At 42.7% G+C, this 139,679-nt stretch overlaps 2 protein-coding genes across 8 annotated transcripts; one reads left to right on the forward strand and one right to left on the reverse strand.

The window, feature by feature from the left end:
* The first annotated feature begins 10,011 nt into the window (after window positions 1-10,011).
* On the forward strand, window positions 10,012-75,179 carry XDH (xanthine dehydrogenase). 4 transcript variants are annotated; one of them, XM_075204360.1, is made up of 36 exons: window positions 10,012-10,180; window positions 24,582-24,639; window positions 25,802-25,898; window positions 32,744-32,852; window positions 35,290-35,416; window positions 35,972-36,033; window positions 38,066-38,128; window positions 41,349-41,435; window positions 42,762-42,903; window positions 43,655-43,747; window positions 44,802-44,953; window positions 47,545-47,638; window positions 48,138-48,247; window positions 49,982-50,166; window positions 50,523-50,697; window positions 51,573-51,662; window positions 51,983-52,152; window positions 54,328-54,451; window positions 54,842-54,961; window positions 55,452-55,548; window positions 56,473-56,597; window positions 57,819-57,952; window positions 58,865-58,952; window positions 59,268-59,354; window positions 62,401-62,592; window positions 63,625-63,770; window positions 64,754-64,835; window positions 66,878-66,973; window positions 68,128-68,256; window positions 68,387-68,461; window positions 69,222-69,274; window positions 70,113-70,227; window positions 72,303-72,368; window positions 72,476-72,664; window positions 73,122-73,289; window positions 74,672-75,179. In XM_075204360.1, exons 1-36 carry the CDS (start codon window positions 10,103-10,105, stop codon window positions 74,720-74,722), a joined length of 4,029 nt encoding a protein of 1,342 aa, XP_075060461.1. In that variant the 5' UTR covers window positions 10,012-10,102; the 3' UTR covers window positions 74,723-75,179. The 4 variants fall into 4 exon arrangements, 3 of the variants coding, with proteins under 3 accessions (XP_075060461.1, XP_075060462.1, XP_075060464.1); XM_075204361.1 differs by lacking the exon at window positions 10,012-10,180 and adding an exon at window positions 17,462-17,503; XR_012689804.1 differs by lacking the exons at window positions 73,122-73,289; window positions 74,672-75,179 and adding an exon at window positions 70,959-71,008 and having other exon boundaries at window positions 72,476-72,497.
* Window positions 75,180-82,180: 7,001 nt separating this feature from the next.
* On the reverse strand, window positions 82,181-88,918 carry LOC142143050 (carbohydrate sulfotransferase 11-like). Of its 4 annotated transcripts, none has more exons than XM_075200766.1 (2): window positions 88,684-88,918; window positions 82,181-82,988 (listed from the first exon to the last, which is right to left on the reverse strand). In XM_075200766.1, exons 1-2 carry the CDS (start codon window positions 88,793-88,795, stop codon window positions 82,186-82,188), a joined length of 915 nt encoding a protein of 304 aa, XP_075056867.1. In that variant the 5' UTR covers window positions 88,796-88,918; the 3' UTR covers window positions 82,181-82,185. The 4 variants fall into 4 exon arrangements, with proteins under 4 accessions (XP_075056867.1, XP_075056866.1, XP_075056869.1 ...); XM_075200765.1 differs by having other exon boundaries at window positions 82,181-82,991; XM_075200768.1 differs by lacking the exon at window positions 88,684-88,918 and adding an exon at window positions 88,533-88,676.
* Between the last annotated feature and the right edge of the window lie 50,761 nt (window positions 88,919-139,679).

Here is a 139,679-nt window from a genome sequence, read left to right on the forward strand (position 1 = left end):
ATGTATTTTAGGCCGGTGACTCTCTCTGCTGTATGGGACCAGCCACCTTCTATATTGGCCGCGGATCCTTCTGATCCGTCCCCCCTCCCACTCAGTGATAGGCCAAACATTTGGCCTATCACTGAGAGCCCTGGTGTCACATGGGATATGCACCACATGACAGATGCCGTCCCATGTGTGAAGTGTTGCAGACAGAGCACGGCGCGATTGGAACAATGTAAGTGTTAATATTATGTGTGTGTGTTATGTTAATACAGAGTGTGTGTGTGCGTTATGTTAATATAGTAAGTGTGTGGACACAGTTTGTTAATGTAGAGTGTGTGTGTGGGGGGGGGGCACAGTATGTTATTGTAGAGTGTGTGTGTGTGTGTGTGGGCACAGTATGTTATTGTAGAGTGTGTGTTGGGGGGGGCACAGTATGTTATTGTAGAGTGTGTGTGTGTGGGCACAGTATGTTATTGTAGAGTGTGTGTTGGGGGGGGCACAGTATGTTATTGTAGAGTGTGTGTGTGTGGGCACAGTATGTTATTGTAGAGTGTGTGTGTGTGTGTGTGGGCACAATATGTTATTGTAGAGTGTGTGTTGGGGGGGGGCACAGTATGTTATTGTAGAGTGTGTGTGTGTGGGCACAGTATGTTATTGTAGACTGTGTGTGTGGGGGGGCACAGTATGTTATTGTAGAGTGTGTGTGTGTGGGCACAGTATGTTATTGTAGAGTGTGTGTGTGGGGGGGGGCACAGTATGTTATTGTAGAGTGTGTGTGTGTGGGGGGGCACAGTATGTTATTGTAGAGTGTGTGTGTGTGTGTGTGTGTGTGTGTATGGGCACAGTATGTTATTGTAGAGTGTGTGGGCACCGTCTGTTATTATAGAGTGTGTGTGGGGGCACAGTCTGTTATTGTAGAGTGTGTGGGGGGGCACAGTATGTTATTGTAGAGTGTGTGTGTGTGTGTGTGTGTGTGTATGGGCACAGTCTGATATTGTAGAGTGTGTGTGTGTGGGCACATATATATGTTATTGTAGAGTGTGTGTGTGTGGGCACAGTATGTTATTGTAGAGTGTGTGTGTGTGTGTGTGTGTGTGGGCACAGTATGTTATTGTAGAATGTGTGTGTGTGTGTGTGTATGGGCACATTATGTTATTGTAGAGTGTGTGTGTGTGTATGGGCACAGTATGTTATTGTATAGTGTGTGTGTGTGTGTGTGTATGGGCACAATCTGTTATTGTAGAGTGTGTGTGTGGGCACAGTATGTTATTGTAGAGTGTGTGTGGGCACAGTATGTTAATATGTGAGGGAAGGGGGATCTTAATATAATGTGGGAGATAGGCTATTTAATATTGAAGTGCAGGTGGGGGCTAATTATTAATGGGTGCTATTTTATTTGTGGGGTGATGGTGGGGCAATTTAATTTGATAGTGGGGCCTATTAGTTTAAGGTGTGGTGACGGGACCTTTAATTTATTGCTGAGGTGGTTTGGAACTCTTAATTGAATATGGAGCTGATTTTGTGGAGGAGGGCTATTTATTAAATGTGAATATGAATCATTTAATGTCATGAATGGTTTTGGGAAATGGTTATATTAAATGTAAATGCTATTTAATTTAATGCTGGGGCTGTTTGGAGGGAAGGAAATAGGTTTATATATTAAATGGTAATACTATTAATTTAATTCTGGGGCTGGTTGGGCGGAAATAAGTCTATTTATTAAATGTGTTTGCTGTTATTTTAATGTCAGGGCTGGTTGGGGGGAAATAGATCTATTTAGCAAATGTGAATATTATTTTAATATGGCGGATGGAGGGAGGCATAATTATAAAATGTGGGTGCTACTAATTTAACACCGGGGCTGGTTGGAGTTTTCTAAATCTCATGTACCCATTTTATTTCCAAATAGGGCCTCCAACATTCCAGGATCAAGGCAAGCAGCAACTGATCTAAAGACACCAGCAGCCACAAGTGGTGACAGTGACAAGAACAGGTAGGAGAGAGGTCTGCCAACTGTCCTGAATCTAGTGGGACAGTTTTGAATTTGAGTGAAAGTCTTGCTTAGTCAGGATTTGGTCCGACAGCAAGGACAGTTGGCAGGTATGTCCCGATTCACACTATACTATTCTTGAAGGCAGCGCTGCCTGCACCCAACAGTTGTGCACATGGTATTGCTTGTGTATTGTTTAAAATTTGTAAATTCTAAGACACTCCCCTCCATTGGAACAAGCTCCCCCGCTCCATCAGAACTTCCCCTAATCTGTCCTCTTTCAAACGAACATTAAAAACCCACCTTTTCCTTAAAGCCTTCCAGTCTCATGCCTAAACTCCCACCGGTCGGCTACCTCTCTTTCTCATCCCTTCTTCCCTTCTCCCCCTTCCTCGACTCCATCTCCGTTTCTCCCATCTCTCCGTCTCATCCATGTGTCTGTCTGTCTTCCCCTCCCTTTAGATTGTTCGCTCCTTTGAGCAGGGCTCTCCTACCTTCTGTTTCTATCACTTTTACTGCACTCTCCAGCTACTCAGCTCACCTCTTCTCAGTCCCTCTGCCCTCTGTCTCCTCTCGCTTCTCTCCACTCCCCTCAGTGACTCTCAACCTGTCATCTGTGCCCACCCTCTTGGGCCATAGTTACCTGCCTATACTCACTTTTCCCCTCCCTCCCTCTCTTTAATGCTGTGCCTGAACCCCCAGAGTTATAGTGCTTACTGTTACTTGTACTGTGCTGTTTCACCTTGTACTGTGCCATTGTTTGTCCCTGTACGGCGCTACGGATACTTTGTGGCGCCCTATAAATAAAAATTAATAATAATAATAAAATACACTGGTTTTGGAGTTTTTTGCTATAAGACCACTTAGAGCTTTTGCCACCCAGCACTTTGCATTGTCTATACCACATATCTATTACGGAACAGTAAGGATCATATGTTGCCTAACTTTAAGGATTGTCAGGTCCATTCGTTCTGAGAGACTCTAAGTGAAAATTATTTACCAGACTTTGTTGATTATCTCAAAATATCTTGGTTGGTTTACAGCTAGAGTGATTCGGAATCTACTGCTTATGTACTAGGTTTCCTTACTTGTTCACAGGACTGTTGAGTAAGGTTAATGTCCTACTGGTCTGGACCAAATTATTTGTTCAAAAGTGTTTAAGTGCAATTGCTCTTAATAAAGGAATAAATTACTGTTTAACATACCTATCCATACACTGATATGTCCATTACACTGTTTGCGCCAGGGAAATATTACCTTGTTGTTGTATTTACTGTCCTAGAGCGTTGGGACTAGGGATGTGCACCGGCGACTTTTGGTGTCTCGTGTTTTGTGTTTTGGATTCGGATTTTCGTGATGTTTTGGGTTCGGATTTGTTTCGCAAAACACCTGCCGAAAGGTTTTGGTTCGGATTTAAGGTTTTGGATTCGTATTTTTTTTGAAAAAAGCATACAAACTTCAAAAATCAAGTTTTTGGGCTTATTTTCACTCCTACGCTATTATTAACCTCAATAACATTCAATAACAAGCATTTCCACTAATTTACAGTGTATTCTGAACACCTCACAATATAGTTATTAGTCCAAAACGTTGCAACGAGGTATCTTTCTGGACTGCGTAGTGGAGTGGTCCCCACAATATAATAAGAAAACCATCAACTGGTCTGAATCGGACCGAATAATGTACCTGGACTGCGTAGAGGAGTGGTCACCACAATATAATTTAAAAACCCTGAACTTGTATGATTCGCACCAATAAATGTATCTGGACTGCGTAGAGGAGTGGTCACCACAATATATATAATAAGAAAACCATCAACTGGTCTGAATCGCACCAAAAAATGTACCTGGACTGCGTAGAGTAGTGGTCACCACAATATAATAAGAAAACCATCAACTGGTCTGATTCGCACCAATAAATGTATCTGGACTGCGTAGTGGGGTGGCCCCGGTACTAAATTTGATACCGGGGCCACAATATAATAAATAGTTACACCCTCAACTGGTCAGAATTCCACCAAACAAGTATCTGGACTGCGTAATGGGGTGGCCCCGGTACTAAATTTGATACCGGGGCCACAATACCTCCTCCAAGTTCCAAGTGTAGTGTTTATAACATATTAACACTACACTAATTCTAGCACGTCAAACCCTCTTGTTTTAAATTATGACAGGGCATTTTACTTTTGGTTTAATTTTTTGAATTTGTTGACATTTTCTTTTACTTTTTGAACATGGCAAACGACTGTTGAATGATCACATAATGCCCAAAAAATAGTTGCAAGATGGAATTGTCCTTGGGCCCTCCCACCCACCCTTATGTTGTTGAAATAGGACATGCACACTTTAACAAACCAATCATTTCAGTGACAGGGCCTACCAAACAACTGTGGCTGAAATGATTGGTTTGTTTGGGGCCCCACACCAAAAAAACAATTCATCTCTTCCTGTACAAACTTAACAGGCTCTACTGAGGAAAGATGTCGTCCTCATCCTCAACCTCTGATTCCTCTCCCCCTACAGTGTGTACTTCCTCCTCCTCACACATTATCAATTCGTCCCCGCTGGACTCCACAACCACAGGTCCCTCTGTACTATCTGGAGGGCAGTGCTGTACTTCATTGAGGAATTGATTATTCATTCTTATAAACATCATTTTTTCAACGTTGTGAGGAAGCAACCTCCTTCGCCGCTCACTGACCAGGTTCCCCGCTGCACTAAAAACTCTTTCCGAGTACACACTGGAGGGGGGACAACTCAGGTAAAATAGAGCCAGTTTGTACAGGGGCTTCCAAACTGCCTTTTGGAGTTCTAGCACGTCACTACCTCTAGTTAATTTAGATTGCAAGGCTTGTAAATACTTTGAAGATAAAAAAAGCAGGCTGCACAGACTGTGGAGCTAGAAAGTGAAATTAAATGGACCATGTTACTTTGGTGGCTATCCATTCCCCCCCCCCCTTTCTGCCCTACACTTGTAGTTGAATATGAAAAAAGCAGCCTGCATAGACTGTGGAACTAGAAATTCAAATATACAAAGAAATGGACAAAGGCAGTTTGGTATCTGTCTGCATCAGATCCCCTCTCCACTAGGACTAAAATAGAAAACTATTCAGCCGTTATATAATCTAGAATATAAATAGAAATTGAGAAAGGCAATTTGGTATCTGTCTGCATCATAATCATCAACATCCTCCTCAGCGCCAGCTACATCAATATCCTCCTCCCGGTGTTCACACCTTCATTAGCCAAATCTGTAACTGGACTGTGGGTGATCCTTCCAGCATATGCAGAGGGCGTGCTGCAAATGCTGGATGGAGTCACCTCTTCCCGTACAGTGATGGGAAGGTCAGGGTTCACAACCAACAACACCCTTGGACTCGCCTTGGGGATTTGTGATGTCATCTGTTTAGAAGGCAGAGTTCTTTGCTGTTTTGTTGTTGTTGCTGACAGCATAACTCTCTTAAATTTTTTGTAGGGGGGGAGGAGGAGGACTTAGATCCTTGGGTGAAGCTGGACCACTAGTCATGAACACGGGCCAGGGCCTAAGCCGTTCCTTGCCACTACGTGTCGTAAATGGCATATTGCCAACTTTACGTTTCTCCTCAGATGATTTTAAGTTTCTCTTTTTGCTATTTTTTGAGAACTTGGGCTTTTTGGATTTTACATGCCCTGTACTAGGAGATTGGGCATCGGGCTTGCCAGACGACGTTGATGGCATTTCATTGTCTATGTCATGACTAGTGGCAGCAGCTTCAGCATTAGGAGGAAGTGGGTCTTGATCTTTCCCTACTTTATACTCCAAATTTTGGTTTTCCATTATATGTAGCACAAGAGAGCGTACCCCTAAGCCACACACACTCGGCAAAGCCTTTAAAAATGATATGCGGCACAGGAGAGTACCACTGGACTTATACTGCTGAATCAGTGAACTTTGTAATAGCAGTACCACTGGACTTATACTGCTGAATCAGTGAACTTTGTAATAGCAGTACCACTGGACTTATACTGCTGAATCAGTGAACTTTGTAATAGCAGTACCACTGGACTTAAACTGCTGAATCAGTGAACTTTGTAATATATCAGTACCACTGGACTTATACTGCTGAATCATTGAACTTTGTAATAGCAGTACCACTGGACTTATACTGCTGAATCAGTGACTTTTGTAATAGCAGTACCACTGGACTTATACTGCTGAATCAGTGAACTTTGTAATATATCAGTACCACTGGACTTATACTGCTGAATCTGTGAACTTTGTAATAGCAGTACCACTGGACTTATACTGCTGAATCAGTGAACTTTTGTAATATATCAGTACCACTGGACTTATACTGCTGAATCAGTGAACTTTGTAATATTGCAGTACCAATGGGCTTATACTGCAGGATTGGTTTTGCAAATTTTGTTGTAATTAAAAAAAAATGTAATTAGTTTTTTGTATTTTTTTTTTATAACTTTTTTTTAATTTTTTAAACACTTGGGAATATTGGGGAAATAAGAACTATGCCCTTAGAAGCACAGAGCACAGGACACAGGACCACTGGACTGAACAGGACACAGCACAGGACCCAGCTGCACCACTGAACTCAAAATTGACAGAGCACAGCACACAGCACCACTGGACTGATACTGCAGAACACAGCACAGCACAGCACAGCACAGCACAGAACTAAACAGCACAGCACAGAACTAAACAGCACAGCACGAGATCTACCAGGACAGAGGACCACCTAACACACCCTCCCTCTACCCTGATCAATGCCCGAGTGAAGATGGCGGCGACTAGCGGGGAATTTATAGGTTCCGAGTATCGTGAGATCCGACAGCGGGATTATGACTCCGAGCCTCGGTTTCAAGTTTTCATTTGGCGTCAATACCCGGATCTGTCTCGGATCCGACTCGGATCGGCAACGTTCGGGTGGGCTCGGATTCAGGAAATCCGAGTGCGCTCATCTCTAGTTGGGACCCACCTCTAACAAAACCCCTTGGTTTCCCACTAAGGCAGCACCTTACCCATTTTTACAATACATAGGGAAGCTCGGATCCCTCACTTCCAGTTTGTCAGGTATTTGGTTAAAAAAAGTGCTGTAGGGATAAGGAACATATAAAATACAATGCAATATAAAGTTAGGTTTGTTTTTATGTTGCATTATTTATTTTTATTATTTAAGATTTACCATTTATAATAATAAAGTATCGCTGGATTAAGCAACACAAAATTGCCTCTTTTTATATTGATAAATATATATTGCACCGAAAACACCCTTTAAGGGTGGGCTACTACTTATGGGCCAGTGTCGTGTGCTTGCCCCCCCCGGGCTAAAATTAGCCAGCCAGTCCCTGGGCACTTCCCACGTTCTCAGCGTCCCATTGACAGAATAATTGGTTGACGTCAATTGCCTAAGGTAAGATATTTGGAATATGTGTTCATATGCATAGACTTGCTTTCTGGTAAAAGCATGAGCATGTGCCAAAGTCACAACTTATGTAACAGCAAAGACAACTACCGACTGAGTACAATATGTCCATGGGTTATAGCTTCAGGCAGACCTCGCTGGACAGGTAATGAATGTAATGTGTGAAGCACTGAGGATTAAACAGCAGTCAGACAGCTGAAAGATACATTGGGACAATAAAACAAAAGAAGAAACAACTACTTTGGCCCAGATGCCCCCAAGGGACCTGTCAAACTATCTCATAGGACGTTGTAGATTGGACATGACCTACTGATAAAGTTTGTGAAAAAACTGTACTATACAGCCGCCTACAGGTGCAGTCTGACCGCTGTTTGGGCCGGGGGGCAGGGGGGCACCGGCCCCCCGGGCCGCTCAGTCTGACCGCTGTTTGGGCCGGCCGCCCCCCCTCCGTGTATGCAATATTACCTCAATATTGCATCCACAGACATACGATGCATCGCGTGTCATGTGATGCGGCCGCCTGTGCGCCCCCCCGGTCTGAAATTTGCCAACCCGCGCCTGGCCGCCTATATTAAAAAAATACGTAACAATAAGTCTCCACAAACCTATTCTGACCATAACTCTTTCTACAATGTATTATCCATACTTGCTGACTCTCCCTGAATGTCAGGGAGACTCCCTGAAATAGGGGTGATCTCCCTCACTCCCTGAAGAGTCTGGCATTCTCCCTGATGCTGAGCCAGTACAAGACGTGGTTGGGTTCGCCATCTGTGGCATGATGACACAGTTCAGAAATTGTGTCCTATCATCATCATCATCATCATCATTTATTTATATAGCGCCAACATATTCCGTAGCGCTTTACAATTGGGGACAAACATAGTAAACTAATAAACAAACTGGGTAAAACAGACAAAGAGGTGAGGAGGCCTTGCTCACGAGCTTACAATCTATTGGAAAATGGGAGTTTGACACATGAGGTTAAGTCTACATTTGCAGTCGGCCCAGCCAGACTGCAAAGGTAAAAGTGACTCATAAGCTAAATGATCCTGTCACACAACAATGTTGATCAAGGGGTAGTTGTGTAATGGGTGGTAATAGGGTAATGTAGTGAGGTTAAGAGGGTGGTTGAGGAATATTATAAGCTTGTCTGAAGAGGTGGGTTTTCAGAGAACGCTTGAAAGCTTGTAGACCAGAGGAGAGTCTTATTGTGCGAGGGAGAGAATTCCATAGAGTGGGTGCAGCCCGAAAAAAAGTCCTGTAACCGGGAATGGGAGGATGTAATGAGGGTGGATGAGAGACGCAGATCTTGTGCAGAACGAAGTTACCGAGTTGGGAGATATTTTGAGACAAGAGAGGAGATGTATGTTGGTGCAGCTTTGTTGATGGCCTTGTAGGTTAGTAAAAGTATTTTATATTGGATTCGGTAGAAAACAGGCAACCAGTGTAGAGACATACAGAGTGATTCAACAGAGGAATAACGATTTGCAAGGAAAATCAATCTTGCCGCAGTGTGCAAAATATATTGTAGGGGTTTGAGTCTGTTTTAGGGAAGGCCAGTAAGGAGGGAATTGCAATAGTCAATGCGGGAGATGATAAGTGTATGAATTAAGGTTTTTGCAGTGTCTTGTGTGAGATATGTGCGAATTCTGGAAATATTTTTTAGATGTATGTAACATGATTTAGATATGTATTGATGCCTGTGGAGGTGGCCAGTTTCATGGAGACCAAGATTTAATCAAAGACTGACAGATAAGACAACATGACTTCAGTAATGGAGACAGAAATGTAAAAGACACTTCAGTCTCTAGAGATTCATTAGCTGCTTTTCATTAACGCATAGTTGCCTACTCTCCTGAAATGTCCGGGAGGACTCCCGCATTTCTGGGAGACCTCCCGGAGCAGGGCAATCTCACGATTCTTGCCCCCGCAATAGATAAGTGGCGGGGGGGCTTACTGACGCAAATACTGCCTCATCTTAGCCCCGCCCCCTGCTGTAATTGGCCAGAATTGTGCAACCGTTCAGGGGGCGGTGCCAAAAGATGCGATTTGTCACCCCCCACCCACCTCCCCCGGGATCTCCCTGAAGCCAACGAGGAAAAGTTGGCAAGTATGGTATTATGTATAGTGCAACCCCTGTCCGATTAAATCTGAATATCACAGCCAGGAGGGGAGGGCTGGCAAATGTTGGCCGGGGGGAAAGATTCAATTCAGCAGCCTATTTTAAAGGAAAAAAAAATGCAGGTGGCCCAGTGACCCAGCCCATGGTAGTCCATTATGGGACCTGATCACAGCTAACCATCTGATTGCTAGTTTTCCACGAAAAGGTCCCCCATCTGATCCAGAAAATCCCTGGAACAAATAAGTTTTCAGGGTAAGAGTGTGAGTCACCTTTGTTATAATGACACAAGGTTTTTGAGTGAAAGCGAAATTCAACCATGTTCTGTTAAAGAGCATCTCGAATTGTTTAAGCTGGATAACGGTGCTGAAGTTCCTGTGGAATGCAAGTACACTTTGTATTCTATTTCAGATCATTGGCTTTCAAAGTGGGCTGGCCTGTCCCTCCCTAGCTAAATTATCTAGGCGTAATACCAAGAGTACACCCTATTAGCACTGGCCCACTGAGGATTTGTAAATGACTCTCTAGGGATTGAAGACTGAATGTAAATCATAATTCTTGGACTTGAACAGGTCTGACATCTGCAGCAATGGTTAAACTTCAGCAGGAAACCACAGGCTTAGAAAACTTGACTGATGAACTGATTTTTTTTGTGAATGGAAAAAAGGTAAGGCTGTCATATATATATATCTATATATATATCTATATATATATCTATCTATCTATCTATCTATCTATCTATATATATATATATATATATATATATATATATATGTATGTATATATATATATATATATGTATGCACAGTTTGATATTTTTTATTTATTTTGATTGAGGATTTAATAATTTGTCAATGAGTTTGTGCAATAAATCTATTTAAGATACAATCAACCAGTTTTATTATCATAAATCTTTACTCCACAGAAGGGTTTTTATTTTTTACTGTTTTCTGTTGTAAATAATATATCAATATCATGAATGTGGTGAATATTTTGGATTACAGAATGTAAAATAAGTGATATTTATATTACAATTCTGTTTCTTAATGCAACTGATTTTTTTTTCACTTTTTGATTTGGGTCTATGCAGTTCTCCTTGGTTTATTATATTATATTATTATTACTTCTTAATAGTTTACACCAACTATTGCAAAATGATGAGTTTATGACTGTAAACATTGTGTGTACATCATAATGTATTGGCTTCTGTACACCTATGTGGAACCTATACTATTTGCTGGTATATGTGTCTGCTTTTCAGCCATGTCTTTATATGATCAGCCAGAGCTGTTTCCTGACACAACATGACACAGGGCTCCATGATGGATACAATTGTATCCAAAGCAGAGAGCACAGCAGAGCTATGTTGTATGCGTGGCCAAGGATAATAAACTACTTCCCTAATGATACAAATACATAGCTAAAAAGCACAGAAGAAAGCCAGAAAAATAAAGTAATTTGTTTAGTACAAGTTGCAGGAGTGCACTTTAAAACCAACAAAGTCAGGTCATCTTAAGGTGAAAATCTCCTTTAAAGGTCTCATTGTAATGATATTAATATTTTTTATTACGATTTATACAAATATGAGTTATTTAATATTAGTAAAAAAGATTTCAGTTTTTTTAAACAGTAAATTATGACACCCCTGGTATAGGGTTTGATGTTTTCTCAGAGTAACACATCCGACCTCCTGTTAAGCTTCCCAATTGTTATAAAACTTTATAAACGTTATAAAAATTTATGCATTGCAAAAAATTGCACTGAAAGTAACTGTCCTGGAGAGACACAAAAGCTCCAGTTATTAGACACAACAGAGTGATGCAAAATTATTATGGATAATGCTGACGTCAGTCAAATACTTATGGACATTAACCACGCTCAGTTTTCATCTCATGGAACTTTCACGGGACATAAATGTTAAAGTGGGAGAACCTAGTTTCTGTGTGTGTGTGTGTGTGTCTGTGTGTGTGTGTCTGTGTGTGTGTGTATGTCTGTCTTTCTGTCTGTGTGTGTGTGTCTGTCTGTCTTTCTGTCTGTGTGTGTGTGTGTGTGTGTGTGTGTGTGTCTGTGTGTGTGTGTGTGTGTGTGTGTGTCTGTTAGGGATGTGCACCGGCGACTTTTGAGGTCTCGTGTTTTGTGTTTTGGATCCGGATTTTCGTTATTTTTGAGGTTCGGATTTGTCTCGCAAAACACTTGACGAAAGGTCTCGGTTCGGATTTAAGGTATTGGATTCGGATTTTTTTTGAAAAAAACATAAAAAGTTTAAAAATCAAGTTTTTGGGCTTATTTTCACTCCTAGGCTATTATTAACCTCAATAACATTCAATAACAAGCATTTCCACTAATTTACAGTGTATTCTGAACACCTCACAATATAGTTATTAGTCCAAAACGTTGCAAAAAGGTATCTTTCTGGACTGCGTAGAGGAGTGGGTCACCACAATATCTTAAAAACCCTGAACTTTTATGATTCGCACCAATAATTGTACCTGGACTGCGTAGAGGAGTGGGTCACCACAATATATTAAAAACCCTGAACTTTTATGAATCGCACCAATAAATGTACCTGGACTGCGTAGAGGAGTGGGTCACCACAATATATTAAAAACCCAGAACTTTTATGAATCGCACCAATAAATGTACCTGGACTGCGTAGAGGAGTGGGTCACCACAATATATTAAAAACCCTGAACTTTTATGAATCGCACCAATAAATGTACCTGGACTGCGTAGAGGAGTGGGTCACCACAATATATTAAAAACCCTGAACTTTTATGAATCGCACCAATAATTGTACCTGGACTGCGTAGAGGAGTGGGTCACCACAATATCTTAAAAACCCTGAACTTTTATGAATCGCACCAATAAATGTACCTGGACTGCGTAGAGGAGTGGGTCACCACAATATATATAATAAGAAAACCATCAACTTGTTTGATTCGCACCAATAAATGTACCTGGACTGCGTAGAGGAGTGGGTCACCACAATATATTAAAAACCCTGAACTTTTATGAATCGCACCAATAAATGTACCTGGACTGCGTAGAGGAGTGGGTCACCACAATATATTAAAAACCCTGAACTTTTATGATTCGCACCAATAATTGTACCTGGACTGCGTAGAGGAGTGGGTCACCACAATATATTAAAAACCCTGAACTTTTATGAATCGCACCAATAAATGTACCTGGACTGCGTAGAGGAGTGGGTCACCACAATATATTAAAAACCCTGAACTTTTATGAATCGCACCAATAATTGTACCTGGACTGCGTAGAGGAGTGGGTCACCACAATATCTTAAAAACCCTGAACTTTTATGAATCGTACCAATAAATGTACCTGGACTGCGTAGAGGAGTGGGTCACCACAATATATATAATAAGAAAACCATCAACTTGTTTGATTCGCACCAATAAATGTACCTGGACTGCGTAGAGGAGTGGGTCACCACAATATATTAAAAACCCTGAACTTTTATGAATCGCACCAATAATTGTACCTGGACTGCGTAGAGGAGTGGGCACTGGGCACCACAATAAAATATATAAAAAACCTTCAACAGGTCTGCATTACACTACACATACGGCTGCTCCTCCATCCTCTCCATCATATACATGTTGGAGTTTTAGCGTGTGACAACCTCTTGTTTTTGATAATGTCAGTGCATTTAGAATATTTTTCAATTTGCCCCACACCACTGAATGTACTTTATCTATGATACGCATCTATCTATCTTGACTGCGTAGTGTGGTGGCCCCGGTACACAATTTGGTACCGAGGCCACAATATAATTAAAAAACCCTCCACGTGTCAGAATTCCACCAAACAAGTATCTGGACTGCGTAGTGGGGTGGCCCCGGTACCCAACTTGATACCGGGGCCACAATAAAATAAATACACCCTCCACGTGTCAGAATTCCACCAAACAAGTATCTGGACTGCGTAGTGGGGTGGCCCCGGTACCCAACTTGATACCGGGGCCACAATACCTCCTCCAAACATGCTACAGACAATTCGTCATTGAGATCCCATTAAGTATGTTAAAGACAGACAGGGTCCAAGTGTTATTAGTTGACTTTGTAAAGAAAAAAACTGTCCCTGTTGCACATAGTCGTGCAATGAAGACTTACTTTTTCATTTAAAGGCACGATCTTTCAAGTGTAGTGTTTGTAAGTCTAAGTCATATTATACTTTTGGTAAAATTGGTTTTTTTTGTTCCTCTTTATGTTAATTAATTAGTAATAGAATTAAAGTAGGAAATAGAATTAAATAGAATTAAAGTAGGAAATAGAGTGGTATAGAGTTGTAGTGTGGTATAGATAGAGTGGTCCACACAATATAATAATAAAACCCTCAACTGGTCTGAATTCCACCAAACAAGTATCTTGACTGCGTAGTGTGGTGGCCCCGGTACACAATTTGGTACCGAGGCCACAATATAATTTAAAAACCCTCCACGTGTCGGAATTCCACCAAACAAGTATCTGGACTGCATAGTGGGGTGGCCCCGGTACCCAATTTGATACCGGGGCCACATTACCTCCTCCAATTTCCAAGTGTAGTGTTTATAACATCTTAACACTACACTAATTCTAGCACGTCAAAACCTCTTGTTTTAAATAATGACAGGGCATTTAACTTTTGATTTAATTTATTGAATTTGTTGGCATTTTCTTTTACTTTTTGAACATGGCAAACGACTGTTGAATGGTCACATAATGCCAAAAAAAAAGTTGCAAGATGGAATTGTCCTTGGGCCCTCCCACCCACCCTTATGTTGTTGAAATAGGACATGCACACTTTAACAAACCAATCATTTCAGCGACAGGGCCTACCAAACAACTGTGGCTGAAATGATTGGTTTGTTTGGGCCCCCACACCAATAAAACAATTCATCTCTCCCTGTACAAACTAAACAGGCTCTACTGAGGAAAGATGTCGTCCTTATCCTCAACCTCTGATTCCTCTCCCCCTACAGTGTGTACTTCCTCCTCCTCACACATTATCAATTCGTCCCCGCTGGACTCCACAACCACAGTCCCTCTGTACTGTCTGGAGGGCAGTGCTGTACTTCATTGAGGAATTGATTATTCATTTTTATAAACATCATTTTTTCAACGTTGTGAGGAAGCAACCTCCTTCGCCGCTCACTGACCAGGTTCCCCGCTGCACTAAAAACTCTTTCCGAGTACACACTGGAGGGGGGACAACTCAGTTAAAAAATAGAGCCAGTTTGTACAGGGGCTTCCAAACTGCCTTTTGGAGTTCTACCACGTCACTACCTCTAGTTAATTTAGATTGCAAGGCTTGTAAATATAAATACTTTGAAGATAAAAAAAAGCAGGCTGCACAGACTGTGGAGCTAGAAAGTGAAATTAAATGGACCACGTTACTTTGGTGGCTATCTATGCCCCCCCCCCGCCCTACACTTGTAGTTGAATATAAATAAAGCAGCCTGCATAGACTGTAGAACTAGCAATTCAAATATACAAAGAAATGGACAAAGGCAGTTTGGTATCTGTCTGCATCAGATCCCCTCTCCACTAGGAGTAAAACAGAAAACTTTTCAGCCGTTATATAATCTAGAATATAAATAGAAATTGAGAAATGCAATTTGGTATCTGTCTGCATCATAATCATCAACATCCTCCTCAGCGCCAGCTACATCAATATCCTCCTCCCAGTGCACAACATTCACACCTTCATTAGCCAAATCTGTAACTGGACTGTGGGTGATCCTTCCAGCATATGCAGAGGGCGTGCTGCAAATGCTGGATGGAGTCACCTCTTCCCGTACAGTGATGGGAAGGTCAGGGTTCACAACCAACAACACCCTTGGACTCGCCTTGGGGATTTGTGATGTCATCTGTTTAGACGGCAGAGTTCTTTGCTGTTTTGTTGTTGTTGCTGACAGCATAACTCTCTTAAATTTTTTGTAGGGGGGGGGAGGAGGGCTTTGATCCTTGGGTGAAGTTGGACCACTAGTCATGAACACGGGACAGGGCCTAAGCCGTTCCTTGCCACTACTTGTCGTAATTGGCATATTGCCAACTTTACGTTTCTCCTCAGATGATTTTAAGTTTCTTTTTTTGCTGTTTTTTGAGAACTTGGGCTTTTTGGATTTTACATGCCCTGTACTAGGAGATTGGGCATCGTGCTTGCCAGACGACGTTGATGGCATTTCATCGTCTATGTCATGACTAGTGGCAGCAGCTTCAGCATTAGGAGGAAGTGGGTCTTGATCTTTCCCTACTTTATCCTCCAAATTTTTGCTCTCCATTATATGTAGCACAAGATACTGCAGAATGTGTGAACTTGGTAATATTGCAGTACCAATGGACTTATAATGCTGGATTGGTTTTGCAAATTTGGTTATAATTATTATATATTTTTTTTTTTTTAATTTTTTATTATTTTTTACTTTTTTTTTATTTTTTAAAAACTTGGGAATAATGGGGAAATAACTATGCCCTTAGAAGCACAGAGCACAGCACACAGCACCACTGGACTGAACAGGACACGGCACAGGACCCAGCAGCACTACGGAACTCAGCAGGACAGAGCACAGGACACAGCACCACTGGACTGATACTGCAGAATGTGTAAACTTTGTAATATTGCAGTACCACTGGACTTTTACTGCTGAATGTGTGAACTTGGTAATATTGCAGTACCAATGGGCTTATACTGCAGGATTGGTTGTGAAAATTTTGTGGTAATTAAAAAATATTAAAGTAGTTTTTGGTATTTTTTAAAAAAACTTTTTTTTATTTTTTTAAACACAGGGGAATATTGGGGAAATAACTATGCCCTTAGAAGCACAGAGCACAGGACACAGCACCACTGGACTGAACAGGACACAGCACAGGACCCAGCAGCACCACTGACCTCAGAAGGACAGAGCACAGCACACAGCACCACTGGACTGATACTGCAGAACACAGCACAGCACAGCACAGCACAGCACAGCACAGCACAGCACTAAACAGCACAGCACAGCACAGCACTAAACAGCACAGAACTAAACAGCACAGAACTAAACAGCACAGAGGACCACCTAACACACCCTCCCTCTACCCTGATCAATGCCCGAGTGAAGATGGCGGCGACTAGCGGGGAATTTATAGGATCCGAGTATCGCGAGATCCGACAACGGGATTATGAGTCAGAGCCTCAGTTTCACTTTTGAATTTGGCGCCAATACCCGGATCTGTCTCGGATCCGACTCGGATCCGCAACGTTCGGGTGGGCTCGGATTTCAGAAATCCGAGCGCGCTCATCCCTAGTGTCTGTGTGTGTGTCTGTGTGTGTGTGTGTGTATGTCTGTCTGTCTGTCTTTCTGTCTGTGTGTGTGTGTGTGTGTGTGTCTGTGTGTGTGTGTGTCTGTCTGTCTGTGTGTGTGTGTGTGTGTGTCTGTGTGTGTGTCTGTGTGTGTGTGTGTGTGTCTGTGTGTGTGTGTCTGTGTGTGTGTCTGTCTGTGTGTGTGTGTGTGTGTGTGTGTGTGTGTCTGTGTGTGTGTGTGTCTGTGTGTGTGTGTCTGTGTGTGTGTGTCTGTGTGTGTGTCTGTGTGTGTGTGTGTGTGTGTGTGTGTGTGTGTGTGATTGTTAGGGAATTTAGAGTGTAAGCTCCAATAGGGCAGGGACTAAGTGAAAGACAGATATTCTCTGTACAGTGCTGCGGAATTGATGGCGCTATATAAATGATGATACTTCATACTTACCTACTGTCCTGAAGCTCTTTCCGGGAGAGGGGCGTGACTGGAGGGCGGGAGGGGGCGGGGCGCGACCAAACGCGTCATTTTGGCCCCGCCCCGCAACGGAAATGCTGTTTTGTCGAGGGGGCGTGGCAAAATGACGCGGTTCGCCTCAAAACGCGTCATTTGGTGGTTTGCAGGAGCGGGATGCGGGAGATTTGCCAGCTCTCCCGGGAGTCCGTGAGACCAATCCGAATTTCAGGAGCCTCCCGGACATTCCGGTAGAGTTGGCAAGTATGTGATACTGATACATGCAGCCACCAATGTCACACATTTACAGAGTATGCAACTTGTGTGTAATTGCGCCCATTTTCGAATCAAAGCATTTCTTAAGATATGTTACAATTTAAATAGGAGTGGAAATCGGCTCTGGATAAACAATAATTTCCGTCCATGCAGCCGTGTTTCCTGGGGCTCCACTGGTTCTGTAATACTGAGCCAGTAAATTTATTTAATTCACTATAAAATAGCGATGGAGGGAGGGCTTGAGCAGGAGGACCAGTCAGACGCTGCAATCTTCTGGGGGTCCTGCTAGGGGAATCAACAAGTAATTGAAATGCTTATACAATGTGGTAATGAGAGACCTGGGAGGAGGTTGGACTTTTCCACCTTTCAACACACCTCACTGAGCTCCACATTACCACATTCAAAGAGTTAAATCTAGGTTTTTTTGTTACACTGCATTAGTACTTTTTGCCTTACTACTGCAATGTATTATATGCTATATTGTTTATGTTATTGTCAGTCTTATTCAATTATTACTCCATTTTGGTATTTACTTTGATATTGTGCTTTTCCATTTACAATCTACCTCAAGTGTTTGCATTTGTTACACTTAATGGGGAATTCAATTAGCCACAAAGTACCTCTGGAACGTCCGCGGGTCCTCGGTGAAGATTAGACAAAAATATCCACTCATTTTTCCTCGCCGGCCCGGAGATTTCTACCGTAAGTGCCGGCAATGAGCGCGGTGTGATGTCCGTGCATGACATGGCCGACAACTCTCCCCTTAGAGGTAGGTTTATTGAAGCTTCTAAACAGGAAAAGTGGAGGTTTTGTCCATAGCAACCAATCAGATTCTAGCTATCATTTATGTACTATATTCTAGAACAGGGGTGTCCAACCTTTTAGCTTCCCTGGACCACATTGGAAGACGACGAGTTGGTTTGGGCCGCACATAAGATGCACTAACAATAACGATAGCTGATCATCCAAAAAAACATAGAAAACAAAGTTAACATATATATACATATATATATATATATATATATATATATATATATCACTTTTTTTAAATCCCCCTATACTTACCTTTCAATCGACCCTGTTCAAAAATCCTCTCTAGTTATTATACTACAATAAATTTTTTGTATTGTTTCGATGCAATATCAATAAAGTGCATTTAAGCATTGTATATCAGGGTGCCCTGACCAGGCCTGCGGTACCTGACATATACATCACTGTGACCCCAAATTGTGACCTGTTTTGATAATTACACCACTATGTTAGTTAAGGGATAACAACTTATAATTGGCCAAAGAGAATAATATATAATGCCCCATTAGTAATACAAGTAGAAGTATGTAGCAGGGAGATAAGGTCCATGATGCTCCAGGACCAGGTGACTTTTATTCACTTGTCAGCGTCCCTTGAAATAATAAAAAAAATCCCCCTTAACTAACCTTTTAATCGGCTTGTTCTCCTGTCCTCTTCTTTTCTCCAATTCTGTGCTGCTGATTCTTCTTCTCGCGCAGGTGACTCCGCTGTGCTGTGCTCCGCAATGGATGTTGGGTGTGATGACATCACGCCCGACATTCACTGCGAGCACCGCACGGAGGAGGAGACAAGGGAGGGAGCCGGAGTACCAGCTGACGTGACCGCGTGACCGCAAGGTAAGTATTTTCTTTTCTTTTTTTTGCAGGATTTTCTTTTTCCATTAACAGCGCTGCCCCCTTGCCACAACCAAAACTACTTCTCGGCCACATCTACAGGCGTGCTGGGCCGCATGCAGCCCGCGGGCTGGACAACCCTGTTCTAGAACATGATAGCTAGAATCTGATTGGTTGCCATGAGCAACACCTCCACTTTTCCTTTTTAGAAATTTCAATAAATCTACCCCTTAACCATTAAAATCGTATGGTTATACTATTCAATACCCTTTTTTGTAAATGTTTTTGCAGGAATCATTTACAAACACCACTCGCTAGTCACCAGGTGTTAGGCCAGAGGTTACTGGGCCTTTATTCTAATAAACATGTTAATAGGCATATCCCCAAACACATGAGTGTGTTTCTGCCAGTGGATTTTTGGGAGTGAGGTAGAGGTTTCCCGAGTCAGCCCCTGGTGGATCCTGCAAGTGTGATACCCCTCTATGTGAGGTGGAATGGAGCAGAGTTGGCCATCTTGGGTTCTGGAACTTCCTGCAGGGAAGGTACATGTAGTTCCAGAGCCCAAGATGGCTGCCGGCACATCTTCTTCATTCAGAAGTTATTGCCTTCCCTAGCCTTCGGGTGGAAGTGCTGTCTTGAGAAGAAAATGGTGAGACTAGTCAAATTGTGATGTTTAACACCCCATCTAGGTGCAGTGTCGCACTTGGCGCAGGGGCTTCAATATTTTCATACATACACAAGGCACAGTAGTGGGTCGGTAATATATTTATGAATTTTACTTTATAATATTTAAACATCACATAAATGGTAAATGCAGTATAAACACATGTGAGACAGTATGAGTGCCAAATTGTACTTGTAACAAAGTAGGTGCACCTACACGATGTTCAAAAATATAGGTATATACCAGTCCAGCAACTGTACGCAACCTCTCCTCTTTCCTTAATGTGCGCTATGTAGTTGTAAAAAGCTCATTGAAAAAGCATTCCCAGATGTCATGGAACTGCAGTGTGGAGCTGTAAATCAGTATGTTGGGGGAGGATCAGCTCCGTGGGTAGTGACAGGACTCCGATTGATAGTATCAAAGGTATATCAAAGTCTCTTACCAAATTCTTGGCGATATATCACAAGACCAATACCTTGGTTTATATTCCGAATCCTGAAGTGGCAGTGATCCTCCTCTAGTTGGTAGATGTATGAAATATCTGGAGCTCCGTTTTCCGCTCCTATCTGCTCCACACTGACTGCAAACAGTAGCGCATGGACCCGCGCACAGCAGACGTCATAAAGGTGCGCTCCGGTCTTCTACGGAACTCTCCAGAGATAGTCAGAGAGAAGGTGGTCATTTGTAGAGAAGCACTGATAAATAAATGGCACTTGATGTTAGCCCACAAAAGTATTGCTGCTGAGTTGACGCGTTTCATCACCGTATAGGTGATTTCCTCAGAGATGAATTTCACAATAACTTTGGTCGCCTTTTAAGTACACAGCAGATTACAAACAATTAACACATGGTGAAAATTAACCCTTTGTTCTTCGTGCATGAGTGTTCTGCCCCTATTCCTGTAGAGGATATTGAATCCATTAGCAAAAACCTTTTTCCGGTGTTGCATTTCTAAACAGAAATATAATTTCTCCCAATACATATAACATCAGATGTTAAGTGAATACCATTCTAGTTATATTTCAACCAATCTCTCAGAATAATAGATTGACATTAGTAAATATCCTAAATATCAAATCCGCCAATTCAAAGGCCATTAAAATATTAAGATTAATATCTTCATCAGGCGGTAAAAATAATCTTAAAGAATAGCTCATGTGACTATTTTTAGATCAAACATAGGACAGCAGATGTAAGCAAATTAAACATATTTTTCTCCAACATCGTTTGTTTCATATAATATCATTGAGTTCAAGTGATTCATTCAGACCTACGGGATACAGTGTGTCTAAAAGATAAATCCAGTAAACCTCTTGTTTGCATAATCTCTTATATCGGTCTCCTCCTCTAGCTGTAGGTTTTACAAATTCTAACCCTCTATAAGAGAGGCTTTCTGGGTTACTTCAGGGCCATCTTTTCCATTGGGCACGATGGGCAGCTGCCTGGGGGCCCCAGGGGCAAGGGGGCCCCATAGGCACGGCTCTTAATGAGAATAGATAATCCTGCATAAGAAAAAAACCTGCAAAAAAACCTTCAAGGGTCACTGAGCAAGTACATCTATCTATCTCTATCTCTATATATCTATATCTGTATCTGTATCTGTATACATCTATATATCTATATCTAGGGGCCCCGGTGCACTGCTTTGCCCGGGGGCCCATAATGTTGTTAAGATGGCCCTGGGTTACTTTCATGCTTTTCAAAGAAATGTCTCGATACACTATGGGATCTTAATCCCTTCAGGATATTCCTCCTATGTTCATTAAAACGTAATTTGAGATTTCTTGTAGTGCGACCTACATCATATAGGTTGCACCTGCACCTCAATAGATAAATCACATAGGATGAATTACAGTTAATAAAACCACGTATGTTATACATTCTATTTGTCTCCAAATTTTTACACTGAGAATTCTTTGTTCCTGATATGGCTACAGGTTATACAGCGTGTTCCACCACACTTATATGAGCCATCTGGAACAGATGGAAACCATTCCAAATGTGTTCCTATCAAGGGACTATTGGTACTTAATCGGGAATTGTCGCCTATATTTGTAACTGGTGGTCGTGATTTCAGAAAACTTGGTGCTACCATGTTTTTAGATTATTAGCTTTCTTAGAAACCACTGGGGATTTTTCTGGTAAAATGGATTTCAAAATCGGATCTTGTTTTAAAATAGAATAGTTAGAATATAGTATCTTCCTTATTGCTGTGGAAGACCCATTATATTTGGAAATGAAAGCCCATTCTACGTTTTCATTATTTTTAACCTTTTTCATTTCCCTTTTCTTGTTGTTAATCTTTGAATTCCCTTTCATTTCCAGATCTAAATTCCTATCATTAGGGTTCAACTAAGTCCCCTTATTCATTATTACAATCTACCTTTTTAAAAAATGTGGAAGTAGAGATATTACCATCTTTAGCTGTTAGAGATAAGTCAAAAAACTCGATGTTTGTTTTGTGATACTTATAAGTAAATTTAAGGTAATAATCATCATCATCATCACCATTTATTTATATAGCACCACTGATTCCGCAGCGCTGTACAGAGAACTCATTCACATCAGTCCCTGCCCCATTGGAGCTTACAGTCTAAATTCCCTAACTTACTGACACAGACAGAGAGAGAGACTAGGGTCACTTTTGATAGCAGCCAATTAACCTACCAGTATGTTTTTGGAGTGTGGGAGGAAACCAGAGCACCCGGAGGAAACCCACGCAAACATGGGGACAACATACAAACTCCACACAGATAAGGCCATTGTCGGGAATTGAACTCATGACCCCAGTGCTGTGAGGCAGAAGTGCTAACCACTTAGACACCGTGTTGCCCCATAATCATTCTGATTCATATAATCAACAAAAGCCCGTGCTCGTGATTGGCCCCCTTTCCAAATAAAAAATAAATTGTCTATATAACGGCCATGGAGGACGAGGTCCGCCCTGAACTCGCCAGCCCACACACGTTTTTTTTAAGAGGTAGAACTGTAAAAAATGGCTTCTTTTCAGTGAGGGCAAGAAGCATTTCAATATGCAGCACACTTGCTCAGCTAATTTTTAATTTTTTTTAAAGGGATGTCAAATTACACTTTAATTTTAAACACATACATTTTGCTTTAATTTTAAGAGTTGTTCTATTGAAAGAATTGGGCGACTGGTACCTACCTCATGTAACCTGCTGGCTGTGCGCCATTTACATGGTACAGAACAGTGCAGCCCAGTGTCTGGGACATAAGATAATTCCTCTCTTTATACATCTGTACAGCTCTGTGCTCATGTCCCTCTCCTGCAGGAAACAACGCGGTGTGGCTCTAAGTGCAGCAAAGCTCTAAGTTAAACAGCAAGAACTAGGCGCACAAATGAAAATACTGTCGTTCTGTTCTGACCTCTGTAAGAAATGCTCCTTTTCCTGCGTCTCTAAGATATAAACCCTTTCTCCCCAGCATGTGTCTCTTATTGTCATGCAAATTAGAATCATACATTGTCTGCGAAGTTTGTATACAGATATGTATTTCGATGATGGTTCTGGATGAAAACCATTGCTTTGTATTTCAATCCGTAGTCTCATTCCAAAGCTATTGTTATTTTTTATAGCGACAATGCAGGTGTCCATAGATGCTGAAGTCCTTGCTGGTGCTCCTCTAGTCCAGATGAAAAGATTAGAGGTTGTCCAGAGTTCCAGCTCTGAGCTCTTTGCTTATCGCTATTGTTGTCCAAAGATGACTCCTAGATCCACTTACCCGGTGTCCCTGTGTGACTGGAAAAGTGGTGCAGTATGAAATGTTGAGTGAACAACGCGTTTCGCTGGTAAAACAGGAGGAAGCTGCATAGGTCATAATGAGGGCAGGTGTCTAATAGTAGACAATACCTTTAAAGAATGATTCCACCTTCAAATTATTTTAAATTTTTGGCTTGTACACCTGCCCCTGTAACTTGAGTTAAATATATTGCAGGTTTATTTACTGTGATTTTTAGCCATGTATATAAATCGCGTGTCATATCCTTATTCTGTGGCAGCAAAAATAATAACTGAAAATCGCAAATGGAATGATGTAGAAATATTATGTAGTGTATTTAGTAAACTTGTCAGGTTGGTGTGTGCACACCGGGAAATCAGTTGTCCAAATGCATGATCTTCACTTTATTCTCAGTGTCAGTAATACCGCTTTCATACTGCCACCCCGGCAATATCCCGGGTTTTTGAAGCCGGGTTTTTGCAGGGTCTCGGAGCGTCGCAGCTCAGAAACACCATTCATACTGCACCTCTGATCCGGGAATTTCCCGGGTTGACCCCATTCATACTGCACAAGTCTGTGCCCTGGCAATTTGTGGGAGTCATCACCAGAGCACTTTTCATTGGCTGCAATATGGAAAAAATCTCTCTCTCTCTCCCTCTCTCTCTCTCTCTCTCCCAAAACCCGGGTTGCACCATTCATAGTGCAGGCAACCCGGGTCCGACCCGGGAATTACCCCTCGATAAATCCCGGGTTGAAGACCCGGGTTTTTAGACCCGGGATTTTTCACTTGTACCATTCATACTGCACCAAGACCCGGGTCGTTTGAGCTCGCCCCGGGAAAAACCCGGGATTTTGGTGCAGTATGAATGGGTTATAAATGTACAAATGGATGTCAAACTTTCTGCAATTGTAAGAGGGCTGGGTGTTAACTCATAGGCATATATAGTGTGACCCCTATGTGTATTTAGTGTTCCTAATAAAAAGTCCTATTTATAATAAAAATGTTTCCCTTTGCTTGCAGGTTATTGAGAAAAATGCTGATCCTAAAATGACTTTATTGACCTATCTCCGAAGGAAACGTATCCTAAACCTCTGTATATTGAATCGCTAACGTTTACTTTAGAGACATAGTTTAAGTAAAGATCTTTGTCCTTTATGTGAGTTTTTATCTGTAAACGGGAGTACAGGTCGTCCAGAAAATGTGCTGAGCCAATAAGAACCAATCAGATTCTGGGAAAGTTTAAAACATCTGATTGGTCGATATGCGTTTCTGCAGTTTTCTTGTATAGTTTTATAGTAAGTAAATGACCTCCAATATGATTACATCACTCTATTTGTATGTAAATGACTTTCAAAAGAGTCTTTTTTAATTTGACTTACCAATCCAGGTTCAGTGGCCCCCAGACAGGGTTCAGCTTCCTTCTTCCAAACCTTGGTCCTAATATTCCTCTCCTGTCCCTCTAATACCCTGTAATGTGCTATGTTACATAACACAGTGCAAGGCTAAACTATACCGTAAGGAAATTCTAATCAGTTATACATATAACCAAATTCAAGAGTGTGATAATCTGCTTTTGTTTCACTTACTGTTTTTTTTCTAATGCCAGTAATTTGAGTGGAATTAGTTAATTTGTATTTTAAAAACAAAACAAAACGCAAAAACATTTAGCACCTTACAAAAGTGTCTATACAATCTTAATATGGCCATACAAAGACCGTTAATGCCCTTTAGTCCCAGTGACAAATGCCTATGTGATTGTCCACTTTGGATGAGATCTAGCAGCTTGGTGATTGCATCAAGAGTCCAGATGACTTCGGCATACCGTCAGCCCCGATTTTCGATGACTGAAAGAGGTGTGTCCTTTCAATAAAGGGTGTGGTCTTGTCAGAAATGGGTGTGACTTGTGTGAATATGGGTGGGGTTTGGTCTAATCTAAGCGTAGACTATTTTATCTCGAATTTCCAAGAAGAATGCAGAAGGTACGCTTCTAGACCGCACTCTTATTGTGGTCTGAAGATGACTATGCTCACAGGCCAACAGTGGACATCTCCCAACCGTACTTACAGGCATCCCCAATGAAGATTCCAAGAGGATATTGGCAACAAAGGTTCTTCAATAATGTTTTTTGATGTTTTATGGCAAGAAATAAGCCTATATAATCAACGATTAAGTGATGATTCAGGGATCAGAGGTTGGTTTGTTACAAAACATTTGTTGTTTCCTTAATGCTTTCTCTACAGTGGGTTTAACAGGAACTAAACTGGGCTGTGGAGAAGGAGGCTGTGGAGCTTGTACTGTGATGATCTCTAGATTCTGCTTATTCCAGAAAACAATTGTGTATCCTTTTATAACAGGATTCAGAAAATGTGGGAACAATTCACAAATTGACAATTCACCAAATGTAGTTGTACAGCAAAACAATTGTAACTTTCAGTGGAAACACTGAATCAATTTAGTTTTTAATCCCAATAGAGGGAAATTGTAAAAGCGTTGGGAATTACAGGAGATGCAAACTTGATATTTAGGCTGGTGTCAGACTAGCTCTCCTGAAGCTACCTCTCCATCGGTACAGCCTCATCTAGAATACCGTGTTCAGTTCTGGAGGCTGCATCTCCAGAAGGATATAAATACATTAGAGACTGTACAAAGAAGGACAACTAAATGGTGCATGGTCTACAGCACAAAACTTACCCGGAAAGACTAAAAGATCTTAATATGTATAGTTTGGAGCAGAGAAGGGAACGGGGGGCATGATAGAAACTTTCACATATATCAAGGGTTATAACAAGGTGCAGGAGGGAAACACTCTACAAAGGAAGAGAGGTATTAGAACACGAGGACATGTACTGACACTGGGGGAAGAGTAGTATTAGAACACAAGGACATGTACTGACACTGGGGGGAAGAGTAGTATTAGAACACGAGGACATGTACTGACACTGGGGGGAAGAGAAGTATTAGAACACGAGGACATGTACTGACACTGGAGGGAAGAGAAGTATTAGAACACGAGGACATGTACTGACACTGGGGGGGAAGAGAAGTACTAGAACACGAGGACATGCACTGACACTGGGGGGGAAGAGAAGTATTAGAACACGAGGACATGTACTGACACTGGGGGAAGAGTAGTATTAGAACACAAGGACATGTACTGACACTGGGGGGAAGAGTAGTATTAGAACACGAGGACATGTACTGACACTGGGGGGAAGAGAAGTATTAGAACACGAGGACATGTACTGACACTGGAGGGAAGAGAAGTATTAGAACACGAGGACATGTACTGACACTGGGGGGGAAGAGAAGTACTAGAACACGAGGACATGCACTGACACTGGGGGGGAAGAGAAGTATTAGAACACGAGGACATGCACTGACACTGGGGGGGAAGAGAAGTACTAGAACACGAGGACATGCACTGACACTGGGGGGAAGAGAAGTATTAGAACACGAGGACATGCACTGACACTGGGGGGAAGAGTAGTATTAGAACACGAGGACATGTACTGACACTGGAGGGAAGAGAAGTATTAGAACACGAGGACATGTACTGACACTGGGGGGGAAGAGAAGTACTAGAACACGAGGACATGCACTGACACTGGGGGGGAAGAGAAGTACTAGAACACGAGGACATGCACTGACACTGGGGGGAAGAGAAGTATTAGAACACGAGGACATGCACTGACACTGGGGGGAAGAGTAGTATTAGAACACGAGGACATGTACTGACACTGGGGGGAAGAGAAGTATTAGAACACGAGGACATGTACTGACACTGGAGGGAAGAGAAGTATTAGAACACGAGGACATGTACTGACACTGGGGGGAAAGAGAAGTATTAGAACACGAGGACATGCACTGACACTGGAGGGAAGAGAAGTATTAGAACACGAGGACATGTACTGACACTGGGGGGAAGAGAAGTATTAGAACACGAGGACATGCACTCACACTGGGGGAAGAGAAGTATTGGAACACGAGGACATGTACTGACACTGGGGGGAAGAGAAGTATTATAACACGAGGACATGTACTGACACTGGAGGGAAGAGAAGTATTAGAACATGAGGACATGCACTGACACTGGGGGGAAGAGAAGTATTAGAACACGAGGACATGTACTGACACTGGGGGGGAAGAGAAGTATTAGAACACGAGGACATGTACTGACACTGGGGGGAAGAGAAGTATTAGAACACGAGGACATGCACTGACACTGGGGGGAAGAGAAGTATTAGAACACGAGGACATGTACTGACACTGGGGGGAAGAGAAGTATTAGAACACGAGGACATGTACTGACACTGGGGGGAAAGAGAAGTATTAGAACACGAGGACATGCGCTGACACTGGGGGGAAGAGTAGTATTAGAACACAAGGACATGCACTGACACTGGAGGGAAGAGAAGTATTAGAACACGAGGACATGCACTCACACTGGGGGAAGAGAAGTATTGGAACACGAGGACATGTACTGACACTGGGGGGAAGAGAAGTATTAGAACACGAGGACATGTACTGACACTGGGGGGAAAGAGAAGTATTAGAACACGAGGACATGCACTGACACTGGGGGGGAAGAGAAGTATTAGAACACGAGGACATGTACTGACACTGGGGGGGAAGAGAAGTATTAGAACACGAGGGCATGTACTGACACTGGAGGGAAGAGAAGTATTAGAACACGAGGACATGTACTGACACTGGGGGGGAAGAGAAGTATTAGAACACGAGGACATGCACAGACACTGGGAGGGGGAAGAGAAGTATTAGAACACGAGGACATGCACTGACACTGGGGGGGAAGAGAAGTATTAGAACACGAGGACATGTACTGACACTGGGGGGGAAGAGAAGTATTAGAACACGAGGGCATGTACTGACACTGGAGGGAAGAGAAGTATTAGAACACGAGGACATGTACTGACACTGGGGGGAAGAGAAGTATTAGAACACAAGGACATGTACTGACACTGGGGGGAAGAGAAGTATTAGAACACAAGGACATGCACTGACACTGGAGGGAAGAGAAGTATTAGAACACGAGGACATGCACTAACACTGGGGGGAAGAGAAGTATTGGAACACGAGGACATGCACTGACACTGGGGGAAGAGAAGTATTGGAACACGAGGACATGTACTGACACTGGGGGGAAGAGAAGTATTAGAACACAAGGACATGCACTAACACTGGGGGGAAGAGAAGTATTAGAACACAAGGACATGCACTAACACTGGGGGGAAGAGAAGTATTAGAACATGAGGACATGTACTGACACTGGGGGGAAGAGAAGTATTAGAACATGAGGACATGTACTGACACTGGAGGGAAGAGAAGTATTAGAACACGAGGACATGCACTAACACTGGAGGGAAGAGAAGTATTAGAACACGAGGACTAGCACTGACACTGGGGGGACGAGAAGTATTAGAACACGAGGACATGTACTGACACTGGGGGGAAGAGAAGTATTAGAACACGAGGACATGTACTGACACTGGAGGGAAGAGAAGTATTGGAACACGAGGACATGCACTGACACTGGGGGAAGAGAAGTATTGGAACACGAGGACATGTACTGACACTGGGGGGAAGAGAAGTATTAGAACATGAGGACATGTACTGACACTGGGCGGAAGAGAAGTATTAGAACATGCGGACATGCACTGACACTGGGGGGAAGAGAAGTATTAGAACATGAGGACATGTACTGACACTGGAGGGAAGAGAAGTATTAGAACACGAGGACATGTGCTGACACTGGGGGGAAGAGAAGTATTAGAACACGAGGACATGTACTGACACTGGAGGGAAGAGAAGTATTAGAACACGAGGACATGTACTGACACTGGGGGGAAGAGAAGTATTAGAACACAAGGACATGTACTGACACTGGGGGGAAGAGAAGTATTAGAACACAAGGACATGCACTGACACTGGAGGGAAGAAAAGTATTAGAACACAAGGACATGTACTGACACTGGGGGGAAGAGAAGTATTAGAACACAAGGACATGTACTGACACTGGGGGGAAGAGAAGTATTAAAACACAAGGACATGCACTGACACTGGAGGGAAGAGAAGTATTAGAACACGAGGACATGTACTGACACTGGGGGGAAGAGAAGTATTAGAACACAAGGACATGTACTGACACTGGGGGGAAGAGAAGTATTAGAACACAAGGACATGTACTGACACTGGGGGGAAGAGAAGTATTAGAACACGAGGACATGCACTGACACTGGAGGGAAGAGAAGTATTAGAACACGAGGACATGTACTGACACTGGAGGGAAGAGAAGTATTAGAACACGAGGACATGTACTGACACTGGGGGGAAGAGAAGTATTAGAACACGAGGACATGTACTGACACTGGAGGGAAGAGAAGTATTAGAACACGAGGACATGTACTGACACTGGGGGGAAGAGAAGTATTAGAACACAAGGACATGTACTGACACTGGGGGGAAGAGAAGTATTAGAACACAAGGACATGCACTGACACTGGGGGGAAGAGAAGTATTAGAACACGAGGACATGCACGGACACTGGAGGGAAGAGAAGTATTAGAACACGAGGATATGTACTGACACTGGAGGGAAGAGAAGTATTAGAACACGAGGACATGCACTGATACTGGGGGGAAGAGAAGTATTCGAACACGAGGACATGTACTGACACTGGGGGGAAGAGAAGTATTAGAACACGAGGACATGTACTGACACTGGAGGGAAGAGAAGTATTAGAACACGAGCACATGTACTGACACTGGGGGGAAGAGAAGTATTAGAACGCAAGGACATGTACTGACACTGGGGGGAAGAGAAGTATTAGAACGCGAGGACATGTACTGACACTGGGGGGAAGAGAAGTATTAGAATACGAGGACATGTACTGACACTGGGGGGAAGAGAAGTATTTGAACACGAGGACATGCACTGACACTGGTGGGAAGAGAAGTATTAGAACACGAGGACATGCACTGACACTGGAGGGAAGAGAAGTATTAGAACACGAGGACATGTACTGACACTGGAGGGAAGAGAAGTATTAGAACACGAGGACATGTACTGACACTGGGGGGAAGAGAAGTATTAGAACACGAGGACATGTACTGACACTGGAGGGAAGAGAAGTATTAGAACACGAGGACATGTACTGACACTGGAGGGAAGAGAAGTATTAGAACACGAGGACATGTACTGACACTGGGGGGAAGTAGGTTCAGAGGACATGTGAGGAAAAACTACTTCACAGAAAGGGTAGTGGATAAGTGGAATAACCTCCGATCAGAGGTGGTAGAGGGTAATACAGTAGCGCAGTTTAAACATGCTTGGGATAGACATAAGGATATCCTTATAAAGAATAAAGGATCAAATAAGGTTTAAGGTTACCATAGTTTAATAAAACAATGGGCAGACTAGATGGGCCAAAGCGGTTCTTATCTGCCGTTAAATTCTATGTTTGTATGAATTTAGCCCCATATTTTAATAGATTACATCACAATAGTGCTAGTAGGTCAGGTTTGTACAAAACATCCACAGCTTGCAAATTGCAAAGTGGAACAGTCCTTTTCAATACAATAAATTAGTGCAACTGCAATAAATATAAAAATATTGCGAAAGTTAAATTCATAAATTTCATTCTTAGGGGGATTTCGATTACCTGCAAAATCCCATCTGTGCATCACATGATAAGACTCAGCGGAATGTTAGTGTGCTCCTAGAGGTGGACCAATAATCAGTCATACGCAGTACCTGGAGATCAAGTGATGCTCAGACTGGACATCGCATGTAATTGACCCCCTTCCCTCTTTAATACCTAATATTTTCAGCACTTCAGAGGTGATTTAGAGTTAGGAGAAACTCCAGCAAGTGGGTGCAAAATTTGTACCTGAAGAAAACATTTTGTGCTCCAAAGAAAGGAAAGCAGAATGTACAATAGGATTTAGAGTAAGGAAGGGACGAGATCTCGCCCATCTGTACAATGCAATATAAAAATAGAGCTGGCAAATATATATGCGTATGTAGCAGGCAAGAGCTCTGCTCTGCATGCAAGAAAAGATTTGCATTGTGTGCCCAGTACAGTGCAACAAGGTTCACTCAGCTGCAAAGTCTGCACTCAGGCGGAATTACCACCTAATAAATCAGCCCTTTTATGTTTTAGGGTTAGAAATGGAGGCGTTGCCCATAGTGTCCAATCAGATTATAGCTATCAATAATCTAGTGCAGTCTAGAAAAAGATAGCTAGAATCCGATTAGTTGCTACGGGCAACACCACCTAGATGGTTTGGTAAATCTACCACTTAGCGTCGTTGGAATAGCCAAAATTAGATACAGAGCCTAATTTAGAGTACAGTAATGCAGTGCACTCGTTTGCTGGAGATGCGTCATATTTTGAGTATGCCGCATCTCGAGTTACTTCAGTCATGCCTGATAACAGGCTGATAGTTTGCGGCTATGCAACTCCTGGTGCAAAGATCCACAGTGATGATGATGAGCATGGGCACAGATCTCTGCTGTATAAAAGCTCTGGCATGTTTTTTCTGTACCCCATATGTTGCAAAAATTTCAATAAAAATTATTGATGATAAAAAATAACTGTGGCGCGGACCTCCTCCAGCGCTCACCGCCTGGTCCGCTTTGCATGGGGAAGCATTGTTGGATGACATAGTCGGTGATAGCCTTCATTGGTCTTGGTCTTGGGGGCTTTGGTAAATAGGAAGAAGCCCTAAATCTGTCAAAAACGGGCCTTTCTCCCTATAAAATATTGACCCCTCTGCCTGACAATCTGGGACAGCTCTGTTTATAGTACATATATTTCAGGATGTCATTCCTGGATAATTAAGGGATTACAACAGCTAATTGGGTTAAGTGTCTCCAGGCTTGGGGACCGCTATGATTACACAAGTTGGGCAGCGGAGACTTCAGGGTAAATAAGTAAAGTTTTGCTAGAGTTCCCCTTTAAGTGAGCTTGATCCAAATAAATAATTCATTATGGGATTTTTGTTCTTTCTTTCTCGCACCAATGAGCTTGAAAGTCTTTCTTCATGCTTTAAGGGGACTTGCTAGTCAATACAGCATGATAGTGAAAGACCAAGAGGTATAGAGCTGCCTGTAGATGAAGGCTGCTCTTGCATAGTATTCATTCCTAAACCACAGGCTTGCAGACACTATGCAGTAAATGCCTGTCTATCCCCAGTCTGTGCTTTACACCTGGCATCTGTCACCACCATTGAAGGAATTGGGAGCACAAAGACAAGACTTCACCCCATCCAAGTAAGTCATACTCGGAATAAGCAAAGTGTGTGAGTTGTGCATTCTCCTAGTCTGTAAGAATATCCCTGTACTACTCCAATAATGATAATACATTTATAGATTACTGCGAGTGATATCTGTATAAACGGTGAGTTCTGATATCGTTCTTTATTGTTGGTGGGATCACGTGACCATCACACTTCTATCACGGCCTGTCCCTCTATCTTTCTCTATTTCCACCCACTCTGTGCCCCGCTAGTATGCCAGAGCGTTTATCTCAGACCAAAGTCTAGGTTGTTCTTGGCTCCCTTGTACCATCAGCTAAGGGTACAGTCATGGCCAAAAAGTTTTGAGAATGACACCAGTATTGGTTTTCACAAAGTTTGCTTCTTCAGTGTTTTTAGAACTTTTTGTCAGATGTTGCTATGGTATACTGAAGTAACATTACAAGCATTTCATAAGTGTCAAAGGCTTTTGTTGACAATTACATTAAATTTATGCAAAGAGTCAATATTTGCAATGTTGACCCTTCTTTTTGAAGACCTCTGCAATTCGCCCTGGCATGCTGTCAATCAACTTCTGGGCCACATACTGACTGATGGCCGCCCATTCTTTCCTAATCAATGCTTGGAGTTTGTCAGAATTTGTGGGTTTTTGTTTGTCCACCCGTCTCTTGAGGATTGACAATAAGTTCTTGATGGGATTAGGGTCTGTGGAGTTTCCTGGCCATGGACCCAAAATTTCAATGTTTTGATCCCCGAGCCACTTAGTTAACACTTTTGCCTTATGGTAAGGTGCTCCATCATGCTGGAAAATGCATTGTTTGTCACCAGACTGTTCTTGGATGGTTGGGAGAAGTTGCTCTTGGAGGATGTTTTGGTACCATTCTTTATTCATGGATGTGTTCTTATGCAAAATTGTGAGGGAGCCCACTCCCTTGGCTGAGAAGCAACCCCACACATGAATGTTCTCGGGATGCTTTACTGTTGGCATGACACAGGACTGATGGTAGCGTTCACCTTTCCTTCTCCGGACAAGCATTTTTCCAGATACCCCAAACAATTTGAAAGGGGATTCATAAGAGAAAATGACTTTACCCAAGTCCACAGCAGTCCAATCCTTGTACCTTTTGCAGAATATCAGTCTGTCCCTGATGTTTTTCCTGGAGAGAAGTGGCTTCTTTGCTGGCCTTCTTGACACCAGGCCATCCTCCAAAAGTCTTTGCCTCACTGAGCATGTAGATGCACTCACACCTGCCTGCTGCCATTCCTGAGCAAGCTCCACACTGGTGGTGCCCCGATTCTGCAGCTGAATCAACTTTAGGAGACGGTCCTCGCGCGTGCTGGATGTTCTTGGGCGCCATGAAGCCTTCTTCACAACTATTGAACATCTCTCCTTGAAGTTCTTGATGATCCAATAAATGGTTGATTTAGGGGCAATCTTACTAGCAGCAATATCCTTGCCTGTGAAGGTCTTTTTGTGCAAAGCAATGATGAATGCATGTGTTTCCTTCCAGATAACCATGGCTAACAGAGGAAGAACAATGATTTCAAGCACCACCCTCCTTTAAAAGCTTCCAGTCTGTTATTCTAACTCAATCAGCATGACAGAGTGATCTCCAGCCTTGTCCTCGTCAACACTCTCACCTGTGTTAACGAGAGAATTACTGACCTGATGTCAGCTGGTCCTTTTGTGGCAGTGCTAAACTGCAGTGGAAATGTTGTTTTCGGAATAAAGTTCATTGTCATGGCAAAGAGGGACTTTGAAATTAATAGCAATTCATCTGATCACTCTTCATGACATTCTGGAGTGTTTGCAAATTGCCATCATAAAAACTGAGGCAGCATTCTCAAAACTTTTGGCCATGACTGTATTTTGCTGGTATCCCTGGTATTCCATTTCCCTGGTGTTATCCCGGTGCAGTTCCTACATTGCTTGGTTCTGGTGCTGTTTCCTGCTAGCATAATCCTGGTGCTGTTCTCTGGGCACTGTATTCTACTGACTATTATTATAGCACCGTATTCTGCCGGTGTCTTCCCTGTATCTATATTTTAGTAGTTTTGGATCATATACTCCATGCTCTCTGATAGTTCTAGGGGTAAATGTATCAAGCTGAGAGTTTTCCGGTGGGTTTGAAAAGTGGAGATGTTTCCTATAGCAACCAATCAGATTCTAGCTATAATTTTGTAGAATGTACTAAATTAATGAGTTAGAATCTACTTGGTTTTTCAAACCCGCCGAAATACTCTCAGCTTGATACATTTACCCCCTGATGTCATCCCTTCTGTGTAGCATTGGGAAAACTTGTGGATTATATGAAATAATGCTCCCTCCACTGTATTATTATTATAGACATTAGATGTATCTATCAAAAGATAATAAGGTTGTTTCTTATCTAACATCGTCCTCAAGATCAGCTGGCAGAAATTCCCAATTTAATCTACATATCTAATTGCAGGAGAGAATCGCTAAGAGCCACGGATCTCAGTGTGGATTCTGTACACCTGGTATTGTGATGTCCCTGTATGCCCTGCTGCGCAGTACACCCCAACCCAGCATGGAGGAAATTGAAAATGCCTTCCAAGGTACAGTACTCACATAGATCAACCGTAGCCAATCAGATCATCGGAATGTCCACAGCAGCACATGGTTTTTATGGAGAAGCTTATTGGACAGAGCTGAAGCCTGTTGCTAGTTGGTTGGAGGGGGGTCAGCCAGGGTATGAGATTAAAACTGGTGCTTTAAAAACCAATAGCCTAAAATGTCATTACTAAGTCCAATAGCAAAATTTGGCGGGGGTGGGTGTGTTTGGTGTCCATACTCTCTTTAGTTCAATGCATGCATCTTCCAAAAGATTGGTTTTATGTAATCAGCTGGAGAAGGTCTTTCATAAATAATTCACACTTTACTGTGACATACAAGGATATTAGAAGTTAGCAAGATGTTCTATGACCATAGATTTGGACAAGGTTTAGCTTGGCTGCTTTTATAAAGTATCAATAAGCACCAGATATAAGAATATATTTAACAGCTGATTATATAAATGCTCACAGTATATTATAAACTTGTTGTGTAATAAATGTGATACAAATAACCAGCCACACTTCTATCTAATGTCTAAATGATTGTATCCAATCCAGGGAATCTATGTCGTTGTACAGGATATCGTCCTATTCTTCAGGGCTTCAGGTCGTTTGCCAAAGTGAGTACTCTACTTTACATCTTATCCACCCCACATCCATGTCAAGAGGGCACTGGTGGCGGAGATATAAATTGCTATGGTGGAGCAGGACAGTATATAGTGACAAAGGATCGTCATGATGTCTCAGTGCAGTATACGGTGGTATATAACGGCTAGAGCAGCACAACGTATGCAATGTATGGAAGCAATAGATGGATATCACAGTGATTGCCTGCAAATAGTTATTATTATTATTATTATTGTAGATTTGTAAGTCGCCACAGTGCTCCGCAGCGCAGTACAGTAGGGAAAACAGGACATAAATAAAACAGGGACACTCAAGGTAGACAAAAAAAAAGCAGACATGAAAACAAAGGGTATGAAGGACCCTGCTCATTAGAGAGCTTACATTCTAAGGGGAAGAGGGCACAGCTGAAACATGAGGAGCGAGTGTGGCTCAGAGTGGAGATTGGGACAGCTGTGATGGTGCATTAGTGTGAATAGTATTATCAGGGATAAGGTCACCACTAAAAAAAAGAGATGGGTTTCCAAAGAGCGTCTAAAGATTTGAAGGCTGTGGGAAAGTCTGATTGAGTGTGGTAAGGAATTCCATAAGTGGGGAGTGAGAGGTGGTTACCAGAGACAAGACAAGGCGCAGGTCAGAGGTAGATCTAAGAGGGCGGGAGGGAGAGTATTTTGATATGAGATTTGAGATGTATACGGGGGGGGGGGTTGTTGAGGGCTTTGTAGGTAGGGGTGAGTAATTTGAATTTGAATCTGGAGGACACAGGGAGCCAGTGTAGGGATTTGCAACTTTGTATTACTCTAAATAACACCACACGGGGTATTACATCAGTCACTTTTGTGAGAGCAGTTTCAGTGGAATGTTGGGGGCGGAATACTGATTGCAGAGTCGAGAATGGAATGAGAGGAGAGAAAGTGAGACAGGTGTTTGTACACTAATCGCTCAAGTAGTTTGGAGACAAAGAGGAGGAGAGAAATAGGTGGTAGTTGGAGAGAGAGGCTGGATCGAGAGATGGTTTCTTTAGAATAGGTGTGATGAGCGTATGTTTAAAGGAGGATGGAAATGTGGAGCCAAGCTGAAGAGGTGAGTTAGAGGTGGGCATGCAGCGTAGGAGAGGGAGCGGAGTAATTGGGAGGGAATAGGGTGGAGTGGAGAGGTTGTAGGGTGAGATGATAAGATGAGAGCTTAGACCTCGTCTTCAGTTACCAGAGAGAATGAATTAAGGGGGGATTGGGGAGTGTAGGTAACAGTGTGTGGAGTGAGTGGAGTGAGTGGAATTTGGCATGAGGAAATATCTTACATCTTATAAATATCTTATATCTTAAATATCTAAAATAGTTACACCTTTTCACGTAATGCGTGTATTATTTATCATTTACCCACCCAAACACAGACAGAACATATAAAGTTCACACCGTCAGATGTCCAGTCGAGAATCGATCTCATGACACCAGTGCTGTAAGGCAGAATCAGAGTAGGCAGAACGGATAACTACTTTCGGTGTACCAAGGCTTGACGGCACAGGGTAGGACTGCATACGCTCACACTATCAGATTATCCTGAATTGGGAAATGTTAAACACTCAGCAAACAAGTTTGGGATTACTCCTTGTCTATGTTTCAAAAAGTGGACCTTGGGTGCCAAAATAACTAGTCTAGGTACTGTGGCAAGAGGGTCGTCCCACTGTGCCACCAGTGTTACAATTAGTTTGAGGGTGAGATACATATCCTAGCCAAATTAATCTAGTACAGTGATAGGCAGCCCTGATACACTTTAGGGGCCACATGTTGCGGCCCTCTAACTTTGAAATGGGCCGCACATTACCCTTCATCTTAGTAGTAGGTCAAAATAATACATTTAATAAAAGAAAGAGACACCTATCTGTAATAACACATCAGCAGCATTTTAATTATGTTAGAAGCTATAGCTAACAGAACTTACAATAAAGCAGGAAGGAGCTGGGGGCCACAGGAAGGCTCGGAGGGCCACCTGTCGTGCCCACCACTGATCAGTTTCATGTCTTTATAGGACGGTTGCTGCGGCAGAAAGAAAACTAACGGCTGCTGTATGGACACAGAGGGGGAAAACCAGGTAAGAGGGATGGAATATAATTATATTTATTTGTTCTTATATGTTTTCATTAATTTTATACCGTGCAATACAAACGTTTCGTGAAATGATCTTGAAATGATTCTTGGAACAAACTTGCAACCTCAGAATGTGTCCAGCTGTACGTCGTTAGCATGTGCCCAGCTGTACGTCGTTAGCATGTGCCCAGCTGTACGTCGTTAGCATGTGCCCAGCTGTACGTCGTTAGCATGTGCCCAGCTGTACGTCGTTAGCATGTGCCCAGCTGTACGTCGTTAGCATGTGCCCAGCTGTACGTCGTTAGCATGTGCGCCAGGTGTATGTCCTGAGTAACCTGTGTCATACTGCTGCGGTACTGTCAGTAAAGGGGAGAGATGCGACTCTGCATTATTACTAGTGATGACGGCTGTGTATACAGCTAAAACATGTGTTTGTAATCAGGAGCAACTGTAAGAATGTATTTTATGTACAGTAGACATTAATAACATCCTCATAAATGTAAAAAAAAATGCACAACTAAAGACACCTGTTATTAACACTGGCATTAATGATAAAACAGTTAAAAAAAAAAGTATTTTTCAAGAAATACATTTATTAGAATGTTGTTAATGTCTGCTGGGCATAAAATCCATTTGTACAGTTGCTCATGATTGCAAACACATGTTATAGCATGTATACGAGACTGTCAACACTACTTATCAAGACTAGCCCTGTAGTTGCTGCAAGGAATAAGGCAGAAAAACAAGAAACTTTGAGATGGCCAGAGCTGGATTCGGACATGGCTGCGTGTGCTTGAGTTTAGCAAGCCCCTGTTGTAAATTAACTACTACAAAACGCCCCTTCCCCGCCATGTTTACTCCCAGAAATCGTAGGCTGTGGTAAGCATCCTTCGCATTTGAAGACGGAGCGGACAAGGCTGAGTATCTCCTAGTTGTCCGCATGCGCAGAGTGATTTTGCAGACAATACGATCAAAAACAGCAGATATGTGCCTTCATGACTGAGGCCCAAGATGTCAAAATCCTGGAGCATGCTCAGTGTGTTTTCTCCAGTTGTCAGTTGTTCTACGCTCGTGAGCATGCTCAGTCTGTGCTTATTGCTCTCCGGCTGCCTCTGATCTAATACTTGTATCAGTTCTCTGCAAAGTCATTGTAGTCTGCTCCTTGCTCTGCAAGTCCTGCGCCTCTTGCTGCTGCTATTCCTGACCTACTGTGTTTACTGCTAACCCCTTCCTTTGCCTTGATCCTGACCTTGTTGACGTCTGCAAACCTTGGTTTATTTCTGGACTTTGATCTTGGTGTGTAAGCCAGCTGCTTCTGCAATGCTATCTGCAGTTTATTTACCTGCATTACTAGTATATCCAGATATTCCTGCCCTGATTCCTGCACCAGCAATACCTGTGCTTCACCAGTCCAGCTTTCTGATGAGCCTGATTACTTGCGTTGTTACCTTGTCTAGTCCGGCTTCCAGCTATTGATGTCCAAGCTTAGAACTCATTTACCAAATACTTGCCAACATGGGCAAGAAGATTCCCGGGGGGTGCGGGGTGCAGGTGGATGTGTGGGGGCGGGGCTCAAAGAATCGCGTCATTAGCCCTGCCCCCAACACGGACATCACTACTCTGAACTAATAAAAACAGGGGGCGGGGCCACAATGCTGGGTCCATGACTTCACTAGGTCCCGTCCCCTCCGTATAGTTTACACAGCCGGCCAGGATCAGGGAGAATTGCCGGCTCTCCCGGGAGTCCTGGAGAACTCCCAGAAATTCGGGAGACAATTCGGGAGTCTCCCGGACATATCGGGAGAGTAGACAACTATGATTTACCATTACTCCTGCACCTGTATGCAGTGCTAACATGTTTCACGTATATATCCTGAAATATATAAACATGAATACAATATACATAAACAAATTAAATTAAATACAAACACCTGTTGATTTCCCCTCTAAGGATCAGCAGGGAATCTTTTTTTCCTACAGTAGTCCAAACGGAAACATCAGTACTGCGAATAGACGACCGTGACTTGATATAATATATCTGCGACGGTAGTCATTTAAGCACTGGAAGGGTCAATACGCGTTCAACCAATCTGAAGTGGATGGATAGCGTATTGTTGCACTAGCTCTCCCGCACCCGCAAGAGTTATGTTTGCGCTAAAGGCGTATCTGTGGGTGTGTTCAGGGCTACTTGAGTTGCAATTACATCCTTATTGTACTCGGCTTACACTCACCTGTCCGTGTTCCGCCTTTCTGTGTGTAAGTTGTCATAAATGTAAAATACAAAAAAATCTGCCAACTTATACTTTTTTTTTGTGTACGGAAATGCATATTTTACACAACAGAACTAGAGATTTGAGAAGCACATAAAGTATTCTCACCAATACTGCTTGTAAAGAAGCCTGGAATGGCAGACAATAGTATATGGACCACATTTATAATATGATGAAGGGCTACAGCTATGTTCTATGTATGATCTGCAGTAAGTTAAACGTGCTCCATAATCTGCGATAAGACTTGGCTCTATTTGGACGAGAAAAGGCAATTTGTTTAATTGCAAAATAAGCCTGTTTAGTTCACCCATTTGTTCTAGCTTTTAATACTTACTGTAGATTAATAATAAATATATGTAGCATTTTACACCAATGATCCTCTTCTTCATTATGTAACTGTGCGGTGGTGGTAATGGGAGAAGGAGGCCACGCAATTTGTGCCCGGAATTTTATTATTGAAAAGTACAAGATGACAGAACATCAATGTCGATGTTACTGATTATTTGTATAGCAAAATCATGTAAGTGTTACATAACAGAACTATGTGCATAGAGTCACAATCCTGGTTATTTAATCTGACCCTGAATAGAGAGTGAGATGTACATAGGGGATAAGGTGTACAGCGTTTGCTTAATTATTTACTAACAGAGAAACATTCATTCTCTTAACCCTATCCTATAATCAAGTTTTATTTATTTTTTACAATATATATATATATATATATATATATATATATATATATATATATATTATAGAACTCTAGAATTCAGATATCATATATTATTTATATACTACAGGCAGGACAGGCTTCGCTGTCTGTGTTCTGAAATCAGGGAGGATTCTGGGAGACTGGTTCAGGTGTTACAACATTGAATTAGAATTATTTCTTATAGAATGTCAGGTGGATGGATTATCTGCGATGCATAAGTCTTTTCTAAAACCCATTTCCTGTAGATAATGACATCTTCAGCTTTGTGTGACCCATCGGAGTTCAGACCCTTGGACCCAACACAAGAACCAATTTTTCCTCCAGAATTACTGGTAAGCTCAGTTTATTGTAGACGATGGGTTTGTGAGCAGGAGAAGACGCAGAGATGCAGCACATACTGCAACGTCCATGTATGTATTCCGCTTATTGAAGTGCGTCTGTGCAAGATTGCAAATGTGTTCAGCCAACGCCTGATCAACGGCACCGCAGAGGTTCTGCTGAAATCTTTTGCAGCATCCAATAAGGCTCTGTGGACCCTCCTAATCCGGGAACATCTCCCTTTAAGTGCAATTTCCTCACTTTGAGGTTCATTTGAATATCTTGTCCTCTTAATAATATCTTGTTTTGTATTTGTTTACTGACATATTTCTGGGCTAGTGCATATAATATAAAGAACGTCCCCAGGCTGTCGAACTCCTGCCATCAACCACAGTAAAATTACCATTCACATTCACCAATATTTATACCCATAAAAATAAATGCAAATAAGTAAAAATAGTCGCATGATGTCACAACAAAAAAACAAAACACCAATTACTCTGCTGCTCTGTTGCAATTTTAATTGTTCGTCAGTGACATATTATGTGTATTATAGTAGATTTGAGTGGTTCTCATTCAGGTAAATCCGACAAATTTGAGTTTCAAATATCATCATCATCATCATCATCACCATTTATTTATATAGCGCCACTAATTCCACAGCGCTGTACAGAGAACTCATTCACATCAGTCCCTGCCCCATTGGAGCTTACAGTCTAAAATCCCTAACACACACACACACACACACACACACACACACACACACGCAGAGACGCACACACAGACAGACACAGACTAGGGTCAATTTGTTAGCAGCCAATTAACCTACCAGTATATTTTTTGGAGTGTGGGAGGAAACCGGAGCACCCGGAGGAAACCCACGCAAACACGGGGAGAACATACAAACTCCTCACAGATAAGGCCATGGTCAAATATCTAAGTCGAGCCCCAAGACTCGGGCTTCTTACTTCCTGGGAGTTGTAGCCCTGCTCAACTATCTGTGCATCATTTTTGTATTCGACGCAAGACTACAATTCCCAGAAGCCCATGCACAGGTCACATGGTAAATGTATCTATTTTTTCACTATATTGCACTGGGTGACTACGTCCGTCAGCAGAGCAGAATGTAATGCAAGAAATTGTGTTGGCACAAAATGGAAATCACTTAAATAATATCAAAATATCTGTAAATTACTTTAAATGACTTTGTTTGTTTTGTATTTTTGCATTTGTCAACCAAAACCAACACCAAAAACACAGAGTGACACGGTCATCTCTATATTGTAGGTATATTTTATTTTCTGGCATTAATAGAGTTATCCTGATGTGTTTCCCCGCAGCTGCACAAAGACACCCCCCAGAAGCTGCTGTGTTTTAGAGGGGACGGTGTAACCTGGATTCAGCCGTCCAGTCTCAGTGAGCTGTTGGATCTGAAATGTCAGTATCCTGATGCTAAGCTTGTAGTGGGGAACACTGAAGTGGGTGAGTAATGAGTACACGGTCTAACCTGCAGCCTGAGCTTCTGTTACCTGTCCCTCGAGTTACTGTATGCTGTCCATGGTAGGGGGTCTACAGCGTGGCCTGGAGATGACCTGGAGAGATTCACTGTGAGGACCTCGAAGCCTCAAGGAAACTTTCTAATGGCGTTCGAGCTTTCTACATGCCTCCGTTCTGTTATACAGTACTGATTGTAATGAATATGATTGAGAAAGATTGCGATGACCCTTTTAAAAAGCCAAGTGGAGCTGAGGTTGGAAAATACAGAAAAATAAACATTGTTGGGGGAAGTGAAGGAAAGTGGATATTTAATTAAGGACAAGTTTTTACCTACCGGAGGATGCCGCCCATCAATTCACTGGTAACCAGTGACATCACTGAGAAATGACATCATTTTCTATTCTCCAGACAAAATGATCTATCTTGTGTTAAAACAGCCTCACCCGATCAGATATATAATGTATAGAAGAATTAAAGAAGGACCTTCATCATTAGAATGTACTAAGGGTGGGTTATGGCTAAACATTCACAGCCATTGGAGGTATTTGGTAAGAAATCTTAGTCATTATGGGGTATTTGACCAGGCCACAACATATCATTAATTTTACTAGTCGCAAATTTTTCCCTAGATTAGAAAAATGTGACATTTACTATATACAAACGAGTATTAGTAAAGGTGTAATAGCTGAATGGTGCTAGTTCATCTGATAGAATGTGATTCTTATCATTTTTTTAGGTATCGAAACCAAATTTAAGAACATGTCGTACCCTGTGATCATCGCCCCTGTATGGATTCCAGAATTAAATTTAGTTGAGCACACCCAGTATGGTAAGACATATAATGTATCACTCCTTAATGCTGTTGGGGACTGAGTAATGCAAAGTCTGTGTGCATCTAACTGTGTGAATCTAATTGTTGTAATTACAGATCCTTAACTGGGGCCTGATTTATTAAGCATCTTAACTTAAGAAACTTCTTATTTCAGTCTCCTGGACAAAACCAGGTTACAATGCAAGGGGTGCAAATTAGGATTTTGTTTTGCACATAAGTTAAATAATGACTGTTTTTTCATGTAGCACACAAATATCACCTTTAAATTTCAGTGTACAAATAAGCTATCAAGTATTTGTGTGCTACATGAAAAAACAGTCAGTATTTAACTTATGTTCAAAACAGAATACTGATTTGCACCCCTTGCATTGTAACATGGTTTTGTCCAGGAGACTGAAATAAGAAGTTTCTTAAGTTAAGATCCTTAATGAATCGGGCCCCTGGTTACTAAGTCTACACTGATAAGTCAATATATTCATTTCTCAACCCCTTCATTAATAATGGTGTAATGATTGTGTCTCTGGGCCTGATTCTTTAAGAAAAGTTAAGTAAAAAAATTGAGTAAGTAGTCTCCTGGACAAAACCATGTTACAATGCAAGGGGTGCATATTAGTTTGTTATTTTGCACATAAGTTAAATATTGTCTGTTTTTTCATGCAGCGCACAAATACTTGATAGCTTATTTGTACACTGAAATTTAAAGTTGATATTTGTGTGCTGCATGAAAAAACAGTCACTATTTAACTTATGTGCAAAATAAAAAACTAATTTGCACCCCTTTAATTGTAACATGGTTTTGTCCGGGAGATTTCTTAGTCATTTTTTTTACTTAACTTTCCTTAATGAATCAGGCCCTCTGTCATTATTTATTTTGTGCATAAATGAGGGGCTGCCAATTCCGTGCTTATCTGATTACACCCCGGTAATCAGATAAGCACAGAACACCCCAGTCTCTTGTCCTGCCTCCAATATGACTGAGCCCCCAACACTTTTGCCCCTGTGATTGTTTAGATGTCTGTGTCCATCTCTATATCAATGCTTTCTTCACTAGGCATCTGCTTCGGAGCAGCCTGCAGCTTGACCACATTGGGCGAGGTCCTCCAGAAAGCGGTGTCTGAACTTCCGTCATACAAAACAGAAGTGTTCCAGGCCGTCTTGGAGCAGTTGAGGTGGTTTGCCGGACAGCAGATCCGTAATGTCGCTGTAAGGAAAACAATATATAACGAAGAAGTAAATTAGATGGGGCTGACATCTGTTTCAGCTATAGAACTAGTCAGTTACCTTTCTCAGATTCTAGTTTCAGTTGTCACCATGCTCTTCACAAATAAGTGAAGGAGGAAGAGCACAGTGACATACCACAACAGTCACCATGCCATTCCTCCTGCAGCCTGTGAGGAGTGTGTCTGGTGACTGGCAGTGGTATGTAGAGAGGGATGGGAAGGCTGTTCACCTCTCCTCATAGCCCAAATGTTGGTGTTAGACAGTAGAGGCTGCTTAGATCTAACTCACACTTGCCAAATCTCCCTGAATGTCAGGGAGACTCCCTGAAATAGGGGTGATCTCCCTCACTCCCTGAAGAGTCTGGCATTCTCCCTGATGCTGAGCCAGTACAAGACACATCTGTGGCATGATGACACAGTTCAGAAATTGTATCCTATGTCCATGTATTGATGCCTATGGAGGTGGCCATTTTCATGGAGACCAAGATTTAATCAAAGACTGACAGGTAAGACAACGTGACTTCAGTAATGGAGACAGAAATGTAAAAGACACTTCAATCCCGCAACAGATAAGTGATGCAAATATTGTGTCATCTTAGCTCTGCCCCCTGCAGTAATTGGACAAAATAATGACAATCGTTTAGGGTGTGGGGCCATCATGATGCAATTAATCAAGCCCCGCCCCCACACTCCCACCTCCCCCGGAATCTCCCTGAAGCCAACAAAGAAAAGTTGGCAAGTATGATCTAACTGTACCTAGTTTATTTTTCAAATGAGTCATAGAATCATTGCAAACATCAAACGCTTACACGTTGTAGGTGCCTACGTAAATGTGCACGTCGGCACTCTAGTGCAAGAACGTGCACACTTATTTACATTCTCAATACAAAGTGCCTAAAGTTCATAAATTAACAAGTGCAGAGAAGAAAATCATGTAACGTAGGGGCACTCAATGATAATAGATTATTTAAAACTTACATTTTATTAATTTTATTAAAATAGTTTTGAGGACCTAAAAATTCCAACGGTCCTCCACATTTATAGATGTACAGACAGCTACCAAATATTTAGTCATTCATTATAGATCATATCGAAGATTTATTAGCTGTCTCATCACACTGCGAGGCTTGGCGGTGTTTTCTGCCATTTTAAATTTATATTTTTGTTTATCCCATATTTTTTTGTTTTTATTTCGCAACTGGTGTCACAGGCACTATATTGGGACTCAAAACTATTTTAATAAAATTAATAAAATGTAAGTTTTAGATAATCTATTATCATTGAGTGCCCCTACGTTACATGATTTTCTTCTCTGCACTTGTTAATTTATGAACTAATAATACATGTGTAGGGTGCACCAACTCAGTCCAAAAATAATCATATTATTTATATGTGTAAAGACAGACTGAGTGTTTGATCTCCTAGTGCGTTAGGAATTCAATTCTTTAAAGTGCCTAAAGTGTCACCTACCCGCAGCAAGGGCAACTTACAGACTAAATCAATATTTAGCCTATCAGTTCATACTTTTATTGCCTGTCATTATATTTTAATGAAATGATAGGATGCATTGTATGATTATTGGTTCACCCCACAGAATGGAAGACTTCACTGTGTGACGGTGTGGATGCACTTTTATTCTCTGATCTAAGTTTTATCTAATATTCTAAGCTGGGAATTTTGGACCGAAATGAAGCTGGCTAGATGGACTGGAGATTAGTCACAGAGAAGAGCGATGTCAAGTGCTTCTTCTCCGTGGCTAACCTTCTGTCAAGCTAGCTAGGTATCAGGGAATGGGATTTCAAAGTGATGCCAATCCTGGGACCCCCATGGTCACCCTCAAACCAGGTTTCCCTTGGAGCCAATCCCCTGGTAGAGGCAGCCGTGGCACTTACAGGAAGCTGGGAGGTCAGTGGTGAACTCTGGTGGTTGGAAGCTTAAGATGCAGGTTGTAGAGTTAGGGTCAGGAGATCAAAAAACGAAAATGGTATTGAGGCAAAACGAAGGGCTCAAAGTCTACGCTGAGCATGCTCGAGGTTTTAGATCAATTTCCACTTGGCAGTGGGCATGCCCATGGTCTAGCAGCAGAATCATGTGATATTATCGGTGAAGAGTTCTCAGTAGGTTCAGAATGATTAGATTGAGGGTATGGGCCGGTGACAACGAGCATCAGACCTTTCCAGACAATACGTAACTTATTTCCCCCTACCTGACAAGTTTAATATATGGTTGAACCCTCTGGGTAACGTTCTCAGCTATTATAATAATGTGATATACAGTTCTTAGGTATTGGAGGTTTGCAGAGACAGTCCTGCTACCCAGCTAAAATCTTCGCTTCAATGCCTGTCAGAAATGTACGAATTAACTAGTTGGTAAATTGTTTTATCTGGTAGAAGCGCAAGATTTTGGGTTGTAGTGAGGGGTATTCCAAATATGATTAAACAACGCATTGCTGATTTATGAATAATATAGACGTGATATGAACACAAGAATGGGCTACATGTAAAGATCATAGAATATTGCTTGACTTGGGGGTGGTTCCAGATCTTTACAGGTTTTTACGGTGGTTTCTTTCAGGCTGTTGGGGGAAATATCATGACCGCCAGTCCTATATCTGACTTAAACCCGGTCTTCATGGCTAGCGGCAGTAGACTGAATCTCGTCTCTCAAGGTAACGATACTTGCAAAGTTTCTACAATACTAACTGTGCATTTTAGCATCAACTATTCTTTGATTTAAAATGATTTGGGGGGTAGATTTTCAAGCCTTTTAAAAAGGAAAAGTGGAAGTGTTACCCATAGCACCTAATCAGATTCTAACTATCGTATTCTAAAATTCACTAGTTAAAAGATAGCTAGAACCTGGTTGTTATGGGCAACATTTCCACTTTTCCTATTAGAAGCTTTGATAAATCTGGCCCATGGTTTCTTCTCATACTGGAAGACTAATGTTAGTGTGGTAGAGAATATCGTCTGTTAGCTCCCCGGGACAAGGACCCATGTGAATCATATAACAACTACAATTAGATAAGTATCATTACTTAGGAAGAGATTGCAATAGTCAAGGTAGGAGATGTTAATGCAATAAAAATGATGGATCATTAGTATCATGTAATACAGTGTGTGTGTGTTGATTTTCCACGAATTAACGATCATAATATGAATTTGCAGAAAATACAAGGACTGTGCAAATGGATGAAAACTTCTTCACTGGATACAGAAAAACAGTCGTAAAACCCCATGAAATTCTCCTCTCTGTTGAAATTCCCTATTCACAAAAGGTGAGTTCTAAGAACATGGTAAACTTGTTACCTTATGTTTTTATATCATTGAACACAAAGCAGCCACAAAAGTATTTCGAAAGGAAGGCCCTCGCCTTTAAAAAGTAAAACATATCCCCAAATTGGTAATACTTTTTGGTGGAAAAATAAAAATATATTACATTTATATTTCTCCTATCTACTTATGAGATGTCAGGAATACTATTATTATGATTACATTGTTGCAACAATGTTGAAGTTCTCTGCAAAACAGTTAACCTTTTGGGTGTTGTAGCAAGGGTGCTTTTCACTTCATGTTTATTGCCCAGCGTCTAATATCTCCAGGCGCGGGCTGGGAGAGGGATGGCCGGGGGGCACACAGGCGGCCGCATCATTTGACAGGGGATGCGGCCGCGTCATTGATGACGCGGCCGCATCCCCTGTCATGTGATGCGGCCGCCTGTCCGCTGACACGGCCGCATCTGATGTCATCAGATGCGGCCGCGGGGGAAAAACTATGTTTTTTGCATCCGGTGGGCGGCCGGCCGGTCTACCCCCCCGGCCCTAATAGTCGTCTGACCCAGCGGGGCTGTTGCCCCCCTGCCCCCCGGGCCAGCCCACCCCTGAATATCTCGATATTGAAATAATTCATTTCTGTAAGTAAAACTGACAGGATGTCACACAGGCCCTTTAATCGTTTCAGAGGTTTTTAAAACGCTGACAGCAGCATTTTGCACCAAAAAGCTTAATAAAAAACACTCTCCGATATGAAGTGAGTGCTTCTAATGCTTGAAAGAGTTATAGGGCCTGATTCATTAAGGAAAGTAATGCAAAAAAATGAGTAACTTTGCACCTTGGCAAAACCAACTTACAATGCGAGGGGTGAAAATTAGTTTATTATTTTGTCCATGAGGAAAATACTGGCTGTTTTTTCATGTAGGACAAAAATATTTGATAGCTTTATTTTTACACTGAAATTCAAAGTTGATCTAGGACATGCCCTACCCCAACTATAAATCTGTCCCCACCTTTTAAATTTACCTCCCCCTCCAATGCAACATGGTTTTGCCAAGGTGTAAAGTTACTCATTTTATTTTTGCTTTACTCTCCTTAATGAATCAGGGCCAATGTATTTATTTAAATAGTGATTGATTTATTTTTTAATTCTTCATTTCTATAACATTTTTAGAAAATATTTACAAGTTGTACTAGCAAGTAGACAATAGAAAATAGATGAACCACATGTTTAGAAAAGGCCTCCCCTCTGCTCTTGAGAACTGCGAAGGGGGTCTCGTGGAGGAGCGGGGGCCTCGGAAAGTAAGAGGGCAACCTCTGGGCCCCATAGCAGCTGTACCCCCTATAGTTCCGTATTGACTCTCAACCTCTCTCATCGCAGCAACAATGTTGAGTGCCTTAAGTGTTCCAATGTTATATTGGTCCGAGTTACCATAATCAAGCCAGCAGGAATATTTCCAAATATTTGAAATATGATGTTTTACTGCATCTAAACCATAACTAGAAATTTGAGGGCCCCAGAGAAAACTGTTGTAAGGACCCCGATGTAGGTAATGCAGACAATTTCTCACCTCCACCAGCTTACTGAAGCTTCCTCTACTGATTACTAGAGGGAGCTTCAGTAAGCTGCAGGAGGGGGGAAATTGTCTGCAGCCCATTGCTGCTGCATGGGGCTCTGTTATGCATTGCTATGTCTATACTTTTTAGTGACAATTTACATTTTATTTGATGCTATGACAGTGGGAATATTTCTCAGCCTTCAAACAAGCCTCACGGCGGGAAGATGACATAGCCATCGTCACCAGCGGGATGAAGGTCTCTTTCAAACCAGACAGTCATCAGGTGGATCAGATCTTGCTCAGTTACGGAGGGATGTCTCCTGTCACTGTTCTGGCAACTGACACTTCCAAGGAGCTAGTTGGGAGGTAACATTCTCCAGCCGAAACACCCAATACACAAATAACTCCAATACTTATCCTGTGTTATTTGTCCAGTGCTGCAAGCAACAGGGTTAAAGTTCAAGGACCAAATATTTTTTAAAACAATTTGCACTTAACAGTGGAATTTTTAGGGGGCAACAAAAAGATTTGTAGGGCCATTTACTGTATATGGTTGGACATCTCTGTGTAATTAATTTCCTCTGTCTCCTCTCTACCTTTTAGTCACCTCTGATGACTTTAGCATTCCATGCAAAGGAAACATGGGATTTAGGTTCAATGCATATTCCAGAAATTAAAATAATGTTAGTGCCTACCCTGTAACCATCTCTCTCTCCAAAAAGGGAATGGAACGACAGCTTACTCCAGGATACCTGCAGTCTTCTGGCCAAAGAGATGACATTGTCTCCTGGTGTTCCCGGTGGGATGACTGAATTCCGGCAGACCCTGACTCTCAGCTTCTTCTTCAAATTTTATCTAACGGTTATTAAGAAGCTGGAACGGGATCTAGAAGGGAATGTAAGTGCTAGTATGTCTGTAGGGTGTGGGATCAATGGCCATCTTTCTCTATAGCATTTCCTTATCGTAGACATATATATGTATATAATGCACACACATGAATAAAACATTACAGCAAACCTCCAACAAATATATATATACAAATATAATGTTCAAAATGGTGAATGGCACAAAAGTTAAAATATTGGGAGTTCCTCAAAATAATGGAGCAATGCTCCCAGGTGAAATGCGTGTTCTACAGATATCAGATATAAAAGCATCTTTATTTGGCACTGGGCCATTACAGTTCATTCATTTCGTAACAGAGACAATTTGTCTCAGCTTTAACCTGGGTTCAGTTAATGGACGGACAGAAAAAGCTTGTTTATCCTCCAATACTTAACTGTGCCCTGGTTAATATAGTCAAACAGTTAGTGGGAAATGCTGAGACAGACAAACGTGTCCCTAGTGAAACGCGTCGTGTTATGTCAGCTTCAGGTGTTAATGTATTGTTATGTTTTGTCAAGCTCTGCTTTTTATTATCACTTTTATGGAAAGAAAGTTGGTGGGCTATAGAAAGCAAGTTGGGGTTAAAGAGATATAATTACAGTAAACATATGGGCATTGTGTGCCAAACAAGAAGGCACACATTGTAGTAAGGAGAGGAAAAGTGGAAAACTGACTATACAAATAAACATTCTGCATTGCTAGTATGTTTATCTAGCTATATATTTGTAGATCACTGCACATTATTATTGTACCTACTCCCCCCCCATTCACTTCCTTAGCCCCAAAAAGCTACTGCTTTTAATATACTTTGTATACCCCATTTACTCATTCATACTTGTTTCCATTGTCTGTATGTGTCATTTTTGGTTCTGATTTCCATGATCTAGCATCATTTTTCTGAGATTGTCCCTCCGAAATATGAGAGTGCCACAGAATTGTTCTGCAAGCCTGAGACGTCCAGTGTGCAGCTGTTTCAGGTAACACAGTCCTATATTTTTATTTAAACGCATTTCGCACATTCCTATTACACTTGATGGAGAAAAGCTTCTCTAGATGCACTCAGTCCCAATATCCACCGATTCTCATGATTAATAAATGAGGATAAACCAAGCAATATTTTGAAAAAAAATATTAAGTGCTATTTTCAATTATTATTTAATTAATGATGTTATTTAGGAAATTATTTAATAAATGGCCAACTTTGCTTGCTTCGTCAATGAGGTCCACTTGGAATACATAGATGTTACATTAGTCCACTTGAACTTTATATATTATATTATAACCGTTTATCTTTCAGGAAATTCCAGCAGGACAGGACCCAGACGACTTTGTGGGACGACCTGTGATGCACTTGGCAGCCATGAAACAAGCGACAGGAGAAGCTGTATACTGTGACGACATCCCTCATTATGAAAACGAGCTCTATTTAGCATTGATTACCAGCACCAAGGCTCATGCTAAGATAATGTAAGGGGTGAGGTGAGGTGGGGGCAGGGACTGACATGTGAATTTATTTGTCCTTTGTCCGTCTGTCACAAAATCTATCACAATGAAACTCCTCTGACATCTGTCATTGACTTTAACAATGTTTTAAATTAATACCATCACAGTACACTTCTTAAATCTGCACAGTATTTATATAATACAAACACAAACCTACAGACACCACAACACAGAGTAAGGTTACAGTCTATAAGCACTTGCTGTAAGATAGTTTACAATAATACCCCATTCACACTGTTTAAAAAAAAACCTGGGTTGTTGCCGGGGCGAGTTTCGAGGACCCGGGGCGAGGCTCAGTGTGAAAGGGGGTCATTGCAAAATCCCGGGTCGAATTTGACCCGTGACTTTTACAGGGTTATTTCTGATTTTTGGCCTGGGTCGCCTGCAGTGTGAACTGATTGGGGGGATTAGGGACGCCGGAGGATGACGTCATTTCAATGTTGCAGAGAAGAGATATAGGAGAAAGCATGGCACACTGGCTAGAGGAAGAAGTGCATGAGCTAATGGCCATTAGAGTAGAGGAGTAAATCAAAAACATACCACTGTCACTGTAAAAGATGCAACAGTACAATACTATAACATAGCAAGAACACTAACAGATAAAATAATAATAAAATAAAATAATAAAATAAAATAATACTAAACAGATCTGACCATGATTAAAGCAATGCTGTGAACAGCCACCACCCGCTTTGAGCTCATCTTTGTGTGCAAAAATAACAGTTTCCTTTAAATGACCTCACCATTGTTCAGCCAATCAAAGGTCCTCTTGTGATGACTCGCACTTGGTGCCAGGGCAGACCCGTGTTCAGTATGAACAGGGTCAACTCGGGAATTTCCCGGGTCCAAGGTGCAGTGTGAACGGGGTCTCTGAGCTGGGATGCTCTGTGACACGGCAAAAAGCCGGGATACTGCAGGGTCGGCAATCACTGATACTATGCTCTAATTCCTGGGTCTGATGCAGGGACCCCGTTCACACTGAGCCACGATCCGGGTTGTCGGGGCTTGCCCCAGCAATAGCCTGGGTTTTTAGGTCAGTGTGAATGTGGTATAAGTAGTGTCTAGGTCTAGGAACTAACTAACTAGGGTCTAAGAATGGTTCATCTGACTGCTGCCATCTGCTGGAGACACGTATTACTGCAGCAGTTGTCATCATCATCATCATCATCACAGATAATTGCACCCTGTCTATAGGACATGCACAAAAGATGTATCTTAAGGATACATGTAAGTGAAGATTGAATGCATCTCTAAGCAGGGCCGCCATCAGGGGGGTACGGCCAGTACTGCTGTGAGGGGCCCGGACAGCGCACAGTGTATCCGTGACCGGGAGCTGGAGGGGAAAGAGAGCCTGGGGGACTGTAACTGTGGAGGGAGGGAGGGGGGAAAAGGGGGACCTTAACTGTGAAGGGGGGGGACCTTAATTGTGGAGGGGGGGCGAGAAGGAGAGGGAGAAAGGGACCTTAACTGTGATTGGGAAGGAGAGGTGGACCTTAACTGTGGGGGGGGGGGGGAGGGGGACATTAACTGTGATTACAGGGAGGGGAGGGGGGATATTTACTGTGATTGCGGGGAGGGGAGAGGGGGACATTTACTTTGGGGGGAGGGGAACATTTACTGTGATGAGGGAGTGGGGGGGGATGTACTGTGATGAGGGATAGGGGGCGCATGTATGGCGAAGAGGAAGGGGGGCACATGTATGGGGAGGGGGGGGCCCCGCCAGATTAATTAGTACTGGGCCCCACAGTTTCTGATGGCAGCCCTGCCTCTAAGGGAGGTGGATGACTTGAGTTTTCACACCCACGCTGTATTCAATTTACACATGAGACGCTAAACTGTAAATGGATTTATGTTCAACTCTAACTCAGGATCCTAATATAGATGACTGGATGTAATATGGTGGCCATTTATATGTAGCTGTTTCATATATTTATGATGGGATATAATAATATAATGATATAATTTTCACATTATAATATGTCACCTCTGCGGTGGTTCACACCATGGGCTTTGCACACTACAGTAGCACAGAATTTGCTCTCTGCTTTTTCCAGATGAGATCTTTGTGGCATCAGGAGACAGATCGGGGAGACGGGATAATTAGCGCTAACATTCCATGTCCATCTCATTTCTCTACAGCTCTATCGATCATTCCATGGCTGAGCTCACACCAGGCTTTGTCTGTTTTATTTCTGCTAAAGACGTTCCGGGAAGTAACATCACAGGGATCAGACATGACGAGGAGATCTTTGCAGAACATGTGGTAAGTGTAATTAATGGGAAACAATGTAGCGTCAGTTTAATTCTTTCTGGGTAATGATGGAAGAGAGGAAGAGAGGCTCACATCCTCCCAGCATCACTGGAGCTCAGCTCAAGTGATACAATATATTCAGATTCATATATATATTAATGTCAAGTGGTGGCTTTACCTGCGGTTGAACTGTACTTGTATTAAAATTTACCATATTGGCGGCTCTGTAATTCTGCAGATGGTTTTATTGACAATAGTAGAGGGGGAGATAACCCGTAACATAACTGTCTGCAGAGACTTAGGGACCTGTCATCTATCTCATGCTACTTACTTCTATTGACGGTTTAATATTACGGTTCCCCACTGAGCACCAGCTGTGAGTCTTTATAATCCGCCACGCAGGTGACTTGCATCGGACATGTGATTGGTGCTGTGGTCGCTGACACTCAGGAAGACGCGCAGCGGGCAGCGAAAGCTGTGAAGGTTTATTACGAAGAACTGGAGCCCATTATTACTATCCAGGTACAAAGCGTTTGTCACGTGTAAAGATATCGATCTATTGTTTTACGGTCATGAACAGTGGTCGAAGTCTAGAAGTCTAGAAGTGGCCGTTTGGAGATTTAGAAGTGGTGGTATTCAAAATGATGGGGCCAGTTTATTGCGTTGTGATCATTTATTTTAGGCTCTCTTGAAGATAGCAGACCTTTTATTTCTACTTACTGTACCCTCCAATTTAATGGGACTTTTATACCTTCTATGGGTAAATCACATAGGCGTGAAAAGTCCTTTTTTTTTGTCCTGATGATGTGAGAAGGTGAAGATTTAAATGGCGTGCAGCTGATGATTGGGTTTTCATGCATGAGGCATTATCATGTGTGACGACTGTGAATTGAATAGGTCACATAAAGACTACAAGACAAAGGTCTTTTTGTACAGTCCCTGTACAGTAATATGTTTGGTCCGTGGCTCCGTATTGTCCGTACAATCTCACCTTTATGTAATAATCCCGCAGGAAGCCATTGACAAGCAGTCGTTTTATCAGCCCATAAAGAAGATTGAGAATGGAAATATAGAGCAAGGTTTTCAGGAGGCCGACCATATCCTGCAAGGTAATGTCAGCTACAAAGCTCTGTATCGTATATATAGTCTGTGTTTACTTAGGAATATGTATGTATTTAGCTATATAGTGCCTTATAATGACAATTAAACTACATACACAACATAGGAGAATGCAAGTACCTGGGATCAGACACCTGAAGAAGGAGAGCACTGCCCCAAGAGCTTACAATCTAGCTAGGCTACTGGGAGTCGTTACAATGCAGGTGGATTGGCTGCCAGAGACTGGTGTCGGTGTAATGCAATGTAATACTATCATGCTCAGCCTCTTTCCCTATTCAATGTTCCCACTGCTATTTCACTCGATGACAAATGTATACAGTGGTTTTAATTTTAGTGTGTACTAGATGGCCAGCTTGTCTTTGTACATGGCCCTGAACTTTTATTAAAAAGGGCAGATTAATTTAATTCTGCAATGGCTGTGACCAGCCTACATGTTACTCAGTGCTTTACAGAGAATATTTAATCTTTCACAATCAGCCCCAATGGAGCTTACAATCTATAGTCTCTAGCACACACCTGAGGGTTAATTTCGTCAGAAGTCAATTAACCAACTAGCATATCCTCGGGGTGTGGGAGGAGACGGGAGCACCTGGAGGAAACCCACGTAAACACGGGGAGAACATGCAAGCTCCACGCTGATAGGGCCTTGGTTGGAATTGAACCCATAACCCCAGAGCTGTGAGATGGCAATGCTAGCCACTGTGCCAGCATGCTGCCCAAGTATTTAGGCCCCAAGGATTGCCTATTAAGGAGACATTCGAGAGGCGATATAGAAGTGAGATGATGGACTTTCATTTAATTGCCATTATCATTGGATAAGTTTAAAATAAACCACTAATATATATTTGCTTGAGTCGCTTCCCCGTAGTTGTGATTTCTATTGACGTAAATCTGTGATTGCTCCTGTTTCCCAGGGGAGATTTATATCGGTGGACAAGAACACTTCTACCTGGAAACACACTGCTGTATTGCCGTTCCTAAGGGCGAGGACGGAGAGATGGAACTGTTCGCCTCCACACAGAACATGACAGAGACACAGGTAACAATTCCTTTATTACTCAATATATTCACAATGACAGGCAATGTGTTATGAATAGGGAAACAAGTAATGTTCAAAAGTCCATATCTCCCAACCCTGCTGTAATTCAGGACTAATCGTTAGTTTAATGCGAAGAAGAAGCCTAGAAAACCAGACAGTATAAACCAGCAAATAGGATGACATCTGTGGTTGGAATTATACAATCTAACTTAGAGAAAGAGTGTGAAAAGAGGTAAAGAACAGGCTCGAGTGACGCAATCTATTCCTGGAAACCTACAAGAGTAAAATTACAGATAAGTAGAACAAATTATCTCCCTGAAAAGCTACAAACTTTACCTGTCATTCAAAGCAGTTTAGCCACCTTTTCACATGAAGATAAAAGTAAAGTGTCAAGAAGGAGAGAAGAATGACCTACATTTAAATGTTATTGACGGTGTTATTAAGTGGAAGTGTGCTAATTATATGCTGGGAATACAAATTGCCTGTTACATAAGATATTTAACCATTAACTATAATTAAAATGAAACAAATAGGCCAATCAATCGTAAGCTCCTTTTATCAGGCGACAGTCATGTGACATTTGTTGAGTCCTGCTGATTGGCTTATTAACATTCCATGCACTGTGATTGGCCTGATTCCCCAGGGCATATAAATTATTGGTTGAACTGAAGATCGTTGTGTCTGTTCACCTTATTTTATTGAATACTGCCGTAGTTTAATATTTATTTTACTTTTATTTTATTGTCTACCTCTGTTAACTATATATTTATACCCCCCAACTTTAAGACTTCCCAAATCGGGATAGAAGAAACGTAGTGAGCACGATAAGAGTGTGTGGTCACATCTTTGGAAGTGCTCGGCTGCCCCCCTGCCATTTTTCCCCTCCACTAAAAGCCGGGAACATCTCCCAACTGTCCTTGAAACCGGGACAAAAGTCCTGATTTGAGAACAATTGGGGGTATGATTTATTGATATCATAGAAGATAGAGAGAAGCAAGATTAACCTTTTCTTATTTAATGAATTATTATAAGTATGATGTGCCATCATGGCTGCTGATTGGACACCCAGATATTCTATTGCACCTTTCCACCCTGTAAGTCTGACAGCTGTTACGCACAGGTAAAGTGCGCCCTCTAGTGGACAGTCTGTAGGAATGGACGCCGTTAGTGCTTAAATCATTCTGCTTGTCTGGTAATAGCTTTGTATCCTCGTTATCCCAGGCCTTTGCTGCAAGTGCCATCGGGGTACCATTGAACAGGATTGTGGTCCGTGTAAAGAGGATGGGAGGCGGGTTTGGAGGAAAGGAGTCAAGAAGTACAATTGTCTCTACAGCCGTGGCTGTTGCCGCCAACGTGTAAGTTGTAGAGTCCGGTCGATGAGTTCAAGCTGAAATGTCTGGAAACAAGTTTTTTTATAATACCGAATGCAATAAACACTTTTACATTAGTCTTATATTTACCATAACACAAATCATTTTCTCGAATACCATCCTCTACTACTTTGAAAGCAGCCTGGTTACACCACACTCTATAGTTCACCTGTGGCTCCCTATTGGCTCCACAGATCCAGAGCCTTCATCCTTATCAATAGACTTGTCTAAAAAGGGGACACCAAGTTCCAGAGGATTCTATATCAGGATGTCACAGCCAATGGCTCCCCTACCACTCTGCTGGTCTGAGAGGGAGGTAATATGTCTTCATAGGCAAACCGAGGGGGGTTTCCTAGTGCCTGAAAACCCCCCTCCAAGCCTGGGGCACTGTATAATTGAGGTGGCTGGACCCTGGTCCCGCTTCACACGGCTCTGCTTGAAAAGGGAGAGCTGTGTGCACCTAACAGTAGTGCACGCAGCATTGCCCACTGTCTAAAATTATAGCCATGCCCCCATGCATGCTGGTCACGCCCACTGGCGGCGTGGTGTGGAAACCCTCCCCCCTCTTCAAATCCTGCATTTGCCCCTGTCTTGAATATTATTCTCCTTTAAATTTTATACAGGTAGCCCTCGTACTTTACGCCCTTAATCCAATATATGAAGCGATTGTTGTCCCACCCACCTGTGTGATGTCAGCAAGGGGGAGGGGCCTTAATGTGAACTTTAAATCAATAAGTGAACCTGTACTGCCCACTAGGAGACTTACTATTCGCAAATAAAAATAATATATTTGAAAATATTGAATCTCATTTTCATATAACCAGTTTTATACATTATGTCCAGATATGTCTTGATTTATATGTTCCGAGCGTTGAAACATGTAACTGTTTTATACAGGACCGGTCGCCCAGTGCGGTGCATGCTGGATAGAGACGAGGACATGCTTATAACTGGGGGCAGACACCCATATTTTGGGCGTTATAAGGTATTTTTACAAGTTTCCTGTTTTATCCTTAATCACTTATAAAAGTCACTATGGAATAACATTAATCAAAGACAACTTACTTGAGGATAGCTAGAGACTAGAGACACAAAAGCCTATTTATCAATATTAAACTGCTGGGTGCTTTTAACCCACATTAGGAAAATAAAAATAAATTTTAACACTACCTACATAATATTTCAATTGTTGTTTCATAATAGGTCCCTTTATATAATTCCCCCAATCTTCCCTGTGACCTTTGAACCTGAAACCGTTATGTCGAAATGCTCGATACATTGTCTCATTGTATAATCACAGGTTGGATTCAGGAAAAGTGGGGAAGTGACTGCATTAGAGGTTTCCTATTATGCAAATGCTGGCAACTCTGTCGACCTATCACATGCGGTAAGCATCATCACATCATCATCATCATCATCATTTATTTATATAGTGCCAACATATTCCGTAGCGCTTTACAATCACATGACCTCTGTAAACTGAATTGGCTACAGCAGTAAATGTAACATGAACTTTAATAATTTGTCAACAAAAACATATATGGTGCAAAAAAATTATATTGTCCTGACACTATTATATAGGACTATAGCAGTGTCTATGGAACTAAGTAGGGGTGTGATCTTTATCCTTAGAGTCTCATAACCTCTTGATGCTACATTTGCGTTCACTTTTTGAGAAAAAATTGCTGAGCATCAGTAAATGTTTATAAAACATATTTGTCATGGCTAGACGTGAGGCAGGTGAAATTAAAAGTACATATCATCAATTTATATAGTGCCACTGATTCCGCAGCGCTGTACAGAGAACTCAATCACATCAGTCCCTGTCCCATTGGAGCTTACAGTCTAAATTCCCTAACACACACATACATACAGAGAGAGAGAGAGAGACTAGGGTCAATTTTGATAGCAGCCAATTAACCTACCAATATGTTTTTGGAGTGTGGGAGGAAACCAAAGCACCTGGAGGAAACCCATGCAAACACGGGGAGAACATACAAACTCCACACAGATAAGGCCATGGTCAGGAATTGAACTCATGACCCCAGTGCTGTGAGGCAGAAGTGCTAACCACTGAGCCACCGTGCTGCCCAATGCTATTAAATGTTGAATAACAGGTCACCCCTTAATTTGTATTAATTTTCAGATATGTATCTGTCGAAGGAATGCAATACTTTATTTTTTCCACTAGATGTAAGTACTGCACTTGATGTGTATTACTGAAGCATTTGGCCAATTAGGAAGCGCTCTCTGTATAGTAGAGAGATAGTAACTCTTGTATGATTTAAGAAAGAAAATATCATATTAAGCAAATTTTTCAATTTTTTTAAATAAAATAAATATTAACTAAAGTGTGTTCCTTATAAAATATGATATTTTTATAGTTTAAATGATATTAGTCATACACGACATAATTATCCTTTTCATTTTTAATGAAGCCTCTTCTAGCTGTGGTTTACATAGCCCTCAATTGATCATGATATGATTTAAAATCCTTGTTTATCTTTCTACGGCCTTATAGTTAAAATGCAGCACTTACAAATGCTGTTTTTGACAGATTTGTTTTGCTAAAACAGACATTAGCCAGGAACGTTTATTAATCTATGCTATTATTATTTCTCACAGAAACACATTGCAATTCCTTGCACAGCTGTGCCTATTTATTCAGAGTACATAACAAGGAACCTGTGCACTATTCATTTTGGAAAGTGCCCCAAAGCAAACAGTGACTATTATTGATAGATTAGCTGAGACGGAAATGGGCCCATTCACCTAAAAGTAAAAATACCATTTTAAAGTCCTGTTTTTTTGCATTTATCTCCTTGATATCAACTTTAATTTTTTGTTCTCCTAAAATACTGCTTGTTCGAGCCCCATTCATACATTAAATAAGTCACAATAGTAAGGTAGAATGGTCTTTATTACATGTCACATTTGTACATTGATATTTGTGTGCATAGAGTCTGCTTTCCCATATAAAGTGCAGATGGTTGGTGAAGAAAGCGTTCCTCTGAAAGTAGAGGACAGTGTCTACACTCGTCCTTCGCAGAGGATTTGTAGCAGAAGGACAAAGACCTTGCAGCCTCCTACTAGACCGCAGGGGTCAGGGAACTTTTTTACCTTTTACCCCAAAATATATTTAGATACACCAACGTTACCCCCTTGATTTGAAAGGAAGGAAATCATATATTATTAATTATTGGAATTCAAAATTTTATTGAATCTATTCTAAATTTCTTTGAAAGCTTCAACTTCAAAACTTCAGGTTTTGGAGAAATTATGTTGCTTCATTTTTGATACGAGAGCATCAATATTGGGGCATTTTGATGTCAGAGCAATTTGGATACAGTCTTCAGCGTCCAATCGATTTCTCTGCTTTGTTTTTATGGTCGTTAGAGTGGAAAATACTTGTTCGCAAAGGTAGGTTGTTGCAAAAGGCAGCAACTTTTTGACTGTCTCCTCATTTGCAATTTTGATGCCTTTGTAGCTGTTGACATCCAAAAATATGACAGATCTGCTTTGTTTTCAAATGTAATACGTGCTTCATTATTGCATCGAAGCTCAAGAAGTGCCTCTGCCAACCCTTGAGGCTCTTCTGGTACAACAGCAATTTCACATTTAAAGGGGTCTACAATCCAAATGACAGCATGTGAATCAGCAGCATTACCCCCAGGAATTTCATTTTTACCCCATTTGGGGTAATTTACCCCTGTTCCCTGACCACTGTGCTAAAGGGTTATCATACTGCAATAGCCGTGAGGCAGGTACCCACTTGTATTTGATTTAAATACCCCATTCTGCTACAGGAAACATTGTTTCTCTCATCACAAGGATTACGCCCTGCAGTCTTCATCGTGATGACTTGCTAACGCCACATGGGAAGTCAAACAAAACAAATCACACAGAATTAGGGCATGATGCCACAAAACGGCATTTGGCGCTGCGAGTCCACAAATTTCAGCTTTGGACGTAACCCTCTGATATAAGTAGTAATAGGTTTGTTAATGGGAGGAGGTAACTAATATTCTAAAAATCCACAGTGTAATCTGTAGACAGTGGTGGGGCAGGTTTCCAATAAACTGTATGCGCGTTTCGCATTTCTCTACATGACTGATATATATCAGAAAACTAATGCACGAAGATTTTGCGCCAGCAGCTGCATCTGCCTCATGAAATCCCTTTTTTGTTCCTCCTATATCATGTAAAATACTGACTCTGGAATCCCCTTTTTTTTTTTTAGAAATCCTTTACGAAACTGATAAACACAAATGCTCTATTTAAGCCATAAGGTAGCGATAAAATAAATAATACACAAATCATCTTGTGGAATCTGTATTTAAAGAGATAATTTGTGTGGATCCCATATAAAATCAGTCTACCAAATTGAAATCATTTTTCAGTACACTAACGGACAAAAATCCACTTTTCCACAGATTATTGACAGGACTTTGTTCAGTATGGATAATACTTACAAAATACCCAACGTTAAAGGCACTGGATATGTGTGTAAGACCAACTTACCTTCTAATACGGCTTTTCGAGGCTTTGGCGGTCCTCAAGGAATGATGGTGGCTGAGGCTTGGATGAATGACATCTCCCAAGTGTGCAGTCTGCAGCCAGAAGACGTACGTTCCATAGATATTATTTGGCTATGTACTTATACACATTTATATATTCACCTGTGGTGAACACAGTCTAAGGGCTATATCTACTAAACTGCGGGTTTGAAAAAGTGGAGATGTTGCCTATAGCAACCAATCAGATTCTAGCTGTCATTTTGTAGAATGTACTAAATAAATGACAGCTAGAATCTGATTGGTTGCTATAAGTTAATAAGTTAATTTAAATCTAATGTAGTCCCCTTAATCAATAAATAATTATTGTGCACATAATTTATAAGTCAATGATTCCTCCTCTTATGTTCTGAACAGCAAAACAACTGAAACAATCACCTCTTTTTTTCTTGTGTTTGTTATGTCAATTTTTCAAATTGTAGTTTAGCAAATCTGATGATTTGTATTCTTCTTATCAAGTCAGGACAGCGATTTTAAATTGGCACATTGTTAATCTGTGCTTTTATAAGTAGTTTTCTAGCAAATCGACGGTTTTGAGACTCAGAAAATTCGCCATTAGTAAATCTAGTACAAGGGTGGACCTAGAATATAATTTTATCGGGGGCGATTTAGGAGGGGTGATTTAGTCACTGCCCCCTTTTTGACAGCTAAGGCTGCCTGCGGCTGCACACTATGTGCAGCTCCGTTCGGCAGAGACAGGCAGGGACAGTGTGCTACCCGGCCACTCTATTTAAAAAACAATCGGAGCAGCCAGGCAGGACTCTCTGTCTGCCTGTCTCTGCCGAACGGACCTGTACATAGTGTGTAGCCGCAGACAGCAAGCCCCTACTGGGGTGGGGGGGGGGTGATTGCCCCGATCGTCCCCCCCTGGATCCGCCACGGATCTAGTATGTGAAACTGCATCACGTGTGTCAGAAAGTAAACTATTTCATCTTTCAGTTACTATGATATAATTTTTGTTTTCATTGAATATATTTGCTTTGATGTACGACAAGTTAACACTGGTGAAACCAGCTCAGATTGCATTCTCCGCTTTGATCTCAATATTCTCATGATCTCAGTGCGTCTAATTTCCATATATAGGTCAGGAAGCTGAACATGTATAAGGAGGGAGATCTGACTACTTTCAATCAGAAGCTGGAAAATTTCAATGTCCACAGATGCTGGGAGGAATGTCTGCAGAACTCCAACTACCGGGAGAGGAAAGCGGCCATTGAAAAGTTTAACAGGTGATGAATCGGGGGGAACATTTCCTCTGTGCCAGGGCGTAGTGGGCAAGATGCCAATCTGTGCTCTTCTCTTCTAACACATATACACTAAGCACCTCCTAGTGTCACATTTCTCCTCCACTGTTTCATTTAAAAGAAGCCTATTAAAATGATTGTCCCCCCCCCTAATTTGCAGTAAGATGACTTGCCAATATTTGTATCCATTTTTATTCTCTTCTGCCTTTTGGCTGATAAACAACCTTTAAACTTCTCTAAGATCTCATACATGCAAACACCAAGAAAGCCCTCTCTTGTGCACTGACAAATTGGGCTCTAGTGAATAAGAAGGGCGGAGGATGTGAAGAAAAGATTATATTGAAATAGTCATCTCACAAGTAGATGGGTTAGAAAAAACTTATATATATATATATATATATATATATATATATACTACAAGTTAACCCGTGCATGATACTCATGCATTCTAGTCAAATCAAGCTACTTAAGGTGTTAAATAGGTTCTTGTCATGCATTTGGGGCTAGCCCAGGCCTCCTCAGGGGAAAAGTGTTACTTCCCGACATAAGCGCCCTTTTTTAACATGTTTTTTTCCACATGTCACCACCTTATCATTTTTCTCCATCACCTCATCCTTCATCTTCATCGCCACATCCTTCATCAAGCTACTTAAGGTGTTAAAAACTCCCCACTGTCACCCCCGGCAACCACCAACCACTCCCAACTGTCACTTCTCCTTCAAGAAATATATAGGTCAGTGTATAACTCTGCCCAGCAGGTGGCACTGCAGCTTGTTTGTTTTTTTTCCCACACACGCCACTAGGCATTTATATAGTAGATGACTATTTCAAAATGTACATTAAGTTGTATATATTGGAATATTTAGATTAACCTGTGAGCTCAATTATATTTTTCAAAGACTCTTGTAAAAATTGGTCATTGTCATTATGTAGACCACAAACAATTTTGGTCTTGTTGTCTTACATAGGCAGCACCGCTGGAAGAAGAGGGGGATCGCCATCATCCCAACTAAGTTTGGAATCTCCTTTACCCTCTCCTTTCTCAATCAGGTTTATATTGCTTTATTTTTATGATAAACCCAGATATTGTATTACACTAGGAAAGCAACCCAGACTTTGGCTGCCAGGGATTTCTAATGGGAAATAAACCTGAGTATGTGGTATTAGGAGTGTTCTTAATGTAGGGCCCAGGGACGTACATTACGGTCATGTGGGGTGTAGTGTAGATAGTGAAGGACATAGTATAATGTGTGGGTTTTTTTGTTAGTGAGATATGGGGTAGATTTAGCAAACCTTCTAAAAAAGGAAAAGTAGAGGTGTTGCCCATAGCAACCATTCAGATTCTAGCTATTATTTATCTCGTACATTCTAGAAAATGATAGAATCTGATTGGTTGCTATGGGCAACATATCCACTTTTAATGTTTAGAAGGTTCGAGAAATCTACCCCGTAATGTGTTTTTGTGTAAGGACATTACTGTGGGTTGTGTGGGATGGTGTATTTTTAGTCATGCGTTTGCGTATGTTAGAGTTAAGCTGCCCATACATGGGCATGCGACCAAACAACCGGATCTTATTGGGCACAATAATTGCGTTCGGTTGATGACAGCAGACATTGGCAAATCCCGGTCTTTAGCCAACATGATTTTCTACCAATCCCAATCCAGATTGATACTGAACTGATTTTGATCAGGATAGGCAGTCATTTTTGTACCCGTTGGAGCTGTTATTATAACATCCTGCCACCAGCAGATCACCTGTCACGCTTCTGGTATCACAAACGGAACCCAATAGCCAGGTAGTTCTGAATTCAGAAGGATTTATTTTGGTATACAAATAAATCTCCAGTTTCCAACAAATAAAGTCCAAAGTCACAAGAGTATAAAGGTCTGGTGGAAGTACCAAGTACTTGTAGTCCAAATCACAAGGAGTAAGGTTCTGTGGAAGCATCTGGTTCAGATACAAACACAATACTCGTGCAAAGGCTTCATAACAGGAAGTGCCTTTTCCAGGCCCAAACAGGAAATGGGATCCAAGATGGAATCTTCATGAGACAGTCCCGGCCATCTTGGATAAGGGCTATTGTAAGGGCAAGTTCATAACAGAGATCCAAGATGGAAACTTCATGAGGCAATCACGGCCATCTTGAATGAGGGCAAAACTAAGGGCAAGTACATAACATCACCGTATAGAAACTGGAAGGTAGACGGACATTTTACAGTGTCGGCTGTATGAACCCTTGCTGGCATGAAGGACACCAGTAAAGATGATCCATTTCTATATTCAAGTCTGTCAGTCCTCCTAACTTCTTTGTCCTGGCTCTCTCCCCCAGTTATTACCACCCTATTTGTGTCTCCCCCTTCCCTTTAGGATGTTAGCTCTCATGAGCAGGGCCCTCTTTCCTTGTGTGCTCCTTCTACTATTCCATCACCCTCTGTACCTCTTGGCCTGCTTCCCTAGCCCTGTTTTCCCTGTCTTCTTAAGCTTCGGCCTTCTTCTCGCTGATTTCTACCATCCCTTCCACTATCTGTCCCAGAAATATTCTGATTTGCTTTACCCTGTCACCTGTGTTTGTATATATTTTTGTATCATGTTGTGTCTTGGTTCTGTTTTCGGTATATATGTAATGTACGGCGCTGCGGACCCTTTGTGGCGCCTTATAAGTCAAAGATAATAATAATAATAATAATAATGACCTCATTAAGGGGAAACTATGTTTACCCATCGGAGGAGAATCAGTGTTCTCAATAAAATGTTGTTTTTTTTCCTTTTGTATTTATTAGTTCTTTGTGGTGTTTTTGGTTATGTGTTTGTTTAGGGACATTAGCGTGAGGAGAGGGAGAACAAATGTAGTCAGTCCCAAATTGAAATGTGCACAGTTAGACTGACATATAGAGCAGATGTATAGGGTCTGACATATATACTCAGACGCTCACTCACTCAGGTGTGTGGTGTCAGGTTAGTTCTGGCTCAGATTTTGCACCGGGGCCCGGTGATCATTAGCTGTGACACTAACCCCGGTGTGTCTTGTAAATATTAGATGTACAGTATTTATTGACATTCCAGTAATCGGTTTATCTGTGATCGTTGCAGGCTGGAGCGCTGGTCCATGTGTATACAGACGGCTCTGTTCTGCTCACCCATGGAGGGACAGAAATGGGTCAGGGTCTTCACACCAAAATGATTCAGGTAATGGAACAAGGAAAACTAAAACTGCCAGACTTACAGGGCAATAAAATATCTGTTTATATTGCATTTACAATCAAAGAAGAACATACCCATAAATTAATCTAATAATATAAAAGAATGTGACTTAAAAAGAATGTCCACTATTTTGTAATTACTATCCCCCAAAAATAAGAGGACTTTGCAATTAAATATCAAATCTGATGGATTTCTGATGGCTGCTTGCCAAGGTCTGTTGTCAAAGGGGAGGAAGGGGTCAAAAACTTGTATCTTTCCAAAATGTTTAAATATTTGCCGATACAACATGGTACCTCTGGACTTTAGTTCACAGCACTGCCTGGGCTAAATGTAGATTATTCCTGTTTTTTGTGGTTGATCTGGGTAACAGACACTGCTGTGCAGTCTTGTCTTGCCTGGTTCCCTTTCAAACATTAATTCGGTGTTACCTTCTCTGCAACTGTTAGTTCTGTGCAGAAAGGATTCAAACACTATCTGGTCTGACCAGGCTATGGGCAGCTTGGTATTAACATTATAGGCGAGAGGCAGATACTGTTGAATACTTGCTGCGATGCATGATGGTAGATGTAGTTTGCAGACAGACCTGTGATGTCACTGAAGGCTATAATTGGAATTACAATTTAATTTTTCATCCTGTGAACCCATTTACTGCTAAAAATTCTTTATTTAATTTGTAGCGCTACACTGACTACATGTGATGGAATCCATTGTTTGGTCTCTAAGCGACAAGGGAGCCCAAGGCCAATTTAAATGCTGACATTGAGGGCCAAATTGGACAGATACAGTTATGAAAGTTGGGATAAACACCTGGATCGTGAAGTCTTCTTTCTGCGTCGTGGTTGACTGATGACACCAGATATTCACCAATTGGGTCACTAGACATTCTGACCAATGAAATCTGAATTTATTTTTATTCTTCATAGCTATTGTTTGGACAGACACACACTGTTGTTTCAATTTAATCGACCAACCAGCGTCTACATATGTAGCCAACACAGATGATCAAATGAACCGTGGTATATTAGCCAGGTCTAGAGCTTCAGAAGGAAGTTGAATAGTTTAGGCGTAATGTAGAGATTTCACCATGTAACAAGTGATGAAAGAACGGATTAATACCAGGAATTTCTTCCATTATGTAGGTCGCCAGTAGGAGTTTGGGAATAGCGTCTTCTAAAATACATATAAGTGAGACCAGCACCAATACTGTCCCCAACACTTCTCCAACGGCGGCGTCGGTCAGTTCTGACCTCAACGGCATGGCCATTTACGTAAGATTTACCTCTGAACGTTAGATACAAATTGTTGTATAGAAAAGAATTGAAAGCAACATTCTCAAATATATACGCAAAACTTACAGGAACCTTGGAAACTGGTATAACTATGTCCCTATCTTTATAGAACGCTTGTCAGACATTGCTGCAGAGGCTGGAGCCTTACAAAAAATCCAACCCGAGTGGGCCATGGGAGAGCTGGGTACGTATCTGTCTACGCTGCTGTCTTGTCACATTCATAAATACGGCACCTTGGTTATAGTGGTGAGCATATGTGGGAAATAATTCCACTTTATTAATCCTATAACCTCCCAATAGTCCTGATATTTGCAGGACAGACTAGATGTTGGGTGTCCACAAGGGTCACGATTTGCAGGTTTGGTAAAGTATGTTTTTGGAGTGTGGGAGGAAACCGGAGCACCTGGAGGAAATCTACGCAAACCCAGGGAGAACATACAAACTCCACACAGATAAGGCCATGATCGGGAATTGAACTCATGACCCCAGTGCTTTATTTCCTCTTAACACTTAATAAAAATGATATTCATATAAATAAGCTAAGAATGGAAGATCCTATACCCAAAAAGCTGCCAGTGTGCACAAAGTACTTAAAAATTATTTTCATTTTAATGTGAAATGTCTGGTCTGTCCCCTGGTTACCCAGACCTCTGGTAAATTAACCGGAAACAACTATCGCCCTCACTTACCTGTTCCAGAAAGCTTCGTAATGCTGTCTCTCTCTAGCGCTACACAAAGACACATGACCATGCTCTGATCGAACTTACCTATAGTAAAATAAACCGACTAGAAGCCAAATACATGATGAATAAATTAAATATTATTCTATTTTCATTACATTTCCATAAACAAGGTTGGCTGGTCCAACATATGAAATAGATAATACTATATGTTCCACGCACCCACCACAATGTTACTGACAACAATTCTCGTTTCCTTTCCAGATAAGATCTGCTTACGAGGATAGAGTGAGCCTCTCCGCCACAGGATTTTACAAGTATGTTGCTGAGCCTGGTCATCATGTAAAGGAGGGCAGGGATACCTGTTACGTATAGATGGCAAAACAATTTTCCAATATTATAGATCTGTCAGATTTTGACTTATTTGGCACAGTTGAAAGAGTTTGTAGATTTTTTGGGCAATACGCAATACGTTTACCTTAAATTATCAGTATGAGTTGGTATTTAAAGCCATACAGGTGACTGGAGGACATTACTGACAGTCAGATCACGTTCTTAGATACGTCTTACACACTGACACATTACGGTTTCTTATTCATCCCAACGCAAACACCAATGCAGCAAAGCTTTAACAGCCTCTGGCCTGTGGACAAGTTTACAGAGTTTCACACAATAACAATTTATTTCAAATAAAGACAACTGCATCATAAATACTGACCTGAAGAGCTTACAATCTATGCAAAAATATACGTCTGGAGCGAAATCTGTGTTTTCGAATAAAATTGTTGAAAGTGAATATTGTTTTATTTCCTTCCATCATTCGTTGCCCGAGACGCAAAAATAGGATTTATAAAACTTAAGGGACCCTGTAAAAATATTAAAAACAGACATAGTAAAGAGATGTGCTCCAAATGTAACTCCACCAATGCTGAATATTTTTCTGAATCCAGAAATAAATAACAGAAGTGCGGTATTGAAAAGCTGTCGATAGTTAAATGAAACCTAGGATTAGACTGGGCCTCTATGCACCAAGCAGCTGCCTCATTTGCTTATGTTACCTTATTCGTTCCATTCAGAAATGCAAACCACTACCGTTGTACTTATTATGTATCACTTGTACTGTATGCAATTAGTAAATATTTTTTTCCATCCAAGGATTGACGGGATTGGGTATAACCCTGAAACCAATACGGGAAATCCCAGCAACTACTTCAGCTATGGGGTGGCATCTTCTGAAGTGGAGATCGACTGTTTAACCGGTGACCATAAGGTATGAGCAGCGATAATCCCTGACCCAATATAATGTACATCTGTTACCAGGAAAATAAATGAATAAAATACAATAAATAAGGAGAGGAGGAGACAGGTTCTGCTAAAAGAAAGATGGCGGCTGACATTGTAACTTCTAATATCTGAGAAGATAACTGGTCATTACAAATGCTTTGGAAAAAAACATTTTTGTGTTGATGATTTAAACACACACAAGGGTTATTTACAAAACTAAAATCGCACCCTCATATTGCAAATGACAATAGGAGCCTATTGTTTCATAAACACCAATATTTATATATTTAAGAGCATGGACCACTATGTCAAGATCATGGTGGGGTGCAGGGGCAAACGTAGGATTTGTAGAGGGGGGTTTCCACACCACGCCACCAGTGGGCGTGACCAGCATGCATGGGGGCGTGGCTATAATTTTAGACAGTGCTTGGCTGCTCTCCAACTCTTCCTATCCCCATAATATACATGGATAATGCTGCGTGGACTACTGTTAGGTGCACACAGCTCTCCCTTTTTTTAAGCAGAGCTGTGTGAAGCGGGGCCAGGGTCCAGCCACCTCAATTATATAGTGCCCTTGGAGGGGGGTTTCCAGGCACTAGGAACCCCCCCCCCCCTCTGTTTGCATATGGGGTGTAAAACGATGCTACTTCTGATGAGAGGAGCATGAAACATGCAGCCAGAGGTGCTCATAGAATGTCTATTGATTCTGTGTTGCAGGACAAGAGTTTTAAATAAGCTTCAGGGGTTGGACATAGCTCATCTAGCAGGTGAGCCCTGATTTTTTTTTTTGTGTCCTGATTCTTACACATTACTGGTGGTTGCACATTTGGGCCTGCAAATAGCCACACAGAACACCAGCATGTAGTCTTATACCTATGTACGTGCTAAGCAGACAGACAGGTGCTTTTGCGTATATTCTGCGGTTACTCATAATGGGTCTGATTCATTAAGGAAAGGAAAGCAAAAAAAATGAGTAACTTTGCACCTGAGAAAAACCATGTTACATTGGAGGGGGAGGTAAATATAAAATGTGATGGCAGAGTTAAAGTTGAGGTAGGGCATGTCCTAGATTAACGTTACATTTCATTGTAAAAATAAAGCTATCAAGTATTTGTGTGATACATGAAAAACAGCCACTATTTATCTTATGTGCCAAATAATAAACTAAATGCACCCCTTGTATTGTAACATGGTTTTGTCCAGGGGAAAACTTACTTTTCTTAATGAATCAGCCCCGATGTGTTTATGTTGTGTTTTGTTTTTTTTTAGAACAGAACAAATTTCGGGTTTAAATTATTTAATTTAATTAATTTTCATCATGTTTGAAAGAAAAAAAAAGTGTTTTCTGAAAGTTTTGGGAAACAAACAGTTAAAGTATATAATATTATAATTATAATATGCCATGAACGATAATATGGTTATTTTTTTGTGGGCGTGACCAGCATGCATGGGGGCGTGGCTATAATATTAGACAGTGCTTGGCTGCTCTCCAACTCTCCCTATCCCCATAATATACAGAGCCTTGTGAAGCAGGGGCAGGGTCCAGCCACCTTAATTATACAGTGCCTCAGGCTTGGAGGGGGGCTTACAGGCACTAGGAAACCACCCCCTCTGTTTGCCTATGAGCACCATCAGAACATACACACAAAAAACCTCATCAACACTTCTTTTGTACTATAATCATTAATAAAAAGACATTGAATTTTTTTTTAACATGAAATACATACTTTACGTCAGGATGTTATTAATGCCCAGATCGTTGAATTGGACAGATGTGTGCGCTCCACCGTGGCCCGTCCTTACTGTATATTGCCTGCGTGTCATTTGCTTTCGGACTTAAATTGCATGCTCTTGCGTTCACTGGTGTAAAGTCAGTTTCTGAGCAAGCACTGAGCAATTTCATGCAAAATACGGCACGCAACGGGACTTTAAGCTGTGTTACATACAATGTTAGGTAACACAGCTTAAAAAGAAAACAACATTTTCTGTATAAATGTCCCAATTCTCACAGTTAGTAACGTCTGTGTTTAGTAATGTTTCTATGTCTTTTTCTCTTTATAGAACCTACGCACAGATATAGTAATGGATGTCGGCATCAGTCTTAACCCAGCCATAGATATAGGGCAGGTGAGTAATATGGAATTGTTTATTATGATCATTATAGTCCATGGAATCATGTTATATCCAGGAAACCCATCCACAGGATTCATGGGAATTAACTCTTCCTTGCTCAGGTGGAAGGTGCGTTTGTACAAGGACTCGGCCTTTTTACCTTGGAAGAGTTAAAATATTCGCCCGAGGGAAACCTGTACACAAGAGGTCCCGGAATGTACAAGATACCGGCCTTCGGCGACATTCCGGCAGAATTCAACGTATCGCTCCTACGTGACTGTCCAAACAGCAAAGCCATCTACTCGTCCAAGGTACAGGAGACATTTTTTAAAATCTGCAACGAGGATTCACTAAAAACGCAAACCCATTATTTTAGATATTTTGCTGTACATTTTCTTAACTACTCTCCCAGTAACTGAGCACAAGTTTGTAATATTGAGATGTTTTATAAGTTTCTGGAGCGTTAACAGCACATAGTTCTGTAGAAATCTAGAGCAATTGAAGACGGCGGTTATAGATGCAACTGGGCCAGTCGGCATTGATATCCTCCCTCTGTGCGCCCGTTACTGTTACGGCACCAAGCAGTCTTCTCTGGAGCACCATGTGAGTGCAGGAGCTGGTGGGTGCGAGGTTCTTCTAATCCGTGGCCCCTGGGCCACAGGTTGTCTGTGGTTCTGCTAGTTTTGGGGATGGGCTCTATAAATGATTGGCATCTTCTCGATGTTACTTGTTCGCATGTTGTACTAATCATCGCATTTTTCAATTCAGGCTGTTGGGGAGCCTCCGCTTTTCTTGTCGGCCTCCATTTTCTATGCCATTAAAGACGCCATCGCGTCGGCCAGGGCGGAGTCCGGCATTACTGGACTATTTAGACTGGACAGTCCGGCCACCCCAGAGAAGATACGCAACGCTTGTGTGGATCAGTTCACCAAACTGGTAGGAGCCTGTCATAGTCTCAGGGACACGGTGCTGTGATTTATCTGTTAGCCATTCAGCCATTCCAAGAACATATGTTATGTGAATATCCAATTTGAACAAAATCTCCATGTGACTTTCATTTATGGGGTGGGGTACGGAATAACGGTGCTGATTCCACCGACAAGACTTACCACGACATCTTGAGACCGAAGAAAGAAGACGCCGGCGGGACTGGATGACGTCACTGACATAGACGACGCTGTTAACGCTGCTCTTAAGGGGGTAATGTAACTATGGGGCCATGTACAATGTACTTTACAAAGGGTTCTACATTGTACATGGCCCCATAGTTACATTACCACTGTAAGAGCAGCGTTAACAGCGTCGCCTATGTCAGTGATGTCATCCAGTCCCGCCGGCGTCTTCTGTCTTCGGAATTGCCATAAGTCGCTTCACAGAAGAGTCGTGATGGATCGTCGTCTGGGAAGTTGCCGTCCGGACTGAAGATGTGGTGGTAAGTGTTGCCGGTGTAGTCAGCATCGATCTGATGATTACCACCGCATTTATGGACCTAATTACCAGGCATGTAGCAATTATAATGTAGGACCCTCACTTTGTCACCGAGACGTGTATCTGATTCTGAGTATTAGTACAGATGTTTTGTGGAAACCATCCATTCCTTTCACAAGGTACAGAGAAGGGTCATAGTCTGTGATTGGGGTGGGTTCTTGTATAAAAAGCTGTAAACGTTACCCTCATCCAGGGCTGGCATCTGGGAATAAGGCCTCCGGAGTGTTTAAACAAGACCCACTACTGAATCTCTATCTCATTCCTGATTGACTTCATCACATTTATCTCAGTCAGACATTATCCCTGGGCTGGACAGTTCTCCAGCCGCTCCCCCATTCAGCGCCCTGTCACATGACATGGCACAGCAGCGTGATAGGCTGACCGCTTTCCTTTCCATCACGAAAAAAAGACAATATATTATTAAACAAACATCTAAAGGAAAGATCCAATTGCCGGTGATACGGCGCGTGGACATCCCACTGCGCACACTGCCGGCAACTACGGCAGGAATCTCTGCTCATTATCTCCTCACACCTCTATGGGGTCCAAGGAAAAAGAAGCGGAGATTCCAGCCGTAACATCGGCGCAAAGTGTCTAGTTTAAAATATAATTTAAAACCTAATTATAACAATGATCATTAAAACACTGTTTTATTCATTTTTCGCAAAACTAGTAATCAATCATGCATTATGAAGAACAATATAGAGAACAAAGTACTCTACTGAAAAAAATCAGGATAACAGCAGTCTGTTCATGACCTATGTAATATAACATCATTATTTCCGTGAGCTGTGTGTAGTTCTGAACCGTTCTATCTTGTTCTCCTGCAGTGCCCAGTTACAGAACCAGGAACGTTTAAACCATGGACTATACGAGTTTAATGAGAGAACCTTCTGTGACCTGGAGCCTTTACCAAAGTATATCGTCCACACTCAGGGAAACAAATCTTTGGACACGGCTGGTTATATTGATGGCGTCAATGCTAAAGGTTTTGCAGAACATTGTCAATAACCGTTCTGTGATGTACTGGAGATCGTTTCCAGAATCACATCTTTCAACAGAGGAATCTGCAGCGTTAGGAGACTTAATTTATGCTTTCGGGGGATTTCAAGATATTTTATTCTATTCAGATGTGGCCGCAAGATTGTTCATTCTTGTATTAAATACATTTTATTAACAAAATACACTACTAGCGAACAAGATGTAATTAGGAATCAACATTTATTTTTATTAATTTATACACCAAATGGTTTCTATTTGCATAAAAAAAAATTGTACTCTTTAAAAATTGCTACAATCTATTTAGCCAAATGTATTTTTTAATCATGAACATCTGTTAAAATATAAATAAACAGATTGGAAAAAAAAAAAAAGAGTAACGACATCTCATCCATTCAATTAAACATTTTATTCTCCTAATATGCTGCTCCCTCATGGAGCCTCTGGTATGTCTTACCTCTTTGTGTGCTCGGCATTTGTATGACAATGGGATACACAGCACCATTAAGGTAAAGCGTTAGCACAGTATAAGTGATTTCTTATATGAAAGTGTAATAAAGGGAAATAGAGTTGACCGTGACCGAAAACATCCATCAAAGACTGCCAGATAATTAGACTTAGAGGGGTGAGAAGGGTGCGAGATGTGTATTTCGGCAATCAGTTTTTTCATGTTACGGCTTTAAAGCGGCAATGCCAGGACCCGCCGCCTCTATACTCTAATGTAAGGGTAAGGTTAGGGTAAAGGTTACGGTAAGGGTTACGGTAAGGGTTACGGTAAGGGTTACGGTAAGGGTTACGGTAAGGGTTATGGTAAGGGTTAGGGTAAGGATTAGGGTAAAGGTTACGGTAATGGTTAGAGTAAGGGTTAAGGTAAGGGTTAAGGTAAGGGTTAAGGTAAGGGTTAAGGTAAGGGTTAGGGTAAGGGTTATGGTAAGGGTTAGGGTAAGGGTTATGGTAAGGGTTACGGTAAGGGTTAAGGTAAGGGTTAAGGTAAGGGTTGGGGTAAGGATTAGGGTAAAGGTTACGGTAATGGTTAGAGTAAGGGTTACGGTAAGGGTTACGGTAAGGGTTAGGGTAAGGGTTAAGGTAAGGGTTACAATTAGAATTAGGATAAATAGAGGCGGCAGGTCCTGGCATTGCTGCTTTAAAACTAGAAATATCACTTTCGCCATTCTTTCATCACTAAACTGATTTTCGCAATTAGCACCATCACAAAAAACGTACCTCACCCATATGCAGTGTCCATAGGTCTCTATGCAGGGTGCAGAGTCACAATCTTTTCAGCCGATGGTTATGACAGATGAAGAGCACAGATCTGACGGTAAATCATGTGAAACGTGTTCAGTGTGTACACAGGAATCGGCTGCTGATCGGGACTTTCAGTCGTTGGTAAAATCGTTAATGATATCAAATCGGGAGAAATTTTCTGCAGTGTGTACCCAGCCCAACAAAATCTTCTGAATTAGATATGAAGTCTTTATTACATTCACATCAGAGAGATGTGCAGCCTTGTGCAGACAAGTACAAGGTTTTACACATTTTATCAACATCTGTTACACAGTGTAATGATCTTTACTCTCATTTACAGTTTCCTAATCTGGTAAACAAGTTTCTAATTCACATTGGCTGCCTTGAAAAAAACAACATACGTCAACATTGTTTAAAGCGTATGTGGTGGTATCATACATCTCACTTCATCTTGTTTAACCCTAAAGTAATATAAGTTTGTCTTTCTGTCACTGAGAACACATCTGTTGGGACCATGTCAATATTTGACCCCTTCCAGCTAAATTCTGAAGAGAACAGAATTGGACGCACTTATTTACCTTACTAAAATATAAGTGTATTGTATTGCTTAACACAGATCACATGTTCAAAATACAGTAACACATACAGGACCTGAGTCATTAAGGAAAGTAAAGCAAAACAAAATGAGTAACTTTGCACCTTGGCAAAACCATGTTGCATTGGAGGGGGAGGTAAATTTAAAATGTGGGGACAGATTTATAGTTGGGGTAGGGCATGTCCTAGATCAACTTTAAATTTCAGTGTACAAATAAAGTATTTGTGTGCTAGATGAAAAAGCAGCCAGTATTTAACTTATGTGCAAAATAATAAACTAATTTGCACCCCTGCACTGTAACATGGTTTTGTCCAGGAGAATTTTTTTTTGCCTTACTTTCCTTAATGAATCAGACCAGTAATGAGCTCGCTGAGATATAAGTCATGGCAGGATAAAGCCCTAATTAATGATGAAACATTGTGTAATGTAAGAATGGGGATTATCTATAATTAATATCTCAGTCACACCCCGACTGCACCCCGTGTGGCACAAATTGTACATTTAAAACCCAGAGTTCAATCAAGAGGAAACAGCCAGGGCCAGATTCCTTAAGGCACGCAGATCAAACGTAAAATGGGAATACACACATCTGTATTCAAGAAGAATCGGATATGAAGATATGTCTGCTGATGAATACGGGTCTATTCCAGCACCCTTTGTGCTGGTCACCTTCCAAAATCAACATCAGTCATTTGTTTATGTGGTACCCATACAAATTAGACCTTGTTTTTTTTCCGAAAACTTTGAATTTTCAGAAAATAGTAATAATTAGTTTGCTTGTAACCCCTGACGTGGCAAAGAAAATGTACCCAAAATGGCCAATGAAGTGTCTTTTTCATTTTTTATGAAATAGCAAGAAAAGGAATTAAAAGAAAATGTGTGTATTCTGCTTTGGCATCAATGCACCTTTCCAAAATAAACAAAAAGCATGATTCTACACATAAATTTTCAAAATAAATCTGCATTTGAAAATGATTGTGCAATTTTCTTTTGCTAGTTTACACCATCTTGAATGAGGTGCAGAAATGTGTAGGAGTAACATGGGTAGCCCAACAAGGCTACCATTTTGGTAACATTTGAAAATTAGACAACCTTCTGCATCAAATGAGGGTACGGCTGAGTTTAGTGAAGCCAGGATGGGGAAGATTTGGACATAACTGTGACAAAACAAGTGTGATAACACTGTAACCATCCTGTTTCTCGTCTCTCATATAATGTGGATTATAGAAAGTTCTTTTTATAGCCCTTGCTTTTGTTCCCCAACTCAACAGACTACAACTGCAGTGTCTAATTACATGTGGATAAGGGGATATTATAGCTCATTGTAAATATGTATATTGTGTATTGTATATTGATGATGTGGCAGTGAGGTTGTTATTCATTGTCCTTAAAGTGAAGCCAGGTGGGTTACGGTTAAGGATCAGGTTGCAAGATACTGGAGGGGGAAAACGAATTAGTGTCCATCTCTCCTCCTCCCCCAACCCCTTGATACAACACCCACCAATGGTTAAGAAGGATAGACCCAGAGGTATGCCGAGGAAGGGGAAAGAACTGTGTACATTTGTCACTAGATATAAGGAGCCAACCTAGGGGAGGAGGTGGTCATTCTATGATTTGATTGCTGGAAGGTGCAAGGTCTGGTTTTGAGTTGTCATTCTCTACCAGAGTCTACATATGCAGCTGACAGAGATCCATGTGCCTTAAGCTAGTGGGGTAAGGGACAGATGGTGTGGTAAACCGGCCTGGCATTTATTTACTGTGTGTACATAATAATATAGTGATTGTTTTTATTATAATAAATGTATTGCTTTACCTTCTAACAACATTTGCCTGAGTGACTGAGAACCCTAGAAGGTACTGGGCAGACTTCCCCGACATAGTAAGGCATCTGTGGGCCAGATGAACCTGGTATCTTCACAATAATTCCCCCCCTCTCATCACAGAACATCGTAAGGCTTCCTGTAGCATAGGGTGTTATTGTCTGGTGAATATTTTGTGCTGCGGTATTTCTTGAAGTTGAATGTTGTGTTTGGTTGTTGTGGTCAGTTCTCTATAATGGCAATGACACAAATTCAATGCTACAGTTTCCAAGAGGGAAAAATCTGGGAGGGACCCAACTCATTAACTTGCTTAGCAGAACTCCTCACAGTAACTTAGGGCTAGATTTACTAAGCTGCGGGTTTGAAAAAGTGGGGATGTTGCCTATAGCAACCAATCAGATTCTAGCTTTCATTTTGTATAAGGTACTAAATAAATGAAAGCTAGAATCTGATTGGTTGCTATAGGCAACATCCCCACTTTTTCAAACCCGCAGCTTAGTAAATCTAGCTCTTAGAGGCCATCCATGTCTGTGTGTATGACAAAATCACAGCAATGGAGCAATAAAATTTTCACTTTTTTCCTTTCCGTATCTCAGGACTTAATGGACTCGGGATAATATAGGGGTCCGTTTAACAGAGCTTTCTAGACAAGAGATATTCAATACCTGTACACATATACTCCATAGGTTTGTGTCCTGAGTCATTTACTGTCTGCATTCATGTTAAAGTTTGTATTTGTATTTACAATTTAAATAATATTTTTAAATTATAAAAATGTATTGTAACATTCTTTTTCATTCGAACAACGAGCATTTCGTTGTTAACATTTGTGGTTATTCGTTCACATTGGAAAACGGTTATTAGGTATCAATTTTAGCTGTCCTGTCTGCCTTTCCTGATTCTTTTATTCAATCTCATTCTCGAGAAATGACGTCAAATATTCTACGTTTTTGTTTAGATTCAACAAACCGGTTCAAGAAACAGTTTCCAGCCGGTTCAAACATGTCTGCTTCACATGAAGACTGCCCCTAGTGGCCAGACTATCATATCCTTGGTTGGATGGAAAGGTTGAATTCAGCTCTTGCAAAGTATAAATTTAAAAAAAATACTACAGTTACCGCCTTAAATTAAACTGAAATGTAATCACTAAATTACTTTAGTAACAGAATGCAATAACTTCTTTATACACTACATTACATGTCGAAATTTTAACACCGTAGTATAATGAATAAATAACTATATTATCAGTCACTATATTAGAGGAACTACAAAATTTCTTTATTCACTACAATATATGTATAAGTTCTTCCATCAAAGTTACATTGCTGGGCATGGTCCCCGCAAGACGCGCTGATATATGTGGCTGCAAATAACTGTCACAGTTTCCAGACCACCCAACAACTCACATGTTCCAGGTCACCCAGCAGGGCTGCAAATAACTATCACAGCTTCCAGACCACCCAGCAGGTCACATGTTCCAGGTCACCAAGCAGGTGCACAAGGAGAGTTCACTAACTGTCACAGTTTCCAGAGTAACCAGCAGGTGCACAGGTGTCTTGGCAATTATCACATTTTCCAGAGGACAATGGTGAGGCATTGTGGTAAATAGCAGGTGGACGTTTTGAAAACAAACTCCAAAACAATAAATAGGAATAAAACAATAAGGGCTGCGCTCTACTCTCCGAGTGCAAGAACTACTATAATTCAGGGTATCCCTCCCTGGACAACTATACATATATTGAATTAACTATGCGCTCAATTGCCTTCAATGGATCCTACATGGGAATGATATGGGAGATAGGTGTTAATGTAACCTATAATATAATTGTAATTATGATCTCTTAAAGATATTTATTCAATGGACAAGAATATAAATATAAACAATGGACAAGATTATAAACAATAGAACAATTGATAAATACAGTAGCATTAAAACAGGGATTAAAACGGGGAATAAGTTTGCATCAAAAGGCTGAATGTATGTAATAGAGTCCCTCGCACGTGTACAGATATACACAGGGCATCAGTCCAACTAGTAAAAATTGTCCAATGGAGGTCAATGGTAGATATAAATGAACTGATGGGTGTAATAAGTCAGGTTGCGGGTATTAAGTCCAGAGTGAACTCACTATTGCTTGGTATCTGAGTCCCGATGTGATAGGCAGTATGCAGCTGGAAGACATAAGGTGGAGATTCCGATAAGCTGGCAAAACGGATCATCAGAGAGACAGAGTCTGACGAGTGAGAGGATGGAGGCGGCAGAGTGCGGCGTGCGTTCCATAGTGGACCGCAGAATCTATTGTTTCCTGTATGTTGACAAAGGGGGTGACCCAACGCGTTTCACCTGCTAGCAGATTTCCTCAGGTGGTTGTGCTTTCCGTCATGGGGGGGTGGATATTTATGCATATTCGTCTATCTGAACACCCAATCAATGTTGTTTTCCATTGTGATTGAGATGTTGAATGAAAAATTGAAAGTGGATCACATCAGTCCAATAACGATGCACCATTACCTAGTAATAGACATTGCAATAAACATGATCATGACAGTATTATGTATCGATAAGAAATGTTAGGAACATACATACCATTAAATACTATGGATATAAATAGTATAGACATAAACTGATAATATCATTATTATGTGTATAGAGGTGCTGTATGATTACTGTATGAAACCATATTGATTCATGTGTATATGAACTGCATGGTTTACAAATGGCCGTGCTTAACTATGTAACCTTGCAGATTCCCATTATGTTGTATTAATATGCACTGACTCATAAATGGTATCAAATGTTAGAGAATCATATGTGGCCGGTCATTTATATATCAGAAGAAGGAGGGGGGAGGGGTAAGTCTAGTGATTAAACGATAATAGACGAAGATATATATACTGAAGGGGGTGAGTAATGTGCTTTAATATTGAGAGGACCTTAAGTTTCGAATGTGGAATTGGGAGAGTTAGGATCCTCCTCGACTTAGCTAATGGGACCTCTTATTCATAGAATGGTTAACAAGTGTTAGGATTGGTGGAGAACCAGTGCTATCTAATGGGAGCCACTTATCATTGTCCCTAAATGTTTCTCCAAAGCGGCACTACTTCCTACTGTACCAGATGTTCTCAGGTGGTCACCTGATCCTAGACTGGCTCCAACTTGCTTGGCTTCCAAGGTTGGTCATGTTTGGGCATTCCCAGGTTGGTATGTCCGTAGTTGATGCAATGGTGCCGCTCTTAAGGAGACCAGGGGGTATATTTACTAAACTGGGGGTTTGAAAAAGTGGAGATGTTGCCTTTAGCAACCAATCAGATTCTAGCTGTCATTTTGTAGAATGCACTAAATAAATGAAAGATAAAATCTGATTGGTTGCTATAGGCAACATCTCCACTTTTCCAAACCCGCAGTTTAGTAAATCTAGCCCCAGATCTGGATATGTAGAGTAGTGTCACCATTACACATCCACTATAAGGTGGACGTGTGCAGCCGATTAGAATGCCAATATTTTTATGCAATTCTACTGATCAGGACCTTTAATTATATAGTATATGATGTGTTCTGTACCGACAATGACATCATAGAAATAAGTCACTCATAATAGTCCTACTTATGCTGTTAACATATAGATTATTTAAGTGAATATAAAGAGAAATAAATAATCCTAATTATAATGATAACATCCTTTTATCGGATTGTCCCGAGTGTTTTATTCCAGAGTAAGCTGTTGCGTAATCGAAAAGCCGCAAAGTCCTGAGAGTAAATTTCAGCCAGTTGGTTTATCTGCTGCTTGCTAAGTCCACGGAAGAAGTTCTCAGCCAGCCACTCTGACGTCAATTTCGACTTGGTGTCCGTAGACCTGGGCAGCTGTATCCCATCCGGTGCGCCAATTCTTTTAAAAAGGTGATATAGTTCAATCTTCAAGAAATCGTACATCACTATATAGTCATATTGGATAAAACAAGGGTGGCACAAACTAATCACTGAACTGGACGAGACACCACTCTTTCCGGTCTCCATAATGAGAATGTCCTCAATGAACTCATCGAAAGTGATTTCTCCAGCATGGTCCTGCATGTACATCGATACAAGTCTTTGGAATGGATCCCTAACGAAGAGAACCTTGGTGTAAGTTCGAAGGACTTGTTCCAACATGGTCAGATTGTAGTCCCGGAGCTGGTGGGGAAACATATCAGGTCGGTGATAGTCAAGAAGAGGACTCGGTATTGTAACATCAGATCTTTTCTCCATCTCTTGTATCAGCTCTTCCCACTCATCGATGGCCACATCGGTCGACTTACAATAAACCATCTGCAGTTTTGGGCTTACGGTCATGCTGGAGAGAAGATGTTCTGCTCTGTCGGATACATTCAAGGTGTTGAGTTCTGGGAACTGGCGACAAAAATATCTCAGCTTCTTTTTCCGAAGTTGCTGGACGTGAAGGAACGTGTCATAGGTAACTGATGACCTCCTCAGTTTCTCCTTGGTACCTGCTGAAGGTAAAAGAGGCAAATAATAGCCAAAATCAAAATTGCTCAATCAATTTCTACGTAACAACGGACAATAGAGGTGTTATCTGCAATAGAAACACACAAAATTCCCCAGAACATTTGCAAAAATATAATGTGTCTTCCGCCAATTAACAGCACTTCAGCTAATAGGTTCGTCCTTATCACAAACCGTGAGATGACCCATGTTGGGTTATATATTCATGTGTTTACCCCAATGCCTACAAAAATAAGGACCAACAAGCCCTGTCACTCATATTATTGATCTCAAAAGAGATAAGAGGGGCTCAAAAGAGAGGGGTTATTACTTCTAAATTAATTGAGCGATGGTGCATAATGATTTACCTAGAGTCATTTTGTATAAGCTGAAATTCCATAGGTGTAAATTGAGACTTTGTATTTGAGGTCCTCTCCCATTGTGGATATCAGACCACTGTCATAGAAAGCAACGGGCACAATTAGCAATACAGACGGAACATGGCACAATCGTGCTCATACTCCATGGTTTAGGGGCTGCCCAATTGCGCCGTACGTCTCAAAGAAAAATTCTCCATTTGTAGCTTTTTTTGAATTGCTATTTTTCCACCTAAATAACGACGTCATATAAGTATGTAGGAAGAGTTCTCTATTGTGTGTTTTCCTTTGTAACATTAAGTCAAGTTTGAGTACAGTCGTTTTAACTTTTCAAAAAATTTTTGTTTTAAAGTTTTGTATGAAATTGCTCCATGTACAGTATAATCAACCAACGCACTGTAGGAAGCAGCAAGTTTATTTATATAATTTCATTATTGAGGTCAATATTCTGCTCTAGAATTCTCCATAGGTGACAGTGAAACCTGTAGGGCTGTTTTCCTAACCTGGATTCACGATCACACGTGCCAGATCCAGTAAGTCACATGACAGAAACAACATGTTCTGAGTCGCACATGAAGCGTGTTCTCATGTTATAATATCAGAACGTGAGTCATGTGCCGACTTCTTACTGTACACAGCACCAATGTACCTTATAACCTGTTCTACCGTCCCAGGGAGCGATTGTTCCACTTGCAGCAGTATCTGAACACTACATAGCTGTATATTTAGTCATGGTAGAAAAGACACAGATCCATCAAGTTCATCCAAGTTCAACCTTGTTTACACAAGATACTGATACAGTACAGAGTATTAATGATCTTGACACCGTTTGCTGTATGAGGCAGGGGCGAACGCAGGGTTTAGAAGGGGGGGTTTCCGCCCCCCCGGGAAAAAAAAAATAGAGCGAGAGAGAACTGCTGCGCATGCGCAGCAGCTTCATTTCAGCGAGGCTGAATCCTACAGCAGCCGCGGTGCTGTCAAGAAGCATCCGCGGCAGTGCTGTATTATACTACAATACAGCACTGCCGCGGGCGCTTCTTTGACAGCGCCACGGCTGCTGTACAGTATCGTTGGTTCCCGGAGGGGAGGGGTTTCTGGAGAACCAGAAACCCCCCCTGCGTGCGCCACTGTGAGGAGATTCATAGAAACGGCACAGACTTCATTTCTTCAGGTCCGGCGCCAGCATTAGCCAAACCTAAACAGTTGCCTTGGGCTCGGTGGTTTAGAGGCCCCTAAAACGTTGAATAAGCAACACAATGACACTAAACCGCTGACAAGGAGAGCCAGCAGCCGGCATCTTCTTACCTGTGCAGCCGGTTACTTGTCTGTGATGGGCCAGGGGTACGGTGCTAGACTATGATGTCGCAGCCTGGTACCACAATCCAGTCTGACAAGGGTACAGAATGCCCCCCCTCCCCCTCTCACTGGTAAGATGAGTGGGCTAGTAATGCATGGATGGGGTGGGACACGGATCTTCCACTGACCCTTACTAGCCCCCATCACTTCAGTGGCAAAGTGTTCACCAATCAATCTAATCGGTGAGCCCATTAGTGATCATGTGACAGTAACTGGGAACTTACACTGACGGAGATGTGCAGGTAAATAGAGGGTGTAAATCACCTATATCCCGTTCCTAGGATACGGAAAAATGCATTCACAATCTGCAGGATGTTTCCTAGTAAGATACAGGTTTAACTCTATCATTTCCAGATTGCTCAGTTTAGAGGGAACACTGCTTGTCACCTTCACATGTTTTAAAACATAAGTATTGGTTCTTATTTAATAATAAGGTGTACAAGATATTATGTGCTGTAACCCATATCAACCAATCAGATATCAGCTTTTATCAAATTAGTGTTGTCGGAGACATGAAAGCTGATACCTGATTGGTCGCTTTATCATTGCTCTTTGCCCACTATGTATCTTAGTCAGTTCATGATCTCTGCAAAGTGCAGTTTAGGGTCAACATAATTTCCAACTATCAAGATGTTGCCCACTATTGTTCTTGTAACAAGACGTCGCCCCCCCTTAGTGTTCGTGTAATAATATGCCCTCCCTAGTGTTCTTGTAACAAGACGTCGCCCCCTTAGTGTTCGTGTAATAATATGCCCCCCCTAGTGTTCTTGTAAGAAGAGGTCGCCCCCTAGTGTTTGTGTAACAAGACGTCGCCCCCTAGTGTTCGTGTAATAATATGCCCTCCCTAGTGGTCTTGTAACAGGATGTCGCCCCCTAGTGTTCGTGTAACACGACGTCGCCCCCTAGTGTTCTTGTAACAAGACGTCGCCCCCCTAGTGTTTGTATAATAATATGCCCTCCCTAGTGTTCTTGTAACAGGATGTCGCCCCCTAGTGTACGTGTTACAAGACGTTGTCCCCTAGTGTTTGTGTAACAAGACGTCGCCCCCTAGTGTTCGTGTAATAATATGCCCTCCCTAGTGGTCTTGTAACAGGATGTCGCCCCCTAGTGTTCGTGTAACACGACGTCGCCCCCAATTGTTCTTGTAACAAGACGTCGCCCCCCCTAGTGTTTGTATAATAATATGCCCTCCCTAGTGTTCTTGTAACAGGATGTCGCCCCCTAGTGTTCGTGTTACAAGACGTTGTCCCCTAGTGTTCGTGTAACAAGACATCGCCCCATAGTGTTCGTGTTACAAGACGTCGTCCCCTAGTGTTCGTGTAACAAGACGTCGCCCCCTAGTGTTCGTTTAACAAGACGTCGCCCCCTAGTGTTCATGTAACAGGACGTCACCCCCTAGTGTTCTTGTAACAAGACGTTGCCCCCTTAGTGTTCATGTAACAAGACGTCGCCCCCTAGTGTTCGTGTAAGAAGACGTCGTCCCCTAGTGTTCTTGTAACAAGACATTGCCCCCTAGTGTTCGTGTAACAAGACGTCGCCCCCTAGTGTTCGTGTAACAAGACGTCGCCCCCTAGTGTTCGTGTAACAAGACATTGCCCCCTAGTGTTCGTGTAACAAGACGTCGCCCCTAGCGTTCGTGTAACAAGACGTCGCCCCCTAGTGTTCGTGTAACAAAACGTCGCCCCCTAGTGTTCGTGTAACAAGACGTCGCCCCCTAGTGTTCGTGTAACAAGACATTGCCCCCTAGTGTTCGTGTAACAAGACGTCGCCCCTAGTGTTCGTGTAACAAGACGTCGCCCCCTAGTGTTCGTGTAAGAAGACATTGCACCCTAGTGTTCTTGTAACAAGATGTCGCCCCCTAGTGTTCTTGAAATTAAAACTGTCATAAAATTGGAAAACCTACATAAACATATTAGTTTTAAGTCAGTAAAATCAGAAATCTAAATCTGGGTGTTTATGATTTGGCTTTAATCACGCTAACCTTGGTTCCATTTATTTATTGCATTATAGTTCACCTTAAAGTGTAACATCTGTTACAGTAAATCTGCTGTTGTCAGGACAGAGGCCGCCCACGCGGTGACTGCGACAGACAAGTAATGATGTAATATAACGTCTGGATTCCTCACGTGCAGCTGTGATCCGGGTGCTCACAGACACAGAGCGTTATGTCACTTTCCTTTCAGCTGGTCTCCTGTCAGTCAGAGCTGCGCCAGCTCACAGCTACCTGGCACTGGAATGAGGCCACACGTCATTAGTAATACACAGGGAGAGGCTGCTCTAAGCAGCAGAAATAAAGGATTATTAGATAATTAATGCAAATCTAGTACAAGGAAGTCTGCACCTTGTTTTTGAAAGTGCTGAACCCCTGTGAGTCCTGACTGATAATGATGGAATGATGTTTGTTTGTTTTGCAGTTTATGCTTTGTAGACCTATTATAATAAAACCATTATGTGCAAATACTTTAACAATAGTTGCACTTAATTAGAAATGTATAAAAGGATGCGGGGGGGGGTCCTTATTTTTGGGGAATCCTACACCCTTTATTTGTGTCTAGCATGTCTGTGGGTCATATCGCTAACTACCCTTTACCATGTCTTCCTATGTAATTAATATGAAGGTGCTGATGCTGAGCTGGGTGTGTGCATTTGTTCAGCGTTATATATATGCAAATTTGTACTGCAATCCCCCCCCAAAAGAAAAATTGCATAGAAAAGGGGGAAGGAGGGGAGGTCAAACGCAGTCTGATTACAGCAAAGAAGAGTTTGCATGATTGGCAGTAATTGGCAGACACGCGGATATGTCTGTCAGTGGCTGTATCTCTGGCGAGTGCCAGAGCGCTGATGGTGATGACTGTTGCCTGTTTTTGATTGACTGCTTTTGTATTCATCTCTGATAATTAATAGTATAACAATTCTTTATTTATATTGCGCTTTTCTCCCAATAGGACTTAAAGCTCTGTACATTGTGTCAGAAGATGAGGCGGCCATTTTTTATTATTATTATTGTCTTTAATTTATAAGGCGCCACAAAGGGTCCGCAGCGCCGTACATGACATATACAGAAAACAGTGACCCATGACACAACACGATACAGAAAGATCAAAAAATAAACAAAAATATATACACAGACACAGGTAAATTAATGCAAATCAAATTATTACTGGACAATGAGTGAAAGTGATGGTTGACATCAGCAAGAAGTAGGCCAAAGCTTAAGATAGGGCTAGGGAAGCAGGCCAAGCTAAAATTTTGCTGAGGGAAGTGCGGGATGCTGGAGACTTGTCTGCTCTCCCAGGAGTCCAGGAGACCGACCCAAATTTCGGGAGTCTCCCGGACATTCCAGGAGAGTTGGCAAATATGGTCTAATCTCCCTATCACGCACTCACTAGGGTCCATTTTTGTCAGATGCCAACTGGACAGGATGGTTTTGGACTGAATGGGAGGAAATCGGAGCACCCAGAGAAAACCCATGCAAACCCGGGAATAAACCCTACACAGATAGGGCCCTGGTAGAAACCAACCCCATAACCTCAGCTATGTGAGGCAGCAATACTAACCACTGTGCAACTTATCTTGTATGTGCAAGAGATGGGTGTGGCAGCCCCCTCCTCCATCACATCTTCACCCTTAGTAGCGCTTATTCATGCCTCCATTCTGCTATACGGTTCTGATTTTTATTAGGATGAAATGAGTGGCAGAGATTGCTGTGACCCTTTTAAAAAGACAATGAGAGGCGGGTTTCAAAAACACAGGAACATAAACATTGGTGGGCGGGTGATAGAAGGCGGATTTTAAGTTAAGGTAATCTTTACCTACCGTGCATGAGCCTGGCGTGAAAGGCGTGGGGAGCCGCTATGAGTGTATTAGCCTAGGGGGACCTGAACCCTTAATCAGCTCCTGGTGACAGGAACACTGTAAAGGGGAACACATTTAACTACACAGTGCACAAGTTTCTTGAAATACTCACTTGTCTGTTTAATAACTGTCTCTTGGTCTGGGGTCGTCTTGATCATCATCATCCACAAATAAATGATTCCGAGCAATAACATCAGTATGGAGAATCTCAGCGTTAACTTCATGGTGTGGTTTGTGTATCAGTAAGTGGAGCATTGCTAGAGTGTCTGAGAGGACAGGACCTGCTCCGCTCCCCCCTTGTGTCAGCATTTGCCGTGAGGTTAAAGTACTGTTTACTCTTTGTTCTGTCTGAAGTCCTGCTCACCTCTGTATACACTACCTACGTTACAGTCCTGCTCACCTCTGTATACACTACCTACGTTACAGTCCTGCTCACCTCTGTATACACTACCTACGTTACAGTCCTGCTCACCTCTGTATACACTACCTTCATTACAGTCCGGCTCACCTCTGTATACACTACCTACGTTACAGTCCTGCTCACCTCTGTATACACTACATACGTTACAGTCCTGCTCACCTCTGTATACACTACCTTCATTACAGTCCGGCTCACCTCTGTATACACTACTTACGTTACAGTCCTGCTCATCTCTGTATACACTACCTACGTTATATTCCTGCTCACCTCTGTATACACTACCAACGTTACAGTCCTGCTCACCTCTGTATACACTACCTTCATTACAGTCCTGCTCACCTCTGTATACACTACCTTCATTACAGTCCTGCTCACCTCTGTATACACTACTTCGTTACAGTCCTGCTCACCTCTGTATACACTACCTACGTTACAGTCCTGCTCACCTCTGCATACACTACCTACGTTACAGTCCTGCTCACCTCTGTATACACTACCTACGTTACAGTCCTGCTCACCTCTGTATACACTACCTACGTTACAGTCCTGCTCACCTCTGTATACACTACCTACGTTACAGTCCTGCTCACCTCTGCATACACTACCTACGTTACAGTTCTGCTCACCTCTGCATACACTACCTATGTTACAGTCCTGCTCACCTCTGTATACACTACCTATGTTACAGTCCTGCACACCTCTGTATACACTACCTACGCTACAGTCCTGCTCACCTCTGTATACACTACTTACGTTACAGTCCCGCTCACCTCTGTATACACTATCTACGTTACAGTCCTGCTCATCTCTGTATACACTACCTACGTTACAGTCCTGCTCACCTCTGTATACACTACCTATGTTACAGTCCTGCTCACCTCTGTATACACTATCTACGTTACAGTCCTGCTCACCTCTGTATACACTACCTACGTTACAGTCCTGTTCACCTCTGTATACACTACGTTACAGTCCTGCTCACCTCTGTATACACTACCTTCATTACAGTCCTGCTCATCTCTGTATATACTACCTATGTTACAGTCCTGCTCACCTCTGTATACACTACCTACGTTACAGTCCTGCTCACCTCTGTATACACTATCTACGTTACAGTCCTGCTCACCTCTGTATACACTACCTACGTTACAGTCCCGCTCACCTCTGTATACACTATCTACATTACAGTCCTGCTCACCTCTGTATACACTACCTACATTACAGTCCTGCTCACCTCTGTATACACTACCTACATTACAGTCCCGCTCACCTCTGTATACACTATCTACATTACAGTCCTGCTCACCTCTGTATACACTACCTACATTACAGTCCTGCTCACCTCTGTATACACTACCTACGTTACAGTCCTGCTCACCTCTGTATACACTACCTACGTTACAGTCCTGCTCACCTCTGTATACACTACCTACGTTACAGTCCTGCTCACCTCTGTATACACTATCTAGGTTACAGTCCCGCTCACCTCTGTATACACTACCTACATTACAGTCCTGCTCACCTCTGTATACACTACCTTCATTACAGTCCGGCTCACCTCTGTATACACTACCTACGTTACAGTCCTGCTCACCTCTGTATACACTACATACGTTACAGTCCTGCTCACCTCTGTATACACTACCTTCATTACAGTCCGGCTCACCTCTGTATACACTACTTACGTTACAGTCCTGCTCATCTCTGTATACACTACCTACGTTATATTCCTGCTCACCTCTGTATACACTACCAACGTTACAGTCCTGCTCACCTCTGTATACACTACCTTCATTACAGTCCTGCTCACCTCTGTATACACTACCTTCATTACAGTCCTGCTCACCTCTGTATACACTACTTCGTTACAGTCCTGCTCACCTCTGTATACACTACCTACGTTACAGTCCTGCTCACCTCTGCATACACTACCTACGTTACAGTCCTGCTCACCTCTGTATACACTACCTACGTTACAGTCCTGCTCACCTCTGTATACACTACCTACGTTACAGTCCTGCTCACCTCTGTATACACTACCTACGTTACAGTCCCGCTCACCTCTGTGTACACTATCTACGTTACAGTCCTGCTCATCTCTGTATACACTACCTACGTTACAGTCCTGCTCACCTCTGTATACACTACCTATGTTACAGTCCTGCTCACCTCTGTATACACTATCTACGTTACAGTCCTGCTCACCTCTGTATACACTACCTACGTTACAGTCCTGTTCACCTCTGTATACACTACGTTACAGTCCTGCTCACCTCTGTATACACTACCTTCATTACAGTCCTGCTCATCTCTGTATATACTACCTATGTTACAGTCCTGCTCACCTCTGTATACACTACCTACGTTACAGTCCTGCTCACCTCTGTATACACTATCTACGTTACAGTCCTGCTCACCTCTGTATACACTACCTACGTTACAGTCCCGCTCACCTCTGTATACACTATCTACATTACAGTCCTGCTCACCTCTGTATACACTACCTACATTACAGTCCTGCTCACCTCTGTATACACTACCTACATTACAGTCCCGCTCACCTCTGTATACACTATCTACATTACAGTCCTGCTCACCTCTGTATACACTACCTACATTACAGTCCTGCTCACCTCTGTATACACTACCTACGTTACAGTCCTGCTCACCTCTGTATACACTACCTACGCTACAGTCCTGCTCACCTCTGTATACACTACCTACGTTACAGTCCTGCTCACCTCTGTATACACTATCTAGGTTACAGTCCCGCTCACCTCTGTATACACTACCTACATTACAGTCCTGCTCACCTCTGTATACACTACCTACATTACAGTCCTGCTAACCTTTGTATACACTACCTATGTTACAGTCCTGCTCACCTCTGTATACACTACCTACGTTACAGTCCTGCTCACCTCTGTATACACTACCTACGTCACAGTCCTGCTCACCTCTGTATACACTACCTACGTTACAGTCCTGCTCACCTCTGTATACACTACTTACGTTACAGTCCTGCTCACCTCTGTATACACTATCTACGTTACAGTCCTGCTCACCTCTGTATACACTACCTTCATTACAGTCCTGCTCACCTCTGTATACACTACCAACGTTACAGTCCTGCTCACCTCTGTATACACTATCTACGTTACAGTCCTGCTAACCTCTGTATACACTACCTACGTTACAGTCCTGCTCACCTCTGCATACACTACCTACGTTACAGTCCTGCTCACCTCTGTATACACTACCTACGTTACAGTCCTGCCCACCTCTGTATACACTACCTACGTTACAGTCCTGCTCACCTCTGTATACACTATCTACGTTACAGTCCTGCCCACCTCTGTATACACTACCTACGTTACACTCCTGCTCACCTCTGTATACACTACCTTCATTACAGTCCTGCTCAGCTCTACATACACTACCTACGTTACAGTCCTGCTCACCTCTGTATACACTACCTACGTTACAGTCCTGCTCAGCTCTACATACACTACCTACGTTACAGTCCTGCTCACCTCTGTATACACTACCTACGTTACAGTCCTGCTCAGCTCTACATACACTACCTACGTTACAGTCCTGATCACCTCTGTATACACTACCTACGTTACAGTCCTGCTCAGCTCTGTATACACTATCTACATTACAGTCCCGCTCACCTCTGTGTACACTATCTACGTTACAGTCCTGCTCAGCTCTACATACACTACCTACGTTACAGTCCTGCCCACCTCTGTATACACTACCTACGTTACACTCCTGCTCACCTCTGTATACACTACCTTCATTACAGTCCTGCTCAGCTCTACATACACTACCTACGTTACAGTCCTGCTCACCTCTGTATACACTACCTACGTTACAGTCCTGCTCAGCTCTACATACACTACCTACGTTACACTCCTGCTCACCTCTGTATACACTACCTACGTTACAGTCCCGCTCACCTCTGTGTACACTATCTACGTTACAGTCCTGCTCAGCTCTACATACACTACCTACGTTACACTCCTGCTCACCTCTGTGTACACTATCTACGTTACAGTCCTGATCACCTCTGTATACACTGCCTACGTTACAGTCCCGCTCACCTCTGTGTACACTATCTACGTTACAGTCCTGCTCAGCTCTACATACACTACCTACGTTACAGTCCTGCTCACCTCTGTATACACTACCTATGTTACAGTCCTGCCCACCTCTGTATACACTATCTACATTACAGTCCTGCTCACCTCTGTATACACTATCTACATTACAGTCCTGCCCACCTCTGTATACACTACCTACGTTACAGTCCTGCCCACCTCTGTATACACTACCTACGTTACAGTCCTGCTCACCTCTGTATACACTACCTACGTTACAGTCCTGCCCACCTCTGTATACACTACCTACGTTACAGTCCTGCTCACCTCTGTATACACTACCTACGTTACAGTCCTGCCCACCTCTGTATACACTACCTACGTTACAGTCCTGCTCACCTCTGTATACACTACCTACGCTACAGTCCTGCTCACCTCTGTATACACTATCTACATTACAGTCCTGCCCACCTCTGTATACACTACCAACGTTACAGTCCTGCCCACCTCTGTATACACTACCTACGTTACAGTCCTGCCCACCTCTGTATACACTACCTACAGGAACTTGCACGCTAGCATTGGGAGCAGAATGTGATCTCTTTCTCTGACCAGAGATGGTTATTGGTGTTTCAGCAACAAAATTGTTGTACTTCTTTTGGAATTGATGTTCCCTTAAAAGCGATACTAGTCTAAAAAAATTTACGTGCTTAATTATGCCCAGCACAGGGAACTATATAGCTACACATAGTTTTGTGTAATCATTATCATCATCAATTATTTATATAGCGCCAGCAAATTCCATACCGCTTCACAACCGCCACACTCATGCCTGCCTACTCCCCAATTAGTCCTTTCTCCAGGCTCTGCCCACTTCCTAGACGGCGGCCTCAAGGACTGGGAATTCAAACTGATAAGAACATTCCAGTCATTGACTCAAGGACTCAACCTAACACCTGGATTTATGACCCACTACATGGACAAACCTCACACCGCACAGCTGAGTGACTCCAGATCTCTGAACTCTTAGGACTTTCACTCTTCCATCCCTAACGAAAACCTCCATTTTATTAATTTAGCTTATCTTAATGATGTATCCCCCCCCCCTGTACAAATTGCTTGATGTAACAACTTTTAAATGTTGTGCCCTTTTTTTTCAGTCATTCATTTGTAAACTTGCCTGATGAAGGGGCCTCTGAAGGGGCTAGCAAATATTAACATTTCTTATGGTTAGCCAATAAAGATATCACTTCTATAAAATCCTCTTTTACAGGAAAGGCATTGCTGTGCTGAGTGCACTAAAACATCTGTCCAGTAGATGGCGCCAACTAACAAGGTTTATCCCAGGCAATCTCACAATAGGTGATGTAGCCCGTCCATCACAAACGTAATTAATTCCATCTAGAAACATTCCTCAAGATGACAAACGCATCACGTTCCGTTTATTTATAACACCAATAAACATTCCCTGAAGCAAAAGGCAATTTCAAAGTAACAATAAATAAACACATCATTTAAAGATTCCATTACTGTTGACTAAAACAGTGTAAAAATAATGATTTGGGATATTTTTCATTTATCACACCCTGGCCCACTCAGTATTCACTTAGGGCCTGATGATGTGAGATGATGTAATTCCTGTTACCCTCTCTCAGCTTCCTGAAAAATTCAGTGAAATGTGAACTTACGAATTCAATGCCGAAGGGCCCTCTGTGGAACTTGACGATGGCACCTGTAACGACCTGTTTTACTGCGCAAACTCAATTTGCACAAAAATTTTCTGCAACTCTGTTCATCTCTAGTTGTAATTAATTGAAGGGATAGTTAGTCCTAAAGTGATAGGAGGTAGTTGCGGGATGCACTATCCCCTGCAGTAGTATTGCGCTGTGCAATTGACAATATTGCGCACATAACCATAGCCGCCAGGTGACTGCAGAACTGTAAATGTATCAATCGATTTTTAATGATTTGTCGGCGCTATTAGAATGGAGATTTTATTAAAGGCAAAACCTGCCTGACTTAAAATTGCCATTTGAAGTATTGCCGGCAAATCGGCAAACATCAACAACTTCTCAAGAACACAGGTTGATACATTTACCTGTATTTAGTGTCTCTCTAGTTCCTGCGCTCTCTGGCTCCTTCTATTAATAAATGTTCAGGAACCCTGAGCAATCAGAAATCAGCTTTCATTGTCATGGTCTAACATGGACAGCACAGTGGCTCAGTGGCAGCACAGTGGCTTAGTGGTTAGCACTTCTGCCTCACAGCATTGGGGTCATGAGTTCAATTCCCAGCCATGACCTTATCTGTGTGGAGTTTGTATGTTCTCCCCGTGTTTGCGTGGGTTTCCTCCCACACTCCAAAAACATGCTAGTAGGTTAATTGGCTCTTATCAACATTGACCCTAGGTGTGTCTTTAGACTGTAAGCTCTATTGAGGCAGGGTCTGATGTGAGTGAGTTCTCTGTACAGCGCTGCGGAATTAGTGGTGCTATATAAATAGATGATGATATACTAGATCAATCAAATCTAATTCTTTACTGGCTTTACCGGCAAGTGACTCTCAATTGTTTTATAAATGTTTCACAGGGCGAGTTTTCACCAGTCCTTAACTTTACTTTATCATCATCATCATCGTCTATGTATTTAGATAGCGCCACTATATAGGTTAAGAATTATAGAAGGGGTATTTGAAATGCAATAAGTGTATATAACACAATGCAATAAGTATATTGAATCAGATATTGTAAACTTGGCCCGATGGGGATTGTAGTGATCCAAGGTCCTTTGAGACAGTGAAACGCGCAACGTGCTGCTGTGAACGCGCTCAGCAGCGATGTCTCCCTTGTAACTATTTTAAACTGTTGGCAGCTGTGTACAAATCTCACAGACCGCAGACTCCTCTCTCTGCAGCTTCCAGAGCTGGACTATTGTCTGACATAATGGTCTGCCTGGGGGAGGCTGGATGGTCATTGTGAATAGAAATACATTTAGAAATGCAGATTTCAGGCCGCCGTGTAGGAGTGAGGAAGGGTTCTCTAAGGAAAAGCTGGGAAATTGCTGTTGTTTACATGGAAATATCCTATAACTTGGCGAGTGTCATTTTGAAGTTGGTTTAATATGTCAGCAATGTAAAAACTGAATATCCAGATTTTAGTTTGTACAAACCCTACAAAATTTGTTTTCGAGGCCCAGTAATGCCCTACCTGGCATCCTCCTGGGTGTCAGGTCTTCTGATGCCCTCCTACGCTAGTGACTGGTTGGAAGATCTACCTCTTCCAGTAGCCTCAGACAGGAACAGGTGTATAGACAGTGCACAAGTCTCTGTAAAGTCGCTATGTCTTCCTCTCTGCCAGTCACGCACTGACGAGAGCCCATCTCTAGCCCCTGAGGCAGCAGAGTGTTGCCGAAGCTGGGAGCACCTCTGAATTGAGGACCCTGGGATGTCCTTGGGGTCCCAGCCTACCGGTAGGGGACATGAATTTCTGAGACACGCTGGTTTATCTCGATTACCTGATCTGGAAGAACACAACCAAAGGATGTTAAAGCTGCTTGGCTGCCCAGCACGGACTGAAGCTGCCATTTGACAAGTGTCAATTCTGTCTAAAGTTGGTGAAGTATGTGGGACACGTTGTCGGCAGACAGGGAATAGCCACTGACCCAGCCAACGTGGAAGAAGTAACCAACTGGCCCAGAACTGCAAATTTGGGGGAGTTTTGGTCCTTTGTGGGGTTCTGTGGATACAGCAGGAGATTCGTATCACAGTATTGAAAAGACCATCATGAATGTGACTGGGGATAATCTAGGGATGAGCGCACTCGGATTTCCTGAATCCGAGCCCACCCGAACGTTGCGGATCCGAGTCGGATCCGAGACAGATCCGGGTATTGGCGCCAAATTCAAAAGTGAAACTGAGGCTCTGACTCATAATCCCGTTGTCGGATCTCGCGATACTCGGATCCTATAAATTCCCCGCTAGTCGCCGCCATCTTCACTCGGGCATTGATCAGGGTAGAGGGAGGGTGTGTTAGGTGGTCCTCTGTGCTGTTTAGTTCTGTGCTGTTTAGTTCTGTGCTGTTTAGTTCTGTGCTGTTTAGTGCTGTGCTGTGCTGTGCTGTTTAGTGCTGTGCTGTGCTGTGCTGTGCTGTGCTGTTTAGTGCTGTGCTGTGCTGTGCTGTGCTGTGCTGTGTTCTGCAGTATCAGTCCAGTGGTGCTGTGTGCTGTGCTCTGTCCTTCTGAGGTCAGTGGTGCTGCTGGGTCCTGTGCTGTGTCCTGTTCAGTCCAGTGGTGCTGTGTCCTGTGCTCTGTGCTTCTAAGGGCATAGTTATTTCCCCAATATTCCCCTGTGTTTAAAAAAATAAAAAAAAGTTTTTTTAAAAAATACCAAAAACTACTTTAATATTTTTTAATTACCACCAAATTTGCAAAACCAATCCTGCAGTATAAGCCCATTGGTACTGCAACATTACCAAGTTCACACATTCAGCAGTAAAAGTCCAGTGGTACTGCAATATTACAAAGTTTACACATTCTGCAGTATCAGTCCAGTGGTGCTGTGTCCTGTGCTCTGTCCTGCTGAGTTCCGTAGTGCTGCTGGATCCTGTGCCGTGTCCTGTTCAGTCCAGTGGTGCTGTGTCCTGTGCTCTGTGCTTCTAAGGGCATAGTTATTTCCCCACTATTCCCAAGTTTTTTAAAAATAAGAAAAAAGTAAAAAAAAATAAAAAATTAAAAAAAAATAAAAAATATAATAATTATAACCAAATTTGTAAAACCAATCCAGCAGTATAAGTCCATTGGTACTGCAATTTTACCAAGTTCACACATTCTGCAGTATCTTGTGCTACATATAATGGAGACCAAAAATTTGGAGGATAAAGTAGGGAAAGATCAAGACCCACTTCCTCCTAATGCTGAAGCTGCTGCCACTAGTCATGACATAGACGATGAAATGCCATCAACGTCGTCTTCCAAGCCCGATGCCCAATCTCCTAGTACCGGGCATGTAAAATCCAAAAAGCCCAAGTTAAGAAAAAGTAGCAAAAAGAGAAACTTTAAATCATCTGAGGAGAAACGTAAAGTTGCCAATATGCCATTTACGACACGGAGTGGCAAGGAACGGCTTAGGCCCTGGCCCGTGTTCATGACTAGTGGTTCAGCTTCACCCACGGATCTTAGCCCTCCTCCTCCTCCCCCCCCCTACAAAAAATTGAAGAGAGTTATGCTGTCAGCAACAAAACAGCAAACAACTCTGCCTTCTAAAGAGAAATTATCACAAATCCCCAAGGCGAGTCCAAGCGTGTTGGTGGTTGTCAAGCCTGACCTTCCCATCACTGTACTTCCCATCACTGTACGGGAAGAGGTGGCTCGGGAGGAGGCTATTGATGATGTAGCTGGCGCTGTGGAGGAACTTGATGATGAGGATGGTGATGTGGTTATTGTAAATGAGGCACCAGGGGGGGAAACAGCTGATGTCCATGGGATGAAAAAGCCCATCGTCATGCCTGGTCAGAAGACCAAAAAATGCACCTCTTCGGTCTGGAGTTATTTTTATCCAAATCCAGACAACCAATGTATGGCAATATGTAGCTTATGTAAAGCTCAAATAAGCAGGGGTAAGGATCTTGCCCACCTAGGAACATCCTCCCTTATACGTCACCTGAATAACCTTCATAGTTCAGTGGTTAGTTCAGGAACTGGGGCTAGGACCCTCATCGGTACAGGGACACCTAAATCCCGTGGTCCAGTTGGATACACACCAGCAACACCCTCCTCGTCAACTTCCTCCACAATCTCCATCAGATTCAGTCCTGCAGCCCAAGTCAGCAGCCAGACTGAGTCCTCCTCAATACGGGATTCATCCGAGGAATCCTGCAGTGGTACGCCTACTACTGCCACTGCTGCTGTTGCTGCTGTTAGTCGGTCATCTTCCCAGAGGGGAAGTCGTAAGACCGCTAAGTCTTTCACCAAACAATTGACCGTCCAACAGTCGTTTGCCATGACCACCAAATACGATAGTAGTCACCCTATTGCAAAGCGTATAACTGCGGCTGTAACTGCAATGTTGGTGTTAGACGTGCGCCCGGTGTCCGCCATCAGTGGAGTGGGATTTAGAGGGTTGATGGAGGTATTGTGTCCCCGGTACCAAATCCCCTCGAGATTCCACTTCACTAGGCAGGCGATACCAAAAATGTACAGAGAAGTACGATCAAGTGTCCTCAGTGCTCTTAAAAATGCGGTTGTACCCACTGTCCACTTAACCACGGACATGTGGACAAGTGGTTCTGGGCAAACGAAGGACTATATGACTGTGACAGCCCACTGGGTTGATGCATCCCCTTCCGCAGCAACAGCAACAGCTGCATCAGTAGCAGCATCTACAAAATGGCTGCTCATGCAAAGGCAGGCAACATTGTGCATTACAGGCTTTAATAAGAGGCACAACGCTGACAACATATTAGAGAAAATGAGGGAAATTATCTCCCAGTGGCTTACCCCACTTAGACTCTCATGGGGATTTGTGGTGTCAGACAATGCCAGTAACATTGTGCGGGCATTAAATATGGGCAATTTCCAGCACGTCCCATGTTTTGCCCACACCATTAATTTGGTGGTGCAGCATTACCTCAAGAGTGACAGGGGTGTGCAGGAGATGCTTGCGGTGGCCCGCAAAATTGCTGGACACTTTCGGCATTCAGCCAGTGCCTACCGCAGACTAGAGGCACATCAAAAAAGCTTGAACCTGCCCTGCCATCACCTCAAACAAGAGGTTGTGACGCGCTGGAACTCCACCCTCTATATGCTGCAGAGGATGGAGGAGCAGCAAAAGGCCATTCAGGCCTACACAGCCACCTACGACATAGGCAAAGGAGTGGGGATGCGCCTGAGTCAAGCGCAGTGGAGACTGATTTCCGTGTTGTGCAAGGTTCTGCAGCCATTTGAACTTGCCACACGAGAAGTCAGTTCCGACACTGCCAGCTTGAGTCAGGTCATTCCCCTGATCAGGCTGTTGCAGAAGCAGCTGGAGAAAGTGAGGGAGGAGCTGGTAAGCCATTGCGATTACAGCAAGCATGTAGCTCTTGTGGATGTAGCCCTTCGTACGCTTTGCCAGGATCCGAGGGTGGTCACTCTTTTAAAGTCAGAGGAATACATTCTGGCCACCGTGCTCGATCCTCGGTTTAAAGCGTATGTTGTGTCTCTGTTTCCGGCGGACACAAGTCTACAGCGGTGCAAAGACCTGCTGGTCAGGAGATTGTCCTCTGAAGAGGACCGTGACATGCCAACAGCTCCACCCTCATTTTCTTCCACATCTATGGCTGCGAGGAAAAAGCTCAGTTTTCCCAAAAGAGGCACTGGCGGGGATGCTGATAACATCTGGTCCGGACTGAAGGACCTGCCAACCATTGCAGACATGTCTACTCTCGCTGCATTGGATGCTGTCACAATAGAAAAAATTGTGGATGATTACTTTGCTGACACCATCCAAGTAGACATGTCAGACAGTCCATATTGTTACTGGCAGGAAAAAAAGGCAGTTTGGAAGCCCCTGTACAAACTGGCTCTATTTTACCTGAGTTGTCCCCCCTCCAGTGTGTACTCGGAAAGAGTTTTTAGTGCAGCGGGGAACCTGGTCAGTGAGCGGCGAAGGAGGTTGCTTCCTCACAACGTTGAAAAAATGATGTTTATAAAAATGAATAATCAATTCCTCAATGAAGTACAGCACTGCCCTCCAGATACTACAGAGGGACCTGTGGTTGTGGAGTCCAGCGGGGACGAATTGATAATGTGTGATGAGGAGGAAGTATACACTGTAGGGGGAGAGGAATCAGAGGTTGAGGATGAGGACGACATCTTGCCTCAGTAGAGCCTGTTTAGTCTGTACAGGGAGAGATGAATAGCTTTTTTGGTGTGGGGGCCCAAACAAACCAATCATTTCAGTCAAAGTTGTTTGGTAGGCCCTGTCGCTGAAATGATTTGTGTGTTAAAGTGTGCATGTCCTATTTCAACAGCAGACCTCTCAACTGCAGCTCATCCCTCCTCTGCGGGGATAATGTCTCCTGTGCTCTGACACGTCACTCTGTGTACTCTCAGCCTCAGGATCTGACACTACAGCTACCATGCCTCTTGTAGCAGCCCTCACTCCAGGGCCTCTTCCATGTGCAGTGTCCCCCTCTCTCTTGGGTTCACTATAGTGGCATGGAGTTCTCCCCCTCATCCAGGGCACACATTCCTTGCCCTGGCTCAGTCACCACGCTCAGACTTCCAGGCAATGCTGGGGGAGCCTGGGAGCTTCCACCCCAGGTCCCCAGCTACAACTCTCCTCTCCTGTGTCTTCTCTCTCTTTCTGACACTTTAAAGATCGTGCCTTTAAATGAAAAAGTCAGTCTTCATTGCACGACTATGTGCAAGTGCAACAGGGACATTTTTTGGGGTTTACAAAGTCAAACAATAACACTACGACCCTGTCTGTCTGGGGTCTGTCAATGACGAATTGTCTGGAGCATGTTTGGAGGAGGTATTGTGGCCCCGGTATCAAATTGGGTACCGGGGCCACCCCACTATGCAGTCCAGATACTTGTTTGGTGGAATTCCGACACGTGGAGGGTTTTTAAATTATATTGTGGCCTCGGTACCAAATTGTGTACCGGGGCCACCCCACTACGCAGTCCAGATACTTGTTTGGTGGAATTCAGACCAGTTGAGGGTTTTATTATTATATTGTGTGGACCACTCTATCTATACCACACTACAACTCTATACCACTCTATTTCCTACTTTAATTCTATTTAATTCTATTTCCTACTTTAATTCTATTACTAATTAATTACCATAAAGAGGAACAAAAAAAACCAATTTTACCAAAAGTATAATATGACTTAGACTTACAAACACTACACTTGAAAGATCGTGCCTTTAAATGAAAAAGTCAGTCTTCATTGCACGACTATGTGCAAGTGCAACAGGGACATTTTTTGGGGTTTACAAAGTCAAACAATAACACTACGACCCTGTCTGTCTGGGGTCTGTCAATGACGAATTGTCTGGAGCATGTTTGGAGGAGGTATTGTGGCCCCGGTATCAAATTGGGTACCGGGGCCACCCCACTATGCAGTCCAGATACTTGTTTGGTGGAATTCCGACACGTGGAGGGTTTTTAAATTATATTGTGGCCTCGGTACCAAATTGTGTACCGGGGCCACCCCACTACGCAGTCCAGATACTTGTTTGGTGGAATTCAGACCAGTTGAGGGTTTTATTATTATATTGTGTGGACCACTCTATCTATACCACACTACAACTGTATACCACTCTATTTCCTACTTTAATTCTATTTAATTCTATTTCCTACTTTAATTCTATTACTAATTAATTACCATAAAGAGGAACAAAAAAAAACAATTTTACCAAAAGTATAATATGACTTAGACTTACAAACACTACACTTGAAAGATCGTGCCTTTAAATGAAAAAGTCAGTCTTCATTGCACGACTATGTGCAAGTGCAACAGGGACATTTTTTGGGGTTTACAAAGTCAAACAATAACACTACGACCCTGTCTGTCTGGGGTCTGTCAATGACGAATTGTCTGGAGCATGTTTGGAGGAGGTATTGTGGCCCCGGTATCAAATTGGGTACCGGGGCCACCCCACTATGCAGTCCAGATACTTGTTTGGTGGAATTCCGACACGTGGAGGGTTTTTAAATTATATTGTGTGGACCACTCTATCTATACCACACTACAACTCTATACCACTCTATTTCCTACTTTAATTCTATTTAATTCTATTTCCTACTTTAATTCTATTACTAATTAATTACCATAAAGAGGAACAAAAAAAACCAATTTTACCAAAAGTATTATATGACTTAGACTTACAAACACTACACTTGAAAGATCGTGCCTTTAAATGAAAAAGTCAGTCTTCATTGCACGACTATGTGCAACAGGGACAGTTTTTTTGTTTACAAAGTCAACTAATAACACTTGGACCCTGTCTGTCTTTAACATACTTGATCAGGGCTGCCAAGAGGAATTCAGGGCCCCGGTACAATAAATTCATGGGGCCCCCCTCATAGTTGAGTATGGTAAAAAAATTTGCAGAGGTGTGGTCATGCATTTGGGGGTGTGGCAAATGCACCATTGGGGCGTGGCTAACACATCAAAATCACTAGGCTCTCAATTCACCCGAGCGTCACATATGTCCAAGCACTCCTGACTTTCAGGACATCTAGCACCAAAATGTAGTATAGAAAAAATGCAGTGTGCACACAAAGAGTTCAGTCTTGGCCTCCACCTTACATTGGGCACAACACTCACCAAAAATTGACATTGTTCCTACTAGAATCACAACATTTCACATACTGTCCTGCTCTCTCCTACCTGTTCTTCTCACTTTCACCACCTGTTGCTGCATGTTTCTCTAGTTGCGGCTTGTCTGGATCCTGGAATGCTGGGGGCCCTATTTGGAAAAAAAGAGCTACATTTAGATAATTCCAAAGAACCCTGGCGTTAAATCAATACCATCCACGATTAATAATTAGGCCTTCCTCCAGCTCCAATATTACAATAATGTGCCCCTTCATTATCGCCATGCCTTATGATCACATTGAGCCCTCCATGCTGCTTTTGCCCCTTCATCTGGCTCCCCTTCATCACACTATACTATGCTGCTCCCCCCCTTTTTCAATCCCACTGTGCCATGCCTCCCCCCTTTTTAACCCCACTGTGCCATGCTGTCCACCATTTTTAACCCCACTGTGCCATGCTGACCCCTGTTTATTAACCCCACTGTGCCATGCTGCCCTGTTTTTTAACTCCTCTGTGGCCCCCCTCATTTTTTAACCCCTCTGTCATGATGCCTCCCCTTCTTTAACCCCTCTGTGCCCCCCTCATTTTTTAACCCCTCTGTCATGCTGCCCCCCCCCCCCGTTTTTAACCCCTCTGACATGCTGCTTTCCCATTTTTTAACCCCTCTGTGCTCCCCCTCATTTTTTAACCCCTCTGTCATGCTGCCCCCCCCCATTTTTTAATCCCTTTGTGCTCCCCCTCATTTTTTAACCCCTCTGACATGCTGCTTTTCCGTTTTTTAACCCCTCTGTGCTCCCCCTCATTTTTTAACCCCTTTGTCATGCTGCTTCCCTATTTTTAACCCCTCTGTGCTCCCCCTCATTTTTTAACCCCTTTATCATGCTGCTTCCCTATTTTTAACCCCTCTGACATGCTGCTTCCCCGTTTTTTAACCCCTTTATGCCCCCCTCATTTTTTAACCCCTCTGACATACTGCTTTTCCGTTTTTTAACCCCTTGGTGCCCCCCCCCTTCATTTTTAAACCCCTCTGTCATGCTGCCCCCCCCCCCCCCCGTTTTTTAACCCCTCTGTGCCCCCCTCGTTTTCCTCCCTTCACTTACCTTTTCTCCTTTCTTGGTCTTCTCTGCTGCTCTGTGTTCCATTGCTCCGGACTGACTGAATGCTGGGCATGACATGATGACATCACACCCGGCATTCAGACAGTCTGAATAGAGCACAGAGCAGCAGAGAGGAGGGATGCCGGCTCCGCGATCAGGTGAGTATGTTTTTTCTTTTTTTAAACTAGCCTGCTCCCCCCACCAACGACCGAGCATCCCCCCCCCCCGCAGCAAAAAAAAAAAAGAAAAGGAAAAAAAAAAACGTTTTGAAAATTTATTTTTTTTAAAAAAAAAATCAGCAGCGCAAGGGCCCGGGCCGGGGCCCCCTGACATGCCGGGCCCGGGTAATTAGTACCCGCTCCCCCCCCCCTCTCGGCGGCCCTGTACTTGATGGGATCTCAATGACGAATTGTCTGTAGCATGTTTGGAGGAGGTATTGTGGCCCCGGTATCAAATTGGGTACCGGGGCCACCCCACTACGCAGTCCAGATACTTGTTTGGTGGAATTCTGACACGTGGAGGGTGTATTTATTTTATTGTGGCCCCGGTATCAAATTGGGTACCGGGGCCACCCCACTACGCAGTCCAGATACTTGTTTGGTGGAATTCTGACACGTGGAGGGTGTATTTATTTTATTGTGGCCCCGGTATCAAATTGGGTACCGGGGCCACCCCACTACGCAGTCCAGATACTTGTTTGGTGGAATTCTGACACGTGGAGGGTTTTTTAATTATATTGTGGCCTCGGTACAAAATTGTGTACCGGGGCCACCACACTACGCAGTCAAGATCATACTTACCTACTTTCTTCAGCTCTCTTCCGGGAGCCAGCCAGTGGAGGGGGGCGTGAGGGGGCGGGGCGGCCAAAATCGCGTCATTTCGGCCCCGCCCCCTGTGACGTCATGACGCAAATTGCGTCATTTGACAGCGGGGGCGGGGCTAAACGCCGCGATTCATCGGGAATCGCGGCGTTTGGGATCTAATTCTGCCCACTTCACTAGGAAGTGGGCACTTCCTAGTGAAGTGGGCAGAATTCGGGAGATTGCCACACTCGCCCGGGAGTCCGGGAGACTCTCGCAAAATGCGGGAGTCTCCCGGACATTCCGGGAGAGTTGGCAAGTATGGTCAAGATAGATAGATGCGTATCATAGATAAAGTACATTCAGTGGTGTGGGGCAAATTGAAAAATATTCCAAATGCACTGACATTATCAAAAACAAGAGGTTGTCACACGCTAAAACTCCAACATGTATATGATGGAGAGGATGGAGGAGCAGCCGTATGTGTAGTGTAATGCAGATCTGTTGAAGGTTTTTTATATATTTTATTGTGGTGCCCAGTGCCCACTCCTCTACGCAGTCCAGGTACATTTATTGGTGCGATTCATAAAAGTTCAGGGTTTTTAATATATTGTGGTGACCCACTCCTCTACGCAGTCCAGGTACATTTATTGGTGCGAATCATAAAAGTTCAGGGTTTTTAATATATCTTGTGGTGACCCACTCCTCTACGCAGTCCAGGTACAATTATTGGTGCGAATCATAAAAGTTCAGGGTTTTTAATATATTGTGGTGACCCACTCCTCTACGCAGTCCAGGTACAATTATTGGTGCGAATCATAAAAGTTCAGGGTTTTTAATATATTGTGGTGACCCACTCCTCTACGCAGTCCAGGTACAATTATTGGTGGGAATCATAAAAGTTCAGGGTTTTTAAGATATTGTGGTGACCCACTCCTCTACGCAGTCCAGGTACAATTATTGGTGGGAATCATAAAAGTTCAGGGTTTTTAAGATATTGTGGTGACCCACTCCTCTACGCAGTCCAGGTACAATTATTGGTGCGAATCATAAAAGTTCAGGGTTTTTAAGATATTGTGGTGACCCACTCCTCTACGCAGTCCAGGTACAATTATTGGTGCGAATCATAAAAGTTCAGGGTTTTTAATATATATTGTGGTGACCCACTCCTCTACGCAGTCCAGAAAGATACCTTGTTGCAACGTTTTGGACTAATAACTATATTGTGAGGTGTTCAGAATACACTGTAAATTAGTGGAAATGCTTGTTATTGAATGTTATTGAGGTTAATAATAGCCTAGGAGTGAAAATAAGCACAAAAACTTGATTTTTAAACTTTTTATGTTTTTTTCAAAAAAAATCCGAATCCAATACCTTAAATCCGAACCGAGACCTTTCGTCAAGTGTTTTGCGAGACAAATCCGAACCTCAAAAATAACGAAAATCCGGATCCAAAACACAAAACACGAGACCTCAAAAGTCGCCGGTGCACATCCCTAGGATAATCACCTACAAGTAGAGTCTCCCCTCCAAAAAATGAACCAAAGAGGATTTACCAATAGCTTCAAATTAACAGATCCATTTGGAGACAGATGGACCTATGCAGGGGCAAACACAGGATCTGTAGAGAGGGGTTTCCACACCACACCACCAGTGGGTGTGGCCAGCATGCATGGGGGCGTGGCTATAATCTTAGACAGTGCTTGGCTGCTCTCCAACTCTTCCTATCCCCATCATATACATGGGCAATGCTGCGTGCACTACTGTTAGGGGCACACAGCTCTCCCTTTTCGAGCAGAGCCGTGTGAATCTGGACATACCTCCCAACTGTCCCTACAATCAGGACAGAGTCCTGACTTTGTCGGAACAGTTGGCAGACTGTCCTGCTCTCTCCTACCAGTTTTTGCTGCTTTTAGTACTTATTTGGGGAGAGACGGCTGTGAACACTGCAGACAGAAACGCTCTGCACACAAGCTGAAAAGCTGCAAAGCTGCAAAGTGGCTGGTACTGGGGAAGGGTCCAGCCACCTCAAGCATACAGTACCCCAGGCTGTGAGAGGGGGTTTTCAGGCACTAGGAAACTCCCCCTCGGTTTAAGTGACTCATAAGCTAAATGATCCTGTCACACAACAATGTTGGACAAGAGGTAGCTGTCTTGTGTGAAACTGTGTAACGGGTGGTAATAGGGTAATGTAGTGAGGTTAAGAGGGTGGTTGTGGAATATTATAAGCTTGCCGGAAGAGGTGGGTTTTCAGAGAACACTTGAAAGTTTGTAGACCAGAGGAGAGTCTTATTGTGCGAGGGAGAGAATTCCATAGAGTGGGTGCAGCCCGAAAAAAGTGAACTGTTGTTAAAGTCCTGTGGGAGAAGTTCTTCATGTATAATAGCTTATCAGTTCAAATTTACTCTGACCAGGGACCTTCTCACCCTGTAATTCATTTCACCCTCCTTCGCCCTCCAGTGTAGCTTCCTGAAAAATATACACTTCCACCTCCTTTTTAATTCATCGTCTCCACCCTCCTCTATAATTAATTACTCCCACATCTTCTTCTGTAGCGTATTCCTCCCTCCTTTATCACCCCCTCCTCTGTATGTCATTCACCCCCTCACTCCATGTCACTGATAGGCTGGGAGCATGGCGCTGCGTGATGACATCACAGCTCAGCACTGTGCTGCCAATCACTGACAAGGAGAAGCAGCAACAAGCAGCGTGATTGATGTAATCACATGACCACAGAGCCTGACACGCCCCTCATATGTCTTATATAAGAAAGGGAGGGAGGAAAAGGGGATGACAGAAGCGTTTAAATAATTATCAATTAATATAAAATAATTAAACATTCCCCTCTTCCCCATTTCCAGCCAATTATACAAGGATTGTGTGTTCAATTTAAATTCCTTAGGCTGCCAGTGCTGAGAGCATGACGGCTGCAGGGAAAATAAAAAATTCCTACGACAAAGGTGGAACGCTTGAAGGCTGAGCCGAGTGAGGCAAAGTGACCCTTAGTTATCTTATGTCATATAATAAAAATGTGTCAAAGGAAATATTAACCTTTAATAGAACCACTAGTCCCAATCCTAACATTCAGTCAAACCTCTGGCTCTGTTATACTTGTTCCTTATGTTAATTTCACTTTTTAAACTTTGCCCCTCAGCTCACATGTTCCTAGCAAAGTTAGACTGTAAGCTCCAATGGTTTAGGGACTGAATGATAAATATTCTCTGTACAGCGCTACTGGTGGCGCTATATAAAGAAATAATGATGATGATGATGATGATAATTAATAAATGAAATAATGTCACACATTCAGTGTCTATATTTTCCCCGTGGCACCCTCTCACTGTGCATCAGACGCTGAGGGGCAGATTCTGATCTGCCAAGCTGCCGGCTGCTGGTCGCCATATTGGTAATGGGTTGGGGGTGTGGCGCTGTTTTATGATGTCATAGAGTAGCGCCAGACTCCTAATAAGGAAAGATGATGCTGGCAACTAATGCAAAGCCAAGGTGCTGGGGGAGGGGATGGAGAAAGGGGGTGGAGCAACCATGGGATGGGGGCGCACGTTGCCATAACTGACACCATTTTCCTCGGTCATTAGACTGCAGAGTGACAGCAGCCTACAATGGTCTAATTATATCATGTAACACAAATCCAGTGTAGATTATTGTCAGTAGAGATTTGATTTTTAATTGCTAAATCCCTCTGTCCCAGAAGGGAACAGCCCACAGCCGAAATCTTGAACATCGAGATCCCCTTTATCCTGTTTTCTATACAAACAGGAGCTGTGATTAAGTCGTTTATTATTGAATCTCTCATCCTGGCAGGAAAATAATATTGCGTTTTACAAGGGCATTAGGATGTTCACCTCTAATACACAAAGAAACCAGGCCAAGTCCCAAATTATATACTGAGGATAAAAATAGGCCTGATTTTTTTTTTTTTTTGGGCATTGTTAAGTCATTTAGTATTTGCTAAGCTTATCTCTTGGAGCTAAGTCCTTCCCTTTTGGCTACATACTTAGGAGGGAGAGTTGGGCGCAGCTCCAGCTGAGATATCCAACTGTAATATCCAACTGTAATATCCAACTGAGATATGCGCAGTGTTTTGCGGAGTACAGAAACGAGGTTTGATTTCACAGAGCAAGATTATTGTAATGAGACAAAGGGGTAGATTAACTCAACCTTCTAGAAAGGAAAAAAGTGGAGGTGTTGCCCATAGCAACAAATCAGATTCTAGCTATCATGTTCTAGAATGTACTAGACGAATGATAGCTGCAATCTGATTGGTTGCTATGAGCAACAGCTCCACTTTTCATTTCTAGAAGGCTGAGTCGACCAGTCCCACAGGGCACATTTTAGGGGTGTATCGTGCCATCAGGAGGGGGACATGACTATTTCGACTCTGCAAAAAGGCTTCTGTTTTTGCAGAGTCTCATCCTATATTTGGGGACCCGTTTTGCACCCCCATTTTACACTCCATTTTTGGACCCACTCTGAGCAATGTAATACAAAGCTACAAACACCCCCCCCCCCCTTGTAATAAAGACAGCCCCCATGGCCCCTCACTATCCGGAGTCATTGAATTATACGTGAGACAAATGACTTCACAGATAAAATGTGGCTTAAGGTACCAAAGCAACAAACACTGGCCCAAACTAGAGCTGCTAACGCCCTATAGAGGATGGACAAACATAAGGGACTGGCTGGGCGAGGGGGCCGGGGGGGGGGGCAGCTAGAACATGTGTTTGCAATCAAGAGCAAATGTAAAAATGCATTTTGTGTACAGTAGAGATTAATAACATCCTGATAAATTTATTTCATGTAAAAAATAAAATTCATTTTTTGGTTTTTAATAATTCTTAACAGGTGTTAATGTGTTTAATAATCTGTGCTTTCTGATGGGACTTTATACATACATTTGTATAGGCCGAGCGGGGGCGTTTCTAACACATACGCAGTGCTAGGCTGCAGCGCGCTCTCTTCCGCTCCCCTTAAACATCAGTCATTGCCGCATTGTCGTTCACTGCTGCTCTGACTTACCTCCCAAGGTCACGTACGCCAGTGAATCTCAAGATATAGGAGCATTTCACAAGTACGTTCTGGCTATACGTTACTTGCCGTATGACAGACAGAACACAGTGCACCTCAGAAGGCATGGGAAAAAAAACATTTTATATATATTATATATTCTTTAATGATTAATAAAACTACATGTCTTTAAAATAGTTTTTTTTTTTTTTACATGAAATACTTATTTGCATATATCATGTTCTTAACGTGTACTGTACATAAAATGCAATTTTATAGTTTCCCTTACTTGCAAACGCATGTTCTGGCGTACATACGTGTAGTCATCACATCAGTCGGCACTGACACCTGCCCTGTAGCTGGTGCAAGTGATACGGCTAAAAAACACGTACTTAAGAGATGCCCTGAACTTGAATCTGACGCATGTCTGTACGCTCGCCTTCGGCATGCCCTCACTGTACATTGTCTACTTGTGTCTGCCCCTACAAACGCAGGATTTGTAGAGGGGGGTTTCCACACCTACGCCGCCAGTGGGCGTGGCCAGCATGCATGGGGGCTATAATATTAGGCAGTGCTTGGCTGCTCTTCAACTCTTCCTATCCCCATAATATACATGGGCAATGCTGCGTGTACTACTGTTAGGTGCACGCAGCCCTCTCTTTTCGAGCAGAGCCGTGTGAAGCAGGAGCAGGGTCCAGTCACCTCAGTTATACAGTGCCCCAGGCTTGGAGGGGGGTTTTCAGTCACTAGGAAACCCCCCTTGGTTTACCTATGCCTACCTGTCCCAGTTCCGTCCTTGAGTTGTAGGAAGTCGTAACTGTCAGTTGCCTGCATACATGAATTTCATGTAGCTGCGTTCACGGGCGTAAGTCCCGTTCAGGAGCATGCAGAGAGCTATTTCACACAATATACGCCACGGAAATGGACTTGCGTCAGAAGATGAATTAGGCCCTTAGTGTTTTAGGCGGCCCCTACACCCTGACGCTCCATCTAGGTTCACCAGTGAAAGCACCGGTCCTGGCTCCTATCAATATCATCAGTTACGTTCGTGGCCAACGGTCCGGATCCTGACCAGTAGCCCTGTGATGTTTGGACCCTTGCTGATAATCCCGCACTGGCTGGAGCTGCAAATACTGAAATGATTGGAATTTATAATAAAATAACATCAGTTACATATTTGTACGATCTGGTTACTGAGACAGAATAGCAGCTCACTGTGAAAAAAACTAATTACAGGGAAAATGGAATTGTAATGTAACCAAATATAAGGTTATAGGAGGACGTGATGAGATCTGTAACACTTCCTCTGTGCAATCAGAATCACTCATAATTGTTGCTTTAAATGACACTTCTGGCTCCCAGACAAGAACATTAGATATACTGTAGCCAAGTAATAGAAGTATCACTGTACTAAATGATTACAACCTTTATTCTATAGCCTTGCAGGCAGCTTGAGGCTATCCAGGGTTGTGGTAGAACTGATATTTGCAGGACATGCTGGAACTTGTAGTTCCACAATAGCTAGAGATCCACAGGCAGCCTAATATCAGTTTAAAATAAAGTTATTGAAAAAAATTGAGACATTCCTGAGCATGCTGGGACTTGTAGTTCCATACAAATTAGAATGTTCTGACGGTCCCCCTGGTGACCTGGTCTGAGGACCATAGCAGTCCTTCGCCCCGGCTAGCTGGTGGGTACGAGCAGGGTCGGACTGGCCCGCCGGGGGACCGGTCTATCCACCGGTAGGCCCCGACCCTGATCGCTCCCCTCTTCGTTGATGGGGGGAGCGAGTAACTGAAGGGAAGAAAAAAAAACAAACAAAAAAAACCTCGCGTGACTGCGGCGCCGGCTCCGCACGCACTGAATGCCGGGTGTGACGTCATCACGCCCGACATTCAGTGAGGAGCACGGCAGACAGAAGACAGAAGACAGAAGAGAAGAAAGTAGCAGATAGAAAAGGTAAGTGAGGGAATGGAAGAAAGAAGGTGGACATGATGGCAGAGTGAAGGGGGACATGAAGGCAGAGTGAAGGGGGACATGAAGGCAGAGTGAAGGGGGACATAAGGGCAGAGTGAAGGGGGGCATGATGGCAGAGTGAAGGGGGGCATGATGGCAGAGTGAAGGGGGATATGATGGCAGAGTGAAGGGGGACATGAAGGCAGAGTGAAGGGGGACATGATGGCAGAGTGAAGGGGGACATGAAGGCAGAGTGAAGGGGGACATAAGGGCAGAGTGAAGGGGGGCATGATGGCAGAGTGAAGGGGGATATGATGGCAGAGTGAAGGGGGACATGAAGGCAGAGTGAAGGGGGACATGAAGGCAGAGTGAAGGGGGACATGATGGCAGAGTGAAGGGGGAGCATGAAGGGGGAGCATGAAGGCAGAGTGAAGGGGGAGCATGATGGCAGAGTGAAGGGCTAAGCATGAAGGGGCTGGAGCATGTTGGGGCTGGAGGAAGGCCTATGTATTAATTGTTGGTCCTATTGATTTAATGACAGGGCTGGTTGGAATCTTCTAAATGTACTCATTATTTTTTCCCAAATAGGTCCCTCAACATTCCAGGATCCAGACAAGCCGCAACTAAAGAAACCTGCAGGTACAGGTGGTAAAAGTGACAACAGGTAGGACAGTCTGTCAAATATTCTGAGTCTAGTGCAGGCTTAGCTAACCTGTGGCACTCCAGGTGTTGTGAAACTTCAAGTCTCAGCACACCCTTCCAGCAATAATCTGCTATATATTGGCAAAGCATGCTGGGGCTTGTAGTTTCACAACACCTGGAGTGCCACAGGTTAGCCAAGCCTGGTCTAGTGGGACAATCCCGATTTATGGTGACTGTTCTGCCCAATCTAAGGGTCAGGTCAGACTGTGTACTCTTTATACACACACTGTATGCTTTATATACTACACTAAGGTGCTAGCTGTCCTTCGTGGGCTGACCACTCCCCCTCTAGCGTCTAGTCTCGCCTCTATGATGGCTGGTCACACCCCCTCTGGCGGGGCCCCTAGCGTTGCAGTCCCCCGGTGGGCCCTTCATGCCCCAGTCCGACACTGGGTACGAGCAAGTAAGAACAGAGGGCCCCTCCCAAATATGGCACATATAAATTGTAAAAGAACGTACAGAAAAAAAATAATAATGAAATTAATGTCACCTGTTAATAATATAGGCATCAAAGTTGTTTTTTTTTTAAAAAAAGTGTTTTTTTAAAACAATTTTTCCCCCCCGTCAAATACATTTTTTGGGATGTTCTTAAAATCTATTGAACATTAAATACGTCTTTACATTTGTTCCTAATTGCAAACACATGTTATAGCATGCATATGGGACTGTCATCATTACTGCTCAGGGCTTAGACCAGCCCTGTAGCTGGAGCAAGCGATACGGCAGAAAACCAAGTACCTTTGAGATGCTCAAAGCTTGAATCAGACGTGGCTGCATTCGCTCGAGTTTAGCACGCCCTAATGTATATTGACTTTCTGCAAATGCCCATTATCCGCCCCATTCCCTCCAAGAAATCGTAAGTTGTAGTAAGTGTCCTTTGCATACGCAGATGAATTGAACGTTGCTGTGTTTAGTTACATATGGTCGGGTTCTAGCTATGCACAGATCAAATTTGCGGATTATACACACAAAATCGGCATTTACGTTCCTTGATGGAACTGAAATGGTTACACTCATAATGTCTACAAGTGCAAAATGTCGACATCTAAAATGTCGACACATTTGACACACTATTATAACGTCTACAGGGTTGTAATGATGACAATTAAAATGTCGCCATAAATAAGCAGATGTAAAAAAACGGCAATAAATGTAAAATAAACAGACCCCCTTCCCCAAGCAGCCTAACTAACAATAGTGCTAGCAAAATTGGGGGGAAAAAAACCGTGGGGTCCCCCCGAATTCACTATTACCAGCACTAGGCTTTGCCAGCCAGGGATGGTGGCACTATGGCAGGAAAGCCAGCAGTGTGAAGCCATCCCCAGGCCGTGCAGCACCGGGCTGGATTCCCCTTGGCAGATTGGAAAGACCTAGGGGAGAGGCCTGCATTTTTTTTTGTTGACTCAAAGTGATTGGCCACTCAAGCCCATAGAACAGAGAACGCCGCTGAAGTCCGTAGCTCATAACAATCGTCTGTCCTCAGTTGCAACACTCACTACCAAATTCCAATCTGCCTCTGGAAGCCACGTCAGCACAAGAAGTGTTCGTCGGGAGCTCCAAGGATTGGGCTTCCACGGCTGAGCAGCCGCACACACATGTCTCAGATCTTCATGCGCAATGCCAAATGTCCAATGGAGTAGCGTTAGACGCACCGCCAGTGGACTCTGGAGCAATGGAAACGTCTTCTCTGAAGTGACGAATCACGCCTCACCGTCTGGCAGTCCGACAAACTGATCTGGGTTTGGTGGATGCCAGGAGAACGCACCCTACCCGAATGTGTTCTGCCAACCGTAAAGTTTGGTGGGTGAGGAGCAATGGTCTGGGGCAGCTTCTCATAGTTCAGCCTGTCCCCTTAGTTCTAGTGAAGGGAAATCATTGCTATAGCATTTAATGACATTCTAGAGCGTGCTGTGCTTCCAAAATTGTCGCAACTGTTTGGGCTCTTTTCCGTTCATCATGACAGTGTCCCGTGCCCAAAACAAGCTCCATCAAAACATTCCTGAGTTTTGTTTGGAAGAACCTGACTGGTCTGTACACAGCCCTGACCTCAACCCCATCAAACGTCTTTGCAATAAATTTGAATTCTGACTACGAGCCAGATGATATCGTCCAACATCAGTGCTAACATCACTAACGCTCTTGTGGCTGGTTGGATGAGAGTCCAGGAAGCCGTGTTCCAAAATCTAGAAATTCTTCCCAGAAGAGCGGAAGCTGCTATAGCAGCAATGGGGGGGGGGGGGGGGAAACAACTCCATATTAATAACCATGGACTTGGAATGAGATGTCCAACAAGCACGTATGGATGTGATGCTCGGGTGACCACATACTTTTGGCCATGTAGCTTATGTTACTTGGTTACAATGACTTTTTTTTTTTTAGATTTTAAATATTCCTTTTTAATAAATATTTAGTCTTAAATCCCAAAGAATATAGTTAGATGGCAAAACTTGCATCCAGTATAACGAACACGAGGAAGTGAATTGTGCAGGTGGTGAGTCAGGGACAAAAATGTTCCTATAAATTGGGGTCAGTTGGCAGCAATGTAAATCATTGTATGTTCATATACTAAGGACAAGAGGTAAAGGAAGAAATACTCCATCTAATGAGGGTACATTCCGTCACAGTACAAATTACGTTCCGCATTTTATTCCAAGAGTCACTGAGAAATCTATTGTCCAAAAGAAAATAAACTCCTGTCTCTAAAAATACACCCAGAAGACAAAAAAAAAAAAAGTGTTTAGATCTGCAGGTTTGATACAAAAACATCCACCCTGGAAGAAGAATTTGCCCCCAAAATGAAAAACCTCCATCAATCAGCATCAGCTAGTTTGGGATTGAGAGACAAAAATCATAACAGGAATACGTCCCCCGCTTCACAGGAAATTCTATTTATACAGAACTATTCCACCAACAGAATACACAGAATTCCTTCTAAAATTAAACCTGCGCTCTGTCCCCTTAGGTGTAGCGGGTCTGAGGAGCTGCTGATTCTGGGATCTGTAAAAGAAATCTTAATATCAAGGTCGGTGCTGTTTGGAGCGTGCTACACAGATGTACACACTTATGTGTACTTGAGTGTGCTTCGTCACACCCCATGCGCAGAGCAGAACAGCGCAGTCTACACTTGTGCACCTAGATTGTCCGTCTAAACTACCAGTAACTAGAAGCACGTCTAAGTATGTGAGCAGGCGAACTGCGCAAAAGTGGAAATATCACATTAAATTCCAACCTCCGACCACTGTAAAACTACCCTGACATTAAATAAAATGTTTCATGTTTTGTCCTAACATACTCCACTCAACCTAGCCTCATCGATGGGTTAAATGATTTCTGAGAGCAAGAGGACAACGTGTGTAAATGGGCGTGAGTTCCTCCGTGAAGTAAGGAACGCTCCTAAAAATTAACCTTCTTCACCTCTTTCCTGCCATTTCTGCCCAATTCTTACAAACTCCCGATCCTCCATAAACGCCATCTTGCTCTACACCGAAGTTCTTTGGCAGAAATGTGGGCGGCCTTTTTGCGCTTAGTAAATGAGGCCCATTATATAAAATGACAGATATCCTTACAAAGGAATATTAATATTTACACATAGGGGCATATGTGCACATACAGAGAGACATGGTACACACAGGGACACGGATCACATACATCTTTTCACAGTTTGTTTTTTTTGCATTATACAGTGATATAATTAATATAGACATAATAACGGAGCTACTAATAACAAACAGCAACATTGATGTAAGTGTTCAGCTACCTTTGAAAGAACTTAATAGGAGTCACATTGTGTAATTATTTGCTATATAGCGGATTGCAAGCTATTGCTCGCTGTTATCAACTATTTTATATAACAGGGAGATACAAGAGGATGACTTTTAATGGGATTATTGAGAGGAAATCAGCTGTGTGAGAGAAACTATCTCTCCTGGCACCCCCAATTTTATCTCAAATATTTTCCAGCGGTTGGAGGTAGCTTTGACAGACCCTCACCACCAGGATAATATGACAACGCACCCTTGTTGGTGGCACCCCCCCAAGAGCTGGATGATGACTCTGAGGGGCTGGGGCGCTTCAGACAGGGGGCCCCTATCGTCTAATATGGCTATCATTTTAGACTAATACACGGGTATTACTTTTATTTTATTAAATAGCCTCAACATCCGCCCACCAATAAATTAATAGCACCCACCATTAAATAATTAACTCCCACCCACGGTCCACCATTAAATCAATACCCCCCCCTCCCCCCACACACATTTCAGTAAGTCAGCCTAGCAACAATTAATAGCATTTACATTTAATAAATATACATATTTCCCACAACCATCCCCGGCATTAAATAATTCAGATTCACATTTAATAAATATACCTCTCATTCAACTAATAACCCCCAAACAATGCCAGTATTAAGTTAAAGGTCCCCCTTCCTTCCGTCCCAAATTATATTAAGACACCCACCTCCCTTCTCTCACACTTACCTTGCTCCATCAGTGCTGTGTTGGAGTCCTGATATTAGACCATTATGCCTCCTTGCCCTCATCCCAACCCGCCTCTGGTTGGAGAGGAAGTGATGCGCGTCCCATGTGACATCTGTCAGTGACGAGATAGGAGGAGGGCGCACATAGGGGGAGGGAGGAACAGAACATAAGATCCACACTCTCCGCCCCCCCCCCCGAGAGTACCGGGTCCGGGAGGCCCACTGAGAGAGGGGGGGCGCACTCCGCCCCCCCTTAATCTCTGCACGCACCCCCTGCCCCGATTCACAAACTCATAATATTGGGAGGTAATATACGGGGGGGGGGGGAACTGAACATAGTGGTGAGCACCCTGAAAGCACAATATACACACAAAGGCTAGAACCCCACATTATGCATTACTTCATGCACTTATCATCTCCCGCATTGACTATTGCAATTCCCTGCTTACTGGTCTTCCCCAAACCAGACTCAAACCTCTACAATATATTTTGCACACTGCGGCAAGATTGATTTTCCTTAAAAATCGTTATTCCTTTGTTGAATCACTCTGTATGTCTCTACACTGGTTGCCTGTTTTCTACCGAATCCAATATAAAATACTGTTACTAACCTACAAGGCCATCAACAAAGCTGCACCAACATACATCTCCTCTTGTCTCAAAATATGTCCCAACTCTGCAACTCCTTTCTGCACAAGATCTGCGTCTCTCATCCACCCTCATTACATCCTCTCATTCCAGGTTACAGGACTTTTTTCGGGCTGCACCCACTCTATGGAATTCCCTCCCTCGCACAATAAGACTCTCCTCTGGTCTACAAACTTTCAAGTGTTCTTTGAAAACCAACCTCTTCAGACAAGCTTATAATATTCCTCAACCACCCTCTTAACCTCACTACATTACCCTATTACCACCCGTTATACAACTACCCCTTGACCAACATTGTTGTGTGACAGGATCATTTAGCTTATAAGTCAATTTTACCTTTGCAGTCTGGCTGGGCCGACTGCAAATGTAGACTTAACCTCATGTGTTAAACTCCCATTGTCCTATAGACTGTAAGCTTGCGGGCAGCCTTCTCACCTCTTTGTCTGTTTTACCCAGTTTATTTATTAGTTTACTATGTTTGTCCCCAATTGTAAAGCGCCATGGAATATGTTGGCGCTATATAAATAAATGATGATGATAATGATGATTACTGTCATATCTAATATATAATCGTAGATCACTTATTTTCTGTGCTTTTCTAAATATTGTTTTCAATCTCTATTGAGAATACCAGGAGCTTAGGAAAAAAACCAACACATTTATTTTTCTGTCTAACTCATCTGCTGTATTTCCTCTCCGTGACAAGCTGATGTACCCCCCTGACTACATGTGGGGTGAGGTATGTCGTCTCGGAATTCCTCAGCCTGAGTATCCCATTCTAGAAATGTCGCAGGCGCGAGCGGTGCCTGGTCCCAGCTCCCAGGTTTGTAGAACATTAGCAAAAAAATAATAACAGGAATCTCTTATCAGCTGTCCAGGAAGTCCTATTGCTAAGTGGAAGTGTTAGTTTAATGTTCCTGCTGCTGTCAGGACCTGCTCAGGAGTAATTTATGGCTTTTGATAGGCGTCAGGCCTGGGCGGCCCCTCTCTGCTATCTCGCTGTTGTTCATCCCACTGATAACATTCTCATTGTACAATTCAGTGAATGATTCTGTTTTTCCTCTTTCGACGAAATAAACGCCCTATCTGTTTAAAAATAAGGACGCTGAGATTATTTTTAGCGTTGCGTTTTATTCAGAAAAGCTGCGAATGGGAACGTTGCCAACTGTACTTTTATTGTAATTTATCAGGATTTCTTAGACTAATTTCTACACTCTATGGACCAGATAGTGTTAGAGTAGCTGGCGAATGGAAAAGTTCTTCTTGGTGCAATAAAAATGTAATTATAGAATGGATGTTGCTGCTAATCTAAGATAAAGCACCAAATAAAGAATCGCTAAGTGAAAATGACGTGCAATCTAATCATAGTATACAATTTTATATACTGGCTTAATTGTGTTAGTAAATTTACTGATAGAGAAAACATTAATATGATAAAACTAAATATATATAAGATATAAAAATAATCTAATAATCGCATAGAGTCTGATTCATTAAGGAAAGTAAGGCAAAAAAAAGGACTAAATTTTCTCCGGAGCAAACCATTTTACAATGCAAGGGGTGCAAATTAGTTTATTATTTTGCATGTAAGGAAAATACTGTCTGTTTTTTCATCTAGCACATTAATACTTGATAGCATTATTTTTACACTGAACTTTTAAGTTGATCTAGGACATGCCCTACCCCAAATATAAATCTGTCCCCACATTTTAAATTTACTTCCCCCCTCCAAAGCAACATGGTTTTGCCCAGGTGCAAAGTTACCCTTTTTTTTATGATTTGCTCTCCTTCATGACTCAGGCCCTGTGTGTTTAACAATTGTAAAACTGAAGTAACTAGTCACTATTGGAAATCACACACACACACATTGAAATACCTTGAAAAGATGTAATACACAAATAAATATTTCAAGACATGTTCCAACATTTTGATTCACTTTTTCTTAAGGAGCAGAGTGTCCCAATGTGATTGTATAGTGGACGTTAGACACTACAGAATGAAAAGTCACTTTGGTGTCCAGTAATTCAATTAGGAACTAATCACGTCCCCCACTCTAGTTGATTTCAGTTCTAATGTAGCAGACGGCAGCAAATGTAATAATCCGAACACGAAAGGATCGACGTGTCACAATTAATTTAATATCCACTGTAATTACGTTACGTAATCACAGTGCTGGTGAGTTATGTATACATACATAGCAGAAAAATAATCATTACCACTTGATTCACTAGCAGAGAGATATTCAAACTACCTCCCATATTCAGTCTTCTGCTGCCCCTTTAAATTACCAGAATCTGTATGGGCTTAACAAATCGGTAAAAACAGTGAAAGGGAGAACTTGATTAAACCTTTACTAAGCAGTTTATTACATAGAACACCAGTGTGCACTATTAGGACAGGGGCAAATGCAGGATTTGTAGAGGGGGGTTTCCACACCACACCACCAGTGGGCGTGACCAGCATGCATGGGGGCATGGCTATAATTTTAGACAATGCTTGGCTGCTCTCCAACTCTTCCTACACCCATAATATACATGGGCAATGCTACTGTTAGGTGCACGCAACTCTCCCTTTTCAAGCAGAGCTGTGTGAAGCGGGAGCAAGGTCAGGCACCTCAATTATACAGTGCCCCAGGCTTGGAGGGGGGTTTCCAGGCACTAGTACACCCCCCCTCTCGGTTTGCCTATGTAGGATACTGTATACTTGGTTATCAGAACTGAAGTTCAAAAGACACTCAGAGGAACACGACTCCAAGACAGAGTTGTAGTTGGTCAAGCCAGAACCCAACGCGTTTTGTCACAATGGTGTTCTTTTCAATTAGCTGCTTAATAAATATTTAAAATACTATGAAGAACCCCCTTTTATACTCTTTACATATATACATGTATTAGACAGAAGGATACAATAAGGTGCCTTGTGGAACTGAAGATGTTACATTATTAGAGGTCTATGTATTAAAGTGCGATGAGCCATTAAAACAGAGAAAACAGCATTTTTTTCCCCGTAAAATGGCCCATTGGAAAATGTATGAAGGGCTTATTAATCAAAGATTTCTCCTGCCATATCTTATTAAACGTTTCTTAACACAGTCCCCATAGATTAATATGGGGACTGCGAAATTCTGCAATGTGTAAAGCTTTGAAAGCTCTGCTTTTTGCAGCAAGGTGACGCCATCTGAGCGCTCCACTGCCGCTAACTAATAGAAACACTTCGTGGAGAGCCGATGTGGGCTTTATTTACTTACACCTGCACCCCACCACTACAAAGTGGTGCCAAGTTTTTTGTACAACCCTTCACCTAGGACCAGGAGATATTTAGTACTTTCACCCCACCACACATGGTTGGTGTATACAAGATATTACCATGTAGGAGCTTTGTTGTATTATATTTTGGAAAAAAACACAATATTGGATGGGGCTGGGATAGGGTCTCTAGCACTTGGTTGGGGTCATTTCATTGCCCCAATGCACTAGGAGGTAATATACATACCCCCTGTGGTATTAGAGCCCCAGCACGACCCAGGTGCATTTTATGAGACTGCCCCTCATGGCGTTAGAAGGAGAAGCTAAGTTTCTCCTCCTGGACTTACGGTGTCCTGTATCGGATTAGGTCAGGGGTCTCAGCACCAGGCTAATCAGTTTTTAAATAAATGTAATTTATTTTTTATCATGATGTCCAACTTTACCCGCTGAGCAGACAGTCCCTATCTCCTGCCTCCATGGCTGCCGCCAATAATCAAACGCTGACAACCACTTATCTCTGGGTGCCCAATTATTACCCTTGTTACCAGCTGCAAGATGCAATAGAGGGTCTATCCTGTAATCTGAAAACCAATAATAGGACCCCTAAGTAACAGTTTACAAATTAATATATTGTCAACAATTAGAAACACAGAGTTTGACGGCAGATAAGAACCACTTGGCCCATCTAGTCTGCCCATTTATTAACCTGTGGTAACCTCAAACCCTATTTGATCCTTAGCTCTTTATAATGATATCCTTATGACTATCCCAAGCATGTTTACATTGCTCTACTGTATTACCCTCTACCACCTCTGATGGGAGACTATACCACTTATCCACTACCCTTTCTGTGATGTAGATTTTCCTCACATTTCCTCTGAACCTACCTCCCCCCAGTGTCAGTACATGTCCTTGTGCTCTAATACTTCTCTTCCCCCCAGTGTCAGTACATGTCCTCGTGTTCTAATACTTCTCTTCCCTCCAGTGTCAGTGCATGTCCTTGTGTTCTAATACTTCTCTTCCCTCCAGTGTCAGTACATGTCCTCGTGTTCTAATACTTCTCCTCCCTCCAGTGTCAGTACATGTCCTCGTGTTCTAATACTTCTCTTCCCCCCAGTGTCAGTACATGTCCTCGTGTTCTAATACTTCTCTTCCCTCCAGTGTCAGTGCATGTCCTCGTGTTCTAATACTTCTCTTCCCTCCAGTGTCAGTACATGTCCTCGTGTTCTAATACTTCTCTTCCCTCCAGTGTCAGTGCATGTCCTCGTGTTCTAATACTTCTCTTCCTCCCAGTGTCAGTGCATGTCCTCGTGTTCTAATACTACTCTTCCCTCCAGTGTCAATACATGTCCTCGTGTTCTAATACTTCTCTTCCCCCCAGTGTCAGTACATGTCCTCGTGTTCTAATACTTCTCTTCCCCCCAGTGTCAGTACATGTCCTCGTGTTCTAATACTTCTCTTCCCCCCAGTGTCAGTGCATGTCCTCGTGTTCTAATACTTCTCTTCCCCCCAGTGTCAGTGCATGTCCTCGTGTTCTAATACTTCTCTTCCCTCCAGTGTCAGTACATGTCCTCGTGTTCTAATACTTCTCTTCCCCCCAGTGTCAGTACATGTCCTCGTGTTCTAATACTTCTCTTCCCCCCCAGTGTCAGTACATGTCCTTGTGTTCTAATACTTCTCTTCCCTCCAGTGTCAGTGCATGTCCTCGTGTTCTAATACTTCTCTTCCCCCCCAGTGTCAGTACATGTCCTCGTGTTCTAATACTTCTCTTTCCCCCAGTGTCAGTGCATGTCCTCGTATTCTAGTACTTTTCTTCCCCCCAGTGTCAGTGCATGTCCTCGTGTTCTAATACTTCTCTTCCCTCCAATGTCAGTACATGTCCTCGAGTTCTAATACTTCTCTTCCCCCCAGTGTCAGTACATGTCCTCGTGTTCTAATACTTCTCTTCCTCCCAGTGTCAGTGCATGTCCTCGTGTTCTAATACTTCTCTTCCCCCAGTGTCAGTACATGTCCTTGTGTTCTAATACTTCTCTTCCTCCCAGTGTCAGTGCATATCCTTGTGTTCTAATACTTCTCTTCCCCCCAGTGTCAGTGCATGTCCTCGTGTTCTAATACTTGTCTTCCCCCCAGTGTCAGTGCATGTCCTCGTGTTCTAATACTTCTCTTCCCCCCATTGTCAGTACATGTCCTCGTGTTCTAATACTTCTCTTCTCCCCAGTGTCAGTACATGTCCTCGTGTTCTAATACTTCTCCTCCCTCCAGTGTCAGTACATGTCCTTGTGTTCTAATACTTCTCTTCCTCCCAGTGTCAGTACATGTCCTCGTGTTCTAATACTTCTCCTCCCTCCAGTGTCAGTACATGTCCTTGTGTTCTAATACTCCTCTTCCCCCCAGTGTCAGTACATGTCCTCGTGTTCTAATACTTCTCTTCCCCCCAGTGTCAGTACATGTCCTCGTGTTCTAATACTTCTCTTCCCCCCAGTGTCAGTGCATGTCCTAGTGTTCTAATACTTCTCTTCCCTCCAGTGTCAGTGCATGTCCTCGTGTTCTACTACTTCTCTTCCCCCCCCAGTGTCAGTACATGTCCTCGTGTTCTAATACTTCTCTTCCCCCCAGTGTCAGTGCATGTCCTCGTGTTCTAATACTTCTCTTCCCCCCAGTGTCAGTGCATGTCCTCGTGTTCTAATACTTCTCTTCCCCCCAGTGTCAGTACATGTCCTCGTGTTCTAATACTTCTCTTCCCCCCAGTGTCAGTGCATGTCCTAGTGTTCTAATACTTCTCTTCCCCCCCAGTGTCAGTACATGTCCTCGTGTTCTAATACTTCTCTTCCCTCCAGTGTCAGTGCATGTCCTCGTGTTCTAATACTTCTCTTCCTTTGTAGAATGTTTCCATCCTGCACCTTGTTATAACTCTTTATGTATTTGAAAGTTTCTATCATGTTCCTAGTTCCCTTCTCTGCTCCAAACTATAATTATGATCTTGCTTTAAGAGTTATTTTGAGTTTTCAGGGTGTTTTATTTAAGATCACCGTACAACCACTCTAAGCAGTTTCTAAGGGAATATCTGATATATAGTCCAACAACAACCCTTATTACCTGTGTTTCTCAGGCAGCTGACCAAGGTCATATTCCTTCTGGGTATATATAAATATTGGGTGTTAGACATCACATGAAGAGGAGCTTGTAGGGGCTGCGCTCGGTGCAGTGTGGAGCTTCCTAAGGTCATCTCTTCTGACATAGGAATATCCGACAGCACAAAGCTTGGAGAATGGACCTTGACTCACTTATAGAAGTCACTGCGGGAGACAGGATGTGACATAACAGCAGACAAGGTACAATAACATGACAGATTTAAATATGATAGAAACACAAATAAATAACTAATATCACAGGCATCTACTAGAGGGAATCATAAGGCTTACTGTAAACCTTGCATGATGATAAGATACTTATATACAGTAACTATATAGGTTTGAAGCTTGATAGTAATACTCTGGTTTTAAAAAATATTAATTTGTCATGATTACTATTTCAGGAGGTGACACTAAACATGCGTTGGGCCTGTCTCGATAGCTCAACAAAAGTGACACATTTATAAGCAATCTGTGACTCGTACACAATTGAGGAACTATAAGTCCCAGCAATGACCTACCAGCCTAAAAGGATGTAGATATAGTAACTTTGAAGATCTGATTGATCTTTTAAAAAATGCAGCAGGAAAACATAAAACGGGGTCAAAATGACGAGATTCACCGCGAATTGTGTCATTTTAGCCCCGCAATTGCGGGATGTGGGAGACTTGCCAGCTCTCCCGGGAGTCTGTGAGACTGACCTGAATTTCGGGAGTCTCCAGGACATTCTGGGAGAGTTGGCAAGTATGGGGTAGATTCAACTTTAGCAAACATTTATTTTAACCAGAAGGCAGATCACATTATCATCAATAGGCGGATATGAATAGAAATGTGTGGAAAAAGTTTGGTCTTTAAATGCAATCAGTAATATTTAGGGCTCATTCACGCCCATCTTCTGTTAACACTCTTTCCCATCTCTAACGCCTGAAAAGCCCCTACAAAAATGGGATAGATGTTTCCTTGTGGGGTCGTTCACACCATTCAGTTCTAAAAAGCTGCTTTTAAAATGTTAGAGCGATTTAGAATATGGCCCGCCGTATTTATCATCCGCTTATCCATGCTGCTAGTATAGCAAATTGTCCTGGTATGAAAATGTATGAAAACTGCATGGAAATCGTGCTACAAAATGTATCACTAAAATGCGTTCTATGGTGGATTTTTACCCATTTTTCCATCACCTTTGTTTGAATGAGCCCTAAAGGGGTTGATCGCCTGTATCGCTCTGTTGTTCTAGGTAAATGGCAGCGAACAGTAATCTTTTTTTTTTAACATGATCATTAAATTCAAATATTTGAGAGCTTTACATATCTAACACCACCTCAGCATGAAGCCCCCTACCAAGCAGTGATTTGTTTTTAGATTCCATAAAACAAGCAGCGTGCCCCTCCCTGAAATCTTCAGTCACCCCCTCGCCTCGCCCATGTGCACTGTACACCCTGCATGCCAGTGATGTAACGGGTCAGCTCCAGGGCTGGGCTTGTGGTCTAATAGGCTGCTGAACAGAGTCTCGCCCCCCCCCCAGAATAAAATCTGCCAGCCAGCCCCTGGTCAGTTCCCTGCTTTGCGGGGCGAGATGCAGCCTTTTTCTCCCTTGAAAATGTTAGTTCCTGTTTTACACATTTATTTGGACTCGTTTAGAACCTTCCAGTTACTTCTACTTCTGCAGGAAAAGACCATTTCTAGGAACACAACAAGTAGTATGACAACCAGCTCCCAATACTCAAAAAAATGTAACAAAGTCCGAGCTGATATCATCTCACTCTCATAATTACTTTAAATCATAAATCAGGCAACACTGAGTGTTATCTCAGTTGGTAGTTTTTGTTTGCCCCACGAGCAGACATTTTTTGCTTTGTCATTAAGCTACAGGGAAGGAAGAATATTCAATATTTAGGGGTCTGTTATCAAACGAAAAAACACAGATTTTCTCAGGCGATAAGGTTTTATTTTCATTTCCCCCTCCGATTGGCTTAACGCTGGCGGTATAACCGTATCACCGACGCTGAGCCAATTTGCGCTGTGTGTATCGCTGTCCCCATAGAGATCTATGGGGGCTGAGAAAATGCCCAATTTATCAAGCAGCCAAATGGCTTTCTTCTCTTCACTAGTTAACGCCATCTCTGGGTGACGTGAACAAGGAAATTAGTACAAAGCTCCACAGCGGCGGAAGAGAATCGGTGAAGCCGCAGCTCACCTCTTCCTGGTCGTTATTTATGGCATTATTTGTTTATTGATGACCAACATATAATATTTCCCAGATGCATTGATAATCAACACATAAATAATTACATAAAAGTATCTGTCATTTGTGCCGTTAGCATTAATATGAGAAGTAGCCGAGTCCAGGGAAAGCATATACTGAACATGTGCAGATTTTCTCCGTTCATGCTCAGTTAAATCAATAGAGGACAACCGGGAAGAATTAACCGTGGCAATAAGTCCTGGCGATAGTTATCTCTGCAGGAGATACAAGATGCTGAGACAGTCACTTTTTACAGTCGCTGTCTTCGCAAGGTAAAATTGATATACGGCAGTGATACTATATGTTTTTATCACAGCGATAAACTGCAATAAAAAAAAAGGTTATGTATAAAGTTTTCATTGATATAAAACATTGCTCATATCCAGCGATAACGTGGCTGTGTTACAATGTGCGTATAACAGCGCTGGTGGGAGAGAGCAGTTTGGGAATGAACTCGCCTTGAACCTTCGCCCTTGTCCAGCACACTCGCTCTGTGGGCTGCGCTCTGGCAGGGGAAGGGATGGAAGCTCAAGGAAGGAAAGGAAAAGGCTTAAAATAACTTCATGTTTTCTTTGGTGACAGATTGATTGGGAAGCAGAGGATACTATCAGGTGAAAGGGACCAATTCTCTCAGAAATATGTCGCTGCAGCTGTACGAGGGTAACAGATAGCCTGGAGCTTATCTATGGAAACAAATACACATTATTTATTATTAGTTGTCCTTTATTTAGCGCCAGGAATTACGCAGAACTTTAGGATCGGAGGATGTTTATCATTTTACATCGGTCCCTGCCCCAGTGGAGCTTACAATCTAATTCATTATACCAGACAAACACACACTCCGGAGATACCTACCAGTATGTTTTAGGACTGTGGGAGGAAACCAGAGTAATATAGTTTAGTTAGATTGCTCTGGCTAATGGTACTAGAGATGCCCAGGCTCGGTTCCTTGGAAACCGAACACACCCAAACTTAGGGGATCCGGGTACCGAGCTGAGTCGGCTCGATACTGCCACCCGCCCTCAGAAATGAAAACGAGGTAAAACGACATTGTGACGTTGTCGGATCTCGGATCTCGCGACTTTTGAATTCCTTTTAAAGATCCAACATCACGGAGGGCGGACCCCCATTTTTCTTTTCTGCCACTGCTGTGTGCCAATGTGTCCTAGATGTGCTAGGAACTGCCGTGTGTTTGTGTCATTGCTCTGTCGCTTACCATCCAGCCAGGTCGCTGCAGTATTTGTTTGAAAGTGTATGAAAATAATAATTTGACCTGTGGTCAAAATTGACTGCAAATGACTTGAAATTAGTGTTATTGAGGTTAATAATAATGTAGGAACAAAAAAGGGAAAATTATTTGATTTTAGCATATTTTAGGATTTAAGTTAGGATTAGGTTTTTTTTTTTTTTTTTATCCAAAACCAAAACCAAAACACATGAGTGTGGTTTTGCCAAAACGAAAACCAAAACCAAAACACGAAGCTAATCCAGATCCAAAACCAAAACCAGTTCACGGGGGTCAGTGAGCATCTCTAAATGGTACATGTACACAGTCTTCTTATCTTGCTTTCCGGCAGAGCCAGAGGTGAGGTATATAAAGGAGAAGTGGGTGACGCCATTTGTGTCAGTGGGCGGGGCAAAGTGTATAATGATGCTAATTACTAATTGCATGATGAGGGGGTGTTCCACATCCCCTGGGGCAACTCCCCTTCAATTAAATCAATTCTGCATTGCCCTGGGAATTAGCTAAAAGCAGGTATGCGTGACACTCCCGGAAGATGGGTCAAAAATACTGTCCCTTGGCATGGGGGGACTGGTCCCCCCCAAATTCAGGAAGGCATATCCTGGACATGTCTGAGGTACTTATAGGAGTAACCATCAGCTGCCGTGTAGGAGCCAACGGGAACACTCTTTATCATCACTTTTTTGCTGTTAAAAAGGGGACACACACCGATAAAATCTACATACAGTCAGTGGCGGATCCAGGGGGGGGGCGATCGGGGCAATCGCCCCCCTAGCAGGGGCTAGCTGCTGACGGCTGCACACTGTGCAGGTCCGTTCAGCATTGACAGTGTGCTGCCCGGCTGCTCTGATTATGTTTTAAACACAATCAGAGCAGCGGGACAGCACACTGCCAATGCTGAACGGACCTGCACATACTGTGCAGCCGTCAGCAGCCTTAGAAATTAGAAAGGGGGCGGGGCCTAAATCGCCCCCCCTAAAATCGCCCCGGGTAGAGCAGTTGCCTAGATCCGCCCCTGCATACAGTCCTGTGTACGTGGACGGTGTGCCACCAATTGTAGCATGCCTGGCAAAATGGTGGCAGAAGTTTGCAACGGGAGACGGGTGGGCAAAGTATGTTATCGGCATACTGGTGCACAGGGCCGTCAAGAGGAATTTCTGATTTCTGTTCCAGGTACAGCAGCTTTTTGGGGCCCCTTCCATGGCCAACAAAGAGTGGCGTGGGCACACCAGGTTGGTGGCTCCTCTCACTACACAGGCAAGGCTGGGCCCCAGTACTTTGTAACAAGATTTAATTTTTCAAAGCAAGATTGTTGAACATTAATTTACGCTCTGCAGAAAATAGAGTGGAGTTTGATGCAACGTTTACATCAGTGTGTAGGCGTGTACCTTAATGTGCACTGACATCCATGCAAAGAAAGTACCGCCGTCGTCCTCCTACAACTAGTGCCATCCCAGGGTGGTGATAGCTGGGGGTGCCCACAGGACAAGATGCTTTATTTTATTTTTTTGAAATAGTTAATTTTTTTAATATTTTTTTCTCAGTTTTTTTTAAATAACTTTATTAATATCTTTTTTTATTGAATCTGGATCCCAGACTGGGCTTCCAGTTCCAGTGTACATGTGCCGTAGGACCCTGCCCTGGTCTGGTCAGTCCTCTAACACCAGCCATTCGGCATGGCCGGGGAGCTGAGTATCGATCATCTGTCCCGGGGGCTTTTTAATGATAACTTGGACGATAAAAGATTTTCTATGATAAAGCAAAAATCTTCATTAACGATGGGTCTTCATAAATAGACCCCTAAGGGCCATAGTTTACTATGAGAAAACAGGCAGCCAGTTTATGTTATCACATAACACAAGACAGAAACAATATATATATACAGTAGTGGATCAAACGGGAACACATATAGAGAGGGCGTGGCCACGACACAATGGGGGCGTATCTAGCTCCTCCAAAGTGCTAAGCAGCCTCTTAACCCCCTCCAAGGACCCATTCGCTGCAATACGAAAATTCTCATTTTACTCATTTTAAACATATCTTTTTGGTGGGCAAACGTTTAGATTTCAAAGGACTTCATCTGGGCAGAACATTTTAATACTAAACCCTCTTCCTCCACATGGTAGAATTGCAAAGGTTCCCTGTCTATGACCTCTAGGCTCAAGTGCTAGTATCTCCAGGCATGACAGCCTGGAAAATTGTAAATGCTAACTCATACTTGCCAACATTTGTTTTCGGGCTTCCGGGAGATGCCGGCTGGGACGTGGGCGTGCAGGGGGTGGGGCGCCAAAATCGCGTCATTTTGGCCCCGCAAATTCCGGGGGAATCGCGGCGTTTAAACCGAATTTTGCCGATCAGGGAGATTGCCACACTCTCCCGGGAGTCCGGGAAACTCTCGCGAAATGCGGGAGTCTCCAGGACATTCCAGGAGAGTTCGCAAGTATGTGCTAACTGCGCTCTGCTGGGTGGTCAGATCAATTAGCTTCTGACTGACAACCTGGCAGAGTTCAGCGGGCCCTCCATATTCTCCTGGCTGTTATGGCTGCCAAGTGGCACGTGGAGCAGAGCCTCATGGGAGCCATTTAATTGCCAAATAATGGCAGGGAGCGCCTATTATTATTATCTTTTATTTATAGGTCGTCACAAAAGGTCTGCAGCGCCGTACGTGAAACCAGCGTAAATTTTACGACGGCTGTGTAGCCATTGGATACAAGTTCGGCGAGTTTATGTAAAGTGGGCAGTGGCTCATCTGTCTTACAGGAGCTGAGCTAAGAATAAGATATTGATGTATGTTTGATATGTGCTCAGTACACAGTGACAGATGTTTATCTCATTTTCTTGGTTTCTTGAAGCAGTCTGTTTAATAGTAAAAATACCAGCCCATGTTATACATTCCAGTGTCCAAAAACTCCTCCGAGTTTATACTAAAATAATTCCGCAGAGCGTTTCTCTATAGTGGTCACAGGACCACCCACAGTCGGACATGGTTATGACAATACGTCCTTGTTCTGTTTCTATATATGATTTGTCCTTTGTATGATCTGTTATATACAGACTGGTCAGCACTGAAGAGTTTAGTGACATCTTATCAATAAATGATGGTGATGGCAACTGACATTGGGTGTGTGTACATTATTATATATGTCAACCCAACCCTATTACTAGCTGGTCTATAGAAGGCTGTTTCAGGGAAGAACATCTCTGTCTATGTCTACATACATTACACCATTAGCGGAAGTGGCCATTTTGTAGAATATTACAATATTCCATACTTGCCAACTCTCCCTGAATGTCAGGGAGACTCCCTGAAATAGGGGTGATCTCCCTCACTCCCTGAAGAGTCTGGCATTCTCCCTGATGCTGAGCCAGTACAAGACGTGGTTGGCTTCGCCATCTGTGGCATGATGACACTGTTCACAAATTGTGTCCTATGTCCATGTATTGATGCCTATGGAGGTGGCCATTTTCATGGAGACCAAGATTTAATCAAAGACTGACAGGTAAGACAACATGACTTCAGTAATGGAGACAGAAATGTAAAAGACACTTCAGTCTCTAGAGATTCATTAGCTGCTTTTCTTTAACGCATAGTTGCCTACTCTCCCGGAATGTCCAGGAGACTCACGTATTTCTGGGTAACCTCCCAGGCTCCTGGGAGAGCAGGGCAACCTCCCGGTTCTCGTCCCCGCAATAGATAAGTGGCAGGGGGCTGGGCTTAATGACACGAATATTGCATTGTCTTAGCCCCCTGCTGTAATTGGCCAAATTATGACAATCGTTAAGGGGCAGGGCCAAAATTATGCAATTCATCAAACCCCGCCCCCGCACGCCCACTTCCCCCGGGATCTCCCTGAAGCCAAAGAGAAAAAGTTGGCAAGTATGAAATATTATAAGTTGGTCATCAATACACAAATAATGACATAAATAACGACCAGGAAGAGGTAAGCTGCTGCTTCACCGATTCTCCGATTCTCACCGATAACGTCACCCAGAGATGGGGTTAACTAGTGAAGAGAAGAAAGTCATTTGGCTGCTTGATAAATTGGGCATTTTCTCAACCCCCATAGATCTCTATGGGGACAGCGATACACAGAGCAAATTGGCTCAGCGTCGGTGATACGGTTATACCCCCTGTTGTAATTGGCCAAATTGTGACAATCGTTTAGGGGATGGGCCAAAATCATGCGATTCATCAAGCCCCACCCCCGCATGCCCACCTCCACCGGGATCTCCCTGAAGGCAACGAGGAAAAGTTGGCAAGTATGCAATAATCATGATGATGCATCTTAGCAATTCGCTAGGAACCAGTGCTATCTCTGAGGCACTTAGTAGCAGCCATTTTGTGGGCTGAACAAATATTCAGGTCAATGTAGTCTGTAGTCAGCCCGCTAAGAATAGGGCACCAATACATCCCGTTTTGGGGTTTGTCTTTACAAACAGTCCTGGTTTTGTCTCTTGGAAATATTTGCTTTAAAATACTTATTTTCCAAGAATTCAGACTACTGCTGAGCCTATAATCACAGGATGAGTGGAATTAAGTTTCACATAGCCATTTACTGCGTGTGGTTCTAATACTTCAGGACATGCTCTGATTAGGGACCAATGACATCAGGGGCAAATGGCCAATATTCATAAGTATGCAGACTATCCAGGAACCAGATTAAAATGAAGTAGGTTGTAGAATGTTTGTAGACTCCCTTATCTATATATTAGCATCTTATGCTGTATCTTGATTCATCATTATTTAGTGGATTCTATATGTTCTAAATTGATGTAGTAAATATGTATAGTTATATGTTTGATATATCTGGGGTATGAAAATCCCTATTTAGGATCATTTATCTATGTTTTTTTATAGTTGTATTTACAATACCCCTCTCTTCCGTAATAGTAGATTTATTCTGTAATAGTACCCTTGTTCTTATATAGTAGATAAGTTCTATTTTTTTATATTATTTGACAAGTTCCTCAGATTTGTAATTAGTACTACAGCTGTTGCCAATACAGCTAATTAATTAACTAACGAAACCTGGAACTTTCTTTTCCCTATATAAGAATGGATTGTAACAAAGAACCCATACTTGTCTTTTGGCTTGAAAAAATCTCATTGCAGAGACGAAACACGTCTCCTAGACTTTTTGTACTTGCCTACTATCAGCTCTATGGGGTAAATTCATCAATCCTTCTAAAAAGGAAAAGAGGATGTGTTGCCCACAGCAACCAGATTCTAGCCATAATTCTAGAATGTTCTAGATAAATGATAGCGAGAACCTGATTGGTTGCTAGAGGCAACACCTGCACTTTTCATTTTTACAAAGTTTGATAATTATCCCCCTTAGTGTCTCAATGAAGTCACGGTTTGCAGGAGACATCGTACAGAGGAATGGGGGCATTGTCAGTAGGAAATGTAGTTTAGATCACTAATTTAGGATAAAACAATGGTGGTGCTGGGACTATGGAAAGAGGGTTACTAGCCATTTGTCCGGCACTGTTCTGACATCTCCATAGTGCTGGGAAGATGGTGCTTCATGATGGAGGTTCCCACGGAAAGAAATACAACAATCAGTGCAATGATAAGTGTTTGCTATTTCACCTTAAAATCTGATATTTCACTTAGCTATAGCTAACCAGATAGACCTCTTATTCCAGGCTCCATGCACGGGTGCCGAGAGGGGGGCCCTGGGTCTGCCTGGGGGGCCCCCACTGTCAGGTAGTTAAAAATAATACATTTATTTGACTTTTTTTTCTTCTGTCCAGCGGGTGACGTTGTGTAAGTTGCAATAACAGGTAGGTGAGAATAACACCATTTTAATACACAATGGGGGGAGTATAATTGCCAGCGATGTGGTGTATGGATATCACGCTTCGCACATGGCCGGCAATTACGGTAGAAACCTCCACTCAAAAATGAGCGTCGATTTCTGTCAAAATCTCTGCGGTGAAGTGTCTCATAGATGTTCCAGAGACACTTTGTGGCTAATTGAATTCCCCCCATAATGTCATGTGTAAAGAGGCGCAGCCACAGCCCATGTTGGTCACGCTCCCACCACTATGTGACCACGCCCCCTTCAATAGTGCCACCAGTGTACGGCGATGCATATACCTTTTCCTGCTATGTGTTTGTGGGGGGCCCAGAAAGTCCCTGTACCAGGGCCCCAAATCCCTCTTGGCGGCTCAGACTCCACATACTGTATGAAGCACATACAAGACACAGCTAGTCCATGAGTATCGTGTGTCTCTTATAGAACGTCATCATCATCATCATCATTTATTTATATAGCGCCACTGATTCCGCAGCGCTGTACAGAGAACTCATTCAGATCAACCCCTGGCCCATTGGAGCTTACAGTCTAAATCCCCTAACATACACAAACCGAGAGAGACTAAGGGCAATCTAATAGCAGCCAGTTAACCTACCAGTATGTTTTTGGAGTGTGGGAGGAAACCGGAGCACCCGGAGGAAACCCACGCAAACACGGGGAGAACATACAAACTTCTCACAGATAAGGCCATGGTTGGGAACTGAACTCATGACCCCAGCGCTGTGAGGCAGAAGTGCTAACCACTGAGCCACTGTCCGTCAAACTTTACCACTGACAGATGGTATAGTTTGAAGGATCGTCTCCATTACATACAGTGGGGTATAGCCATTAGCTACAAAAAATTATCGCTGCAAAATGCTTTTTGTAATTTATCACCTGCTTGAAATAAGATCAATATTACAGTCCACTTACTGCCTTTATTGTAATGATGGCTGTTGCTTGTTCTGTATCCTACATGCAATTCTCAGTTCCTCATGTTATTCTGAATACAATGACAACCGTGCAGTACAATTGTTTCTCCTTTTATATGATGGACGCCGTTCTCACGATCTGCCCTTATTCGGCACGTATAGACAAACACACAATGTTTATTTCAGTATTCAATTCTTGGTAACCATCTTTCTTCTGAACTTATGGAGATCCGAGCAGTACCTCTGCGCTTGTTCTGTATGTTCGGAGCAATTCTCAGTTCATGTTCTTAGTATTATAAGTGTATTATAATCATCTCTAGTAGTTATCATGTAATAGGGGAATTTATTGTGTACTGAAGGGAATTTAGACTGCAAGCTCCAATGGGGCAGGGACTGATGTGAGTGAGTTCTCTGTACAGCGCTGCGGAATCAGTGGCGCTATATAAATTAAATGGTGATGATGATGAAGGCTGTTTTATAGAGAACAGATTGCAAATAATGTGAGATCATGATTTATATGTCTTTACCTGGTTAATACGTTTAGGCCATACATATGTCAGTAACTTCATCTAAATTGCTGCAAATCTAATATTTATCTAAAATAATTGCTGCAGTTCCTGACTGCAATGTGCTCTGACCCTTAAGAGGCAATTCTGCCCAAGTTATTTATCATCAGACGTAGATGTATCCTACAACAGCAATGCTTAAAATAAAAATATCATTATTTTAAAACACCAATTAGGTCCCGGTATCCAGGGGCGGGCTGGCCCGGGGGGCAGGGGGGCATCGGTCCCTCGGGCCGCTCATTCTCACTGCTGTTCGGGCCGGCTGGGAGGCCATTGGACGTGGCCGCATCACGTGTCATGTGATGCGGCCGCCTGGGCGCCCCCCTGGGCTGAACTCTGCCAGCCCGTGTCTGCCGGTATCCTAAAAAAAAAAGCAAAAAAAACACCCTATAATTCTAACATTCTAATATTTAAGCAAATATAACACGTTTTACACACTGCAAAGCCCGACAAGCAATCAATATAAATAATAAAATGTCAAATCTGAAGAATGGTTTCAAAACCAACATATTTGTCAGACTTTATTTGGTATCTTTACATTACAATTAAATGCAAACAGAAATCAGTCAAAAATAAAATAAAATTCATGGATAAAGTTGGAACTGTTTCTGCCATAAGTAACGGTGAATGGTAGATAACGCTTTAGTCAACAACAGTCATGCTCATCATTCTTTACATGTGAACATTAAAGGAAATGTATGAGAATTGGTGCACTGAGAAGCCAGCTGTAAAATTCGCACATTGTTCTGGTACGGACTAGAAAACGAAAAGCAAAATGTTGGACGACAGAACCGGTTTCCTCTGCACCAGTTTTTGTAAAACTTCCTTAACTATAACTATGTGACTGACGGACTCAAAGGGTTGGATTTACTAAACCAAGTAAAACTGAAAATTGGAGGTGTTGCCCATAGCAACCAATCAGAATCTACCTCTCATTTATCTAGAACATTCTACAAAATGAGAGCTAGATTCGGATTGGCATTTTACAAGGTTTAGTAAATCTATCCCCTTAGCTTCAGCCATTCACGTAAACCAAGAGGCTCCCTTGAAAATCTCCCTATGGGTTTAATACCGTTCATGCTCCCACTGTATTTTCCAGAAAAAGTGACTATTTTGGACTCTCCATATTGCACATTGTATGATGATGATGTGTACATTAGGAAGAAACTCCAATCTATTAAGCGTGAAAAGATGTGTTGCCCGAACTTCGTTATCAATTTAATTTAAAATTTTAATTTTTTTGGTAACTGTCACGAGCCGCGGCGGTACTCACAGCCGCCGCGGCTCGCTTCCTGTAGGTCCCAACGTCCCGGCCCTCACCATGACGACCGGGACGTCATTTCCTTCCAACTCCCGACCGTTGCCAAGGCAACGGTCGGACGCTTCCTCAGCGCCGTGTCCTGGCAGCCAGGCGCGCATGCGCTCTAGGGACAATCAGGCAGATTTAGCCTGTGGCTGAATTAGCAGGCATTAGCCTGCAGGTGTGGATTTCAGTGCTAAGCCCTGATTGGTCTTGCTAGGTGCTGGCAATTAGCCTACAAGTGTGGCCTTGTCTAGGGGCAGGTTCTGATTGGTTGTGGGTTGTATTTAAGGCAATGAGGTCTGCTGCCTCATTGCCGGTTATAGCTTCTGTGCTCCAGTCTGCTGACCTGCTTGCTCCAGTTCCTGTTCCTGTATCTACGTTTTGACTTCCCGTGTATGACCCTTGGCTTCGTATTTGACTTCGCTGGTGTTTCCTGTGACCCTGATCCTTGGCTCGTTTACCCGTTCTGCTACTTTGCCTGTGACCTCTGACCTCAGCTTGCTCATCGTTTCTGTTACCTGCTGCCTACCTTTTGACCTCTGCGTGGACCTGACTCTTCTTGCCTGGGTTCTCCCCAGCCGGTACACACTTCACGACCCTCTGTCAGTCTGCAGCCCAGTCTGTCCCCACCATCAGGGGCTCCAGTGAACACCTGACTGGCAGAGTAGACTCCGGGTTGTGTTGTGCCGGCTGGAGGGGTTCCTAACAGTAACTAGATTGTTACCCATTTCCTTCTAGTATCTCATGTTCCATTTTCCTTAGACTTACAGTTAAATAAGGAAGAATATATGTGCTTGTTCCTCTGCAAACCCCAATCTTTTCACAGAATGTGATTATCCACCATCCACACACAGCGCAAGCGGACATTTTGTCGGCTGGACAAAGGTTCATGAGGTTGCAACGTATGGATTCATCAGGAACCAGAGATATCACTAGAAGGTATGATGTCTGCAGGACACCTTTTCTTGGGGGGTGCGGGTGCCAAAGATTTTGCTTAGCATGATAAAGAACTAGAATTGGGCAGCACAGTAGCTCAGTGGTTAGCACTGCTGCCTCACAGCGCTGGGGTCATGAGTTCAATTCCCGACCATGGCCTTATCTGTGTGGAGTTTGTATGTTCTACCCATGTTTGCGTGGGTTTCCTCCGGGTGCTCTGGTTTTCTACCACACTCCAAAAACATACTAGTAGGTTAATTGGCTGCTAACAAATTGACCTTAGTCTGTCTGTGTGTGTGTTAGGGTATTTAGATTCTAAGCCCCAATGGGGCAGGAACTGATGTGAGTTCTCTGTACAGCGCTGCGGAATTAGTGGCGCTATATAAATAAATGGTGATGATAGAATTGTTTCGTTCGTTATAGAAAATCCCATTAACCTCTCAGTGACTTTTTCACAATAAATTCCACTATTCTCAGATTAGTTATGAGGTCGGCAGACTCAGCGGTTAGATGTGTATTGTCTTTCGGAAAAAAGCAATAGTCCACGATTTATATGTATTGTACAATAATTGTTTATTTACACTCAGTTGACACACGATGTGTAAAAACAAAATCAGCTGAAAACTTCATCTGTTGCAAGTTAAAAATGACCGTCACTAAAATGCAGAGGAGGCATCCATCCTGTGGGCAGAATTCCCGCTGTCTCGAGCATTAAAAGCAGTACTGAGTTTATGGGTGGTATGGCTGGACCTCAAGTCCCTGGGCTAGTGGCTACTGCTACTTCCCCTAGGAGTACGACACCAGAACCTGGAGCATATGCTAAGTGTTTGTGTGGTGTAATAACTGGTCCAGCCTTTCATAACACACCATGAAAATTCTATGGAGGGGGCTTGTGATTGGCAGATGGTGGAGGAACGCCTGTTCATCTGGTGGATCGTACTTAGAAATTAAACCAAACTGCACTCAACATAAACCAACCCAAATCATCTTCAAGCAGATCTGCCAGAATGTTTAATACATAATACATGTTATAAGAGTTTTTAAGGATAATGGGCCTGATTCATTAAGGAAAGCAATACAAAAAAAAGAGTAAGTTTTCTCCTGGACAAAACCATGTTACAATGCAAGGGGTGCAAATTAATTATTATTTTTCACATAAGATAAATACTGGCTGTTTTTTCATGTAGCACACAAATACTTGATGGCTTTTACACAAAAATTTAAAGTTGAACAAGGACATGCCCTACGCCAAATATAAATCTGCCATCACATTTCAAATGTAGCTCCGCCTCCAATGTAACATGGTTTTGCCAAGGTGCAAAGTTAGTCATTTTTTTTTTTTTATTTTTTGCTTTACTTTCCTTAATGAATCAGGCCCAGTATTTTTGAAGCTAATGAAGAAATAGGACAGTGATATATTTCTGGTGGTGAAAGTATCTTCTTCCAGTCACCCTGAAGGATGATGTTTAACACCCACTGGTTGGAGTGCACTTAGCGGGTTGTCATGGAATCACACCATCCGCCGGTACTACACACTATCCTACTGGTTCTATTCATGGGTGGATAGTGAGCTGCCACTAAGCTCTGTGTTGTGTGTGTTCCTACTGCCTCTGCCGACACTCCACATAAATCTCTTCTCCGTCACTTACTACAGCTTTGCTCCCTGTTCTCCGGATGACGTCACTTACTTTACTTTCTGGATTCCGTTTCCTTTTATATCTCAGGACAGATGAATGATGTTTCTTATGCCCTGGAACAACAATGACCTTATGCCAAGGACTCTGACATAGACCACTGTATCTGTGCGTCACTTCCTACTTCTGTTTGTGTTAGGCCCAAGTGCCTCCAACTAGGATCACTTACTACACACTAAGGTGCCGCTCTATTCTTCAGTCTCCAGAGACCACTCCGCCAGCTGGAATCTCTAGCGGTGTAACCTTGGGGTGTGAGGAGCCGGGAAGAGATAGAGAGTCGCTCTGTCAAAGTACACCCTCAACCTTTCATTAAAATCAACTTTTCTTTCTGTCTCTTCCACCCCTGGTTGTTGTAGCCTCGGGCTTATAATAATCATGAGAGAGGGGACATGGGGACCATTTTTACTATTAAAAATGCACCCAAAAATGTTCTTCTCTGTACAGCAGGAAGGAGCAAAAATCAGAAATCCTGGGAGAGGC

The sequence above is a fragment of the Mixophyes fleayi genome, chromosome 3 (assembly GCF_038048845.1).
Source record: "Mixophyes fleayi isolate aMixFle1 chromosome 3, aMixFle1.hap1, whole genome shotgun sequence".
NCBI classification, from domain to species: domain Eukaryota; kingdom Metazoa; phylum Chordata; class Amphibia; order Anura; family Limnodynastidae; genus Mixophyes; species Mixophyes fleayi.

Excerpts from the sequence above, each read along its gene's own strand:
- LOC142143050 (XM_075200765.1), bottom strand. The coding sequence starts at position 88,795 with ATGAAGTTAACGCTGAGATTCTCCATACTGATGTTATTGCTCGGAATC. Across the intron at positions 82,992-88,683 it reads GACAGTTATTAAACAGACAA|CAGGTACCAAGGAGAAACTG; the intron begins GTGAGTATTTCA and ends TTTTACCTTCAG.
- XDH (XM_075204360.1), top strand. The coding sequence starts at position 10,103 with ATGGTTAAACTTCAGCAGGAAACCACAGGCTTAGAAAACTTGACTGAT. Across the intron at positions 38,129-41,348 it reads ACACAGAGGGGGAAAACCAG|ATAATGACATCTTCAGCTTT; the intron begins GTAAGAGGGATG and ends CATTTCCTGTAG. Across the intron at positions 58,953-59,267 it reads CATATTTTGGGCGTTATAAG|GTTGGATTCAGGAAAAGTGG; the intron begins GTATTTTTACAA and ends GTATAATCACAG.